We start from the raw sequence: 144,179 nt of genomic DNA on the forward strand, positions 1-144,179 counted from the left end.
AAAGAGTCGTCATTTAGTGTGAATCGTATTACAGCAGTTCGTTCGGTGTGCAGCATTAACAAGCAGTTCGTTCGTGTAGTAACTAGTCGAACCTTAGCAAGTGTGTGTGGACTTAGTAATTAGTGCCAGCACACGAGGAGGGCCTAGTCGCAGAACTATTGGACATGTGCATATTGGAACCTACCGCGGCGATATTATAGAACCAGTATTGGTTGGATTATAGTGATTGTGGAACGTACTACCGTGGAGAAGAGCATCGTTAATACCCACTGTCGTTTGGATTAACTACCGTGAAGATCTTACCTCGGGCTAGCTTCGAGGACCGAAGCTGGCTGGCTATCATCATTGCTATCGAGCATTGGATTACAGCTATTACCTTGCTACTGAGCACTTGGATTATAAGGACCGGATCCGTATGAGAACCCCTTTTCTTCAAGTGAACAGACTGAGTATCCGAACCTTCTTCCTTCCTCCAGAGCTTACCACTCTGGGAGGATATCCCCTGTCTCCAGCGGTACCCTCGTTTGCCCCCCTATATTGCCACCCCACGCCAGGCGGCGTTTGGTCTAGTATACCCAGCTTAGGAATTATTCATTCCCACTGACTTTGCTACTCACTGACTTTCTCATATTATTCGCCATAAAAGAGCGGCTAAGTAATTCCCATTTTGTATATTGCTGCATAATAATAAATACTATAAATGATATTTCCTTGTCACCGTGCCGTCTATTCTGAGTGTCTGCCATATAATAACTGTACTGTCTGGCAAGTAATAATAATAATAAGTAGTAGTGGTTTAATCTATCACAATCTTTAATACAGTCAGGGTTTTGTAACCCCTCAGTTACAGTACTGATGAAAAAACAATCCGTTTCGTACATGTTGACGGCAAGCAAGTCATTGATAAGCGACGGGTGTATTAGACACATAGCCATAATTTAAGACAGTGTTTCTCAAAGTGGGGGGCGCGCCCCCCAGGGGGGGCGCAGAGGCATGACAGGGGGGGCCTTGAGATTTAAAAAAAGACAACAAATTTAATTTTTTTTTAATTTTTTTTGGATTACAGAAAATTATCACTAAAGTGCTATCTGTTGCAGCTGCACTGTTCTCCATGAAAATACCATTTCTCAAAATCTGAAAATCATTATTTAATAAAACACAGAAAAGGATCACCAAGTTACACCAAGATAAAAAAAAACTTTACAGACAACATTGAGACAAAGCTTCCTGACACATCTCCATCCAAACTCTTGGAAGAACTCTTTGAAATCTCATCTGATACCACCTGGAGAGCTAGTTTCAGAGTGTGGTGCTGAGTACCAAGTATCTCATGATGCAGCAGTTAAGGTGTGTTGATACCATTCAGCACCACATACAGTATCTGTGTGAAGCTGGCTTTTCATCCATGACAGCTCTGAAAACAAAATATAGGGCCAAGTTGAGCATGAGGATGACATGCGTGTTGCCTTGTCAAAGACTGACAGCAATAAAGACTGTTTGCTTATTTCCTATGTTCGCTTTGTAAATTCCCAGTCACTGAGTGAAGATCTGCTGTTTTGCAAATATGTCAAAAACAGAGCGACAGCTGATGAGCTTCTCAAAATGATTGACAGTTACCTGACAGAACATGGACTGAAATGGGAGAACTGTGTGGGCTTTTGCTCTGACGGTGCGCAGGCCATGGCAGGGAAAAGGAGGGGGCTACAGGCACTCATCAAGGGGGTCTCGCCAAACGCGCAATGGACGCACTGTAAATTCTAAATATATCTGGGGGGAGAGCAGAGAAGGTGTCACTCAAAGGTAGAGCGGATAGTATGTCAGAGGAGAGGGTGGAGGGGGATAGGGAGGGCAGGTTGCGCCATGGCTACGTTATTCGCACTGATTGAAAGGTTGGTCAATGGGGGAGGATTGAGCCAGTGGCTCCATTTTGCTCAGGTTCAGTTTCAGTCATCCGGTTTGGAAATGTCGGATAGACATCCGCTGAGATCCGTTCAGAGACTTGGGTATCTGATGGAGGAAATGAGAGGAAGAGGTGAGTGTCATCGGTAGGGCTGTCGCGGTAACCGCATCACCGCAATCATCAGTTCATTTAATGACGAGATTGCCTTGTGCGTTAATTTTCCAGTAGCATGAGCTAACTTCACGTTTCCATTCAGTTTACAACTCACTGATAAAATCAGGATTTATTTTCATATCCCAGACTTGAGCCCCCAATGTATACCTTTTCCTGTATTAATCTGAACCGTAGTAGAGTACAGGGGAGCGTTCTCCTAACACTCTAGGGCCGAAGTGCCGGTCATGTAATGTGCTTGTTATAACTAGCCGGACTTCGGGGTAATTCCCTCTGTAAGGTGGTGACAGACTCAGTAGACCAAGAAACCGTTCTCTCAAGGACTGGGCATTTATTTCCGTTTGCAGCTCTCTATTCTTAATGTTATTGACTAACGTTACATGCAAATTAAGTGCTGCCTCTCTCTACCGTCCTCGCTACACTCGGGACTACATTAACGTTTCCCTACTCTCACTTTGTTAACGTTAGCTTTGTTTTGCAAACGTTAGTTGAAGGGATGTGTGACTGACTATTCGCTGCTTGCGTGGACCTATATATCCCACAATGCATCACTCTTAAAGGAGCAGGCAACACTTTTATCACATTTCAGAGTGTTGAGGGACAAATGGATAGATTATCAAACATATTTAAAATAGTTTCGGGACGGGGCGGTCAGGTGGCGTAGCGGAGATTGTGTTCGTCACCAACGCCGGAGACGCTGGATTCACCTATTCGAATCCAGCTCCCGGCGTGTCACCAGCTTGGCTGGCCGTTCACACTAATACTAGAGGGTGGGAAAGCTGGCGGGGTGGGTCCGGGTCGTTGTAAACAGCGACTCCTACAGTTCGGTCGGGGCGCCTGCTCAGCGCGGATAGGATCTAAGGGGGGTAGTGTGATCCTTCCACACGTTACAACCTCTCAGTGAGAGTCCGTGCTGCCAGGTGAAAAAAAGCGGTTGATTGGCTAGACGTGTGTCGGAGGAAGCACGTGATAGCCTCCACTCTCCCAGACCGACTGTGGGGGGTAAGTGCGCAGCGACCAGGAAGGGGATTGGGAATTGGCATAACGACTAACATTGGGATAGGAGAAAATCGGAGGAAAAAGGAGGGGGAAATTATTTTTTAATAATAAAAAATATATATATATAAAAAAAAAAATCCTTTTTTTATCCACTTTTTCTCCTCCTGTTTTTCTGTGTGTTTTTTTTTTCTCCCATCCCAATTTAGTCATGCCAATTCCCCCCTCCCCTTCCTGGTCGTTGCTTGCATGTGCCCCCCACTGGTCTGTCTAGGGAGGGTTGATAGATACTATCACATGTCCCCTCCGATACATGCGGAGTCAGCCAGCCACTTCTTTTCCCCTGCCAGCGCGGACTCTCATTGGTGAGGTGTAACGTGTGGGAGGCTCACACTACCCTCACCATCTCCCGTCCATGCTGTGCAGGTGCCCTGACCGACCTGTAGGAGTCGCTGTTTACAACGACCAGATTACCACCCATCGGCTTCCCTCCCGCTGACTCTGCCAATTGAGCCAGTATGACGGCCGGCCAAGCCGGAGGCAACGCTGACAGCCGGATTCGATACCAGTGTCTCTCGCGTTGGTGACGAGCGCTTAGTCCGCTGCACCACCCAGCCGCCACAATTAATACCTTTAAAAAAAAAGTATAAGTGCAGTGAGAAAATGTCATACCGCGACAGCCCTAGTCGTCGGCATAGCAGTGGTATGAGAAGGCATGAGACTTGGTAGTGGTACCCATGCAGAGGTGTAGAGAAAGAAGAGGAAAACTTTGTTTGTTTGAGGCAGGCAACAGTTGTGATTGGAGGAGAAAGAAAAGAGAGGTGCGGTTTAGGGCTGCACAATTAATCGTAAGAAAATCGCGATCTCGATTCATAGACGTATGCGATCTCATTTCTAAATGACGACGATTCTGATGTATTTGCATTTGTGTCAAAATGGAGATCAGTTCCATTAAAACACTTGCTCTTATTCCCCTATGCATTCACGTCATGCTGCATTCATGTGTTGACTTATTTGCTTCGGAACAATCCCAGTTGCGATATCAATCACACTTACACGATGTAAAGCAAAACACGCTATTAATTCAAATTTTGTGTTGACTTGTCGCCAGATTCCTGTTTTGGGGTTTCAGATGAGTGAGGGTGTGATCATGGTTCAGTGAGCATGCAGTGATGCAGTGGCATAGTGTTAACTGCAGGCAATACCTGGAGGGCAGAGGAAGATGAGAGAGAGATGGTGCTTCATACATATCTAACAGCACTTACTGTATACACTCCCTTACCTTCTATCAGATTCACTCTCACATTATTCAGCGTTAGGATATTTAATGGATGCCTCTGCTGTTTGCAATACGTGGATTACATGTAAAAACCATTATTACGATATTCAGATCAGGTGTCCTGAGAACCGGTATCTCTTTTTTCCCTCTCTCTTATTGTTTGAGGAGGGTCTGTGATTCCATCAAACAAGACATTTGCAGTACGGGCCTAATGCCTCACCTCCTTCCTCAGGCCAGGTCCAGTGTCTGCTTCCACATGGACCCTCACCTCCTTCCTCAGGCCAGGTCCAGTGTCTGCTTCCACATGGACCCCCCTCACCTCCTTCCTCAGGCCAGGTCCAGTGTCTGCTTCCACATGGACCCTCACCTCCTTCCTCAGGCCAGGTCCAGTGTCTGCTTCCACATGGACCCTCACCTCCTTCCTCAGGCCAGGTCCAGTGTCTGCTTCCACATGGACCCCCCTCACCTCCTTCCTCAGGCCAGGTCCAGTGTCTGCTTCCACATGGACCCTCACCTCCTTGCTCAGGTCAGGTCCAGTGTCTGCTTCCACATGGACCCCCCTCACCTCCTTCCTCAGGCCCGGTCCAGTGTCTGCTTCCACATGGAGCCTCACCTCCTTCCTCAGGCCCGGTCCAGTGTCTGCTTCCACATGGAGCCTCACCTCCTTCCTCAGGCCAGGTCCAGTGTCTGCTTCCACATGGAGCCTCACCTCCTTCCTCAGTCAGGTCCAGTGTCTTTTATTATTGCCCACGTTTTTCCCAGAATCACAACACTACTTTGTCGACATCCCCCCCCCCCCCCCCCAAATCTCCAACTGTCTTCCACCAGGCCATGTCAGTTGTGTCCTGATCCACGTTCCCTGCACCGTGTCGTGGTGTCAGCTTAGCTTTACCATGTACTACTCAGTGGCGTGTCAAGTGTGGAACGTATGTGCTGCGTTGCCAGTGTCACTTTTGATTCGTGTGTCGTCCGTGCAAAGCGGTTTGCTCATAATGAAAACTAGCGTGTCGGTGGCTTGGGATCTCTGTGGGGGGGGGCTCCACCTCCTCCTCCTCCTCCTCCTCGTTGATGAATGGTGATGCACTCCTATTTGTCACCGCAATCAAATTAAGCAGTCAGATAATTGATTCACCTGTTGCAAATCAAGAAATATTAATGGAAATACCGGCAATTTGGCTCCACGTGTTCGCTTCCCAAAGCTTCACTTACCCGCCGAGACTCATTCTGACCGCCTTTCAATTAGGCTAACCAGGAGCGGGAGGGTCTTTTATCTCAGGGGCCGCTGTGACCGAGCCTTCGCTGGAAAACAGATTCACGTTGAGTTGAGTTCAACCTACAGTAGCCATTTTCTAAAGATGCAACGTTGCAGTTTGGCAGTGGTAGGCACAAAGGGGGGGGGGGGGGGGTTGGGGGAAGGGGGTGGGCAGGCTAAAACAAAGATGGTGGATAGGAAGATAGTAAGTTGAATGTCTTGCTTGATGGAAGTCTCTGGCTGTGGTACCCACAACATCTATGATACCATCACCCGTTACACGAAGTACACAAAATTATTTAATTTATGTCGTTTATTGCAGTGTCTGGGTGTCTGTCGCTGTGGCACAGCCTAATATTTATTTATTTATTTTTAGGTATGGAGGGAAGGGAAAGATAAGAAGCCTATATTTAGCATGTTGTATTGTTTATTTGAAAAGGAAATACAATTTCAGTTTGTTACTTGCATTGTTTGTCAAATGTGCAACATCCTTAAAAAAATGTGTTTAATTTCAGATTTTACAGTATGTATTAGATGATGTCACTCGTGGATACTGTAGACACAAGACTCTTTTTTGTGAGGAAGAAAAATAAGTTGTAAATAAAAATGACAACCAGGCGCTGTGCAGCGAGGCTACTCCCAAATAGCCAGCCTGCCATCTAGTGGCCAGTAGTATTACTACGCTCATGACCCCAAGCCAATAAGCATTAGGGTTGTCAAAACCATAATAAGGCTCGATTCAATGCCACACATGACACAAAGTATGCATAGACCCTCTGCTCGATAACGCACCGCACCTCCGTAACTAATAACAAAGTCTGAATTGACAGCCCCTGATATGCAATCGGTGGACTCTAACTTCTAATGCCTCTGTAATGATTTCGAGTAATCAGCTCTAAGGCTCAGACTAGGCCCACAAATGAGCTGTCCATGATGTGCCATCAAATCATCTCCGTCACGCTGCTCACGCAACGAGCGATGGGGATGACAAACGTCCGCTCGGTATGGACCAGAGTCTGGTGTCCCTTCCTTTTTGTGAGCAGTTAATCCAAATATTGGCTCAAACCCCAGCGATGAAAAGTCTCCTTGTTGTCGCACTTCCTTTGCAAACACGAGTGATGCTCTTCCTATAGACACTTGGATCGATCGGCAGGATAACGAGACTGGTTTAAATGAGACACTGCTTAGTCTTAAGTGCCAGAGCTGAACTTAAAGGGGAACGCCACCCGTTTTAACAATTCACATAGTTTCTTGCTATTTGTGAAGATGCACCACTTTCTTCTAATAAAGCTAGAAAGAACCCTCTAATCTGTGATGTCACTGGGATGTAAAAGATCTGGGGCCGCTCCATAGACGATGAATGGAGCTCTGACTTAATAATAATAATAATAATAATGCAGGACCTCTTTAGAGGTCTTTATTCGGTATGCAACGAACTGGGACATGCAATGGGAGCGGCACACACACTGACTTCATGAGGCCATAAAATGTGTGTGTGAGCTCTTACACCCAAATGAGGTTTGAACCAGAATTTTTTTTTGAATTGGGGTTTACGCACACTGGAAGCCTATGACAATGGTGAAAGGGCAAAAAAAATCAGCAGGAGGATTTACATCTCTGACGGATACGGGTAAGTAACATTGTTCGTCAAACAGTGTCGAACTTGAGTGCATAGTAGTATACAGTAGGCTATAGACATACTAGCATGATATGTAGCAGTATAAGGATAGTAACATAGTACATTGGTGGTAAGGTACATAATAGTAAGAGACAGTACGAAGGTTATATCTTTTTTTAACCAAAATTGGCCATTTTAGTTTTCGTTTTTGAGGACTGCATACTTTTTTTGCAAACCAAATACTTTATACTTATAGCACATGCATGAGCCTGGTCTCTTTTGAAAGATGACATTCTGAAGTTTCTGATTCCAAAAATTCACTTTTAGTGCTAATGAAATAGAGTAACATAGGTCTGAACTTCAGTTGTAGAAAAACGTATTACTCAAGTGTTTCTGTAGTAGTTAGTAGTATTTCCCCAGAAGGTGGTATGGCTTAAAAAACCATAGCATGAAGCCTTATGTAGTACATGTCCAAATTTCATAAAGATCCATTCAGAAATGAGTGATTAGGAGTGATTTTGGTAAACTGTGTACTCAGTTTTCTCATAGACTTCAAATCATTCGGCTGTTTTTCTCTTCCTGTTTTCGCTCGTTAGTTTTTCACCAGATCCCTGATTTATACATCCCCAGGTGGGGTATCATTGGAAAGCCACACTCATTGGAAAGCCACCTCCACAATCATTGTCGAGATCGGATCTAGATTGACGGAACTACTGCGCCAAGAGTCGGGAGTGGTATTTTGCGCAATACCGTGTACATTGCACAAGCCTCAAATACCGGCATGTAACTCGAGAACCGCTGAACGGATTTTGTCGGAGGCAACAAATAAGCCTTCAATTCGATATATATATTGTATTACAAAATATGCACACCCGAGCCACTAGGGTTTGCCAAAGTGCCGGTGGTCAAATCGTCCTAAAAACGTCCCGCCGGCGGGACGTTGCAGGCTAAGAGGTTTTAATTTTAATATATAATTTATTTCAGATATTGAGGTGTGGCATCATTATCTGCTTTTACAAAGATTATACAATATTGGCTTTGATGCAAATCTTTGCTAATGTGGAAAGCAACACGCATGGCGCCTCATCATGATGTCATCAACCTGACAACCTGTGAAAGGGAGTGAGTGACTGCATTCCAAGAAGATCAGTGTCGTTTCCTGAAAATCAGTCCAGGACTCAGACTTTGAGTACTACAACACTGACTCCAAGCGATCCAAACATCTGTCCTTGGCTCCAATCCCCTCATCTGTCGCAGATGTGACTGCAGAAAGGGGCTCCTCCAGTACCCTGGAATGACCTGGCTGCTTTGCTTCAGACTGAGCCCAGAGATGGCACCCTGTGGCGGGGAGCCACCCTCACGACTCCTAGGCTACAGGCCTTGCTCCGTGGTGGCCCCCGCCATGCCATAGCAGCCTGTGAATGAATGAATGAATACATTTTATTTTCACGTCTATTAATTTCTTAACCCATCCCATATGGAATTATTATAAAACGGATTAAAAGATGCACTAAGTACGATTTTGTCATCATTTGGAACATGGACCGTGCAAATTCAACCACACACAATTATGGATAAGCTCATAATTTAGTGGTAGTGGTATTGCCAGCCCAGTTCCATAAGAACTGTGTAGAGTCGACCACCAAACTAAGTGCTTATTCCACTTAATTGTATGTGGTCGAGTCTACATGGTCCTCCTTTCAAATCCACACTTAATAACTCATGGACCGACCTGCTTCAGTTACTTACCTTTTATTCATATTACCAAGTATAGTTAAACAATGAAGCAAAATAAATAAAAGGCCCTCCTGATTAAAATGTAACAATATGGAGAGAGAGAGAGAGAGAGAGAGAGAGAGAGAGAGAGAGAGAGAGAGAGAGAGAGAGAACAATATGGAGAGCGAGAGAGAACGATATGGAGAGAGAGAATGATATGGAGAGAGAACAATATGGAGAGAGAGAGATAATGCAGGTGTTATGTAACTCTGAAAGTAAATATATCATGGCTAGACATTGTCCAGTTTGTGAGGATGGAGTGATGAAGGGTTGATGGGTGATGAAGGTCAGAACAGGGAAGCATACCCTTCACATCTGTGTAAAGTCCATCTTGTAGGTCGTAGCCAAGTCTATAAGCCTGAGATGCATCCTGTGCTTTATTTCTGAATGTCTTCAGATGGAGGTGTGACTCCCCCCCCCCCCCCCCCCCTTCTGATCAGGGTTAGCAGGGGAGCCGGGACCCTGCTGGACCGATACAGAGGAGGAGGAGGAAAAGGAGGAGGAGGAGGAGGAGGAGGAGGAGGAGGAGGAGGGACCCTGCTGGACCGATACAGAGGAGGAGGAGGAGGAGGAGGAGGGACCCTGCTGGACCGATACAGAGGAGGAGGAGGAGGAGGAGGAGGAGGAGGAGGAGGGACCCTGCTGGACTGATACAGAGGAGGAGGAGGAGGAGGAGGAGGAGGAGGAGGAGGAGGAGGAGGAGGGAGGGACCCTGCTGGACCGATACAGAGGAGGAGGAGGAGGAGGAGGAGGAGGAGGAGGAGGAGGGGGGGAGGGACCCTGCTGGACCGATACAGAGGAGGAGGAGGAGGAGGGACCCTGCTGGACCGATACAGAGGAGGAGGAGGAGGAGGAGGAGGAGGAGGAGGAGGAGGAGGAGGAGGAGGAGGAGGAGGAGGAGGAGGGGGGACCCTGCTGGTGCCGGAGAGACCTGTCCTGTTCCACCGTCCTCCTGGAGTATATGAAGAACTCCAGTACAACCAGTCTCTGTAAACAGTGTCTACTCTCTGTAATCATCAACAGTGTCTGTACTCTTGGCCACTGAGCAACTGTTGGGCGTTAAATGACTTCTTTCAATTTGTATTGATAGGAAGGAGAGAGTGTTTCTCATTCACTTTGAGTCTTAGGACTCAAACTGGCAAACTTCCAGGATCCTCTATCCTTTCCACCACCGTCTGTGTGTGTGTGTGTGTGTGTGTGTGTGTGTGTGTGTGTGTGTGTGTGTGTGTGTGTGTGTGTGTGTGTGTGTGTGTGTGTGTGTGTGTGTGTGTGTGTGTGTGTGTGCACGTGTGCGTGTGTTTGACTTGGTCCAAAAATTGGGGTCAGATTTAAAAATACACACTAGTTGTTTGGAGACAGCTTTTCCACTATGGGCAAACCCCCCAGTCTGGCAGGACTCTCATGCGTGGAGCTGTGGCACCTTAGCTGATGCTCCATCTTCCCTCCTACACTGATCTGGTGTCTATTTAAAGACCTCCACACTCACACACGTTCTGTTCGCTGATGCTGCTACTGTAAGGTTTTCACCACCACCCCAGCCTCCACCTTCTTTGGTTCTACTCTGTATTGTATGCAACTACTCCATTGCCTATACCCTAGGCTTTGTTACCCATACTGTACGAACTTTGAACTCTGTTGATTATTGTTATTATTTATATTTACTGCATATATATATATCCATATATCTGTCTGAATATACCTGCATATAATCCTTACATATGCCTACTAATACACCTGCATATACCCCAAATAACTCTGTAGGATAATGTACAATATATACACTGTATATATACACTGTATATATAATATATATATATATATATATTCTTATTAGTTACGCTGCTGGCCAGTATGACTTACGTTACTACCATAGTGTCTTTATACCTGTATCACTGTACATATTAATACTACAACTCTGTACATACATCTAATTAGCACTATCTAATATACTTTATACCCAGTTTAATCACCTGTACATTTACTATTGCACTTTACTGTTACATTTGCACTCTGGTTGGATGCCAACCTTATTTTCGTTGTACTGTACTTGTGCTGTATAATGTGAAATACATTGAATAATCTAATCTAATCTAATCAAGTGTTGTAAATGACATTCCCTATGGGGGGGATTAATTCAGTGCTCCCTGCTGTTCAGTGTCCGTATGATGTTATGCTTCATCTTCTGTTTAAGTTGTTATGCTTTAACCTTGCAGAGAGAAGAACCATACTGGCAAGACTGTATTGCCATTATAATTTAATCTGCATTATAATACATGGTTAAACTAATGACGTGAGTGATTCCTGACAGAATTGTAAGTGTATTTGATATCATGTGTTTTAAAGAAGTGGAATGGTTTTGCAAATGTGACAGAATTCTCAGAAGGACCATTTTAAATCAAACTTTTCAATAAACTAATTTAACTGTTTAATATGGCCATGTTGATCCATCAAATCAACAACATTATGAATAAGGTCTTCCTTAATTGTAATGGTTATATTGTTCCACAAGGTGGAGCCATGCAGTGTGGGAAAAAAAACTTCACAGCATCTCTAGGTGTCTAGAAATCTCAAAATCCCATCTCAACAAAATTATTACAACCGTCCAACATTCTGGAATAAACATTTAGGAAACCATATTGATTGATTGATTGATTGAAAACTTTATTAACAGATTGCAGAATGGGTACAGTACAGTACAGCTCAATACATACAATTGTTAAGGGGATGCAGACCAGAGAAAGACTTTCGTCTTGTTTACATCAGGGTCCCCCATTTTCAATTCATCGTAACATATATGACATACATGACATACAGATAGACAGAACTGCTACATCTATACATTTATGACATATCAGATTTGCAATTACAGTACTGTTTGTGATACAAAAAGAGTCCAGAAAAAAAAAGTATATACATTTGACGTAGAAACTGTACATTGGATTGGGTAGGGGGGGGTTGGGGGGGGGACTGTACATTGGAGGTGGTTGGGGGGGGGGGGGGGGGGGGGGTTGGGTAGGAGTGTGGGGGGGGGGGGGGTTGGGTAGGAGGGGTGGGTGGGCGACACTGTACAACTGTACAAACAAAACTGTACATTGGATTATTGACAAGACCATACTTGGTAATTTACTGTACATTGGAGGGGGTTGTGTTCGGACATTTACAGGGGCCAGTTTCGAGTTGCAGTCTCCCTTAGGTGTTTTTTGAGAGTGTTTTTGAAAGTGGGTAGTGATTCACATTCCTTTATGATTGATAGTCAATCATATAGAACCAGGCTGTGCCAAATAACCTTTATCCAATTCAACTTGAACACTCCCATCATAGATTCAAATTCAATGGCAATTCATTATTATAGTCTTTAATTAAATTAGATCTTTTCAAATAGTGAGATTTATTGTTCCACATAAAATTTAATTAAAAGTTACAGAATTCACCCTTTTGATCATTTGAGGAGAAACATAAAGAGATGGATAAAAACAACACGGATATAAATATCCTCATACTATCAATATTTCCCTCTATGTTTATTTGTACTCTTTTAGTTCTATCTTTAGATATTATTATACCTAGGTATTTTATTTCAGTTTTAACCGAAAGGGATTCAATATTTGCCTCAACACATGGATAAAGAGGTAACAATTCAGTTCTGTATCGTTAGTGGCTTAGCTTGGCTTCGCCTTCTGCACTATCTCGCGTACGTGCACGCGTACTGAATAAACCACAAATGTACCTCTAATACCAGTATTAGTCTGACCACACCCCTCATCAGCTTACCTTCATAAGCAGGTGTGTGGTCACCTGCTCTCCTCCTTCTCGCTTTCACCACAAGGAAGAGGTGCCTCGGTAGATCCCCACACTTGACACCATGATGGAAGAAATTGGATTAGGAACAGCTTGGGAAACAAGGATACGTTGACATCATATCTTTATTTTCTCTCTCACTATTTTCGAGAAAATACGGCGATATTGTCTTCGTACTGGAGTGTCTAGAAGATGATGATCATTCTACAAACCCTCCACCGGTTTTCGTATTGGGAGCACGCCGCTGCATGCTTCTCAACTGCAGTTCCTTGCTGTGTTTGTTGGGGTGAAACCTGTCAGGCCACAGCTGAACTGTCGGACATGCCGCTGTTGTGAGGAGCGGTGCGTTCCAGGTTGGGTGAGTAGTGTTTGCTGGCGGGCTCCACTTGTCTGTTAGTGCTATGGGGGCTACTAGACAAAGTTTATGGAAACCGGCCCCAGGCTAGGGTCCTTTGTTTAGCCGTCTAGGCGACAGAAGGCCTTGGTCTGGCGACCATTATAGTTTTAACTAGTGGGCCGCGACCATTGACACTGGTGATCCCTGTGTGTTCTGGACGAGTGGATTCTCTCTGTCACCGTGTTAAGACCCCATCTTTCATATCCAAATGAGAGTATTCCTTCACGAGGGGATATGTGCATGTAATGTGCGATAGCGGCAGATTCATGTTCAAAGTCAGCTATACAGGCCAGTTGGTACTGTGCTGATTCCGCCGGACGTGTTAATGTCACCGTTGTGAAGCGGTGTTGACGTCTTGTTTTCTCTTTTCTCTTAAAAAGTGAGGAGGGTTCAGAACGGCGGCCTGTCTGGGTGAGTGTTATGTCATTGTTTACATGTTCATAGCTTACGGTTAGCCGGTCGGTGGCCTGGCGCGGGGTAGCTTAGGCTTCTCGCGCGCCGCCGGGAGCTCGCTCCTGATCGCGTGCGTCGTAGATCGGCGTCTCGCGAGCGGAAGCGATAGCACCCGAATGGTTGGAGCAGCCGTTAGCTTGATGCTATTCTGTTGAACGTGCTTTGATTTTTAACATGTTTTACACTCTTGACCACGACGTCATCTTTGACAGGGGATGTTCGTCAACCCTGCCTGAGCCTAGACGGGGATTGCGTCAACAAAGAGGGCTGTGTTCTACGGTGGCTTATGACTGCACTTCGCTGATCTGCGTTCCGGGCAGGTACGGGGTTGGCCAGACCCTCATAACACGTCTTCTGGTTTTACCTTGCTAAATGTATTGTGAATGACGGTGTTTTTTTCCCAAAACGTGTGTTGTTGCAATGCATTTGAGATACGTTGCGGGTTGTGTGTGAGCTGTTTTTGTCACTGGCAGTAGCTTCTCCGTGCAGGTCGTGATGTATTGATCTGGTTGTTGTGTGAGAAACATCATGGTGTTTATGTGTACCGTGTACTCACTACTAAGGCAACTAACCTATGAAGCTATGCTTGGTGACGAGTGAGTAAAAGAATGTTCTTTCTCAGACTGTAATGACAATGGACAGTGAGTTCACACATTAACAGGTTTTCCTGTTTTAACTGGCCGTATTGAGGGTGAAATAGGAGGATTGTGTTTTTCCCCCCCCGGTTCCCTGGGGACTTTATCACCTCCTATCAGACATGTTGTGCATTAATTGTGTCTTTTGTGTGGTAGGGATACGATGTAACTCTCAGCTTGATTGCTGAGGTTGTGCTAAATCTGCTGGAGAAACTTATTTCCTAAAGGGAAATTGGTTTGGTTGCTGTCGTGTGCTTAGCAAGGCCTGTGGTCGATACTAATCAAGAATGATGTATTCTCTCATTGTGATGATGATGGGTTGTGTGTGTCATGTGACCTACAACTGGGTTGTACTGGCCACAGAAGCACATGTGTATGTTGGACCGGGGTTCTTAGAGCCCTCTCTATTCTGTGTTTTTCCTTAGTAAAAATCAGATAGCAGGTTAGCTCGTGCGCTGTGTGGAGCTGTGAAACGCTTCATAGAGCTGACTATGACTGTGTCATATTCTCTTTTTGTCGTTACGTCGTATCATGGGTGTGGGGTCGTAAAGGGGTGAACTGGTAACCTTTCCTCTCCCCATTGTTCTGTCGGTCAGGGGTACACCCCCTGTCCTTCAAGGTTCCCGTCACGTGGCGGTTCGGCACGTTACGGGGGGGGGGGGGGGGGGGGGGGGGGGAGGGAGGGAGTTCCTGGTCCCACGGCCTGGTATATTGGGCGTGTGCACCGCAGGAATTCCCCCGCCATAGAGTACGTCACCGTGCGCGTCTCTGTTGGTAGGACTTCCGTGTGCTGTTCAGGTCCATGTGATGGATCTGTTTTCAGGGGGGGTGGTCAGGGCTCCTCCTCACCAAGCGCCTACTCAGGCCTTCTGTGAGTTCGGACTCCTTCTTCCATGTGATCCATGTGAGGAAGCCTCCATCAGAGTACAGAGCCTTCCTCCTCAGATTGTCAAAGTGAGTGGACCCTCTAGAAGGGTCCTTTTCTATTGTATGTATATTCGATTCAATTCGTTTATTGAGTGTGTATGGGTTCGGTGCCTCTTCCCCGGAGGCCCTAAAACCAGTTTTTTACATGGCTCAAGGTGCAATATATTCTTTTCAATCTGTACAGCTCGCGTGGGAAGTCTCTCTGGGGATCCCCGTCTCTTTCCTATGGGAGGGTGGTGGGATGTAAAAATGTGAACATTTTTTACCCCGGCTGTGTAGACTGGGATACATACTGTTGATGCTTCCTTCTTTCTATTCCAGAAGTGTTGGAGTTAGGGAGTGTCACACCCCTCTTGTCGTTCCCCTGGGCGCCTTGGGGATTCAATGACAGGTCTAAATAGCCTGTTCATTGATGGGGGTGTGTCCCGACGCACGTATAGTGCTAGCTCGCTGTAAACAGGCGATTGACTGGCACGCCTTAGTTGCTTGTGGTTGAAACAGCGTTTTTATAAAGCAACTGAGATGGGGGTTTTTCCTCTTCCGGCGACCACATCCCATGACCTGGGTGGGTTGTCGACGGATCCTCGTTCATGTCTGGGGGATGATGACGGGATGGATCTGAACATATGTAGTGGGGTCTCACGCCCTTGGGGTGGGCCACCAGGCGCGGTTCGTCCCGACGTCTGGGTGGCGCCTTCTTTTCATGTTAAGATCAACACGCATATCTGCCCTTTTCCTGGGGCATGTCGGCGTGGTTAGGGCACGGGACTGGTTCTGGTCACGCTGGTCCAGATCAGTTGAACCCGTTGTCCGCCGGGGATGCAGATCTGCTGTTCTGGTACCCTGAGGGACTTGGGTTTTTTTTTTTTTCAGGGGGAAAAATGCCAGGTCGGTCTGGGTGTCACAGGGTTAAGCGCTATGGAGACCCTGGTTGGGTATGTTTTTACTCAGCACTGTCGTCATGGCTTACAGCCATGCCATTCTGTACGCGCTCGATCTCGTCGGATCTCGGCCGCTACACAGGTTGGTCCTGGTTAGTACTTGGTTGGGAGACCGCCGGGGAATACCAGGTACGGTGTGCTTAGGGGCTGGTTCTCCATTGTTTTTCGCTCCTCTCTCACGCATGGCGAAGAGGGGCCTGTGGGGGTGGTTTTTTGACCTCCTCTGGTGACCCTGTGCTTCCCGTACCGCCAGGCCCGGTCCGAAGTGATGTTTGCGACCCGTAGGCCTGGGTTAACCCTTTTTGTAAACTGAAACACTTGTACTGCGGTATAGCCGGTGTATACCCGCAGGTGTGTTTTGGAGTTTTTTCTTGAGGGGTTATAGGAACAACCACCGCATTGGGTAACACCGAGGTGGTTGGTTCCCTGGTGTGTTGGAGCAGTGTCAACTCCCGGGTTCACCGGTTGAGGGTGCCCCTGCACGTTCATGACGTCTGCCAATCGTGTCAGCCTTCTCTGCCTCGACCCCTCTGGGTGGGGGTTGTTAAATGGAGGCTTGGTCATGCAACACCGCCAGCTTACGCTCCTTCCGCCGGGGCGGCTGTGTTCAGCTGTCCCCTCTGGCGCCTGTCTCGTCCGCAGTCTCCAGGCTAGGGTTAACAGCCTGTTGCCTGGTTTTTCCCCGGTGCGCTGCCTGCTTCCGTTGGTTAACCTTTTTTGTGTGCTTACGGCCATGCTGACTGCCTATTCTGCAGGGTCAGTGTGCCAGGCGGTGTACTATTGGGGGGACGGGGCCCGCTCGGCTTACTGGCCTGGTTGGTTCCGCCTGGGAATACCAGGTGCAGTAACTGAGGGGCCTTTGTCCGAATACGCTGGCGATGTGGGGGGCGGGGCACTACGTGCCCACCTGGTGGGGTCTTGATGCTGGCATCATGGACTTCTCCGGGCCCCCATTCCAGGGAGTCCAGTCCTTTTGGTGGGTCTGGGTCTTCCTTCGTGCTCCGCTGCTACGGCCTTGCCACGGGGTTGGGTTTGCCCTTGACCCCGTGATTCTGGGGGCAGTAACGAGGTTGTTCCTCCGTTCGTTCCCGGGTGGCATGCGGGTTGTGCGTGTGTGTAGTCGTGGGTCAAGCCACGGTCTGCTCACCCTGTGCGTTGAGTTGCTTGAGTGCCTCTTCGCACGGTCGGGTCCGTCGCCCTCCCGTGACGTCCCTAATAGGGGGGCTACCCTCCATTACGGGGGGTCGGGGGGGCTCGGCCCTCCCTGTTCTGATGGTTTTGGGGGGCTGTCAGCGGGGTGTATTTGTCAGCCAAGTGGCTCCGCTTGGCCTCCCTTGTGCAGAAGGCGAAGCCAAGCTAAGCCACTAACGATACAGAACGTTAGGTTATGACTATAACCAAGTTCTGTTAGTTAGGGGCGATGCTTGGCTTCGGACGGCCGCTGCAGCCCTTGACCTCACCTTGTGGTGAAAGCTTGGGAAGGAGGAGAGCAGGTGACCACACACCTGCTTATGAAGGTAAGCTGATGAGGGGTGTGGTCAGACTAATACTGGTATTAGAGGTACATTTGTGGTTTATTCAGTACGCGTGCACGTACGCGAGATAGTGCAGAAGGCGAAGCCAAGCATCGCCCCTAACTAACAGAACTTGGTTATAGTCATAACCTAACGATCCTCTTAACACTTTCCGTGCTGGCCGTGTTTTCCTTTTTACCCCCTTGAATGCCGCCACCCACTTCAATGATATAGCACTCGCATTTGTGAACGCATAATCTATGTCTTAAATTATGGCTATGTGTCTAATCTGGCCGTTGCTTATCAATGACTTGTTTGCAGTCAATATTGTCGAAACGGATTGTTTTTTTTAATCGGTTCATTTCCGTTTTATACCATTTTGAAAATCGCTCGTTTTTTTTTTAAGTTTCAGGAAAATATAAAGATTCTGTGATAATCGCCCTTTACTGGAATATTCTGGAATACACAAATAACGTTGTCATTTTTCGGCCTATTATGAATAGTTTTCAAATAAACGCTAGATTATCGATAGTATATGTGTACTTATGCACGCTAGAGATTAGAAGCGAGCTGAAAAATCGAATCTCTCATTTCCTGATCAGCACACACACACACATGCACATAGGGCAAACGCTGATATCTCTGTGAAAATAGCTCTGATTATCCTAAGACTGGTCAAATAGATTCCTTACCTCAGATCAGATGTTCTCCAAAAAGATTATTCCAATTCCTGATCGCCATTCCAAATATCGATCGCGTTTATTGATCCTACACTGCGTACTGGAAATATGTATTCCACGCTGTTCTGATGGTCCACAATGAGTCAGATGGGCTCGGATTACTTGCCTGAGAAGTTAAATGTGGATTCCGGATTTTTCTTTTCTCATCCATTTTCATTGAGTCCATTCCAATGCGTGCATTACCATCCGGGAGACGATAGGGGGCGGTATTTTCCCAATGGAGCTCAGAGAGAGTTTGCAGCACTAACGTGATACTAGATTGATGAAATATGAATTCAAATCGCTAATAAAAAAAATTACATATCGCGTCGTTGGCAATGAACGGTCGGCATGAACAAACGACATATAGCATCGTTGGCATTGAAAGTGTTATGATTGAAATTGTGTCCAGGGCCTTTCCAATTATAAATTTGTATTTTAAGAAGATTACTGCAAATTCTCTTAAACTAGCATTAATATAATATAAACAATTCTGGTGAAATTAGGCAACCTTGTCTGGTCCAGAGTAAAACCTTCCATTTTGGTGTCATCCATGATTGATGGAGATATAGCTATAAATACCATTATATAACATTTTAATAACCTTGCAAAACCCTTCTCCAAAACCAAGTTTCTTGACTGAAGTAAACATAAAATCATGTTCAATGTTATACGTCTTATAAACAAAATACGCTATCTGACAAAATAAACGATTGATAGTCAATCATATATGCAGAATCAGTCTAACATGGTTATGAATATATCTTCCCTTAATAAAGGCTGATTGCTATTCCTCTAATTGAATCTAATCTAATAAACATTATCTAACATGCAGATACATTGTGCTGATACACTACATTCAGTCCAGAGCTGACGAAGCAGATGAGGAGGCTGATATCAGGATTTTTCTGAGCCAACAACAGCTACAGAAAAAAAAAACTCTGGAACAATACTTAGTTAATTCAATCTTTCAGATACAAGAACTACACTATAGTGGACTGAGCACTTTAATCACTGAGAATTAGGGATGCTCGATATTGGCTTTTTTACCGATACCGATATTCCGATATTGTCCAACTCTTAATTTCCGATACCGATATCAACCGATATCAACCGATATCGATATATGCAGGGTTTCCCCATCCAAAAAACTGAATAATTTCAGGTAACTAATAATTTCAATGGATATATATATAACAAATATTGTTATTGTTTTGTTTGTTTTTAAACCGATACCGATATTTTCCGATATCACATTTTACTGCCGATATCGGCCGATAATATCGGTCGGCCGATAATATCGGACATCCCTACTGAGAATGAATACCTATTTTCTATAGGTTCAACCTCTCAGTCGCCGAGCCATCCACAGGATGATCCACTGCTGTCCGAGGACAGGAGGATGTCACACATCGCCTTGCACCCCTATGGGGGACCCTGATGTAAACAAGACAAACGTCTTTCTCTGGTCTGCATCCCCATAACAATTGTGTGTATTGAGCCGTACTGTATTATACCCATTCTGCAATCTGTTAAATAAAGTTTTCATTCATTCATTCATTCATGCCCGATGGTGGAGGAAAAGACGTGTTCGAAGAGCAGAATTTGAATTGATTGAATCTCACTTTGAGTGGGCCATCACCGCCACCTTGTCTGACAGAGTCAACTCTGGGGACCCCGACAGAGAGAGGGGGGGTGGACCAAGGGATTCCCTACACGTCACATCAACCTCGACGTAAGATTGTCTCTGGGACCCCCATCTGAGCAGATTGTTGTTGTTAGATTCATTCCAGAATCCCATAACTGTAGTGGAGAAAGTAAAGCCTGCTCACACCATGTACTCTATGAAAGTATTCTGCAGTATTTACAAACCGATGTATAGAATTTAATTCAAACTGTTGCAGTTGCAGCACCAACGGCTTTTAAAAGGGGCCTAAAAACATTTCTTTTTAACAAGGCACTTGCCTGAATTATCCTTTTACTTTTAATTTTAATTTAAATTTAATTTTTTATGTTCCTCCATTTCATTGGTTGTTTTATTCATTTTAATTGTTTCTATTCATTTAACTTTTTATCTTTATCTCCTGTAGCACCTTGAGATTTTCACAAATATAAAGTGCGGTACAAATTGAATTTATTATTATTATTATTATTATTATTATTATTATTATTATTATTATTATTATTATTATTATTATTATTATTATTATTATTATTATTATTATTATTATTATTATTATTATTATTATTATTATTATTATTATTATTATTATTATTATTATTATTATTATTATTATTATTATTATTATTGTGGAACTTAAAATCAAATTGACCGTTTCTACCCGGATTCAAATAATCGGGGACACAGGCGTAAACATGGCGTTCAACTTCGGCGGCGCCGCGACGAACCCTGCGGCAAGTATGACTCTTTACATTACTATTAAACACAAACTCGATACTACTATCATGAGAAAGTACCTACATACGAATACGAACAAAATATCCGTAAAGGTAGCTCATATATAATAACGCTAACAACGGTGACAGTTGATGTGGCTAACGTTAGCTCGCTGATGCCGTCTCTTGGGATCTGCTAGCTAACGAGAAACTAGCGAACATTTGTTACGGTTTTCTTTTTAGACTTAACTTTAAACACGTCTTCACCATTAAAACCGTCCGCGTAGAGTGAATCGTAGTTAATGTACTCACAGCTGCTGCTTTTGTACGTGACGCCTTCATTGTGTTCTCATGAGCTAAGCGCTAACATTAGCCCTGATGCATGACCCGTCGAGGCTAAGCTAACATGAGCACGTTTGATTGATTGAAAACTTTATTAACAGATTGCAGAATGGGTACAATACAGTACAGCTCAATACATACAAGGGGATGCAGACCAGAGAAAGACTTGTTTACATCAGGGTCCCCCATTTTCAATTCATCATAACATGACACACACGACATACAGATAGACAGTACAGTATAGATTGTTTAGCTGCTTTCTAAACAAAACATGCCAAAAACTAGACGTTCTATGTGTTCGTTGTTATTCAACGAATCAACTTCTGAAAGAATAATAAATGTAAATAAGATACTGTACCTCATGTTAATTGTTTGGTTCTGAGTTCACCTCATTCACACCTCATTCGTCTTTTACCCATGCCATCGCATTCCACACTGACAGCATTATTATGATTTCCTTGTGAAGGTACATCTGGATTTTCATTTGGTTCATTTGCTGCCAAAACCACAGCATCAACTGCATTTGGCTTTGGCAATGCCGCCACCACCACCACTGCCGCCTCGGGATTCGGCAGTAAGTTCCATACCTCTGCTGCTACCTGCTCCATACTCAAAAAGCATAACCTCTCCTCGCTCATTCCCATTCAATCATAATAACGTCAGCAGCAGGACGTGGGCTGTGTTGGACAATGATACCCTGGGGTCGGTCTTACACTTCTCGCTGAAATGAGTGGATTCTTATATAAATGCTGCACAAAAGGGGATTGATTATTGGAAGCTACTTGGCAGGAGGTCTACAGCATGGTAAATGCCATGTTAACAGACTCTGTAGGCAAAAAGGGAAAGGGAACCTCTTCATTAATAGACCTGTTCGCTGTCCATGTCAGACTCTGTGTGCGCGGCTGCACGCGCGCATCAAGGGGGCAAAAGGTACGTAATCCTGGTCAGAACAACGGGCAGACTACAATATATTTGTTAGCCATGCTAGGGATGTAAACAATCAATACATGCCAACGCTTTATGTAAAAGCATGCTGATTTGGCAAAATGACATCCAGCCGTTTTAGTTTGAAACAACTTTTAGTCAGTGTCATGGTTTCTCCATAGAGCCCAGTGGTACTTTTTTAGTGCAGCAGCTCGCGCAGGTAGGGGGCAACTAAGTCCCGTCACCCTGTGACTCAGTTGGTATTGCTGATTGGCTTTAACACTGTGGGCTAGATCCACAAAGAATGGATTGCACGGAGCAAGTTGCACCCTTACTTACAATTCATTATGAATTGAAATTTGGGGACCCTGATGTAAACAAGACGAAAGTCTTTCTCTGGTCTGCATCCCCTTAACAATTGTGTGTATTGAGCCGTACAGTATTGTACCCATTCTGCAATCTGTTAATACAATTTTCATTCAATCAATCACCGTGCAGATGGATTGATTGAATGAAAATGTTATTAACAGATTGCAGAATGGGTACAATACTGTACGGCTCAATACACACAATTGTTAAGGGGATGTAGACCAGAGAGAGACTTTCGTCTAGTTTACATCAAGGTCCCCCATTTTCAATTCATAATGAATTGTAAGTAAGGGTGCAACTTGCTCCGTGCAATCCATTCTTTGTGGATCTAGCCCTGTGTGTTTGTATACAGCGAACAGGTCTATTTTAGAGAGGAGGCAGGCGGCAGCTACCCTCTATGAATCATGCAACAAGCCAGGTGAACAATATGGTGAATAGGAATAGAGGCCTTGCACGGAATGTTTGTGTAGTTCTGTCTTCCAACATGTCTGCCTCATGGCAAACATTATTTTGTACTTTGCATTGCAATGGACTTTCACTCTTACTCATAGTATATATTCAGATTCAAACTGTTTATTGCCTATATTTATTGAGAGTAACATATAATATAACCGATAGGCCGCCATTCAGACCGGCCTCATCTGCACCTTTGTTTACACTATTTATTTTTCTCATGTTTCAGACTTAAATGTATTGCCTATATTTATCTCTTTCTACTATTACCCTACCGGCCTACCCAAACCTGTACCCCCCCATCCTTACATCCCCTCCCCCATGCTGCTATGATGCCAAAATTCAATCAATAAAGGAATATCTTATCTTAAACAATGGTTGCTAATGTGTTGATACGAGTAATGTATGAACAAAAACACATTTACTTATTACTGGATCTTGTAAACAAGTCACAGTAGAAAATGCTCTTCCAGTGTTTTACCTGCTCTACCACTGCACAGAAATAAGGAATAATCTTTTGAAACTGGTTACCAATGGTTTCAGGCAGCCATGTTGGAAGAAAGAGAACTACATTCAAGGCCTCTTATTATTCTTTCTCCCTTGGAAACGGCTATCCTATGTAATCTATTCTGTACACTAACCGCTGTAGTCACTGTAAGGGCAAAACTTTAAGTGCAGCTGGAAATTGTCTTAACCCCCCCCCCCCCCTCCCTTGTTATCGTCGGTGTCGACTGGAATCGGTGCCAGTGTTACTGACTGTGTTTTGTGACTCTTTTCTGTGTTGAAGCTCTTACAGCCCCTGGTTTCGGGGCGACTACCATGACCACAGCTGCACCTGCCACGGGGTTTGGCTTCGGCTCCGCCACAACTGGTAAGACACACACACACACACACACCAGACCGCTACAAGATAGCCGTCCGCTTTCGCTCTTGTCTCATATTCATGGTCCTTAACTAAATACTTTGGTCCCAGATTGAATACTTCTTAATGAAGGCACATTTGAGACAATATTTCCACTAGTTGAACTCGGTGTAGGACTTGTCCTGCTCTTCTTTAACCCCTTCCTGTAACTCACTCTTTTGTCTCTCTCTCTCTCTTTCCCTTCTTCCCCCTTGCTGCCTGCCTCTGCTGGCTGCAGGATTTGGGGGTCTGGGAGCCGGCAACACCACGGCTGGTGGGTTTAGTTTTGGGGGGGTCGGCTTAAATGCCAACGCAGCCGCAGTCAGCTTGAATATGGGCTGCTTTGGTACAGCCACCACCACTGGCACTGTTTTCAATTTTGGTAATAGCTTGGCTAGCACAGGTAGATGGCCTTTTTCCATTGGTTTAATTATTGACCCGTTGAGTCTGTGTCTGTCGACAAGTGCACATTTGTGTCATCCTTCCATATTATTTCTTTATTTTACTGGAAGTCCCACTCATTCACTGCCGATTCCCATGTGCATGGAGACTCAATCTTAAGATCATGTTGTTATGTGGTGATGTCCATCCCATTCACCTGAATGTCCTTGAGGTTTCAAACAAATATGCAGTCTTGATATTTATAGTGGTGGTGATGATACTGCTCAGCCAATCCGACCGTAATGTTTTAAATATGTTTGTCACCTACAATCTAAACAAACAAACTGGGATGCGATCAAAAGTAGTTTCTGTTTCCCCTACAGTTCAGAATGTCCTTACTTTCACTTCCACTCTAGTCAGCCCGTTGTCTAGTTATGTTTTAGCATTCATTTCTACTCTAGTCAGTCACCCTGTTGTCTAGTTCTAGCTTTCATTTCTACTCTAGTCAGCCTGTTGTCTAGTTCTAGCTTTCATTTCCACTCTAGTCAGCCTGTTGCCTAGTTATGTTCTAGCTTTCATTTCCACCATTGTCATCCTGTTGTCTAGTTCTAGCTTTCATTTCCACTCTAGTCAGCCTGTTGCCTAGTTATGTTCTAGCTTTCATTTCCACCATTGTCATCCTGTTGTCTAGTTCTAGCTTTCATTTCCACTCTAGTCAGCCTGTTGCCTAGTTATGTTCTAGCTTTCATTTCCACCATTGTCATCCTGTTGTCTAGTTCTAGCTTTCATTTCCACTCTAGTCAGCCTGTTGTCTAGTTCTAGCTTTCATTTCTACTCAGCCTGTTGTCTAGTTCTAGCTTTCATTTCTACTCCCTTCAGCCTGTTGTCTAGTCCTAGCTTTCATTTCCACTCTAGACAGCCTCTTGTCTGGTTATCTTCTAGCTTTCATTTCCACTCTAGACAGCCTCTTGTCTGGTTATCTTCTAGCTTTCATTTCCACCCTAGTCAGCCTGTTGTCTAGTTCTAGCTTTCATTTCCACCCTTGTCAGCCTGTTGTCTGGTTATGTTCTAGCTTTCATTTCCACTCTAGACAGCCTCTTGGCTGGTTATGTTCTAGCTTTCATTTCTACTCCCTTCTGCCTGATCCTCTCTTCTTTCCTCTGCTTAATGCCTGTCACCTCTCCTTTCTGTCTTCTTCCCTGTCTGCTGCTGTGCTCCGTGTACCAAGGTGCATTTGGTGGCTTTGGAACTACCGCAACGCCAGCTGCTGCTCCCGGGTCCACTTTCAGCTTCGCTGCTCCTTCCAACACCACAGGTTGGGATCTTGCCTGTTCAGATCTGTTCAGCTCTGCCCACTGTGAGGAGCTCCGAGGCGAACCAAACACTAATTTATCTGTCAGCCTAACATCTGCACAAGTATGCTCTTGGAAGTAGGGATGGGCAAAATTCAAAAAATGACTACCGGTACTCGATGGGCACTGGGAACTGTTCAAATACTGATCGAACACACACACACACACGTTAACATATTTTGTTTTTACTTAATAGAGAATGTGACATAATCGCGACACAAGTAGAGCTGCCGCGCTATTGATGTTTTCCTTACCGCACAAATTTGCGAAATATTTCCTACAACACACACAAAAAAAAAAAGTTTGAATGCATTTTTTGTTGTTGTAGTCTACTCTTTATAGCATATAGCCTGCCTCTAGTCTAAATGTCTATCTTTAGAGGATGACTTTGCAGCATGAATATTGTTTGGGGTTCGGCAAGCACGCATTCGTTATTAAAAGTGAAACACGGGGGCGGTTAGGTGGCGTAGCGGAGATTGCGTTCGTCACCAGCCCCGGAGCTGTGAGCTGGATTCGCCTGTTCGAATCCAGCTCACAGCTCCGGGGTTGTCACCAGCTTGGCTGGCCGTTCACACTAATACAATTGGCTGTATTAGAGGGTGGGAGAAGCTGGCGGGGTGGGTCCGGGTCGTTGTAAACAGCGACTCCTACAGTTCGGTCGGGGCGCCTGCTAAGCGCGGATAGGACCTGAGTGGGATAGTGTGATCCTTCCACACGCGGTTGATTGGCTGGACGTGTGTCGGAGGAAGCACGTGATAGCCTCCACTCTCCCAGATGATCTGACTGTGGGGGGTAAGTGCGCAGCGACCAGGAAGGGGACTGGGAATTGGCATACGACTAACATTGGGATGGGAGAAAATCGGAGAAAAAATGGAGGGGGAAAAAGATAAAAAAAAAAGGTGAAACACGGATTCGAAGTCTCCCTTCTGGTCGTGCGCCGTTCACTCTGTGTTGCGGGCAGGGGTGGTAGCGGCGCCGCCGGCCGCCCGGCGGTTACCCCCCCGACCCTTTCTTCTTCTTCTTCTTATAGCGTTACTACTTATGATTACAAAGGCATTCGTTTTGTGGCATTAACGTAACGTTATATAGATACACGTCGTTCAATAACATCAGCGTATTTACCGGACCATAGCAAGGCAAGCGTTACTCAATTCATATCTCAGTTCCTTTCTTTGCTCAGAGCGTGCCGAGTTGTACCCATTCTGCGGTCTGTTAATAAAGTTTTCAATCAGACAAGTGTATAGAACGAAGGGCTTTTATTATAACATTCGTTGCAGTGAAATCATTATGCCTCGTTCCCCATGAGGAGCGACGGTAATCCACTCCGGTCTCCGGCGGGAGCTAACATGTTGTGAGCTCTGATCAATGGCATTCAGGAAGTAAAAACCTAATACGCGCTTGCCGATTGGTGGTAACACACTGCAGGACGCTCCAACGTGTGACGCGTCTCTCTCCTGACCAATCAGTGGTCTGCAGTGTTTCATGTGACTTTTCTGGTACCCAATAGGGTCGCTTGGAACCTTGACAGAGGAGTAGGGTATATCTGCAGAGCCGCAAGCTCAACGAGAGCAGGGTACTTTATTATTATTATTATAAAAAAACAGAGGTGATGCGGTATTCAGCTTAACTCTGCGGTGGGCGTGATGTAACAGCGATACCGCGGTAATACCGATACCGCGGCAGCTCTAGACACAAGCACACATGAACACACGTCACACACACACGTCACACACACACACACACGTCACACACACACACACACACACACACACACACACACCACATCCTGCACTCTCTCACACACAAACACTACAGGTCACTTTAGGAAAAAGAAAAGGTCACTTTAGAAAACACAACTGTATGTTTTTGAATTAGTTACTATTAGTTAGTATAGTATACCGGTAGTTAAATATAGCATAACTGTATATTGTATAGTATATTTATTGTATAGTAGTGTATATAGGACTCATTACCTTTAATTTGTGAGCTTAGCATTGTATTTAATCGTAGTGCCTTTTTATCATGTCTATTCTATTTTGTATTTTCTTTTTGCACAATCAAGGTGGGCTCAGGGCATGGCCACCTTCATTTCACTACATGTCTTGTGTATGTATGCGAGTCTGTGTGACTAATACATCTCTTGAATAATCAAACAAGCTAGCTAGCTAGCTGGCTGCTGTCATTGCTAACAGCCCAGGTAGATATTTAGGAGTCGCAGCAGGCTAACATTATTGCCAGAAACAAAAGCATTCATTCCGCAAAGTTACATCGCTGATGCTCGAAATGTCTGAGCTTCCCCAGATGTAAACAGTGTAAACAATCTGTTTATATTAATATATCTATATATTAACTGTCCTCTTTTAATCTGCAGCAGTGTGTGTGTGTGTGTTATACGTTAATATATGTATTTATCGCTGAGAAACTTGCACGTTCATAATAGACATAGACTTGAAACTAGGGCTGACCTTAGAATCTTTTTTTGGAATTCGAAGCTTCGGGGGAGAGATTCGATTTTAATTCGAAGCTTTGAGATAAAAAAAATTAATATATATATAATTATATATAAAAAAATGTAATGTCAGTGCTGTAAAGTTTAAACCTTTTTAAATCTTAGACAAACAAAACACTTTGCTTTCATGAAATATTGTAAGCCGTCATTTGAGGCTTTATAAAAGCAGCACAATGAACACAAATATGTCAGTGCCGAGTCCGACCTCATCTTAAATAACAAACGGCATTGCTTGTTGTAATTAACAAAGAGCGGCAGAGTTGATTTTGCCTTTTTTTTGTAATCGAATTTTATTTTCATATTCGAATCCCATGCCCATCGAACGAAGCTTCGAAGTATTTAACTTGAAACTAGTCGCTGTTTCCCTCTGTTTTGACATTTTGCCCCTTTTGTTAATTGTGACAGGAGGTCTGTTTGGTAACACCCAGAACAAAGGCTTTGGCTTCTCCTCTGGGCTCGGTGTCGGCACTGCGGCTCCGGCAACAGGGTTCGGAGCTGGACTAGGAACAACCAGTCTGGGGGGCTTTGGAGGCTTCAATATCCAACAGACGCAACCACAGCAAGGTGAGATCACATTGACAGACTGTTGTCTTGTCTGTTGTCTGTCCAGTCAATCTCTAGCTACACACCCTCAAGAAGACCCTTATGCTTTGCATCTTCTGGCCGCCTCAGACCCATTCCTATCCGAGGTCCTGGGGGGTCGTCAGTGAGAAGCAGGCTATTCTCTGTCCTTGCTCCACGATGGTGAGAATGAACTCCCCATCACAGTCAGGACCAGGGTTCGAAAAAAAAAAAAAATTTCAAGGGCTTTTTTTGCCCCCCTTAACACTTTGGCTGCCATGGGTTAAATTCATTATCAACCGTAGGTTGCCGGCTCTATTTGTCTATAGAGAAAGTCCCCTTCTTTGCAGGGCTATAACTTTTTAAATTCTATTGCTACATTGCCATTATTAGGGCCCATTCAAAGTCCTATATGTATTGTTCATTGTGTAGCAACGTTAAACTTTTTCATTCACATATTCATAGTAAAGTATGGTCTAATGTATAAGTATGTTTTCATCTCTTTCTGCAGCTTTCTCCAGAACGTGATCTATAGCCCCAAATACATTATATTGATGATGCAATACAGTTTTATGGCAATCAGCGCGATATAAAAAATTCCAACTAGACTTACTTCTAGAAGTTACTACACGTCATCTGATGTTGACCGGATGGGCTAGGGGGCGTTTATAATTCCGTGGGCAGCGTTATACCAATCATCTAATGTGGGTCAAATGTTGATAATAGCAGTTAGTATCGAAGACGGTAACTTTACACGCTAAAACTCACCCCAGTCTCCGCGCGCCGTTGGGCGATCATCGTAGAGTAGACATTTTACCATTATGGGATGTAGATTTACCCGGTCCATCTCCAGCTTGTATAATGGTATATACGTCCAAATCATGTTGTTTATCGAGTTATTGGCAATCGATCGCTGTGTATTGTGACGAGCTAGAATGCCGGGACCTATAGCGAGTGCCCGGAAGTAATACGGCCGTCCAGCACAACCTCTATGGCACTTCCTGTTAAGCGATTGCGCCGATCGGCCACCAGATGGCGCTCCTGAAGCGCCAGAGAGCTCAGTGGGTCCTCCTGGTGGATCTCAGGCCAGCGGAGGGGAAATATGAATCCGGTCCCAGATTTTTGAAATATTGATATCAAAGACGCTGTAAAGCGTCTTCGGCAACTTGAGCATGGCCGGGAATGCCGTGTTTAAGTGTTTCCTGGCAGCCAAAGTGTTAATTGATTTTCGGGGGCTTTTTTTGTATTTCGGGGGCACTGAATTTTTATGATAAACGGTTATTAAACATCCTTATCATTTAAAAAATACAACTCAATTAATCTAATCCCCACGACTCCATCTTACTCCGCTTTACATTTTTTTATTTGAGGACCTGGGGAATCTGCTTCTCAGACTCTTTTTCCTTCGTGTTCTTATAGTTTGATAAAAAACGCTCCATCTTGTCTGTTTTCAAAATGCCATCAAATGCTGGTGAGATGCTCACCTGCTAATGTGAGAGGGTGGGGAGAGTGACGTTGACATCGGCGTCTGATCAAAACAGATTTAATAAATCACATCTTTCACTCGTCGGTTAAATAAATAGTAATATTAATTTTTATACTATGTTTGATAACGTAATGTTAATGACATTAATAATGTCTCCATATATATATATATATATCATTAGTAAACTGTCTGGGGCTTTTTGTCCCCCCCGGCCCCCCTTAAAGGGGAACTATTTTACAATTTCTTTCACTATTTGGGCACTTTTACACAATTCCTGTGAGTTTATGGAACACCTCTGTAATTATATATATTTCTTAATTCATTGTTTTGTATTTCTAATCAAGTCCTCAAAAACAGCATTTTCTACCTCAAGATCTCGAGCTGTTTTGAGCCTGGCCACCTAAACCACTGCGGCGCCGGCGCCTGAACATTATCATGCAGCGGTGTCTTTCTGACATCACAAATCATCACATTTTCAGATGACTCAGTTCAGTGAGGGTGAATATTGTGAGAGGAGAATTGGAAGAATGCGCCAATATGAGAATTAGAGACATAGATCATATTAAAGTCCACATAGCTAGGAAACAATGCTAAACACTGAAAAAGGCCATTTATAAGATAGTTCCCCTTTAACATGAGGGAAGCCGAGAACGCATACCTGTCAGTGCGCGCACAGGGGTGAAATTGTGTGTCACAGCTGGGAGCGTTGCGGTGTTTGCAATGGAGGAGAAGTTTGGTTCACTTGTAAATAAACTATTCACATAAATGAAACAAAATGTAATGTTAATGTCTCCATCAGGGTTTCCGTTAGAAAATACTGGGGCCGGTCTCCGTGTCCTGGAAGATTTCAATCTCCCGGACAAATGTGAGAAATTCCGGTCAGTTTATTGAGTTTAAAAACAATTGATAGGCAGGCTATATAAAGAATGACATCCTCAAGGCATGTAGATTTATAATATTTTAACTTAAAACTAGGCTACTTTTGCGTATATACAGTCATTAATATATTCCAAATAAAATAATTCCCTCGAGACTCCGTGATGCTGCTGACTTGAAATCAAATAGGTGTCTGTGGGCAGTCGGCCCGACATTAAACAGCAGTCTGTTATAATCACATTTTTATGAGCTAACGAATTCCGTTATATTGGACATTTGTATTAATTATATCAAGCGAAGAACTGAGAAATTTGGCAGAGAGAGACGGCAACATTATCGTGGGGTCCGGTTCACTGAAACGTTCAACGAAGCGATAAACTAATCCCAATAGTATGCAACTGCAGAGCCAGCGGCGCTCTCAGGTCCGCTCTGAGGACCGCTCAGCAGCGCCACTCACCCAGTGGCTGAATTGCCAATGGCTGAATTGGAGTATTGCACTGTGCGGGCACAACTGTGAGCTCTGCGGCTCTGCAGTTGCATGCAGGGACCGAAACTAGAGAGCGCCGCCCGCCATTTGCGGGCAGTTTTTAAGTTTGGCGCCTCCCACTTAGAGGACTGACCGCCGTGTGTCGGCCAATCAAATGGTCATGTGAAAACCGAAAATCATGATCCAATTCTGAGCGGAGTTCTCACTCGCTGTCTGAGCGCATTGCTGCTCCTAAGGCTGAGGTTACACCTTTCGTATCATTTCGTATTGTTTTCTTATACGTATCGCCGCGTATCGCCGCGACGTCATGCGCCTCGAGTCACACTTTCGTTTTTTTTCCGTTTTTGTCAGCCGAGCACACTGATGTAGTACACTGCCAAAGCAGTAGGTGGCAGTAGGTGGCAAACATGAAGGCAATTTCAACCAATCAGAACGAATGTGCCAATACACTTCCTGGTGGAAGCTCCAGCAAAGAAAATGTCAATAAGGCAGGCGCCTATGCCGCGCCACCATCTTGCAATGCAAGATGCACTCAATGCAGCAATAATTTTTCAGCAAAGCCTAATAAAAGTGCAATAAACAAAACGGATACATTCACTGTGTGTTCTGCCTGTCATTTGTTGATGAAACAAAACTAACATCAACACAAGTGACCACCAAGAGCGGATAGTTTAGCCTAAAAAACGACAGTGTGCCCCCCCCCCCCCCCAACCACCTCCAATGTAAATTACCCAGTATGGTTGTCAATATCCCAATGTACCCAACCCCCCCCACCCAACCTCCTCCAATGTACAGTTTCTACGTCAAATGTATATACTCCCCTTTCTTGACTCCTTCTGTATCACAAACAGTACTGTATTTGCAAATCTGGTATGTCATAAATGTATAGATGTAGCAGTACTGACTATCTGTATGTCATGTATGTCATATATGTCCTGATGAATTGAAAATGGGGGACCCTGATGTAAACAAGACGAAAGTCTTTCTCTGGTCTGCATCCCCTTAACAATTGTGTGTATTGAGCTGTACTGTATTGTACCCATTCTGCAATCTGTTAATAAAGTTTTCAATCAATCAATCAATCAATGTAGATTACCCAGTATGGTTGTCAATATCCCAGTGTACCCAACCCCCCCCACCCAACCTCCTCCAATGTACAGTTTCTACGTCAAATGTATATACTCCCTTTTCCTGACTCCTTCTGTATCACAAACAGTACTGTATTTGCAAATCTGGTATGTCATAAATGTATAGATGTAGCAGTACTGACTATCTGTATGTCATGTATGTCATATATGTCCTGATGAATTGAAAATGGGGGACCCTGATGTAAACAAGACGAAAGTCTTTCTCTGGTCTGCATCCCCTTAACAATTGTGTGTATTGAGCTGTACTGTATTGTACCCATTCTGCAATCTGTTAATAAAGTTTTCAATCAATTCAATCAATCAATCAATCGGTAGCATTGTTAGCTGCATGCTAATGTCAATGGAGTATGCCATTATAACAATATAGCATTGTGAATAGAAGCTAACGTTAGCTCACGCTACTTAGCCAGCACGAAACTGATGATATCGCGAGCTATCAGTAGTTAGATAACATTAGAGACAACGCTGTGTGTATTAAACAAAGGTAAATAGATGACTGGGCCATTTTGTTTAATGCTTGTTAAGTTGAAAGAGGAACTCTGAGCCAACAGGGTCTGAATCCTGATAGCTCACGTTAGCCAGCTGCTCATGCAATCGGTAATGCTAGCAGAATGAATGGATGTAAACTTTATTTAACATATTGCATATGGGTACAATACAATACGGCTCAATACAAACAATTGTTAAGGGAATGCAGACTGTTGTAGCTTGGACTGGGGTCCTTATAACAATAACTTGACAACACATGGTAGCTGAAGCTATTTGGGACACGGAGCTCTGTCCCAAACACACACACTGTTGTCACCGGAAGGGCACGCAGATGGTATCTACTGCGCATGGGCGTTTTCGCAACAACTGCTCCGTGCTGACTACACGCTGTTGTCGAAGCGTTTTTTTTGCGTATCTCCAAACGCAAACACAATTTTGCGTTTCAGCCGTATCCACAAAAAAACGACAAAAAACGCATTTCTGTGTAGATAGGACATCAAACGTCGTCAAAAACGTATAAAAAAACGCCAGGAATACACTAGTCTAACCATAGCCTAAACCTCCCCTACCTGTTTCTGTATGCTGCATGTAAACACAGTCACTGTGACTGATGTTAGTCTAGTCAGAGAGACCTCCGTGAGCTGATGTTAGCTACTGTTACAAAATGACCCAGTCAACTATTCACTTTTAGTTTAATACATGAGGCATTGTGTAACGTTATCCAGCTGGCTAGCTTCTGATAGCTCCCGACATAAACAACTGCAAGTGTCCAGTTACATCGCATGAGGGCTGCAGCGCTGCTGACTAGGGTCCAGGTGCAGGGCAGGAGAATCCTTTCATGCTGAATGTAAGAGTTTAGGGTCCAGCTGTAGCGCCGGAGAATCCTTGCTGGAGCTGGAGGCCACTAGAGTATACACACAGACAGTGGAGCTGTTTGCAGACAGCGATGTGGCGATGTCTCGCAGATAATACAACTACAAGTATGATTATATAATATATATATTTTATTAAAAAAAAAAAAATTATATAAAATAACTTTTTTTTTTTTTTATCAAAAAAAAGTTGGCAGGTAAGAAATCTGCTTGGCGGGTAGATTCTTCCCATCTACCCGCCACTGGCCGGTGAGTCAAAAAGTTAATTTCGCTCCCTGGTTGCATGCTTCTCGCTAATCCAGCACCAAGCTCCGCCATTCTCATCAGCAAACCACAGGTTGCGAGGGAATTATTTTCACGGGACATTATGACCAGAGATATTTAAATATGTCGGACTTCAACAGAATATATATATATAATTAGTAAACTGTCGGGGGCATTTTGTGCCCCCCTTAACTGATTTTCGAGGGCATTTTGTCCATTTTCACGGGCATTTTGCTCCAAGCCCACGTTAATTTCTAACCCTGGTCAGGACAGCTGAAACCTGCACAATTCTTTTTTTTGCCAGAATTGTACCCTTCCTGCTGACTTGTTGTACACAACTTGTAAGTCACTTTGGATAAAAGCGTCAATTAAATGACTAAATGTCACTGTAAGAAGAGCCATTTGTTGGTCTGGGTATCGAAATTCAATACTTTTATGGTTTTGATTGAATTGCTTCAATCGAAAAATGCTGTGGTACTGAAATTTGGTAGTGAGTGACACTGATTTGTTACCAAATTTTGACACCTACATAGTTAATCTCATCCCTCAGATTGGTTCACACAGCGCATAACTCGGCAAAGTATCAGAAAAAGGTATCCGTATCGAATCCCATTGTCACTGGTATCAAACATGTTAAAAATTCAAACAACGCCCAGCCCAAGCCATTTGATGGATGGCACACGGTCAGAGTACATGGCAGTGACATAAGAAGTGGTTCATGCACAGCATGCGCTGGAGTTTGAGCCCAGTGTGATTCCAACATTTGCAGGCTTGGATGATTGCTTTGAAAATGTAATCTGTTGCAGGTTACATGTGTAAACATTTCCATAGTCCTTCCTTTGTAATTTAGTGATGTAATCAGGGATGCAACAACACTGGTTTAGAGAGAGAGTTCTGGTATAAGAGAATTTTCACAATACAAAAACCCAATTCCAAGATCAATCTGGTGCACTTTGAGAGCAAAATAAAGAGGCTAGATCTATGATGAACTTTGTGCTCAAAACACAAAATCGACTAGACTAGTGCTTCCCAATCCTCTCGAAGCACCCCAGCCATTCAATGTATTTGTTAAATTCCACCACCAGCACACCTGATTCAACTTAACTAGCCCTTTATTAGTTGAATCAGGTGTGCTGGTGGTGGAATTTAACAAATACATGGAACAGCTGGGGTGTCTCGAGGAGAGGTTTGGGAACCACTGGACTAGAGCATACATTTGAGCCATCAAAGAAATGAAGCAAACGTGGTTACCTGTGTTGAACTGGTTTATTTTTTGGATTACTATTACGACTACTACCACTGCCAATACTACTGATACATCCCTATTGACAAACTTTACATTTAAAAAAAGAAAATAGTAAAAAAAAATATATATATATATATATATACCGGTATATAGATTTATATATATATATAATAAAAAAAACAATAAAAGAAATTTGGTTCATTATACAACTGTGGCGGGCCGCCACAGTCTAGGTAATTAATGGGAAACACTCGAGGTGTTTTCAATAGTATATGGGAGGAATACTAATAGTAGTCTATAGGGGTGTTTTCAATAGGGGAGTAATACTAAGGCCCTTGTTACAGTGTTTTTGTGCTAGTTTTTATACGTTTTTGAAGACGTTTGCTTTGCTGTCCCTATTACATAGAAATGCCGTTTTTGCCGGAAACGTTTGGCCCTACTGAAAACGCTAAATTGTGTTTCCGTTTTGGAATAGCGCCAAAAACTCGCCGACAACATGTCGTGTAATCTGCGCGGAGCCGTTGTTGCTCAACGCCCATGTGCAGTAGATACCATCTGCGTGCCCTTCCGGTGACAACAGAGCTGTCCCAAATAGCTGCAGCTACCATGTGTTGTCAAGTTATTGTTATAAGGACCCCAGTCCAAGCTACAACAGTCTGCATTCCCTTAACAATTGTTTGTATTGAGCCGTATTGTATTGTATCCATTATGCAATATGTTAAATAAAGTTTACATCCATTCATTCTGCTAGCATTACTGATTGCATGAGCACTGCCGCTGGCTAACGTGAGCTAGCGTTAGCTATCAGACCCTGTTAGCTCAAGCTCCTCTTTCAATCTTAACGAGCATTAAACAAAATGGCCCAGTCATCTATTCACCTTTTGTTTAATACACACGGCGTTGTCTCTAATGTTATCTAGCTACTGATAGCTCCCGATATCATCAGTTTGGTGCTGGCTGGTTAACGTGAGCACAATGCTATACTGTTATACTGGCATATTCCATTCACGTTAGCATGTAGCTAACAATGTAGCTAACAACATTGCCGATCCTTTTTGAGACTAAACTATCCGCTCTTGGTGGTCACTTGTGTTGATGTTAGTTTTGTTTCATCAACAAATGAGAGGCAGAACACACAGTGAATGTATCCGTTTTGTTTATTGCACTTTTATTACACTTTGCTGAAAAATAAGTGCTGCATTCGGTAAATAGGCATTTAAAGATGGCGGCGCCTTGTTGACATTTTCTTTGCGGGAAGTGTATTGGCACATTCAAGTTCTGATTGGTTGAAAATTGCCTTCATGTTCGCCACCTACTGCCACCTACTGCTTTGGCAGTGTACTACATCACTGTACTCAGGTTGCAAAACGTATGTCTCACTCTGCTACCGCTACGTTGCGACCTGGAAAAGCGAAACTCATCTGAAAACGAAACTAAGGTGTAACCGCAGCCTAATAGTACCCTATAGGGGGGTTTTCAATTGTAACCTACAAGGCGGTACAGTGGTGTAGTGGTTAACACTGTCGCCTCACAGCTAGCCAGGGTTCGATTCCCGCTTTGGGACCAGGTTTCCGCGTTGCCAGGTACCCAGGTGGCGTCTATTTTTTACCAGTTTGCGGTCTGATTGGCCACTGACGTTTCTGGTGCGATCTGATTGGCCACTGACGTTTCTGGTCATGTGACATGTGAGCCCAATCGCGTGACGCCATTTCCCCATTTCCGCCTCGACCAGCCTGCAAACTACCTAACGCCTAGTTTATCACTGGTTAAGCTTAGGCGACTCTTTCGAAGTTGGTTAAGGTTAGAGTTTGGAATCAGGGCTGGTGTTCTATCGCCCTGCTCTAAGACAAACTCTAACCTTAACCAACTTCGAAAGAGTGCCTAAGCTTAACCGGTGATAGAAACGGGCGTCACACGATTGGCCGCACATGTCACACGACCAGAAACGTCACTGTGGCCAATCAGATCGCAGAACGCGAACGCGGGACTGGGTTGGTAAAAAACTAGACGCACCCAGGTGGGGTATCTCCCGGGCCTTTTTGTGTGTTTTGCATGTTCTCCCCATGCTCGCAAGGGCTCCCGCCTGCCTTTGGGGGGAAGGACGACGGGATGGGTCAAGCACAGACTAGGGCTGCACGATTTTGGGAAATAATCTAATTGTCATTTTTCTGACCGATATTGCGTTTGCGATTTATAAAAAAAAATTAAGCAGCCCCACAGAGGTTTATTGTAAAATACGGCTTGCATCTGGCCTACGCGATGGGTCTTTTCGTGACAGAGCCTGAAATTTTTTCTTTTTACCTGGGAATCGATACCGGTACCCAACGGTACCTTTTTTTCTGTACTTTATACTCTCCCTCTCTGAAGTCTAAACTTCACAACGCACAATCTAAAACCCCTTACCTCCCTCTCCCAAACCGATCTTGTATCTCAATGGGACTTCCTGGTTATATAAAAAAAAAAAATATATAGCGTTTTTTTGCTAATTGCATCATTCCAAATCGCGATTTTGATTTAAAATCGATTAATCATTCAGCCCTAGCAGAGACTCAATTTAAAGGTCAACCTCCACGTTGTATTTTTGTTCAATAAACAATGTGGACTAGGCCAACAGTGACTTTCATGAAGAATTGGAAAAAAAAGTATTGAAATTGACCCAGTTTTAGCGTTTTTATCAAAACATTTTGTCTGCCCAACACAATCACCACGCACGTGCATATTTTAATCAATGGTTCATAACGTGCGCGTGTAATGTCGTCACAACAGGTGTTGGTCACCAAGGAGGCGGAGCATTATTTCCGGCGTTGGGTGCATGATGCGCATGCGCTGTGATCACACCAGGCAGCCAGCGCCGGAAATAATGCCGTTTTGAGCAGTTTATAAAAAATATTTAAAATGTTTATTAGCAACGCAGAGCTTTCAAACCATCCCGTATCTCTGTCCGAAACCCTCGTGCAACTGTGAGTACATTTGAAATGTCTCTGTGATACTTGTATAACGAACGGTTCGGCCAGAACCAGTCCTTCATGGTAAATCTAGGTTGGTTTCCTATTAAGGAGCAAGTGACTGTGGATTCACTCGGTGCATCAGTCACGAAAGGGGCTATGATGAGCTTGGCAAGCCAGAGTAAAACACAGTTTTCAATCAATAACAACATTAACCAGACTCGTTGTGTCTATTATGCTAACGCTAACGTTACCTCATTGTGTCCAGGGGAGGAAACTAACTTTTTGGCTTACCAGCCAACTGGCGAGTATCTGATTTTTTTTACCAGCCAAACTGATTTTTTACCAGACAAAAAAATCGCTAATTGTGATAATTACTTCTTTGTATGTCAAGCCGCGTCAATGTTGTGTATGCATCTGGGTAGGCACACTGTGCCTTTAAGACAGCACGGTGGTCTTACGACAGTGCTGTGAAGTACCGTCAAGTGTTGCGGTAACGTCAGTTGGGTTGGTGTGCTGTTGTGCACAGTGCACTGGTTGAGCTAGCCCCTTTCGTGACTGCGATGTGCAAGCCAGGGGCTTTTGAGCATGAAATAAAATGTCTAACCTTACGTCGTAGTCCGGTGCTTTTTTGGAAACATTATAGTCATAACAGATACACCTAGCTGGCTGCTTTGAGCACACGGGGCTAACGTTAGCTAGCAAGCAGCTATAGCTAAAACGCTAACTAGAAGCTAACCACTGTATACAGTTCCAGTAGACTAACATTACACCTCTGTGATTTAAATGTGTCCTTAGTAACTTATACTCGAGGGTTGTACTAGGGTTGTATGCAGTTCCCCGTTGGTCAGTCTGTCTGTTTTCCATCTTCTGCTGTGTTTAACGTTATCTGTTTGCGAGTGCTCCTGATGGCTAGCCTAGTACCGCGGGACTTTTATTATTATATGTACGCGGGTTGGCCAGTACTGCGCAAACGTTTATTAAACATTATATGTCCGCGGGTGGTCTTGTGCAGTGCTCTCGTGGCACTGTCAACTAAAGCGAACACTCAGAAGACGCGCACCGTTTGCCAGTGCAGTGATTGCAGAATGTTTTATTTTTTTGTATACTCGCCAGCAGGGGAGGAAACTAACTTTTTGGCTTACCAGCCAACTGGCGGGTATCTGATTTTTTTTACCAGCCAAACGTAAAAAATACTAGCATTTGGCCAGTAAAGTGGCCTAATTTCCTCCCCTGATTGTGTCTATTCTACAAGCTTTAACGTTACCTAGCCTCTCGTGTCTATCTGCTAACGTTAGCATTAGGCTAACTAACGTTACCACTCGTCCCTAACCCCAACAACAAGCGTAACTAATCAGCGATCTTTTTGTCAGACTAAACTCTCCGCTCGGTGGCAAATTGTGTTGATGTCGGTTTTGTTTCATCAATAAATGAGGCAGAATACACAGTGACTGTATCCTTTTTTATTGCACTTGTTTCGTGCTGCAAACATACATAAGACATCCTATGCGAGACATTAAAGATGGCAGCGTTCTGTTTTCGTTCAGACTCTCCAGACAGTGACGCGTCTCTCTTCTGACCAATCAGTGGTCTGCAGTTTTTCACGTGACATTTCTGGAGCTCTCATGCTGATCACCAGCAGCCCCGCCTCCCCACACGGAGACAAACTGAGTACTTTATTTTAGTGGAAAAGCAACATTAGATTCGGCTCATTAATATGCACCTGTGTCCTGTTGTGACGTCGGCGTTTGATAAGCTTTTTTGATTCGCGCGTGTATGTTATTCGTGCGTGGACCTTTTTAACTCTTTCAGAGTGGCATTTCCGGTGTCGAATGGAAAAAAATAAATAATGAAATTATATACCAATGATGTAAACTACCCATAATTGATCAGTAGGGTTTAAGCTGGAGGTTGGCCTTTAATCAGCGACCCAAAAATGTCATGTGTGTTCCTGTGTGTGCTGCTGCCCATCGCATGTGTGTCGCTGCATGATAAATAAATACTTCTTCAAAAAGTCCAGAGGGGAGTAATACTAATAGTAGCCTATAGGTTTTTTTTCTTCTCAATAGTAGCCTGTAGGGAAAACTCAACAATAGTAGCTTTAGCTCAATTTCATTGAAAAATGAAAAGATGCTTCCCAGGGACACGACACCTAAAATATAGGAGTCGGACTCTTGAGTCCGTATCGGCAATGGAGAACGTACAATCAGTGCATCCCTAAATGTAATCTGAATTGACCTATCTCAAACCCTGTCCTAATTTCTGAAGCAACGGTTGTGAACAAGAAAAGAGGGCAAGGTTTGAGATAGTTCAATTACTTTTGGTCTTGAACATCCACACCCAGTATATGAAGGTAGAGGTTTATCATTCGTCTCGTTGCCCCCCCAGGAGGCCTGTTTGGCCAGCAGGCCCAGCAGCAGCAGGCCCAGCCCACCCAGCTGTACCAGCAGGTCCACGCCCTGTCAGCGCCTACCCTGCTGGGGGACGAGCGGGACGCCATCCTAGCCAAGTGGAACCAGCTCCAGGCCTACTGGGGGACGGGCAAGGGTTACTACAGCAACAATACTCCTCCTGTAGATTTCAACCAGGAGAACCCCTTCTGCAGGTTCAAGGTATTTTGGGGTTCGGGGTGGAGTGGATAGTGTGTTGGGAGTGTATTTGTGTATTGTGTCCTGTAACTCTTGTAATACTCTGTGGGGCAATTCTGCCTCTTCTTGGATTTTGGAGGTACAGTATTTAACCCTCTATGGGCCAGTTTCAAAGACATGCATTAAGCCTAATCCTGGACCAAAAGCGTGCTTTTTAACAGTTTCAGTGCCGGCTGGTGAACATGGTAAAACCCTGTTAAATGCCACCACCGACTTCAATGATAGCGTTGTGAACGCATCTTCTCTCTTAAATTATGGCTATGTGTCTAATCTGCCTGTCGTTTATCAATGACTTGTTTGCAGTCAACATTGTCGAAACGGATTGTTTTTTTATCGGGTCATTTTCGTTTTATAGCATTTTGAAAAGCCCTTGTTTTCAAGGAAAATATAAAGATTCCGTGATAAAAGTCATTTACTGGAATATTCTAGAATACACAAACGTTGTCATTTTGCAGCCTATTTATGAATCGTTTTCAAATAAACGCTAGATTATCGATAGTACATGTGTACTCATGCGCGCTATAGAGGCGGGCTGAAAAATATATTCTCATCAGCGATCACAGCCACACACACACACGCATAGGGAAAAAGCTTATATCTCCGTGAAAACGGGTCTGATTATCCTAAGACTGGTAAAATAGATTCCTTACCTGAGATCAGATGTTATCCAAAAAGATTATTCCAATTCCTGATCGCCATTCCAAATATCGATCACGCTTATTGATTACAGTGTTGTGTACTGTAAATACATAATCCACATGTTTTCCGGGCCGGTGAGCACAATCGATCCTTCAGATGCCTTGAGGGAAAAATAAAATGAGGAAACTGACCACCCCCCCCTTCAGCAGTGTAATGTAATGTGGTGCAGTTACACAGGGAGAGACGATAGGGGGTGGTATCTTCCCAATTGAGCTCAGAGACTCTGCAGCACTAACCTGAGGCTCGATTGATGAAATATGAATTCAAATCTCCAATAAAAAAAATACGGCAAACAAACGATATATGTCGTTGGCGGGCACTCAACTGGCGGCATGAACTAACGACACAGCGTTGGTGGCATCTAAAGTGTTAATGGCGGTTCTCTATTGAGGAAGAATTCCATGTTGCGACTGACCCTATATATGTTTGTTTCTGCATCAGTGTAATTTAATAGCATATACTGTATATATATATCTGTCTGAATACCTACTTTTACTAGTTATGCTGCTGGCCAGTACGACTTAATACCATAGTGTCTTTATACCTTTATCACTGTACATATTAATACTACAACTCTGTATATATACATCTGATTAGCACTATTACTCAGTAATACTACCGTAATTCCTCTAATAGTGACCTGTATTCAATTAAAAACCGACTCTCTATTAATGACCGGGTGCGCTGTTGAGCTAAGCTGTTATAAGCCGACCTCCTAATACAAACCGAGTTACTAATATACGCGTGAGCGAACCTCCTTACACGGGTTGCACGCAGCACGTAACACAACAACAACAGAGCAAGCATGGCTACTACTTTCCGAGTGGAAACGTTATGAGAGCTAACATTGCTACCTACTGTACCCGGAGCTGCTAACTGGCTAACGTTATGAGAGCTAACGTTGCTACCTACTGTACCCGGAGCTGCTAACTGGCTAATGTTATGAGAACTAACGTTGCTACCTACTGCACCCGGAGCTGCTAACTGGCTAACGTTATGAGAGCTAACGTTGCTACCTACTGTACCCGGAGCTGCTAACTGGCTAACGTTATGAGAGCTAACGTTGCTACCTACTGTACCCGGAGCTGCTAACTGGCTAACGTTATGAGAGCTAACGTTGCTACCTACTGTCCCCGGAGCTGCTAAGGTAAAGTTACTTGATTTCACTTTGAAAATGTTGAAATGACCAGTGACCACCTGTAATTGCACTGTTTACTATTTCATACAGTACTTGGTTTCAATAAATGAACCCAGTAAATTTTTCTGGGTTCAAACTGACACAAAATGTTGATTTATTCATTATGATCTGTTTGAAAATTAGAAATATAGGCCTCTCTCTTATACATGCCTCCTCCTAATAAAAGCCTGGTACCCGCTACAGTTGAAACAAATACAAGCCCGGGTCACTATTAGAGGAATTACGGTAATTTATTTATTTTGTATCCAGTTTAATCACCGTACATTGTATATTACTATTGCACTCTGGTTGGATGCCAAACTTCTTTTGGTTGTACTGTACTTGTGTATGATGACGATACATTTGAATGTAATCCAGTCCCTGTGTGTGTGCTCCCCCAGGCCGTGGGCTACAGCTGTATCCCAGGCAGTAAGGATGAGGATGGCTTGGTGGCCTTGGCCCTCAACAGGAAGGAGGCAGATGTTCGAGCTGCTCAGCAGCATCTGGTGGAGTCGCTCCACAAGCTGCTGGGAAGCCAGCCGACGCTCACGGTCAACGTAGAGGGCGTCAAGGCCCTGCCCGACGACCAGTGAGTTTGTACAGCATCTTTATTTATATATAACCGGGTTCGCACAAGGTCCTTGAAGTGCGTAACGTGCAAAAGAAATTAAAAAAATTTAAAATCAACCATTCGCATTGACATTTTTGTTCATCCATGATAAAACATTTCTGTGTAACCAATTGTTGGAAATAGGTTTTTAAGCCATACATATTGGATCTGATTTTTTTTTTCTATAAAGAAACGGCATTTAAAAGTGAATTGGATCCGTTTAAAATGATTAAGCGATTCATGTTTTTTCGAAATAATTTACTAATCTAGTTGGGATGGAGGAAGGATGCCTGGGTAGGTGTGTTCTACTGGTTCTTATAGGAACGGTTTTGGTAGTGTGTTCTACTGGTTCTTATAGGAACTGTTTTGGGTAGTGTGTTCTACTGGTTCTTATAGGAACTGTTTTGGTAGTGTGTTCTACTGGTTCTTATAGGAACTGTTTTGGGTAGTGTGTTCTACTGGTTCTTATAGGAACTGTTTTGGTAGTGTGTTCTACTGGTTTTTATAGGAACCGTTTTGGGTAGTGTGTTCTACTGGTTCTTATAGGAACGGTTTTGGTAGTGTGTTCTACTGGTTCTTATAGGAACTGTTTTTGGTAGTGTGTTCTACTGGTTCTTCTAGGAACGGTTTTGGGTAGTGTGTTCTACTGGTTCTTATAGGAACTGTGGTTTGGGTAGTGTGTTCTAGTGGTTCTTATAGGAATTGTTTTGGGTAGTGTGTTCTACTGGTTCTTATAGGAACTGTTTTGGGTAGTGTGTTCTACTGGTTCTTATAGGAACTGTTTTGGGTAGTGTGTTCTACTGGTTCTTATAGTAACTGTTTTGGGTAGTGTGTTCTACTGGTTCTCATAGGAACTGTTTTGGGTAGTGTGTTCTACTGGTTCTTATAGGAACTGTTTTGGTAGTGTGTTCTACTGGTTCTCATAGGAACTGTTTTGGGTAGTGTGTTCTACTGGTTCTTATAGGAACTGTTTTGGTAGTGTGTTCTACTGGTTCTTATAGGAACTGTTTTGGGTAGTGTGTTCTACTGGTTCTCATAGGAACTGTTTTGGGTAGTGTGTTCTACTGGTTCTTATAGGAACTGTTTTGGTAGTGTGTTCTACTGGTTCTCATAGGAACTGTTTTGGGTAGTGTGTTCTACTGGTTCTTATAGGAACTGTTTTGGTAGTGTGTTCTACTGGTTCTTATAGGAACTGTTTTGGGTCGGTGTGTCATAGTGGCCTTCCTCTCTTGTCTACTCAGAACGGAGGTGATCATTTACGTGGTGGAGCGCTCTCCTAACGGCACGTCCAAGCGGATCCCGGCCACCACGCTCTTCAGCTACGTGGAGCAGGCCCACATCAAGGGGCCGCTCGCGCAGCTCGGGGTGCTCATGTCCGTCACGCGCACAGAGCTCTCCCCCGCGCAGCTCAAACAGCTGATGGAGAACGCCCCCGCAGGTCAGTTCCTCTCGCTGGACTAGATCATAACTAACGATGGTATTGTATCATGATATTCTGATATTCTTATATCTACACCCGCATATATACCGTACATATTTATTCTTACCTATCCACATCCGTCTGTACATACCTGCATATAATCCTTCTTACATATCTGTAGATTCTATATCTGTACATATCCCTTACCTACTTTTACTAGTTACGCTGCTGGCCAGTATGACTTACTACCATAGTGTTTTTATACCTGTATCACTGTACATATTAATACTACAATTCTGTACATACATCTGATGAGCACTATTACTCGGTAGTACTAATTTATATATTTTATATCCAGTTGTACATTGTATATTACTATTGCACTTTACTGTTACATTTGCACTCTGGTTGGATGCCAAACTTCTTTTCCTTGTACTGTATAATGACAATACATTTTAAATCTAATCTTATATGCGTTGAAATGATGGTGAACAGTAACACAGGCTTGCTTCTCTTTCCCAGGTGTGGACCCCATCATTTGGGAACAGGCCAAGGTGGACAACCCTGACCCTGAGAAGTACGTTCATAAGCATTGAATGTAGATGCATAGATGTGTCTGTGTGTATTTGGATTCTATAGTATTTATTTAGTGTGTGTAATGATTTATCTTGTGGTCTTCAATGCTGACCCTGAGACGTTGAGGTTGTTTAAAAAGCATACAGAGTAGTTTCAGCCACTAGATTTCACTAGAACACCAGCATGTCGGACCAAAGCAATGTGGCGCTTACATGGAAAATGCTGTACCATCAACTTGGGGACTAGCAGATCGTTTATCCAATCGGGTGCGGTCCACGTGGGGGACATGGAAAGTAGGGAGGGGATACATGCACATAACATGCACTCACTGCCCAAAGGTTGATGCCCAGAAACCGCCAGAGCACAGCAAAATGAAAATATTACAGACGGAGGGGTCCTAGTGGGTCTTAAGTGATGATTAAGGGATTATGTTTATACATGGTTTCTTTGAGTATAATTCTACTCTGTATGCCTTTTTAAGGTCTTTCATAATCGGGTAAATCTTAACCTTCATATAATAATGATTATAATAAGGAAAATGTATAATAATGTACCTGCTGGTCTTCTCCAGGCTGATCCCAATGCCCATGGTGGGCTTCAAGGAGCTGCTTCGCAGGCTGAAGATCCAGGAACAGATGACCAAACAGCACCAGACCAGAGTGGATGTGAGTGTCGATGCTGATTGTGCACAATGCAGCGGCTAGCAGCAACAAACATACTATGTCAGGACAGTGTGCCATACCAGCCTTCCTATTATCTGCAACAGTGCCCCTGTGAATTTGATTCAAATTTAGATTTTGCAAAGAAAAGCCCAATTAATTTCACAGTCTACTAGCTTCTGGTCAGGTCCCTGCTGCATGAAAGGACCAATTATGAACAGCGCAGCTTAAGGCTCCTTGGCGATACATCAATATTTATTGTTATGGTTTTTTCTGCGTTATTGGAGTGTATTTTTTTTATTTTTTTTTATGCTATCCTGATACACAATTTTGTTGTCTAAATTAATGATAACTAAAACTGAAGTCAGATCTCTCACAAAAGTATTCCTGAAATATTAATTGAGTGTCTATTGTTTCCCAGCCCTAGTTCAGCTTCTGAAACGGCAGAGATTCCATGTAGTGTTTCAAGTGTAACGCCACTCGGGATCAGCAAAGAGGCCTCTTCTGTTAACGGCCGTCTATTCTCCCACCTTACAGATGTCCTTCTCTCTGCGTCTCTGTCCCTCCCCTTTCAGATAATCTCCGGTGACATCGGTGAACTACAGAAGAACCAGGCTACCACTGTGGCCAAGATAGCCCAGTACAAGAGGAAGCTGATGGACCTCTCTCACAGGGTGCTCCAGGTAGCCTTCCCCGCCACACTAAACCACAGAAAACCAGGAAGTAAAGGCAAAACAACATATCAAGTCAAGTGTTCCTTTATTAATCCCATTGGGTAGGATAGGTAGGTATATGTACATGGATAATAGGTAGGATAGGTACATTCTCTCTGCCACCACTATAGTTTGACCAGTTCGACTCAGTTCAGTGAGGGCCCTTTCTCACTCACTCATTCTGTCCGTACCGGTCGCGTACCGCCCTCATTCCGGGTCAGAGTGCGAACCCCCCCCCCCCCCCCCTCTCCCCCCTCTAGTTTGTGTACACACTGCAGTCTTGGTTCGCTTCGGGTTCTGTTTACGGTTTGCCTTTTGAGCGTTTACGCTTGCCGTAGGCGATGATGTCACGTTCGAAAATGTAAACGGGAATGTCTTAACACGACTGCAGACTCTGGATGCTGATATAAAATGAACAAATTGCCAATAAATATGAAGTTATATTTGAACCTCTGTTGTCAAGCCTTGTCAATATAACCCACCCCATTTTATCACGAATGGATGGTGTTGTAGAGTCCGCTTTTGAGCGTTTTAACGATAGCGCTAAGCTAACGGCTAAACGCTAGTTAGCTTAGCCTTTACTAGTAACATTGCTGCATCGATTATATGCATTATATTGAATGTCATTGATCTACTGGTCGACCATGGCCGACTGGTTGGGCACCACTGGTCTAATAGAAATAAATGCATTCGAACAATGTATAGACATAGCAATGGCAAACAAAATTGCCAGGCCTAACCGCCCCCACTAGTGCGCACCTGAGACCACCTATTTCACCGGCCCCGGTTCAGCGCCCCCGGGGACGAATCAGCGGGGGGCGGGGACGGGGGACAGCGTTCTCACTCAGACAGACACACCCTTTTCTGATGCGAGCCGGGTCTGATTCGACACAGAGCAGTGAGTGAGAAAGGGCCCTTAGTTAGTGTCTCTTGACTTGATGCCCCCCCCCCCCCCCCCCCAGCATACAATGGCTGTTTATGTGTAACTCAGCAGAGCCTCTGGCAAAAGTAGATCAGGAATTTAGGTTTTGGAAGTCTAGGTTTCATGATTAGACAGTGATATTCTTTTTAAACTTGAATTAACAGAACAGAACAACATCCCCAAACTGTTTACAAAAACATCAATATTGTTTTGTGGTGTTGCCCACAGCTGCATTCTCAGATTAAGTCGTACAATGGGTTTCACAGACTACAAAGGGCCAAGAAAGAGTACCGAATCACATGAGAACCACCGGAGTAGGGCTGAACGATTAATCGATTTTAAATCGAAATCGTGATTTGGAATGATGCAATTAGCAAATCGTAAAAAAAAAACGCATTTTTTTTTTTTTTTTTTTTTTTTTTTTTTTTATGTTTTTATTTCTTTAACCAGGAGGTCCCATTGAGATACAATATCTGTTTGGGAGAGGGAGGTAAGGGGTTTTAGATTGTGTGTTGTGAAGTTTAGACTTCAGAGAGGGAGAGTAAAGTACAGAATTTTTTTTACCGTTGGGTACCGGTATCGATTCCCAGGTAAAAAGAAACATTTTCAAGCCGCATTTTACAATAAACCTCTGTGGGTCTGCTTAAATCGCAATCGCAATATCTGTCAGAAAAATCGCAATTAGATTATTTCCCAAAATCGTGCAGCTTTCGGTAATGCAAAAAAAGAAGAAAAGAAAAAACGTTGAAGTGTGCCGCACGTTCACGTCAAAGTTCACGCGCACAATACACACTTATCTAGGATTTGACTTGATTCAACAAAGCAGTCGGGGCAATGGCAAGCCGAAAACGGTTGCAAGCTAGATGCAGACAACGCTCGCTGCAATATTATATATTATATATATTAACAAATTGTTCTAAATAAATAATAATGATAATAAATAATTTGAAGTTTGAAAAAAAAAAATTACAACTGAGGTATGTAAATTACATTTTTAGACACTAAAGTACTGAAAAAAGGTACCGTCGGGTATCGAATCATCGATTCAAATGTGAACATTACCCAACCCGACACATTGGGGATTGTGACGTTTATAGGTTAAAATTAAGTAAAAAGAATAGATGTAAATGGGGTCATGGGGTTTTGCTTCCATCTGTGTATTTGCTTTGTGTTTATGTCTGTGTGTGTGGAGTCTCCTCCAGCAGCATCTGGACATCTCATAGATTACATGGCTATCTTTAGAGAACTAGCTGGCAAGTTGCTGTTTCACTCCCTCTCTCTCTCTCTCTCTGTACTGTATTCACTTCTCTCTCCTCCTTCCCTCCCTGTGTCCTTGGCAGGTGTTGATCAAGCAGGAGATCCAGAGGAAGAGTGGTTATGCCATCCAGGTGGACGAGGAGCACCTCCGGGTGCAGCTGGACACCATCCAGTCAGAACTCAACGCCCCCACCCAGTTCAAGGTGTGTGTGTGTGTTTCTACTGTATATTTAGATTAGATTCAAATGTATTGTCATCATACAGCACAAGTAGAACGGAAATAAGCTTTGCATCCGACCAGACTGAAAATGTAACAGTAAAGTGCAATAGGAACATACAATGTACAGGTGGTTAAACTGGGTATAAAATATATAAATTGGTACTACTGAGTAATAGTGCTAATCAGATCTATGTACAGAGTTGTAGTATTAATATGTACAGTGATACAGGTATAAAGACACTATAGTAGTATGTATGGTAATATTCAAAGGGGAAATATTATGGTAACTGGGTTTGTCTATAGTCTTTGTATGGATTTGGCTTCAGTGGATTTGGATTTGTTTAATTAATTAGTTATGCTTTTTATAGCCTGGAACACTGCTTACCTAATGTAGGGCCCAGTTAGTCAAATATTTTCACTCTTGGGATGTGGGGTCGCTAGGCAGGGAAGGAAATGATTAATCTAAAATATGGCACGTGCTACAGCAACCAACAACAACAATGCTACGGAAGAAAGAGGTAGGAGAATAAATAATTAAAATTTACATTTGGACTACCGGTAGTTTCTATACAAAAAGATTAAACATGCAAGAGATTCAAGAAAGTCATGTAAAAGATTCCTAACATCTTCTTCAACACGACACATCTTGGACTGCTCAGGGAAACTATATCATGGAATAGTTATAGAAAAGCCCTGAAATCTGAAAGGGGGTGTTCGGGAAATTAAATAAATCTAATTATATTTAGACTAGTTTCTTTAGGGGGGAAAACGTAACAAACATGATTCAAGGAAGTCCTACAAATTAGTTGGAAACGATACTACCGTAAATATATTTTGTATATCTATGTTGTTGGGTGAAAACCTCTGATTACCTAAACGGTAGACTTCTCAGGAATTAAGATAAACAATCTAATTTTAGTTGAATGTGGGTGTTTAATGTGTTTCTTTGACCATTTTCACCCTAAGGTAGGAACAGGGTGGAAAGGAATAAGAGCAAGATGGTCGTCATGTGAATATGGTCAATGGTCCTTATAGTAATGCAACATGGTCACTGGTCACAACAGAGAGGACTAAGTGAACATTCAAAACATGAAAATTGGACAAGGTTTTTACCCCATTGACTATATTCACATGTCTGCCTTTTTGCTCTTATGTCACGCACAGGTTGGGTTCCTGTTGAGTAGAAAGCAACCCAACCTGAGCTTGACACAAGAGCAAACTTGTTAATAGCAACGATATAGAAACATATGCTATACACGGTTTCAACTTGACAACATAAACATAATCAGTTTGAGTCCAAATGATTCCCTAAAGCAACGAAACTAAAGTGTCTATTACTCTTAAAAAATGTTGTACGTTCCCTCTGTGTGTTGTTTCCCCAATGTGTGTAATGTATGTTTATATTTATCATTACTGTCATTTTATTTATGTCTTCTACTATTACCCTGCCCATACCTGTATCCCCCCCTCCCCCCAATGCTGCTATGACGCCCGAATCCCAAGGAGATCAATAAAGGAACATCTTCTCTTACCTTGTCACTGAGCAGGGGCGGCTGAACGAGCTGATGTCTCAGATCCGGATGCAGAACCACTTTGTGGCTTCGAGGTCAGAGGAGCGCTACAGCGTGGACTCTGAGCTGCTCCGAGAGATCAAACAGGTGGGACTCAAATGCACATTGTTCGTGTGCATCCTTGTAAACGTGCACATAGTATTTCTTGTACTGTAAATATATATATATACGGTATACATTGTACATGCTATCAGACCTACTCCTATCCAAGCTCCGGGAGGGTCATCAAAGAGAAGTCGCCTATTCTCAGTCCTTGCCCCACAATGGTGGAATGAACTACCCACCCCAGTTAGGACAGCCGAAACACGTCCAATCTTTCGCCGTCGACTAAAGACTCACTTCTTCAACCATTATCTGAAATAAAAAAATCTAACCCTAACTAACCTTACTGTCATGCACTTGTCCTAATAAACTAACCTACACTGTAGCACGCAACACTTTGATGAACATTGTTACTCAGCTGATAGAGTTGTACCCTTCCTGCTGACTTGTTGTACAAAACTTGTAAGTCGCTTTGAAGCGTCAGCTAAATGACTAAATGTATATGGGTTATGCAGGTATATTCAGACGGATATGGATATATACCATATATGCTGTATATACATTTATATATATGCGGTAAATATACATGTATAATATACGGTATATACAGCACTATTGTACTATCATATCGGCACTAGCATACAGAGTTCTATGGGTAGACTAGTAGGAGGTAGGTAGTTTAATGTACTTTTTAAATGTTTTACATGATCTTTTCTGTCGAGTGTCTGAGTTACTTTGCTTCTCAGGTCAAATGTGTTATTATTGACTGGTGTTCCTCGTTCTCTTCCTCAGCACCTGAAGCAGCAGCAGGAGGGACTGACTCACCTGATCAGCGTCATCAAAGACGACCTGGAGGACATCAAGCTCGTAGAACACGGACTCAGCGACAGTGGACACATAAGGGGGGGCATGCTCAGCTGACCACCTCCCCCTCTTCTGCCCCACATCACACACACACACAGTCCACCTGTAGCTCCACTCCTCTCCTCCTTCCCCCACCATTGTCCCTCCTCCCCCTTTTTAATTTCAACATGACATGACCTTCTGCTCAGACAACTCCACCTGTTCTTTCTTATATGCTTCGCAAGTACACGCTTGACCCAGTGGCTCATCTATTCGATTCTAGTCAGGGTGAGGGGGTGGGGCTTGTGTTTTTAAGATAATCCAATGCCTTTGAGATCCTGCAGAGGCCGCTGCATATGAGTACTCAGAATACAGACTAGACCACGTCCCAGTCGTCTGCCTCAGTTTGTCTCTTTTGCACCGAACAGTCTCCCGATTCCTTTAAAGGGGGTATTCCACTGAATCTTACTTAAGATTGTAATTCTACAAAACTAGACTCTTCCCAAATATGCGCCAAAAATAAATGTTCTTGTTTTTTTTTGAGAGCTCAAAGGTGAGACGTTGTTGAGTTTCATTGATGGAGATGGTAGAGAATGTTGTGTTCCTGTATCTTCATTAGACATCAACAAACTGTCCATAATTATCTTCTTTCAACCATCCCTGGCAGAGCAATTTGATGTCTGATGTGGAATAATCTGACCAGATATTATTCACGGAGGCGGACAACAGTCTTTGATTAAGGATGGAGTTTATTGACAGAATGACATGTTGCAACATAGAGAGACCTAGGTTACAGCAATGGCCATATTGCCTAGATCTCTAGAGAATGGCAAGCTAGCAAAGTATTCATACAGGAGAATTATAGATCTGTACAAGTTGAGAGAGGTGGGGGATAGTGTGTGTAGGTGGTTGTGTCGTAGTGAAGGGGTTTGTGTGATACGAGACGGAGGTGGTGTGTTTGTTGGTCAATTTCCCTGTCAATGTCCTAGGAGTGCATTTTAAAATCGACTTTTTGCAGAATTAGTCAAATGTTCTTTATTGATACAATTAATACAAAATAAAAAGTCTTCGTCTGGGTTACCTCAACAAGGTATGGGGTTGAACACAATGTAAATATGCCTTTTTATTATTGCTTTGGGTGATATTTTATAAGATGGTTTACAAATATACAAGCCTAACATGGTTTGATAATAAAAGTTTCAAGCTGAAAACTGTTTGGATCTCGTTCTTGATGCATAATATACTATCGATCCACCAGCACCCTCTTCTACAGTGCCCATGTTACTGTGTTGTGCTGCTCAGATTGTTATAGGGACTGCATTATGAATTAATGAGTTTATTTATTTCCAACATAAATTAAAAACAAATTAAATACATTTAAAAAAAATTGAAATAAAGTAATAAACATAAAAAAAAAAAAAGCAAAACAGTAATGTTCGAAAAGGAGTAGGATGAAGTGTAAAAGTATGTATTCCTACCCCCTTCACACTATTATCTTATGCAACTCGTAGCTAATTTTCATACAACCCAATTTCCACACTATGAAAAGAAAATATCAGTAATAATACTAATGATAATCCCGCCGAGCAGTATAGCCCCTGGACAGGGACGCCAGGGCTCAAGTGGTCAATACTACGTCTCCTCATCCATATACCTCTGAGATATAAAGTAATTTATATTTGTGCTTTGTTTTAATTCCACACTCAAACCATTCCACAGATTCACTCCACAAACTGAAATACACATACTCTTCATTGTTGAATGAACAGCCTGTTTCTTGAAGTTAAGACTTTCCTCTTGACTTGTAACACCCCTCTATCACAGAAATTCTTTTGGATGTTACCCGGGAGTGAATTGTTATCGTGCTCTAAAGTTTCTAAACATTATTTGTGCAGTCATAAATTCAGCCCGGTCCCTGAGTTTCATGGCATGTGATTTTGAAAACATTGTGTTCCAGATATCCTACCTTATTTATTTATTGTAATTATTATATCTATAATATATTATATATATTATCTGTATGCACCGGAATAGTCAAGTTCATATAGGGTTTGTATTGTAGCCCATGATCACGGTCTGAAAGGGCTTCATGTTACAATGGAACAACAGCCCCTGGCTTCCACTTGAGTAATGGCTGGACAGACCTACATTATTTTGGCAGCATATCAGGTTCCCTATTTTATTGATTCCCCTTCTTTTTGGAATGTTCTCCCCACTCCCTGTCCACAGTGCAGCATAGCCAGTCGTATTCTAAAGCCGGTTTATTTCCCAGCCCTTTCCCGCATCCAGGTGGGATGAAGACAGGGCTTGAGGTGATGGGTTTCATATCCTGAAGTCACAGCTACAAAGGGCCGAGAGACTGATGATGGGCAGTTGAACCGAGTAAGCAGCTCTCATAAAGTACTGGATATCCCACCTTGGCGCCCGCCAGCCAGCTGCCTCCGGCTCCGCAGCATGTGGGTGAGAACGGGGCCTTCTGGTGAAGATATAATCACAGATGGTGCGTAGTTCATCAGCAGCTCAGTCCATTCAGCAGGTTTCACTCCTGAGACATAATCTTTTAAACTGCTCCCCATTCAATAAATGTGTCCCTGTGAGCTCCTTCAACTCGAGACTTAATGAATTACGTCAGTATACACATCGAGTGTAAACAATGGCCCGCGTTCACAAAGCTTCCTGTATGCTGATCTGGGGTCAGTGAGAAGTAAACACTTGTCTTCATGACATTATTCAAATTACAAGACTGAAGCTGACTACATCAGTGCTACCACTGGAAGCTGCTATGGTCGAGGAACCACAACACATTTAATTGCACTCTTTCTTTGCTGTAAGGTACTGAAATACATGACGATAAAGGAGTCTGAATCTGAACCACTTAAATAGGCTTTATAAATATGCATCAGTGATCACTGAAACCATCCCGGCGAGCCTATCTACTACAGGCGGTGCTCAGTATACCACAGGTTTGACCCCCTGCGTGGCGGGTTGCTTCCTAGGCATGGGGGCACTGAGGGTCCACCAGCCGGAAGGCCTCCATGAACTCGTTGATGTCGATGCTGCCGTCCTTGTTGAAGTCTATGCTGAGAGCCATGTCCGCGATGGCCTCGTCGCTGATCTCCGTCTGCAGGTGGGAGCTGAGGAGCTTCCAGGTCTGGTGGAACTCCTCAAACGAGATGGAGCCTGGGAGGAGACAGGGCGAGGAGGAGGAGGTGAGATGGAGCCTGGGAGGAGACAGGGCGAGGAGGAGGAGGTGAGATGGAGCCTGGGAGGAGACAGGGCGAGGAGGAGGTGAGATGGAGCCTGGGAGGAGACAGGGCGAGGAGGAGGAGGAGAGATGGAGCCTGGGGAGGAGACAGGGCGAGGAGGAGGTGAGATGGAGCCTGGGAGGAGACAGGGCGAGGAGGAGGAGGTGAGATGGAGCCTGGGAGGAGACAGGGCGAGGAGGAGGTGAGATGGAGCCTGTGAGGAGACAGGGCGAGGAGGAGGTGAGATGGAGCCTGGGAGGAGACAGGGCGAGGAGGAGGTGAGATGGAGCCTGGGAGGAGACAGGGCGAGGAGGAGGTGAGATGGAGCCTGGGAGGAGACAGGGCGAGGAGGAGGTGAGATGGAGCCTGGGAGGAGACAGGGCGAGGAGGAGGAGGTGAGATGGAGCCTGGGAGGAGACAGGGCGAGGAGGAGGAGGTGAGATGGAGCCTGGGAGGAGACAGGGCGAGGAGGAGGAGGAGAGATGGAGCCTGGGAGGAGACAGGGCGAGGAGGAGGAGGTGAGATGGAGCCTGGGAGGAGACAGGGCGAGGAGGAGGAGGTGAGATGGAGCCTGGGAGGAGACAGGGCGAGGAGGAGGAGGTGAGATGGAGCCTGGGAGGAGACAGGGCGAGGAGGAGGTGAGATGGAGCCTGGGAGGAGACAGGGCGAGGAGGAGGAGGTGAGATGGAGCCTGGGAGGAGACAGGGCGAGGAGGAGGAGGTGAGATGGAGCCTGGGAGGAGACAGGGCGAGGAGGAGGAGGTGAGATGGAGCCTGGGAGGAGACAGGGCGAGGAGGAGGAGGTGAGATGGAGCCTGGGAGGAGACAGGGCGAGGAGGAGGAGGTGAGATGGAGCCTGGGAGGAGACAGGGCGAGGAGGAGGTGAGATGGAGCCTGGGAGGAGACAGGGCAAGGAGGAGGTGAGATGGAGCCTGGGGAGGAGACAGGGCGAGGAGGAGGAGGTGAGATGGAGCCTGGGAGGAGACAGGGCGAGGAGGAGGAGGTGAGATGGAGCCTGGGAGGAGACAGGGCGAGGAGGAGGAGGTGAGATGGAGCCTGGGAGGAGACAGGGCGAGGAGGAGGTGAGATGGAGCCTGGGAGGAGACAGGGCGAGGAGGAGGAGGTGAGATGGAGCCTGGGAGGAGACAGGGCGAGGAGGAGGAGGTGAGATGGAGCCTGGGAGGAGACAGGGCGAGGAGGAGGTGAGATGGAGCCTGTGAGGAGACAGGGCGAGGACGAGGTGAGATGGAGCCTGGGAGGAGACAGGGCGAGGAGGAGGAGGTGAGATGGAGCCTGGGAGGAGACAGGGCGAGGAGGAGGTGAGATGGAGCCTGGGAGGAGACAGGGCGAGGAGGAGGTGAGATGGAGCCTGGGAGGAGACAGGGCGAGGAGGAGGAGGTGAGATGGAGCCTGGGAGGAGACAGGGCGAGGAGGAGGAGGTGAGATGGAGCCTGGGAGGAGACAGGGCGAGGAGGAGGAGGTGAGATGGAGCCTGGGAGGAGGAGACAGGGCGAGGAGGAGGTGTCCTGAGTCGAACATCTTGGAAATGATTTGGTTTTTAGCATTAGTTGGATTTCGAGCTTGAGGGTATCCAAGATGCATTGTGAATATGATTGTCCTAAATAAGAACCCTCCCCACCCCTCCACAGAGATGCATGCATCTCTAAAGAGTAGTACGTCTTCATATCTATAAACACCTCGATAATTAAGTCCTCCTCAACATGTAGTGGGTGTTCTGGAGTTGAGAGGCTTGAGGAGAAGGTCAGAGGCCTTACCTAGATCAAAAATACACTCGGCTAGGGATCTAGATGCCTTACAATAGATAAAAATTAGACAGGGATCTGGTATCTAGGCTATAGGCTATAAGCTGCTTACTGACTGACCTGAGTGGTCTGTGTCTATGATTCTGAAGATGGTTTCCAGGCTGGAGTGGTTCTTGTACATGGTCTCCAGGATACTGGCGTCAGTGATCTGACACACAGAACAGACAAGAGAAGAGTGTTTTCCTTGACAGAAAGAAAGACATGCTAGAACACAGACAGACAGACAGACAGACAGCAGCTGGTTAAGGCTGACCTCTGGTTTGGGTTCGGTAATGAAGAGCTCTCTGATCCATTGCTGGTAGTTCAGCATGCCGTCCTTTGTGCCAATGGCCAGCTGGGAACGCAGCACTCTCCAGGGCAGACCCAGCCTCAGCACCCCCTCCAGGGCACTGGCCCAGTGCTTCAGAGAGATGACACCTGGCAGGGAGTCAGACAGGCAGCTCAGACAAACCGTCTTAGGTTGTTGACTATCGGTCTAGCTGCTGTGGTGCCAGTGATCAAATGATCTCTCTCTCTCTCTCTCTCTCTCTCTCTCTCTCTCTCTCTCTCTCTCTCTCTCTCTCTCTCTCTCTCTCTCTCTCTCTCTCTCTCTCTCAAAGGCACACACAGTCGAAACAGAAATTATTTGCATTGAGAATTGTTTTGATTAAAGGGGGATGTCATCCATTGAATGCACATGAGTTTTCCTGTGCCCCCAGTGTGCAGTCAGTATTTGTGAATGTGCACCACTCTCCAATCTGTGATGTCACCGGGATGTAAAATCTGGGGCTGCTCTTTAGACAATGAATGTGGCCATATAATGTATGTGTGTGAGCCCTTACACCCAAATTGGGTTTTAATTTCTTAACCTAAAAAGAAAAACATTTCATTTGGGTGTAAGAGCTCACACAAACATTTTATGACCTTCAGAGACCCATTCATTGTCCATGGAGCAGCCCCAGATTTTACATCCCAGTGACATCACCGATTGGAGGTTTCTCTCTGATTTCTAGCTTTGAAACTGGCCCCTACAAATGTCCTAACCCAGTTGTACAGTAAATGACCAAGTATGGCTTTGTCAGTATTCCAATGTACAGTGTACAGTGTCCCCCACCCACCCACCCCCTACCCAACCCCCCCCCCCCCCCCCCCCCCCACCTCGAAATGTACAGTCCCCCCCACAAACCCAACCCCACCCCCCCACCCAACCTCCTCCAATGTACAGTTTCTACGTCAAATGTATATACACTCTTTTCTGGACACTTTTTGTATCACAAACAGTACTGTATTTGCAAATCTGGTATGTCATAAATGTATAGATGTAGCAGTACTGTCTATCTGTATGTCGTGTGTGTCATATATGTTATGATGAATTGAAAATGGGGGACCCTGATGTAAACAAGACGTTAGTCTTTCTCTGGTCTGCATCCCCTTAACAATTGTATGTATTGAGCTGTACTGTACTGTACCCATTCTGCAATCTGTTAATAAACTTTTCAATCAATCAATCAATCAATCAATCAATCAATCAATCAATCAATCAAAGGAGAGAGTGGTACGCATTCTCAAATACTGACTGTCCTGGGACACAGGAAGAACATTATGTGAATTCTTAAAATGGGTGGCGTTACCCTACAGTATAATAATCTCATTCAAATCTAAATGTGAGGTCCTTGGTGATTTCCCACCAAAGTAACCCTGAGTTGGAATCTGGCCTTGTATTATGCAGGTGTGGAATGTTAGAGGAAAGAAGCCAATGGATGTGTTTTTACATTCTGCCACCAGATGTCACTGCTGAGGCAACTAGGATCCCTCAACACATCTCCACACAAACTGAAGACCTAAAGGTTACGGTGTGCTTGAATTACTTTGCCCTGCGTGTGTTGTGTTGTATTTCTTACGCTATTTTTAGGTGCCAGGTAGATTAGCTGAGGTGCATTTTATTGAATGAAAAATCGACATCAATCTTATCAAGTGACAATATGAGTAGAGCTTAGAGTAGACGACAGAGTACAGCAACTTGCAATGGGCCTGGTCTACAAGATACACTATACGACCGGGGTGCCCATGTACATGTCAAAATACTTCCCAAAGGTCAGTGAATACCACAACCACTACACCAGAGGAAGCTCAACAAATCATGTTAAACCCAGATTCGGCTCAAACAAGGGACTAAACACGTTTCGCAATTATGCCACAACAATGTGGAATGCCCTACCCAAAGCTGTAAAGGAATGTGAATCCCTGCCCACATTCAAAACCGCTCTTAAAGAGCACCTACGGGTGGCTGCAATTCGAAACTGGCCACCGTAAATGCCCAAAACCCCCACCACCTCCTAATAGACAGTCTCCTCCCCACCGCATGTATATATTCCCTCCCCGCCGTATGTATATTTCTCTCCCACTCACCCACCCCCTCCTAATGTACAGTCCCCTCCCCATCATATACTCTGTCAGGATCTAGGGGTAACAGTACTGTATATTGGAATACCGTTTATGTCACAAATGTATCAGTACTAAATACCTATATGTCCCTATGCCATAAATGTCATGTATGTTGTGTATGTCATAAATGTCTATATGAATTGAAAATGGGGGACCCTGATGGAAACAAGACAAACGTCTTTCTCAGGTCTGCATCCCCTTAACAATTGTATGTATTGAGCCGTACTGTATTGTACCCATTCTGCAATCTGTTAAATAAAGTTTTCATTCATTCATTCATTCATTCATTCATTCATTCATTCATTCATTCATGATGCTATATTTGTTACCTGTGTTTTTAGGGTCGTATTTCTGGAAGGCACTGATGAGGTCAGACTTGTGCGCAAACAGCTGCTTCCTCAGAGCCCGCAGAGCTGACTGCTCAGTCCGTCCAACACTGATGAAGACCAGGAGAACAGACAACAATATCATATAATATCAGATAAAGATAAGATATTCCTTTGTTGAACCCCTTGGCGGAGGGAGGTGTAGTCTGACGTCACTGGTTGTTCCACCCGTATAGGCATTTATCATTGGGTAAATGGATTATCGGCTATTGTAACAATATTGATCTCACAATGGCTGATTGATTGAAAAGTTTATTAACAGATTGCAGAATGGGTACAGTACAGCTCAATACATACAATTGTTAAGGGGATGCAGACCAGAGGAAGACTTTCGTCTTGTTTACATCAGGGTCCCCCATTTTCCATTCATCATATAACTGACTAACGTTAGCATGCAGCTGCCTGGCCTAACATGCTGATGCACGTCTTTAAGCTAACACTGCTTAGCTCAGTTATGTGCTCTGCGGTGGTCTCACATGATTGTACTGGACATGTGCTGGTGTGAGGAAGAGCATGGCTTGTGCTGTTAATGTGCTGGTGTGAGGAAGAGCATGGCTTGTGCTGTTAATGTGCTGGTGTGAGGAAGAGCATGGCTTGTGCTGTTAATGTGCTGGTGTGAGGAAGAGCATGGCTTGTGCTGTTAATGTGCTGGTGTGAGGAAGAGCATGGCTTGACTTGTGCTGTTAATGTGCTGGTGTGAGGAAGAGCATGGCTTGTGCTGTTAATGTGCTGGTGTGAGGAAGAGCATGGCTTGTTGTACTGGGAATGTGCTGGTGTGAGGAAGAGCATGGCTTGTTGTACTGGGAATGTGCTGGTGTGAGGAAGAGCGTGGCTTGTACTGGGAATGTAGAGCTGGAGGCTCGGGTTTCTACCCTGTACCAAATACAGCAGGATGAGCAACTCATTGACTCTATTTATGAAGCTACTACAAATATAGCCAACAATACCATGATTGAGAACTGGCCTATGCTAGTAACTACAGAACAGCACCACCCAAAAGACGGTCCTTGGCACAACCAAGGAGCTAGACCAAAGCAGTGGATCACCGTCAAGGATAAAAGGAGAAATAAACGATCCAGGACCTCACCCCCGGTACCGCCAGGAAATAGTTTCAACCTACTCTCGGAAACACGCATATCAACACCCAAGGCAAAGAGACATAGAAGCGTAGCTAACAACGCTAACGAAGAAAACAGCGAGCGTAACGGAGCTCACGCTAAGGACGCTAATAGCAAGAATACCGGAGCTCACGCTAACACTAGCGAAGCAAACAGCTGGCATGCCGGAGCTCACGCTAATGCTAGCGAAGCACACGCTAACGACGAGACGACGAGGAAAACAGAGCCACTAGCGACACGGCTGGCAAACACGACCCAGACCGAGCGAACGGCTAACAGCGAAGAGACTATCATGCGCCGAGAACGTCGCGGTAGCCAACGCCGAAGGTACGGGACCAGCGTTAACATGCCGGCTACTGAGAAGGCTAACGAGGCTTCACCAAGGCCACAGGACTGTGGAAAGAACCGGCAGACTAGGCCTAGCCCAAAAACAAACGGCCCCAAAACTGTTGGAAAGAAAAATGCTAACCTCACACAGAAAATAGACTGCATACTGATTGGAGATTCCATAACAAGGTATGTGGAGATGGCAAACACAGAAAATATCTGTCTAGACAATACAACTGTGAAAGAGCTAGCCGAAAAACTTCCAACACTAATCAGACCAGGAATAACAAAAATTGTCATTCACTCTGGATCGTTTGACATCCTGCGAAAGAAGACTGGCACAGAGACTTTGAAAGACGATTTCACACGTTTAATGAACACACTAGACAAACATCAGTCTGTGTACACAAACACTGATGTGTCCATCAGTGGACCAATTGCATGCTTTCGCAGAGGACAGGAAGCATTCAGTCGACTCCTAAATTTTAAGTCATGGTTAGGGGCTGCATGTCTCGTACACGGCCTGAAATTCATTGACAACTTCAATGTTTTCTGGAATAACCCTGAACGTTTTCAAAGAAATGGCTTCTTCCCAAATCGCTTAGGTTCAAAGCTCCTATCAGCAAACATGCGTCATGCCTTGATGGCCTCCAAGAATATTAAGCTCATACCAGCACGAGAGATAGTCATGAAGGACACAATCTCACCACGAAGTACAGCACAAGACGTCCCGTCCCCCCCCCCCCCCCCCCATATCACACAAGGCCATCTCGTCTGATCAAATGTCCCCGAAAGCACAGTGCAGTCAGTACGGTACAGTATAGCACAATTACCATGCCATCTCTCAAAACATACAAGTAATCATAACTAGCCAATGGCATGGTGAAAAATATACGCCACCAATGCGTTTACCTGCTATTAACCTCAGGGCCATCACGGTCAAACCAAAGCAGACCTCCTCTAAAGAAGTCCAACAAATAAAATTAGCTTTCCTAAATGTCAGATCACTGAATAATAAAACATTCTTAGTAAATGATCTGATTAAAGAAAATAACTTAGATTGCATCTGCCTAGTAGAGACATGGCTAAATAATGACACAGCTACATCAATAATGATAGAAGCTTGTCCACCAGACTATAACTTTTTTCAAATACCCAGAAAAAATAAAAGGGGCGGAGGAGTTGCAGCAATCTTCTCCTCAAAACTCTTGTTTAGAATCACAGAACTAGGCGAGTTCATGTCAATGGAATATCTTGCCATTGAACTAAAAACAGAATCAACTATTATTGTCACAATATACCGCCCGCCTAGACACTCACCAATATTTATACAGGAGCTCTCTGAACTGATCTCACTATGTGTTACCGGATATGATAAGGTGATCCTAAATGGAGACCTGAACATCCATTTTAATAAGAAAACAGACTCCAAAACTATGGAACTAAAAAATCTACTGGATAGCTTTGACCTAATACAGCATATAACAAATGCAACTCACCGGCTTGGGAATACACTAGACTTAGTTATAACAACAACTGGGCTAAGCATAACAAATATCTCAATAACTGAATTACCTCTCTCCGACCATCACTGTATATTTTTTGATACTCAAATAACCCTTACTAAAACAAAAAAAGAAATCATAGTTAAAAAGAGGCTCCTAAACGACAAAGCTGAATCAAAGTTCATTGATCTTATCAGACTACATGAACCACACAATCATGACAGCTCTCTAAATGAAATGGTAGAAAATCTCAATGATGCAATGTCATCTATATTAAATTCTGTCGCCCCATTAAAAACGAAAAAGAAGAAAACTAGAGCCTCGCCCTGGTTAAACTATAATACGGTCAACGAAGAAAAAAGGAAATGTCGTGCAGCGGAGCGAAAATGGAGAAAAACAAAAACCACCATATGCTGTGATATATACAAAGATGCTTTAACTGCTTATAATAAAACCATCCGCTTAGCAAGGAAAGATTACTTCTCTAAAATCATTACAGAAAATGCTGGAAACTCCAGAATCCTCTTTTCCACTATTAATGTACTACTCAACACTGCCCCTACACCTCCTCAGTCATCAACGGTTAAGTGTGAAGAACTTGCACTATTCTTTAACAACAAAATAACCTTGATCAGGGCCAGCATTACTCATGATGGAAATAAAGTTGATTGCGGCAAACCGTGCAATGTAACCATGAGAAGTTTCACATGCATCACATTAGATGTACTCTGCAAAACTGTCTCAGAATGTAACTCCTCCACCTCAGACATTGACCCTATACCTACAGCTTTCTTCAAACGGGTATTTAATAGTGTTTCAAGCCCTGTGCTAGATATCATAAACACTTCCCTTAGGACTGGTATTTTCCCGGATGCCTTTAAAACAGCAGTTGTAAAGCCATTACTAAAAAAACCTAACTTGGATAGTAATGAAATGGCAAATTATCGTCCAATATCCAACCTACCATTCATTAGTAAAGTACTTGAAAAGATAGTTTCAGTTCAAATAAATTCCTTTCTTGAAGAAAACAACATCTTAGAAGAATTTCAGTCAGGATTCAGAAAATATCATAGCACTGAAACTGCCCTCACCAAAATAATCAGTGACCTCAGACTAAACTCTGACGAGAATAAGATCTCCATCCTTATCCTGTTAGATCTCAGTGCAGCATTTGATACAATCGATCACGATATTCTAATCGATCGTCTTGAAAACCATGTCGGTTTCTCAGACCATGTGCTGGGCTGGTTTAAAACATACATCAGAGGGAGGAAATTCTATGTTAAACTAGGAGATCACATGTCTGATATATACGACAACAACTATGGAGTTGCACAAGGGAGTTGCTTAGGTCCTTTACTCTTCTCCCTTTACATGTTACCGCTGGGTGATATCATCAGAGAACATAATGTAGATTTCCATAGCTATGCGGATGATACACAACTGTACATATCTGCTGAACCAAATGATACAGCGATTAGCTCCATTACAGACTGCTTACTGGCAATAAATAAATGGATGAGTAAGAACTTCCTGAAACTAAACGAGAACAAAACTGAAATTCTAATTATCGGCTCCAAAACTAAAAAAGAAACATTAATAAAGAACCTGGGGGGACTAACCCCTTGGATCAAATCTGAGGTCACTAGTCTTGGGGTTATCATAGATTCAGAACTGAACTTCAATTCTCATATTAGCAAAGTGACGAAAACATCGTTCTTCCATCTCAGAAATATAGCAAAAGTACGACCATTTATTAATCAGAACGATGCTGAGAAGCTAATTCATGCATTCATATCTAGCCGGTTAGACTACTGTAATGCACTTTTCACAGGTCTCCCTAAGAAAACCACAGAGAGGCTTCAGCTAATCCAAAACTCTGCAGCCCGACTGCTAACTAGAACCAAAAGGAGAGAGCACATTAGTCCAGTCCTAGCCGCTTTACACTGGCTTCCTGTAACATTTAGAATTGACTTTAAGGTCCTTCTCCTTACATACAAAGCTCTAAATGGACAGGGACCTAGCTACATCGCCAACACTCTAATAAATTACACACCAGCAAGAACACTGCGATCATCAGCTGCTGGACTACTAGAGGCTCCCAGAAGCAGTCAAAAGAGGATCGGTAATGCAGCCTTTATCAACTATGCCCCAAAACTATGGAACAAACTACCCCAAAACATCAGGGAAGCCAACTCGCTAGACATCTTTAAAAGACAGCTTAAAACCTATCTCTTTGCTCAGGCATTTCACTGATAGATATCTGCTACCACCTAGTGGCAAGAGGAAACATCAGGGATATCCTGACACAACTTGTATTTATTCTTACCCTGCCTACTCTTACACTGCCTATCAAATTCATGTGTCGGTTATTGCACTTTTTACTTCTTACTGATGACTATTTTTAAACTGAATCATTTTAAACTATTCTTATTATTTGCTAGATCCAAATGTGAAACACTGATTATTTATGACTATTTTTAAACTGAATCATTTTATTCTTATTATTTGCTAGATCCAAATGTGAAACATTGTGATTATTTGTTCATGAATTACAGGAGTATTACTGAATAGAGAGCCTATTAGGATGCTAGATCCTAATGTGAAACACTGTGATTTGCCATATCTTGCTATGCTCGCTCATGCCTGTATTTTTTATGTCCGTTCTATTTTATAATTTTTTGACTATTTTTAAACTGAATCATTTTAAACTATTTTTACTATTTGTGTTACTGAAAACTGTAAGCGGAGAGCCTATTGGGATGCTAGATCCTAATGTGAAACACTGTGATTCTACCTGTCTATCTTTTTATGCTCGCTTATGCCTGTATTTTTTGCTGTTGTGAAGCACTTTGAACTGCAACCTCTGTATGAAAAGTGCTATACAAATAAAGTTATTATTATTATTATTAATGTGCTGGTGTGAGGAAGAGCATGGCTTGTACTGGGAATGTGCTGGTGTGAGGAAGAGCATGGCTTGTACATACAGAGTCAATTAGTCTAGTTACATTTTATGTCTACGTTTTTTTCATCAGTTAAAGTAGATTGATTTAGAAAATCGACAATCTTTCTTAACTCAAGGGGTTGTTTTTGCATCTCGCATTGCTGTGTGATATCGAGAAGATTTGGGCAGCATATTCAACATTTAAGTTGATTTGATTGGTGGAAAGCCATTTCTATGACATGTAATGTAATGGACAATATTTTAGGTAGTATTGTTGAGTTATTGGGGTATTTGTGTTACTCATCCTCATTATTCTTACCACTCTCTCAAGATGTGTGGAATACACTTCCTGGATGGCAAACCAACGAAAGAACACCCATACCCAGTATTGCATATGGGATATGAATATCACGTAAGTTTGATTCCATTTCTCCTGAAGTTACCATAGGTTTTATTAATTGCATCCATGACATTAAAAAAATTGCAAGAAATCCAAATTAAAATGCTTTCCAAATTGTCGGATTCCATATGATCGTTTTGGTTTAAAATGTGTATTACCCTGTTTGAAAAATGTAAGTGCATTGTTTTTCTCTCTTTTTCTGTCTTTCCTCAGAGCAGGATAATGTCCTCTGGTAGAGCCCCTCCCAAGAGAAGATGTCTTGAGCAGCCCTTGGTCAACAACACATGTGCTGAACCTGAAGCTATGGAATCCGACGTAGAAGTGAATGACAATGATTTGGAAAATATCGTGCCTCTGCAGAAGTGTGATGTTGGCATCCAAAGGCCAGATGCTACAGACCACAGCTACTGTTCTAACACGTCTACTGATCCTGCACCACCAGCAGCAGCATCAGCAGCATCAGCCTATGACTTGGATGACAAAAATGCAACGTTTTTCACAGGCATAGGTATAGACGTTTTTTGGCAACTTTTGCACGCCCTCGTCGCTTTTCTCCCACAGCCAAGCATCGCCAAGTTGGCAGTCCACGATCAACTGTTACTTATTCTGATGAGGCTTCGTCTTGGTTTGATGTTCACAGACTTAGGTAAACGGTTTGGAATAAGCAGCAGCACAGCCTGTGAGATCTTCACACTCTGGAGACCAATACTGGCAAAGTTTATGAGGGAAGAGGTGATTGCTTGGTTGCCTAGAGATACTCTGAAAAGAATAAGGCCTCAGAGTTTCAGTGAAAATTATCCCCAAGCAACATGCATACTAGACTGTACTGAAATATTTGTACAAAGGCCAAAGAACTTTATGAAACGATCACAAACATACAGCAACTACGGACATCATAACACCTACAAAATCCTATATTGTATAGCCCCCAATGGTTATGTGATGTTTGTATCAAAATTATTCAGTGGAAGGGCCAGTGATACTTTCATCACAAAAAACTGTGGTCTTCTTGACCACCTGATTCCTGGTGATCAAATTTTAGCAGATGGTGGATTCACCATCACAGATGTGTTGCCTCCAGGAGTGTCTCTAGCTTTGCCAGTGTTTACTCGCGGCTGTAAAGAACTCTCTGAGCATGAATTTACAGGAATGCGTCGCTTGGCAAATGTCAGAATCCATGTTGAGCGTGCAATTAGAAGGTTGAAAGGTTTTAAAATTTTGAGCAATGTAATCCCTAGTAGGGAAAGAAATGTTGACGACATTGTAATTATTTCTGCAGGACTATGTAATTTGCAAGATCAGTTAATTAAACGCAGTGCAACCTCAGTTAAAGGAATGAAACTAATGAAACGGAGGAAAAAGCATTATCTGAAAAAAATGAAATTGATGGAGACAATTGAGCAAGAAGGAGATGAGGACATTGAGTAAAACTTAATGTTTTGGTGGTTACTATTGTGTACTCCATAAGTCCTTAGGAGAAAATATGTGCACATTACTTCAAAAATCATTTATAGTTATTTCCATTGTAGCTTTGATCGTTATTGGAAAAGCTAAATTAAACACTAACAAATGAACAACTAAGCAACTTTACTACAGCATTGTTCAAAATTAAATACTGTAAAAAGTCACTACTGTAAAACTGCACGGTTATTCTGACGATGAAAAAAGCAGTACTGTTAAATTCTTTGTATAAAATGCATCCAGGAAAAAGTCTAGATACAGTAGAACTAAGGTTGTCAACCCAATAACTCTGCTTTTAGCTTACAATTAATTTGTCATGTCATTTCAACTAATTTATGAACTGGCCATGTCACTTCTGTAGGTGAATTCAATGTTTAAGTTGACTCACATTAAAGTCAAGAGAACTACTTGAGTCCATGAACTTTCATTACTCCATGTGCTATTCTTGTAGCTATTGCTGGTAGCAGATGCTCAAAGTAAACCTTCAGGTGGCTGATTTTCTCCATTGTCCACTCTTGGTTGTATGGCACATCCACGATAATGTGTTCATTTGGGGTCCAAACCAGGAATTTGCTGTTTGTTTTGTTTGCACAATGCATTGCTATTTGGACCTGGTAATAATAGTAGCCTAATCCTGATGCAGTTTCCCTAAGAAAATGTCTTCCATTGATCTGTTTTACATCATATTAGCCCAGAGCCAGTTTTCTTTCATGCACAACAAGACCTGTCGTTTCCACTGTTTGCTCTGTGGTGTCCTCAAAACATTTTCTTGCCAAAGGCTCAGATATTTGAACGTACAGAGTGGCTGTGTTTCCAAAAAACTTTTGACATATCTTTCAAAAACTACATTGCAGAGTTTACAGTTGTGTTCTGCACATTGTGCATGATCTTTGGGTAGTTCATTAATATTTGAGCTCTCCTGCTCGGTGATTGATTGATTAAAAATGTTATTAACAGATTGCAGAATGGGTACAATACAGTACGGCTCAATACACACAATTGTTAAGGGGATGCAGACCCCCATTTTCAATTCATAATGAATTGTAAGTAAGGGTGCAATTAGTATTATTTGTGGATCCCGCCCTTAGTGGTCAGACATTCCTAATAGTTACAACTCAATAACATATTTTTAGAAATGGGTGTCATTTCCCTTCTCTCGTACCTCTGTCTGAGTGTGAGCTCCAGGCTGGTCCCGCTGGCCTGGTACTTAACGCAGTGCGGGACCAGGTCAGGGCCCAGTCTGATGTAGGCCCCTCTGTTGCTGTCCACCTCGTAGTAGTTAGACGCCGAGAATATTGTCAGCACCTGAGCAGCAAATCCCCAATCAGTAAATCTCAAATATTTAATCTGACTGCACTGTTTTTACTGACGGTACCAAATAATCAATCAAAATATTAGATTCAAATTAGGGATGCTCGATATTGGCTTTTTTACCGATACCGATATTCCGATATTGTCCAACTCTTAATTTCGATACCGATACCGATATCAACCGATACCGATATATGCAGGGTTTCCCCCCAAAAAACGGAATAATTTCAGGTAACTAATAATTTCACTGGATGCATTCAAAAGGCTTTCTAAATGTAAGCATTATCTGTGCAAAATATGATAATTAAAAAAGTAAAAATTAACATTACATATCTCTTGTTGTTGAATTAAACCAACATGCATACTTTTGACAATAAATAAAATACGAATTGGTTCTTACTTGCTTGCCTGGGTAAATAAAGGTTAAATAAATGTTAAAAAAAAAAAAAAATTGTTATTTTTTTTTTTTTTAACCGATACAGATATTTTCCGATATCACATTTTACTGCCGATATCGGCCGATAATATCGGTCGGCCGATAATATCGGACATCCCTAATTCAAATGTATTGTCATTATAGAGCACAAGTACAGTACAACGAAAATAAGTCAAACCACAGTGCAAATGTAACAGTAAAGTTAATAGTAATATGCAATGTACAGGTGATTAAACTGGGTATAAAATTTCATTTTTTCATTTCAACCTTTATTTAGAATCGTAAGCTTCTGAGGTTTCCCTCATTTACAGAAACGACGATTGTACAAAATGTAAACAGTACATAATACAAGCAATATTTCACAGAAAATTAGACACCAGAGTAAATAAAAAATAAAAAACTTAAAATAATTAAAAAAAGATCAGCTAAAACAGTTACAGGTAGTCACGCAATGGTCTGAATCTGACGTCATACGTTTAAACATACCAAGGGAAGGGAGAACCTCCAATTTCAGAGAATTGAAGGACATTCCATGAGTTGGAGGCATCAAAGGAAAAAGCTGACTTCCCTAGATCAGAACAAACTTGAGGGACCCTAAGAACCATCCAGTAATTCCATCGAGTTGAATAGGTTCCAATATTCCAATCTAACAGTGAAGAGATATAAACAGGTTGTTTACCAATAAGGGCTTTAAAAATAATTAAATACCAGTGCTTGTTGCGCCTTTCTGTAAGAGAAGGCCAACCCACCCTATCATACAGGACACAATGGTGAGTATCATATCTGTCACCACTCACCAGTAATAAACCTAAGAGCTGAGTGATATGCAGAATCCAGAGGTTTAATAATTGATGCCGCAGCATGCCTATAAATTACATCACCATAATCCAAAATTGATAAGAAGACTGATTCAACTATTATTTTTCTACTAAGTAGAGGAAAATTGGATCCGTTTCTGTACAGGAAACCAATTCTCTGTCGCAGTTTAGAAGCAAGATTGTCCACATGGAACTTAAATGTAAATTTCTCTTCAAGCCACAGGCCAAGATAATTATACTCAGTGACTCTCTCTATACAAGAGCCACTGATAGATATCCGCACATCATCAAAGTTGACATTTCTGGCTCTTGAAAACAACATAAACTTTGTCTTACTAGCATTAAGAACCAATTTAAGACTAGCAAGGGCATCCAGTGTAGAGCATAAAAGGAAAGTTGCAATTTCTCAATGGCCAACTGTACAGAGTCAGCAATACAGTACACAATTGAATTGTGTCATCAGCATACAAATGGGAATGACATCCATACAAAGAAGAAACTATCATTAATATAAATTGTAAAAAGGACAAGACCCAAAACTGAACCTTGTGGCACACCTTTAGTCATGGCCAAAAATTCAGATTGGGCTTGACCTAACTTCACACCCTGCCGCCTAGAAGATAGATAATCCTGAAACCAGACACAGGCATTATCATCCAACCCAATGTTAGATAGTTTCTTTAGAAGTAAGTAGTGATCAACTGTATCACTACTAAAATATGAATTAGTATTACTGAGTAATAGTACTAATCAGATGTATACAGAGTTGTAGTATTAATGTATAGTAAGTCATACTGACCAGCAGCATAACCAGTAAGGGATATGTACAGATATAGATATAGTATCTACAAATATGTAAAAAGGATTACATACGGTAAGAATAAATATATATATACAGGATATACAGAATTATTGTACATGCTACCATGTAGAGTCGTGTGGGTTATATGTAGGTGTATTGTATATAGAAGGATATATGTAGGTGTATATAGAAGGATTATATGCAGGTATATTCAGACAGATATGGATATATATACGCGGTAAATCTAGATATATAAATGTATATATACCGACCGTATATACAGCACTATTGTACATGCTATCATACATTGGAGATCAGGCCCGGACTGGCCATCGGGAGCACCGGGAGTTTTCCCGGTGGCCTGCACAGATACAAAAATATATATAGATATATAAACTTTTTTCTCTGCCACAAAGGGAGCCGCATGTGATTGGTGGAGGTGGGATCATTACAAAAAAAAATCCATCAAAATCAGTGTTGTTGCTAATCATTGACACATGCTAGCCTGTAATAATCCCCCCAGAAAAATCTACTTTGCATTTGATATATTGAAAATATAAATAAACATGTGTTTTTTTAACAATAATTTGTGATGCCATCACAAACACTGGCATTTAATTAAAGGGTACAAATACAAAAAATTCCTGCACCAGAATGCAGGAAATTAAGTCGTTGTAACAAAACAAAAATGTTCATGGTGGGGGACCCCCAGAGACACCCCCTGACTGGGGCTATATTTCGCACTATATTTCCTGGCCCGAATGATTTCCCCAGTCCGGCCCTGTTGGGAGGTTATTTGAAAATATAGGCTGTAGGATAAACAGTTGTTTTAACCCTTTCACTACCAAAATGGTTAACCCTTTCACTGCGACAATACAGAAGGTTAACCCTTTCACTGCCACACGACAAAGTGTTAACCCTTTCACTGCGACAATACAGAAGGTTAACCCTTTACTATCACACTACAGACGGTTAGTGAAAGGGCTAACTAGAAGTCTTCCGCCCCACGTGCTCACTGCTCACCTTGCGGTTGTGGCAGAACTCGTAGCCGTCCTGTTTGCACTCGTGAGACCGGATGAGGAGCTGCAGGTGGTGTTTCCCGAGCACCTTGTCGGTGACGTCCGGTCCCCAGTAGCAGCCTCCGCCCCGCACCTCGTTGGCCCTGCAGCCGTCCTGGGGCATGGGGTCACTCCAGAGCACGTCCACGATCTATAAGAGCCAGAGGAGAGTGTGGCACTGAGGAATTTCATCAAAAAGCCCTTATATATCAAAAATGTGTAAAGTCACTAAAGTAACTAAAGTGCTCCTGTACCAGAGCTGTATACGGGTGCTCTATCTCTTTTTCTATTGAAATTATCCGAATAGTTGAAAAATAAATCCCTCCCACCTCTTCCACCAGAGAAATAGCCCTTAATAATAAGCCCCTTGACATGTACGTACATTAGCCCTTTCACTACCACTGTATTGTTGCAGTGAAAGGGTTAACCATTTGGTAGTGTGGTAGTGAAAGGGTTAGAGTACATCCAATGGGGCTGAGAGGCTTGGGATGTTTTTGGCCTGAAGTGGTATGAGAAACACCTGCTATTATCGTCCTAATTGTCCTAAAATAATATCCATTATATGTAATTGATAAGCTTACTTACTGAGACCTGTGGTAGAAGTTTGTCTGTCTTCCGAGCAAGCCGGGCTGCTACATGCGCATGGGGTCAGTCCTTCTGTATTTCCAATGCTTGATTCTTTTCTCAGGCTGACATGATCGCCTGGAACTATTTAGTTTCTGGAAGAAGCCAGTGTATTACTACACACTGTTGGCGTGAGAGAAGAATCGAGCATGGGACGCATACCGACTGCTGTATTCTGGTGTGGATGGTTAGAACTTTTATATTATTTGCCATTTTCTACCTTTTTTCTCCCATCCCTCAGTTTAGTCATTATGCCAATTCCCTATGTGTATCACGGTCCTGGTCCTTTCACTATCCTCTGTCAGTCTGGGGAGGGTGTAGACTACCACATGCTATCCTCTGTCAGTCTGGGGAGGGTGTAGACTACCACATGTCTCCTCTGTCAGTCTGGGGAGGGTGTAGACTACCACATGTCTCCTCTGTCAGTCTGGGGAGGGTGTAGACTACCACATATATCCTCTGTCAGTCTGGGGAGGGTGTAGACTACCACATGTCTCCTCTGTCAGTCTGGGGAGGGTGTAGACTACCACATGTCTCCTCTGTCAGTCTGGGGAGGGTGTAGACTACCACATATCTCCTCTGTCAGTCTGGGGAGGGTGTAGACTACCACATGTCTCCTCTGTCAGTCTGGGGAGGGTGTAGACTACCACATGCTATCCTCTGTCAGTCTGGGGAGGGTGTAGACTACCACATGTCTCCTCTGTTGGTCTGGGGAGGGTGTAGACTACCATGTGCTACCCTCTGTCAGTCTGGGGAGGGTGTAGACTACCACATGTCTCCTCTGTTGGTCTGGGGAGGGTGTAGACTACCACATGCTATCCTCTGTCAGTCTGGGGAAGGTGTAGACTACCACGTGCTATCCTCTGTCAGTCTGGGGAGGGTGTAGACTACCACATGCTATCCTCTGTCAGTCTGGGGAGGGTGTAGACTACCACATGTCTCCTCTGTCAGTCTGGGGAAGGTGTAGACTACCACGTGCTATCCTCTGTCAGTCTGGGGAGGGTGTAGACTACCACATGCTATCCTCTGTCAGTCTGTGGAGGGTGTAGACTACCACATGCTATCCTCTGTCAGTCTGGGGAGGGTGTAGACTACCACATGTCTCCTGTCAGTCTGGGGAGGGTGTAGACTACCACATGTCTCCTCTGTCAGTCTGGGGAGGGTGTAGACTACCACATGTCTCCTCTGTCAGTCTGGGGAGGGTGTAGACTACCACATGTCTCCTCTGTCAGTCTGGGGAGGGTGTAGACTACCACATGTCTCCTCTGTCAGTCTGGGGAGGGTGTAGACTACTACATGCTATCCTCTGTCAGTCTGGGGAGGGTGTAGACTACCACATGTCTCCTCTGTCAGTCTGGGGAGGGTGTAGACTACCACATGTCTCCTCTGTCAGTCTGGGGAAGGTGTAGACTACCACATGCTATCCTCTGTCAGTCTGGGGAAGGTGTAGACTACCACCACATGCTTCCTCCGATACACATGGAGTCGCCAGCCGCTTCTTTTCACCTGACAGATAGTTGCACTGGGAGAGCGTAACGTGTGCAGAGGTTCATGATATCTCCCCCAGATCCCCTCCCTGCTGAACAGGCAGTAGACCAGTAGGGGTCGCTGTTGCAACGACCAGGACTCATAACTCACGGCTTCCCACCCAGGGAATTTGAACCCCGGGTCTCTGTGGATGGTAGTGTGTAGTAGAACTGTTTGCATGTTATGGTGTGGTGTGGATTACATCTTTATGTCATTTATTTTATTACCAGAACCCATGTGCTGCCTCTCTGAAGCTGACTGTCTTGCTTGGAACATGGCTGGAACTTCAACCGCGGGTCTCAGGAAATCAGCTAATAACGATGCATGGATTACACTTCTGGCAAGTGTTTGATCACTTTATATCCAAAAGATCAGCAGAGTAGGGTAGGGATCTGTTATGTGAGAATGAATTAAATCCAATGCAATGGAATCTCCTCTAATCTGCTTCCTTTTCTCCTCCTCCCCACCTGTTTCCAGTCATCATCGTCCGTGTCCAGGTTCTCCCCCATAGAGTCTGGGTCCGAGTCCAGGGAGTGCGACTTCCTCAGGTCTGTGTAGGACTGGTGATTGAACCCGGCCAGCCTGCGCCTCTCCCTGATCTCCTCCTCCACAGAGGAGCCCACCTGGCCACTCAGGCCGTGGAGCGAGGCTAGCGAGCGGCTCTGTGAACTCCGCCGCGGGGGGTGAGCATGGACGGGCGAGCCGCAGTCGGTCAAAGAGTGGAGCCGACGTTGGCCGTCACACGTTGCCCAAAAGACCTGACCGTCGGCCTCGGAGCCCTGCTGCCCCTGAGGTCTACCGTCGCTAGCCTGCTGCCGTCTCCGCCTAGGAGGTCTGAGGGCCGAGACATACTATGCACATTCACAGACGGAGAGATAGACAAACAGACAGACACAAACACACACTCTCACACAGTTGATTTTGTCAGTGAAACAACAACCCCCTCCCCCTGGATTGCTGCTTGTAAAGGTCCCTAACACTCATTTCAGTGTCAGTAGTAATCTCCTCTTACTTTGTGCCTGTCCACCCGAGCGATGACGCCGAGGTCTGTAGTGTCTGAAATACCTCCATGCACAACCAGCACCTTTTGGTCGATCACTGTGGCCAGGGGCAGCCAGCTGAAGATCTTCTGGATGAGTTTCAGGATCTTCTTGCCATGAACCTGCAGACCAAGTCAAGAAGCATGAACCTACAGACCAAGTCAAGAAACATGAACCTACAGACCAAGTCAAGAAGCATGAACCTGCAGACCAAGTCAAGAAACATGAACCTACAGACCAAGTCAAGAAACATGAACCTGCAGACCAAGTCAAGAAACATGAACCTACAGACCAAGTCAAGAAACATGATGAACCCACAGACCAAGTCAAGAAACAGGGGCATCAGTGTGAGCGTCACACGCAACAATGATAATCCTGAATTAGACAGTGTTGGATTATCTCATTAGACAGTGTTTTTGAGCTTTTAACACTAGCACAGCCATGGAGAAAATGTCACTGATTCCCGCCGGGAACGGGTCAGATGACCCGACAGCTTATATGAGAAATATGAGAAAAATAAACAGTGTAAACTATATAATTACCTCTGAATATAAAAAATATGAGGTTTACCACAATGAAATGTAGGTTTGAGTGACATAAAAATATATATATATTAAAAAATATATAAAAAATATATATATTATAATTTATTTTTTTATTTATTTTGGATGGAAGACAAGACAAGACAAGAGTTTTATTTGTCACGGCATACAAGTATACAATGAAATGCGGGTGGTCTTGCCCGCAACGATGTGCAATACAGTGGTACAACATATAATAGAATCCATAATCCAATAATAGAAGAGCCACACATTGACAGGCCACAGAGACAAAGGGAGGGAGAGAGTGAAAGGGAGGGAGGGTCAAGGAGGGAGGGAGGTGGCCGCTCAGCAGAAATAGCTGAAATAATGTTATAATTCCATTTTCCTGAAGTCATTTTGAAATTTCAGAAACCGTGCCAGATAAAACGGGTAAAGTTAGGAAAAGTCATTGAGTGACAGAGCTGGAGCTCGACCGAGTGACGAGGATACATTTATTGAAAATGCCTAGGGGTCATTTGACCCCTTGTCGGCTATGCTAGTGTTAAGGGGAATTGATACACAGGGAATATTGGGGTTGTTATCATCACCTTGCATAATCTACTTTATGCCCTGGCAGCAGCAGGAGTTAATCCACTGCCAGTCTGTTCCAGCTTTCCAAACCCACATGTCTCCACAGGGGGTTGGGCTGCCTCCCTGGTTCTGTTGGCATGAGGAAGGAGGCTATAATCCCCTCAGCCCACAGGGAGAAAGAGCCACATCACGCATACTGAAATAGACATGATCTGTAAGTGGCCCCTGGGATAGTTATATTTATACTTTTCACTAGACTGTTTCACTAGAATTCTGTTGCTAGGGAACAGTTTGGATCCAAATGTATTACCTGTCAACTATTGCATTTGCAAACATTGCAAAAGGAAATAAACGTGGGTCCTTTTTTTAGACTGTTATTGTTACTTTGAAGCCATCTATACAGATCAGACTACTACTTGACCGTACTCCTAAAACACACCTCACCCCTGCCCACTTTGACCACCTAGGATGGCTTAGAGTAGACGACAGAGTACAGCAACTTGCAATGGGCCTGGTCTACAAGATACACTACACGACTAAGGTACCCATGTACATGTCAAAATACTTCCCAAAGGTCAGTGAATACCATGACCACAACACCAGAGGGAGCTCAACAAATCATGTTAAACCCAGATTCGGCTCAAACAAGGGACTAAACACGTTTAGCAATTATGCCACATTAATGTGGAACGCCCTACCCACAGCTGTAAAGGAATGTGAATCACTACCCACTTTCAAAACCACTCTCAAGGAGCACCTACGGGAGACTGCAATTCGAAACTGGCCCCTGTAAATGTCCTAACCCAACCCCCTCCAATGTACAGTAAATGTCCTAACCCAATAATACACGAGACCCTCTTCTTGGGACCAAGTAAGGTTTCGTCGATATTCCAATGTACAGTTTCCCCCCCCCCCCCCCCCACCTCACCTACCCAACCCCACCCCCCCCCACCCCACCTACCCAACCTCCTCCAATGTACAGTTTCTACGTCAAATGTATGTACTCTCTTTTTTAGACGCTTTTTGTATCACAAACAGTACTGTATTTGTAAATCTGGTATGTCATAAATGTATAGATGTAGCAGTACTGTATTTGTATGTCATGTCATATATGTTATGATGAATTGAAAATGGGGGACCCTGATGTAAACAAGACGGAAGTCTTTCTCTGGTCTACATCCCCTTAACAATTGTGTGTAATGAGCCGTACTGTATTGTACCCATTCTGCAATCTGTTAATAAAGTTTTCAATCAATCAATCAATCAATCACACTAGGTAGACCATCTATACATACTAGGTAGACCGAGATAAAGGCAGAATTAGACACCAGATTCCAGTATGGAGATTAGGATAGGCTGACCTTGTCTAATTATTGTGTTAAACAAAGCATCTTAAAACAAAACCTACCCTGTATTTTCCCAGAACTTCTTTTGTGAAACCATATCTGGAAATAAGACAGAATGAATGGGCAGATTAGGTTAACTTCAGGTTAACAATGTAAAATATCTTCTAGTTTCAGCTCAGGTTAACAATGTAAACTATCTGCCAGTCTTACCTCAGGTTCTAGCATGCAACGGCCCACATGTGGGCCCTCTTGAGGATGATTTGCCAACCGGCACTTTGGCGACCTCTAGCGGCTCGGGGTGCATATTTTTTAATACAATATATATATCGAATTAAAGCCCTATTGTTGCCTGTTGATAGCCCTTTCTCGAGTTACATGCCGATATGTGAGGTGTGCGCCAAAGTACACAGCAGAGTCAGATTACCACCCCCGACTCCCGGGGCTCTAGCTCCGTCAATCATTTGGTGATCTCGAAGATTATTGGACAGGGCTGTAGCCAATGAGTGTGGCTTTCCAATGATACCCCAGGTGGGGATGCACGAATCAGGAATCTAGGTGAAAAGTCACGAGCGAAAACGAAAGGTTATGACTATAACCTAGTTATATGAGTACTGGCTGAGCGTCTCGCTCTTCGCCATACCGAGATATACCTCATCTCCAGTACCTACTGTACTTCATTAACGAAAAAAATTCACCCATGCACTTGACCAGGCCCCTATAAGACACCGGACATGGTCATACTCGCCCTTCCTCGGGAAAAAGTTTCCATCATAGAAAAACCCAACCAAGGGACCTCAGGGCACGCTAAGAGCGAGACGCTCAGCCAGGACTCATATAACTAGGTTATAGTCATAACCTTTCGTTATATAGCGTACTGGCCAATCACGTCTCGCTCTTCGCCATACCGAGATATGGGGCAGAGCAGACGCGTGGCCCGACAAATGTACCCCCTGAGGACCCGCAAGCCCTACCACCAGGGGGGAGGGGAGTCCCATCCACCCGCCCTTCCTAGTGAAGAGGGGGCGGCAGTCAACTCCACCAAAGTGCAAAAAAGAGGGAACTAGAGACCCCTAAAAACGCACAGCACAGGCGGGACCACGTGTGACACATCACCCCGTGGCACACACCCACACACCCCTGCTAACCCACCGAAGGGCGGGACGCAGGGGAGGTCCCAGACCTCAGAACCGCCTGGGAGACAGAACCCCCAGTCATGTCCATGAGGTAAAAACCTAACGAAGGGACCCGGGGAGGACCAGGAGGCCACAGCACAGAAGTCCTCCACCGAGGCCCCCCCTAACAAGGCGGCAGAGGCCGCCACTCCACGAGTGGAGTGCACCCTGACACCCCAAGGGGGGCCAGTCCAGCCAATGTGTAGCAAAGGGCAATGCCCTCGCACAACCAATGTGACAGGTGCTGTTTGGACAGTGCCTTACCAGCGCAAGAGCCACCATAACAAACAAAGAGCTGATCGGTAGCCCTGAAGTCCTGAGTCCGACTGAGGTAAACCCCCAAAGCCCGGACGGGACACGACAGGTGAAGGCTCGCCTCTAACTCACCAGAATGAGGAGGCGGATGAAACGCCTGAACCACATTATCCCTGGAGCGAAAAGAGCTCCGGATATTTTTTGGCACGAAGACTGGATTAGGCCTCAGAGTCGCACCGCTATTGAATAGACAAGCACTCAGGCCGCACCGAGAGAGCACACAGCTCACCCACACGCTTAGCGGAGGTGATGGCCGGCAGGAATGCAGTCATGTAGACAGCTGTTCCAAAGACGCCTGCTCAAGAGGCTCAAACGGGGCCTCAGACAACCGGCCGAGGACCAGTTGGAGGTCCCAACTCGGAGACAGAGAACGTTCCACCGGCTTAAGACGCCGAGCGCCAAGCAGGAAACGCTTCACAAGAGGGTGGCTGAACAACGTAACGCCCTCAAACCCCACATGACAAGAGGATATAGCCTTCCATGGGGCAGGTCCAGCATGGGTCTGACACCCCCCTCCCGATTTTCGGGCACCAGAGAATACCGGGAGGAAACGCCACGCATCGCGTCCTCCTTTGGGACCACGCCGATGGCTTGCTTCGCCCACAGAGATTGGATCTCGTTGGCCAGAGCTGTCACTGCTAGTGACCCTGACAATAGGGTCTGTACCAAACCTGAAAACGGGTGGGGTTGTGTAAACACAAGTCCCCGCCTCAGCGTTCTCTCCATCCACCTCGACATATGGTACTGCTGTAGCCATGTGTGATGATACTCCCAAAACGCACCCACCGCCATTTGGCGCTGGTCCTCTAGGAACTGTAGATAGGCGGCCCGGTCCCGCCCGCTGTGCGTAGCCAACCCTGGACCCGCTAACCGTGCGAGCAGAGCGTTCCGTGGAGTCGGGACATCGGACCCTGACACTACCCACGAGGCAATCGCACCCAAGGGGGGACCCCGACAGAAAGGGCCGGTTTGATACGGGAGAAGCTGACATCATACTAGGTGACAAAAGCTCCCCCACTGAACACCCCTCCAGCATGGACAGCTGAGGAATTGTTCTACAGCTGGACATGCAAGGTGTGAGGCCCCCACACTGCCCGATAGGGTGGGTTCCTACACACCGTAGCCCTGCAGTGATATTACTACCACCCAAATCACGCGCGCCTGCCAGACCACTGCCGGTCTTCCGGGAGTGGGAGGCACTAACGTGATACCCGGCCTGGCAAAGGCGAGGTCGGGGGAACCCGCACTGTTTGCCTCAAGAGGTCTCGAGCCCCCCTGCTGACAACCTTTGTAGTTGACAGACGTAACACCAGGCTCAACCAAACACAGACGCAGAACGTGTGGCGTGGGAGCCGCTTGACAGCACAACATTCTCACGGACAGACCCAGTCTCAGCCATCAACTGGGTGTCAGCCCCTGTCCCCATGAGAAGCGAAACGTGGGGCCGATTGCGCTTCATTGAAGACACGCGACCCGCAACCAAAGGAAACAAATCAGAGCCCTTATCCCGCTGGTGTTGGGGGGGGAGTGACCGGAGAGCGAGCTGCACACAGCTAGACGGCGATGGTTTTTTAGGGCGTGCTCATCTAATGTAGCCGATCCCTCGGCCGCCAAGGCTGTCGGCCTTGCGGTCACCTGTTGATGTTGTGCCCAGGGTACCTCAGGTGGGGGAAACATGGCCGCTGGTTGAGGGCCTCACCACAGCCGCTGGCGAGGCTGTGCTCTCACCTCTGGCTGCGTGGTGTGAGGCGGTGTGGGGCCTAGATCAAATACCGCCCGCACTCCTGCGGAAAGACCAAAGTCCCTCTGCGGAGAGGGGAGCCCTGAGGAGGGAAAAAAACGTCTCACCCCCTCAAAGGGAGACTAATCGAACCAAGATGTCTGTAAACAAGCGTTGACAGCATCCTAGCCCTCCCTGCGGTTATAGCTTGCGGCTAGGTCAAAGCTAATAACGTCAAAACCTTGCGCGATGTTTCGACGTCGGCTGGCCTTCAAGGCCCCGCCACCCGACACCATTTTTGACAGAAAAAACAGCAATTCGAACAATGTTACTAATCGCTGCTAATTCTATACCGTGGCGGTATAGGCTTAACAGCCCACCAGCCACCCGCCGGGCCGACTCACATCATGGCGTCGGCCGGGCGGGGCACTGTTCCAACATGCCAGAGGCAAAGGACTGATGCCACCTGCTTCACAAGCACGGAGCACCAGTGGTGGTTGCAACCAGCAACCTCCACTGTGGTGTGCACCCATGAAGGGGTTAATGAATAAATTAACTAAAACTCCACCAACACACTGCAGAATGGGCTAGCCCATACACACAATGTTAAGGGGATGCAGACGAAAGAAACACCAGTCCCGCACACCATTCATAAATTCACAAAAAGCACACCAGCGCTAGGCCTCAGCCCATTCACCATTGAAAAAGGTAAACAAGCCCCCGTCAAAACTCCCAACAGTAGACACCGATTGACCGTCAGCATGAATGGTTAAGAGGAGGGAAGACCTTTTTTTTTTAAAAAGACAGCCCTCAGTGGGGAATCAAAAGAACAGTAACCCAGCATCGTAGCATAGCATTAGCCGCGCGCTCCAGGATAACCCCAGATATCCTGCCCCTTGCGCCAATACACAACTCGGTTGTCTCACGGGACAACAAGCAGTATCACTAACGGCAGCATTGTTATGCCTAGTGGCGCAGACCCTACCTGGGCGCGACCTAGCCACGACAGCTAGCCGCCGCGCGACGTCCCTCGATCCGCTGTCAGAAGATGAGGAAACCCCAGGACAGGCCCGATGCGCTGTCAGAACGTGCCGAGAAGATTCCAGGGGCTGGCAAATCTCCGGCGAAAACCCAACATTGTTCAATTTCTCTCTGCATATCATAACAACTAGTTCATGGAATGCACTGCAACGTCCATGATGGAAACGAAAAAGAGGAAGGGCGAGTATGACCATGTCCGGTGTCTTATAGGGGACACTGGGGCGGGGCCTGGTCAAGTGCATGGGTGCATTGTTTTCGTTAATGAAGTACAGTAGGTACTGGAGATGAGGTATATCTCGGTATGGCGAAGAGCGAGACGCGATTGGCCAGTACGCTATATAACATGAAGAGAAAAAAAACAGAATTAATTGAAGTCTATGCGGAAAAGGAAACCAGGAACGCAACACAGTTTACCAAAATCGCTCCTAATCACTCATTTCTGAACATTTCTGAACATTTCTGAAATTTGGACATGTACTACATAAGACTTCAGGCTATGGACCCAGGGGGTCTTTTCAGCCATACCAATTTTTGGGGAAATACTACTTCTGGACTACTAACTACTACAGAAAAACGTGAGTAACAAGTTTTCTACAACTCAAGTTCAGACCTATGTTACTCTATTTCTAGTATTTTGGTTTGCAAAAAAAGTATGCAGTCCTCAAAAATGAAAACTAAAATTACCACTTTTGGGGGCGATTGTTAAGAAGTTAACAATGTGAACTATCTGCCAGGTTTACCTCAGATTAACAATGTAAACTATCTGCCAGGTTTACCTCAGATTAACAATGTGATCCTCATGGTTCCCTCGGTTCAGATGGACATCATTGGGGTAGACGAGCAGGAAGGCGAACAGGATCAGCAGTATCTCCAAGGAGTTCTTGCCACGATCCACAAAGTCTCCATTGAAGACGTACGGCCTCTCAGAGCAGGGCAGGCCGTTCTGAACAGTTTGAAATGTCACAGGGATGTTGATCAAAGGAAAGGGGGCTCTCCTTTATAGAACACGTGTTATTATGCCACTAGCCCACCAGCCTGGGATTAGCCCGTCAGATATCTGTGTACAAACCTTGTAGAATATCAACAACAGATCCTCAAGTTGTCCATGTAAGTCTCCTGAGGAGAAGCCAGAATGAAGAGCATGTTCAGCCAAAGACTCATCCCCCCTCTCCCCGACACACCACAAATTGCCTGGGCCAGTCCTTTATACCGGCAGCCATCAGGCTCTACAACCAAGGGCTCGGACGACCTGTCAGAACTATCGCTGTCAGAACTCGGGACGTGAGAACTCATATCCACATGCACTCATTGTACTTTTTAGTATTTTAGTATTTTGTACTTTTATATTGTATTTTATATTGTATCTATAGTGTATATAGATACAGGACTGTGAAGCTCTGTATCCCCCCTCCCCCCCCCATGCTGCTTTGACACCTGAATTTCCCCAAGGGGATTAATAAAGGATCATCTTATCTTATCTTATCTATAGAAGGAAGTGACGTTAGCGATGCGTAGCAGCTTGTCAGCATGGCCAACAGCAAGGAACATTAATTTCCTTCCAATCAGATATTCAGAAAGAGTAAAAAAAAAAAAGAAAAAAAAAAGAGACGTATGCTAAGGTCCACTGTGTAGCGTTAACGTTACCACATATGGTGATCTCCTTGGTGTGGCAGGTGGAGACGTGGTTGATGTTGGGGAGGATGCGCAGCACCTTCCAGGTCTCTCCAAGAAGCTGCAGGACATATCGAGGGTGGAGCTGCTACTGGGAAGAAGACACGTGGAGGAATGAGCTGAAGGTGAAAACTGAGAGGAGCAGCAGGTCTCTTGAACATTTTGAACAACCGTGTAGTGCAAGGTGAATAGAGATCAAATGGGCATTATCTCACAAGTGTGTGTGTGTGTGTGTGTGTGTGTGTGTGTGTGTGTGTGTGTGTGTGTGTGTGTGTGTGCGTGTGCGTGCGTGTATGTAAATTAGTGCACGTATGTTTGTGAGTGTGTATGTGTGTTGGGAAAATTGCCTGTTGAAGCATTTGAGGGGACATTTGGCTGATACTTGTCATCTAGCGGTCAGCCAAAGAGGAAATCCCCCCCAGCAAAGTGAGACGTTAGGATTACATTTACATTTACATTACTGTAAGTCATTTAGCAGACGCTATTATCTAAAGCGACTTACAAGTTCTGTACAACAAGTCAGCAGGAAGGGTATAAACTCTGGTAGCTAAGGGTAAGTAACGTTGTTTGTCAAAAAGTGTCGAACTTGAGTGCTACAGTCTTGAGTGCTGAGTTGTATAAACATATGAGCACAGTAGGTAGGTAGTAATAATATAGGCAAGGTCGATTACTTAGTAGCAAGGGCCAGGCCCGGACTGGCCTGCAATAAAACAAAAAAATTATAATTATAATTATTATTAAAAAAAATTGTGCCCGCAGTCAGGCCACTGAACTTAGAAGCAGGCCGGGCCAGTGTTTCTAGTTGTGGCGGCGGGATAGTTAGATAACCAGGTGGGGAACAACCAGGAGATCACTGCGACAGACGGTAACGCAGTCTAAACTCACATAAGTCTCTCTCTCTCTCTCTCTCTCTCTCTCTCTCTCTCTCTCTCTCTCTCTCTCTCTCTCTCTCTCCCTCTTGCACACACAAAGGGAGCCGCATGTGATTGGTGGAGGCGGGGCCATTACAAAAACAAAAAATCCATCGAAATCAGTGTTGTTGCTAATCATTGACATATGCTAGCCTGTAATAATCCCCCCCAGAAAAATCCACTTTGCATTTGATATATTGAAAATATTTAAATGTGTTTGTGTTTTTTTTCTCAATAATTTGTGATGCCATCACAAACACTGGCATTTAAAGGGTACAAATTCTTAAATTCCTGCACCAGAATGCAGGAAATTAAGTCTTTGTAACAAAAAAAACTCCTGGTGGGGCTATATTTCACACTATATTTCCTGGCCTGAATGATTTCCCCAGTCCGGCCCTGGCAAGGGCTACTCTTGAAAGTTGAAACCTGTCCAGGTAAATGACAGCATCACTGTAACATGCCTGGATGCAACTCTGGGTCTTCTGGCATGAGAAGCCAAGCATCTACTGGCTAGCCAGAGAAGAGAAGAAAAAAACTCCCTTGGCCAAGGGGAATACTAGGCTTCAGGCAGGGCTACATGATGTACTTACTTGCTTGAGCTTGAAGGTTTCAACCAGCTCAGATGCCCCACAGATGGTCATGGGGAAGATGAGATGGGGGCCGGTATAGACGTCCAGCACCTCGATGCTCTTGTAGCAAAAGTACCTCTCCCACTCGATGTCACGACAGATGTCGTTCTCACGGAAGATGTGGGAGATGAGATTTCCTAATGAAAGGGAGAGAGGATGATAGAAATATATACACAGAGAGAGAGAGTGAGTTATAGTAATGTAATGGTTAGGGTTAAGGTTAGTTATTATTACAGAATGCATGTAAGTCTATGTAATGTAATGATTAGGAATTAAGTTGGTTAAAAGGTGAGATGGGAATCTGTTGTATGGGGGCTGCCCACAAATGCTCAAAGCATCATAAAAGTAAATTGATAGAACATTGCAACTTGACTTGGAAATAGACAGTCAGATGGCCACCCAGTTGTTCTTGAAAGGTACACCGCTGTGTGTGTGTGTGTGTGTGTGTGTGTGTGTGTGTGTGTGTGTGTGTGTGTGTGTGTGTGTGTGTGTGTGTGTGTGTGTGTGTGTGTGTGTGTGTGTGTGTGTGTGTGTGTGTGTGTGTGTGTGTGTGTGTGTGTGTGTGTGTGTGTGTGTGTGTGTGTGTGTGTGTGTGTGTGTGTGCGCGTGTGAAGGGAATCCACATAGAGTATTTTCGTCAACAGAAATACAGAAATTACCATGGTTCTGGCCATTGTATGAATTATTTAACACGGTACAACAAGGTAAAAGTTACGTATCACCACAGGGACCACTTTTGTACTTAAATAATTCAATGGTATGCAATTTATACCATGATACCAATGGTAATATCACAGTATTTCTATAATTTCTCATCATCGTCGTGACCAAAATATGATGGAAATAACCATGATGATACGCTTTTTGTAAATAGCATAATGCTTTGTCCATAAGGACCCTGAGTGAAGCGTGTCTTACTCTCACTGCTAGCTGGGTTGAAGTGCTCCATGAGGTAGCCAAAGAAGTTGTAGAGCTGCATCAGGAGGAGAGGATCAAGTCAAATTCTATCTATACACAACCTAAATAAAACATGTCGATCCATGTATCTGGTTCATAGAAGGTTACAAATTAAAAAAAATTAAAAAAGAAAATCCACAACTTTAACTTTTTTTTGATTGAACCTTTATTAACCGGTAAATTAAGAACAAATTCTTGTTTACAATGACGGCCTGGCGAGAGGACAAAAGTTACAGGCAGACAGACAGACATGCAAACAGACCAACGTGGTCTCGTCAGAAAATTTAAATAAAGTACTTAATCGACCACAGGAAAAAAGGAACATAATGTATGCTATATTATATATAGATATATATGATTTATATGTATGTATAAGTAATATATTTACGTTTCGTATCGGCAAAAAAAATAACAATACAAAATAATAAAAGCATGATCGCAAGTCAAACTAAGAATGCTTGTGGTGGGGGTCAGTTCTCTCACCACTAGACCAAGCCACCTACCCTGATGGTAACAGTGTGGTTAAGGTTATGGTTAAAGTTTTGGTTAGTTTAAGGCAACAGTGTGGTTAGGGTTAAGGTTAATGTTATATGGTTAGTGGTAACAGTGTTGGTTATGGTTAGGGTTAAAGTTATGGTTAGTTTAAGGTAACAGTGTGGTTAAGGTTAGGGTTAATGTTAATGTTAATGTTATGGTTAGTTTAAATTAACAGTGTGGTTAAGGTTAGGGTTAGGGTTAACGTCTCTCTTAACGTTAAAATGAACCATAATCATAGTATTGCTGTGTTTGTATCAGGGTGGCTTGGTCTAGTGGTGAGTGCACTCCCCCCCCACCCACCCACCCACTGTGGTTGATACCTACTTTATTTACATATTTTAACCCTTTCACTACCACACTACAGAAGGTTAACCTTTCACTACCACACTGCAGACTGTTAACCGTATGTAGTGTGGTAGTGAAAGGGTTAGACCTACTCCTATCCAAGCTCCGGGAGGGTCATCAAAGAGAAGTCGCCTATTCTCAGTCCTTGCCCCATAATGGTGGAATGAACTACCCACCCCAGTTAGGACAGCCGAAACACGTCCAATCTTTCGCCGTCGACTAAAGACTCACTTCTTCAACCATTATCTGAATTAAAAAAAAAAAACAATAAAAAAAAAAAATCTAACCCTAACTAACTGTACTGTCATGCACTTGTCCTAATAAACTAACCTACACTGTAGCACTCAACACTTTGATGAACATTGTTGCTCAGCTGATAGAGTTGTGCCCTTCCTGATGGCTTGTCGTACAGAACTTGTAAGTCGCTTTGGATAAAAGCGTCAGCTAAATGACTAAATGTAAATGTAATGTAAATGTTAACATTCTGTAGAGTGGTAGTGAAAGGGTTAACATTCTGTAGAGTGGTAGTGAAAGGGTTAAGCGAGATGGGGCTGACCTTGATCTGGTCCTGTTCACCAGCGTACTCGATGGACTGGAAGATGTGCCACGTGCACCTCCGCCTCATCTCCAGGCGCGCCACATACTGACGGTACCAGCGCTGGATCAGCAGGGCTGCCCTGAAGGCTGAGGGAGGGAGGAGAGGAAGGAGGGATGGAAAGGGAAGAAGGAAGGGAGAGAGGAATGAAGGAAGGAGGGAATGAATGTTCATATGGTCCAATGTCTCCTTCCATCTCTAAAATATAATTCCACGCCATTTTATATACAGTATCAAGAGTAGAATACTCACCAGTGACAGCTTTACAGGTATAGCAGAAAACGAGAGAGGAGACAGAAAACCTCCTTAATTATGAATGATCTACAACTTAATATTATGTTGCCCAATGGCAATTTGGAGAGCAAAAAGTGTACGATGAATTTAAAACCAGGTTTACCTGGAACTGAGGCGTTTTCTAAAGAATGAGAGAGAGAGACAATAACATTGATCAAGTTAATGCATTCAAAGAAATCCATTCAACCCAATTGCAGCAGTACCTCAAATGGGCCTCTTTTGCATAAAACGATTCTAGTCAAATGTTTATAATTATGAGAGAAGGGAATGCCTGAAATTCTGTCGTACCTTTTTTAAATTTCTCCAGCTGCACTTTCTCTGATTTTGCGAGGCCACATCCCATGACCCTCTGGCTTTCACTGTCAAAGACACAGCAACACACATGACCCTCTGCTTTCACTGTCAAAGACACAGCAACACACATGGCCCTCTGCTTTCACTGTCAAAGACACAGCAACACACATGACCCTCTGCTTTCACTGTCAAAGACACAGCAACACACATGACCCTCTGCTTTCACTGTAAAGGCATAGAAACACACAGGCTGTCTCAATAAACTTTGTTGACCAATGCCTTTTGTATGAAATTAGAGATATGTTGAGTTTTGGTCATTATATTTTTTTTATTTAAGCAAAAACTCACGACAGGCCATGGTATATGGTTATTATATTACAGCTAAGCGTAGTTTGGCCCAACACAAAGTGGAGGGCTGACAGCCCAACATACTCACTAACAACTCTGGCATTCTTATGGAACTCTCTGCCTACTGGCTTAAAACTGGAGTCCAATGCCAAGGTCTTCAACAGAGGACTCAAAGTATGGCTGAAATCAAAGCGGACTGGTTTTGTTGTTTTGATCATGGACTCTTGTTCTGGTAACTATTTGTTCTGATTTGTTATTTTAATTCTGTATTATACTGTTCATTTTATTCTATCTTTTAGAAAAGCCTCAATGGACTGGTGTTGAAAACTAGCACTCGTGCTATAAACACGCAAAACAACACATCTGGTCTGTTCACTGTGACTGGTCCAATGTAGCTGTGGTGTCCATTTTAACCATCCAGGCACCTTTGTCGCAATTCTCATCAAATAGCCTTTTTTCCACGTGTGTTTGTGGATAGCGTTGGCTATATTTTATGTATATGCCAGGAAAGTAGCTCAGTATCACATCTTTGAGTCACATTACAATAATCCATGTTTTTTTTTCTTTCAAAAATAATGTTTTTTTAATACACAGCCTGTACAGTTTAAAATTAGAATGAATCATAAGTAACATGATAAAAGGATGGATGAGGCCTCCAATAGGTAGTTTGTGCATTTATTCAGGATTTTAACCATTATTTTCTTTAGGGTTACGTAACCCTAACCCCCTAACCCCCCCTAACCCTAACCCTAACCCTAACCTTAACCCTAATTAAAAAAATGGCCCTGAAAATCCTGAAAATGAATAAATATTCGATATGTATGGTGAGCACTGAAGTTAATAACAATATTCATGAAAAGAAATTGGAACAATACATGAAAAAGATATGTTTTACTGAGATTGCAGTTTCCGTCACTAGGGAGAAAGGTGGAGTTTTTTTAAGGTTGACTGGAGGGTTAAATAAAAGTTTTCATTCATTCATTCTCTTTTTCATCACAGGCTGCTGTTATATTGATTTCATTATTTTAATACATTAATTAGCCATTTATTGTGCACCCACTGAAAAACTGTGTGTCACACTCCACCAAAGTGTGTAAAAGGTGTTTTAGTGAATCTTTATAAGAGTAAAGTTGGACACTACATTGTGTGAATACTCACATGATATGTACATAAATGTTACATTTAGCAGGTCAATGTGTCCATCCGTCTTTGCCAAATCGGCTTTTCCATGTTATGATTATTTACAGAATATTTATTTTATGCTAAATGCAGTACCTTTGTTTTTCTGGACAATATTTTGTCATTTTGGTTATTTATCTTATTTAATAAACATACAAGACAAGCATATCTGTCCACTCACATTTTGAACAGATACCAAACATTTATTAATATGCACTTAATCACAGGTAACTATGGACAATCATTAGAGTGTGCCTTGATAGTCAAGTTGCATTAAAAGTCTTACTAAACATATCCATCACCAGAGCATCACCAGAATATCCCCATAGAAGTCTATAGTACAGTATAACGAAGATCCCACAGAAACCTTACCTGAACACGGTGCCTCCCTCTCAGCCCCGCTCAGTGCCTCAGCGTCTGTGAAGATCTTGCCATATGTCTCTTGAATGAGTGACATGTTGTCTTGAATGACAACTCCACTCACTTACAACTCCCCTTGGCTTGAACCGCGTGACCCACTTAATCAAAACAACACGATGCAAATGGATTAGGACTAAGCCTCACTAAGGCTGGCCTCCATCTTCAATACACGGATAAAGGTTTGATTGATTGATTGATTGACAATTTTATTAACAGATTGCAGAATGGGTACAATACAGTACAGCTCAATACACACAATTGTTAAGGGGATGCAGACCAGAGAAAGACTTTCGTCTTGTTTACATCAGGGTCCCCCATTTTCAATTCATCATAGGTTCACTTTATCATAGGTTCTGTTAAAGGCCAGCAACTGTTGTGGAACTAGGGGTTATGTTGGCCTAAGTTCAAGTCTTCATTATTAACTTGAACTATTCATATAGCTTCCGTGGTTAACTTAATATACTGTTATTCAGATATGTTTGATATAGTTCAGTGTGTGTGTGTCTGTAAAATCATTGTTGCATTTTTCTTTCTCAGTTCAGTCTCAGTGCTGCCCTACAATGTCCACACTCAGTAATTGTTAGATAAACGTTATTCGTCATACTGCAGAACATTTTGTTTTTGCTCTGTAGTTTCAAAAAGCTATATAATAATAATAATAAATAATATTATCTTCATTTATTTATTTCCTGCTAGTTAGTCTGTCAGTCTGTTTTTAGCTGCGACAAAGTAGCTACAGTAGTATAAGTCTGTCTGTCAGTCTGTTTTTAGCTGCGACAAAGTAGCTACAGTAGTATAAGTCTGTCTGTCAGTCTGTTTTTAGCTGCGACAAAGCAGCTAGTAGAAGTCTGTCTGTCTGTCTGTCTGTCTGTCTGTCTGTCTGTCTGTCTGTCTGTCTGTCTGTCTGTCTGTCTGTCTGTCTGTCTGTCTGTCTGTCTGTCTGTCTGTCTGTCTGTCTGTCTGTCTGTCTGTCTGTCTGTCTGTCTGTCTGTCTGTGAGTGGATGAATGAATTACTTTTATTTATATAGCACCCCTCACAGCACGAATGCACAGGGTGCTTTACACTACAGCTTAGTATATAAAAACAAAAACAAAATCAGAAATAAATGACAACAACAACAGACAGCAGTTAAAAAACAGTGAAACCAGATAAAAAGGTAGAATAAAAGAATTTAGATAAAATCATCAGTCACTAATTAAAAAACAAAACTATAGGAACAGTGAGGACAAGAAAGAGTGCCTATGTATGACCAAAGGCCTGTCTAAACAAATGTGTTTTTAGTTGTTTTTTAAAAGAGTTTTCAGAGGGGGCAGTTCGCAGGTCCAGGGGGAGAGCGTTCCAGAGCCTTGGTGCGGTCACCTCGAAGGCTCGATCACCCCTTGTTTTGAGCCTGGACCTGGGGACCACCAGGAGGTGCTGATCGGCAGATCTGAGTGAGCGGGTGTTGGTGTAGGGATGGATGAGTTCAGTGATGTAGATAGGGGCCTGACCGTGGAGTGCTCTGAAAGTAAAAGTGAGGACTTTGAAGTGAATTCTAAAAAAAGAAAAAAAGAAAAAAAATCTAACCCTAACTAACCATACTGTCATGCACTTGTCCTAATAAACTAACCTACACTGTAGCACTCAACACTTTGATGAACATTGTTACTCAGCTGATAGAGTTGTGCTCTTCCTGATGGCTTGTCGTACAGAACTTGTAAGTCGCTTTGGATAAAAGCGTCAGCTAAATGACTAAATGTAAATGTAAATGATGTACGAAAGGGGCTATCTTCCTGTTGAGATAGAAATATGCGTCAATTGCTCTGTAATTAAAAGAGCAGCCAGTTTTAGAAAAGATATCCTGGGATGTCCTGGGATCTATGGATTGGATAGATAGAAGTGTCTAATACTTCATCATGTGAAAATGGACTGAAGGAGAATTGAGGGGTGTGATCCACGGAACTCACACAATCAGTATCTATATCAACATTAAGATCAACAGAAAGAAGTCTGATATATTCTCTTTCAAACAGGTTCCCAGCTACTGCAAAGTGTTTATTAAATTCAAGACAAATGTCCCTTTGGCTAGAAATAACTAGGGCTGTCCCCGACTAAGGATTTGGATGGTCGACTAGGATTGGCCAAAATTTGCCGTTAGTCGACTATTGGTCGACTTTAAAAAAAAAGTATAATATCTTTAAATTTTTTTTTTTTTTTTTTTTATCACTCCATTTGGGCTGTGGGGGGTGCTTAATGTCTGAAGGAGTCGACTGAAGGCTTCTTGTCCTCTGCAAAAGCATGCAATTGGTCCACTGATGGATACATCTTGATATTTGTCTAGTCTAGTGTGTTCATTAGATGGGTGAAATCCTCTTTCAGTGCCTCTGTGCCTGTTTTCGTAGGCAGTTAGCCTCTGGTATCCATTAGCGTTAGCCACGCTTCTAGGCCTCTTTTCTTTTGGAAAGAATGATACAAAAAAAAATATATATATATATACATTTTTATTTTTTATTTTATTTTATATTCGACTAAGAGTTGGCCAGTCGACTACAGCTCCTTTCGACCGATTAGTTGACTAATCGATTAATAGGGGTCAGCCCTAGAAATAACACAATCATTGGGGCGCTCCAGTAGCACACCATATAGCGCGCGGAGTCGCGAAGCGGTCGTCCGGGGTTCGCTTCCCACACCCGGTGACCATTTGCCGCATGTCTTCCCTACCTCTCCTCCCGTTCTCCCTCTCTCCTCTGTCGGTCCTGCATGGCCAGAAAAAGCTGTAAAAATGCTCAAATAAATCTTTAAAAAAAAAGAAATAACACAATCATCAACACTAATATGAGCGGGTAGTGAATTAGAGGTCTTGTTTTTTTTGTATCCTCTTTTTCTCCGCCTGATTTTTCCAAATTTTCTCCCCATCCCAATTTAGTCGTTATGCCAATTCCCCCCCTCCCCTACCTGGTTGTTGTGCGCATGTTCTTCCTACTGGTCGGTACAAGGGAACCCGGAATCCACCACATGCTTCCTCTGGCAGCGAGGACTCTAATTGGTGAAGCGTAACACGTGGGAGGTCACGCTGCCTTCACCATTTCCTGCCTTTCGCTGAGCAGGCGCCCAGGGGTCCTACTAATCACCCCAAAGTACCAGAAAATACCCTAAAGTACCCCAAAATACACCAAAGTACCCCAAAATACCCCAAAGTATACCCCAAAATACCCCAAAGTACCCCAAAATACCCCCAAAGTACCCCGAAATACCCCAAAGTATAGCCCAAAATACCCCAAAGTACCCCAAAATACCCCAAAGTACCCCGAAATACCCCAAAGTATAGCCCAAAATACCCCAAAGTACCCCTAAAAAAACTTTGGGGGATTTTGGGGTATACTTTGGGGTATTTTGGGGTACTTTGGGGTATTTTAGGGTATTTTGGGGTACTTTGTGGGTATTTTCTGGTACTTTGGGGTATTTTGGGGTGATTAGTAGGACCCCTGGGCGCCTGCTCAGCGAAATTCCCTTTCATGATTGTATGTGACCTATTTTTTCCATTTCCTTACTCCTCACACATGCAGTTGTTAGATCTGACTGATACTGTGTGTTTGATATGAATGATGCTGTGTGTGTTTGATCTGACTGATGCTGTGTTTTTGATCTGACTGATGCTGTGTGTTTTATATGAATGATGCTGTGTGTTAGATATGACTAATGTTGTGTGTTTGATCTGACTGATGCTGTGCATTACCAAATGGAAATGACAGAACTGCTGAGAAATTTAAAAAAAAACATTTTCTAGGCTCAGGAATAAAATTTGAGCTTCAATAAATTCACGAGGACATACATATAGATTCACATAAATATCACTTACAAATTAGGCTTTTAATAAAGAAGTTATTAAATCATCAGTCAACATGGTATCCTTTTTCCTACTGAAGTTTACTAAAGGTTCCTTGGTCTTAGTGATGTCAATCTGTAAACAGTTCTAACTCCACTCAAACTACAAACTCAGCTCCCAAGTGAACACTGAACACAGTCCAGAACACAGAATCCAGAACACAGAATCCAGAACACAGAATCCAGAACACAGAACGACCCGACAAGGACTGGAGGGGAGTCTGCAACCTATGTACTCTCCCGAGGTGATTGCAAACTCCCAACAGGTGCGTGAAGGTAGAGGATCAAGGATGTCCAAGGGTGGGGGCTGGTGAAGAGTAGAGGAGAGTAAATCATCGCAAGGGTGGGGGCTGTTGGGGAGAGTAGACAGGGAAAACAAGGTCCAGGGAACAGGCGAATCCTCACAAATACATGTCTCCATTAACATATACTGTATATATATATTTTTTATAGTGAACCAATGAGGTCCACAGGCTACTACAATCCATGTCTGTAATAATAATAATAATAATAATAAAACAAGAATACAAAATGTATTTCTTTTATAAAAAATCTTTTATATAAAATAATAGTAAAGAAATAATTTTTTTAAATCATTTCTCCACCAATATTAGGGGGGCTGAGATTAAAAAGGGTCTAGAACTGCCACTGCTGCCCCCTCACCATAGACTATAGTGGGCACAGACGCCATTCACCCAAATGAGAGATGTAGAGGTTTTGGCTGAATTATTTTCTGAATAATAGAAATCAAGGTAAATATTGGACCGTATTTTACAAGTTGAAGGTGCTCTGAACATTTCAAAACTAAACTTACATTTATTTGTACCTGTATATCCAGCGCAAAGCAAGTTTGTTTGAGACATATCCAGCAATCTCACAGTGTTAGCAATAGTGCCTGTGTAAAAGTCCCATCCATTTAGGAGACAGGAAATGTTTGTTATAATCCCATTGGCAGATTTTTACGTGTTATCTTCTGGTACCTCTACCTCTAATGCAAGCCAAATCAGCGATGCAATTAGGGTCTGACATTGTGATATTAAATCCCTCCATGCCCCCCAATACCTATCTGACCTCCTCCACCCTTACACCTCTCCCAGAGGCTGCGATCCTCAGACACGGAACTGCTCTCCATCCCCCACACCCGCCTATGAACCTTTGGGGACAGAGCCTTCAGCGTGGCAGCCCCCACCCTCTGGAACTCTCTCCCGGCTGAGATCCGCTCCGTCACGTCCTTGGGCTCCTTCAAGACAGCCCTGAAAACCCACCTGTTCAGGAAGGCCTCTAGTCCTCTCCCTGTCATTTATTGTTATTATTATCTATTTAGTTTATTCCTTATGTTTTTTGTTGCCTCTAAAGTGTCCTCTGGTTTTTTGAAAGGCACTATATAAATCCAAGTTGTTATTATTATTATTTACACCTAACTTGATACGTGATTGCTCCATCATAGGGAGGAGTATCAAACAACCCCCCCCCCCCCCCCCGATCTGCCAGATGGAAGCACTGACCTGTACACCTGTCTGATCGAGACTGAACACACATCCAGCCATCTACAACTTTGCCATTACATATTTGCATACATTAGATGATAATGGCTACCGTACCCGGGTTTGAGGCACATAGGAACCATAGGAATCGGGGGTTCCTTGTTGCCAACCTGGTCGCTTATAACCAATTACATGCTTTTCCTTTATATATGAATGAATGTTTGTGTTTGGTTGTGTAACGAATGTTAAAGTACAGCTAGTAGAGTATAGTGTTTGAGATAATACCCCCCCCCCCCTAAATGAAAGGGTCTTTGTGATCCAGCGTGGACTCCCTAGTCTCCCCTCCCGAGCCTGTGGAGGGGGAATGAACTTTGGTCATTAATTGCTTGTTATTAACAGTTTCAGGATGCTTACGCACATGTGTGTGTGTGTTTGTGCGTGCGTATGTGTATTGCGTGTGTGTGTGCGATATATAAATCTGTGTGTGCATTATACATACATACATATACATACATTATAGTCAGTGCCGGTTTTGGTGGTTAAGAATCAGACACACTTCAGACAGTCAGACATTCCTAGTTCTCGAGTTATGTGTCCGGGGGGGGGGGGGGGGGGGGTCTGTGGCTGAAAGTGCTCCTCCTCTTGGCTAGCTCCTCATAGAGTGGGTGGGAGGGATTCTCTACGATAGCGGCCAGCTTCCCTCTCGTCCTCCTCTCTGTCACCTTCTCTTTGATCAGCTCGACTCCCATCATGGAGCTAGCCCTGTTTCAACTTGTTCAGTTTGTTGGTGTCCCTTGAGCTGAATCTTTTCAGCGTCAGATACAGTATACAGTATAGGCCTATATCATTTGATTTGTCATAACTGTTTCATTGCACCCTCTCAGAGCACAGCTAGTCGTTGTTGGATATATATCCATAGAACTATAGAAGAGGGGTATAGTGGGCGGACAACTTTCCAACCCGACGGTAGCACATGAAGAGCCGACCAAGTGTGGTAAATGTGTAACACAAGTACGTCTATGCAGGGCTGGGCGATGTGGTATAAAAGTGATATCACAATGTAAATCACAGTGTGATCTTTCTGATGCATTTTTGTAATACAACTGTCATGGAGGGGAAAGGGTATACGATGAAACAATTATCCCCCCCCCCCCCCCCTCCCAATCCTACATCTATGCCGGGCAGTTCTATGTGCTGCAGGCATTCAGTTCAAATAATAACCCACACTGAGCCTCAGGTCGAAATCGCCATGTCATCTCATGTGATATATCACTTGCTTTGTGAAATAACATAGCAGTACCTAGCACTTTGAGATTTTCACAAATATAAAGTGCGGTACAAATAGAATTTATTATTATTATTATTATTATTATTAGTACCTCTGAAATGAACTCTTACAAGTGGTAGCGTTCGTTTTCAGAGCTGAAATAGCAGATGTTTTGTTTGGTCAGGGCAAAGGTCAACATGTAGCAGGCCTCTCTGTTATGGTTTGATATTTACCAGGCCTCTGTTATGGTTTGATATTTACCAGGCCTCTCTGTTATGGTTTGATATTTACCAGGCCTCTCTGTTATTGGAGACACCTCATAGGTTCACTTCAGGCCACAGTGAAATGTTTACTTTGTGGTGACCTAGTTTAGGCCTGAGTGATGCTAGAGCACCCCAGGACGTGGAGGAATCAGCCCCTGCTCTCTCTGACTCATGTTAGCTTGCAGCGCTGTGGAAGCTGCCTCACTGACTGATGTAATCCTCGCCTGGCTTCCTCTGTGTTACTGTGGATGCAGTTATTCCACATTACTCTGCTGCCCTCCAGACCCCCTGTCCTTGAACGACAGGTGCGGAGCGATAATATTTTTTCTCTGGTTATCACCGGAAGATTGGGTATTTTTTTTAATGCCAGGCCAAGAGTGGGGAGTTGTAAACGAGAGCAGACAATTTCCCTTCAGCCAGAACTGTCTGGACAGCTTGTGTCTCCCAAGTGTTTTTATCACATGGTGTTCCTATCACCTCACACCTCGATTATGATTATTAGGGCTACGATTCCATTGCGAAATGATTCTTGATGAATCGCAATCCAATTTAATACGTCTCGTGATTACACATTTTGATTTTGATTACAAACATCACAAAACAAACTAGTCAGACTACTGCTTGACCTTACTCCTAGAACCCACCTCACCCCTGCCCACTTTGACAACCTAGGATGGCTTAGAGTAGACGACAGAGTACAGCAACTTGCAATGGGCCTGGTCTGCAAGATACACTACACGACTAAGGTACCCATGTACATGTCAAAATACTTCCCAAAGGTCAGTGAATACCACGACCACAACACCAGAGGGAGCTCCACAAATCATGTTAAACCCAGATTCGGCTCAAACAAGGGACTAAACACGTTTAGCAATTATGCCACATCAATGTGGAACGCCCTACCCACAGCTGTAAAGGAATGTGAATCACTACCCACATTCAAAACCACTCTCAAAGAGCACCTTCGGGAGACTGCAATTCGAAACTGGCCCCTGTAAATGTCCTAACCCAACCCCCTCCAATGTACAGTAAATGTCCTAACCCAATTATACACGAGACCCTCTTCTTGGGACCAAGTAAGGTTTTCGTCGATAATCCAATGTACAGTACAGAAATGTGTGCATTAATGCAGAATCGCAAACAGAAGAAGAGCAATTTTCAATTATTTCTCTCACCACTATATAGCTTGTTACTGCCAACATCCTGTCTTCCTACGATGGATTGCTAAAAAGCCAAAGCTCAATAGAATATCTTCGCTATCCGTTTTTGCCTTGATGTCTCATACCCTCTCTGATTTTAGGGTAAAGCAGGTATTTCTAAAAGTAAAAAAGGTATGGGCTTCCTTGGATGGAAGATGCTCAATATTTGCACATGAGAGGAACATGGTTGTATTCACATTCACATGTTGTTATTGTTGTCGTCGATACAGTTGTTTGATTTAACACTTACACACTGCCTTGGTGTTCACATTTTATCCTCCAGAATTGAGACTATAGCCTTTTACAGATTGTGCAGCACTTGCTCTGATTTAGAGAAAAAGGATATAAAGAATTGCAGTAACTACAAAATCACTGGATAGTCAAAGAACTTAAATTTTTTTTACTGCTTGCATAGTTTCTGCGGTTAGCTTCTGCAGGGCAGTATAGTATGAGGTAGGTAGTTGTGATAATTATGATTACTATGATTACAAATGGGGCTAGGGTTCCAAAAACTATAACTACTGTATCTCTTTAAGCCAAGGTAAGGGTAAGGGTCTCTTTAAGGTAAGGGTAAGGGTCTCTTTAAGGTAAGGGTTAGGATATCTTTAAGGTAAGGATTAGGGTCTCTTTAAGGTAAGGATTAGGGTCTCTTTAAGGCAGTGTTTCTCAAAGTGGGGGGCGCGCCCCCCAGGGGGGGCGCAGAGGCATGACAGGGGGGGCCTTGAGATTTATTTAAAAAAAAATAAAAAATTATTCCAGAAAATTATCACTAAAGTGCTATCTGTTGCAGCTGCACTGTTCTCCATGAAAATACCATTTCTCAAAATCTGAAAATCATTATTTAATAAAACACAGAAAAGGATCACCAAGTTACTCTGGATAAAAAAAAACTTTACAGACAACATTGAGACAAAGCTTCCTGACACATCTCCATCCAAACTCTTGGAAGAACTCTTTGAAATCTCATCTGATACCACCTAGAGCTAGTTTCAGAGTGTGGTGCTGAGTACCAAGTATCTCATGATGCTGCAGTTAATGTGTTGATACCATTCAGCACCACATACAGTATCTGTGTGAGGCTGGCTTTTCATCCATGACAGCTCTGAAAACAAAATATAGGGCCAAGTTGAAAGGTCACGATATTGGTGTTATTTCAATAAATGTAAACATGGCCAATATTTTGGTCCGCCAAAGGGGGGCCTGACAGAAAAAGTTTGAGAAGCACTGCTTTAAGGTAAGGGTTAGGGTCTCTTTAAGGTAAGGGTCTCTTTAAGGTAAGGATATGGGTCTCTTTAAGGTGAGGGTCTCTTTAAGGTAAGAGTATGGGTATCTTTAAGGTAAGGGTAAGGATCTCTTTAAGGTAAGGATATGGGTCTCTTTAAGGTAAGGGTATCTTTAAGGTAAGGATATGGGTCTCTTTAAGGTAAGGGTCTCTTTAAGGTAAGGGTATGGGTATCTTTAAGGTAAGGGTAAGGATCTCTTTAAGGTAAGGATATGGGTCTCTTTAAGGTAAGGGTATCTTTAAGGTAAGGGTTAGGCATAGGGGTATGGGTCTCGGTAAGGATCTCTTTAAGGTAAGTGTATGGGTATCTTTAAGGTAAGGGTAAGGATCTCTTTAAGGTAAGGGTCTCTTTAAGGTAAGGGTTAGGCATAGGGGTCTGGGTCTCGGTAAGGATCTCTTTAAGGTAAGGGTATGGGTATCTTTAAGGTAAGGGTAAGGATCTCTTTAAGGCAGGGGTGTCAAACTCATTTTCACAGAGGGCCACATCAGCATTATGGTTGCCCTCAAAGGGCCAAAGACCGTATAAATGTTAATGTAATGTAAAATAAATGTAGCTACTCATTTACATATTGTTAAACATGTTGTTTCTGTATTTATTACTTATTCAAGTTATACATATTGCATATTCATTTGCATAGATGTAAAAATATATGTTAGCTTATGTTATTTTAACAAATAATTTTAGTTTATCAGAACCCCATATTACTCCATCAATCAATGATCAAACCATTCAAGTAAATAACAAAGAAGAATATCATCAAATACAAGCTATGACATTAAGTTTGTTCAAAACCTTTTTGTCACAGTCAAGAGGGGCAGAACTAACAACTGTGAGCTGCAAATAACGCGTGGGACAGATGTAGCAGATGTTACAAAAACAAATGGCTGCACACAACCTTGCAGAGGCCATACATCCAACTAATGGAAGATAGTTTAATTAACTTTAATTAACAGATTGCAGAATGGGTACAGTACAGTACAGCTCAATACACACAATTGTTAAGGGGATGCAGACCAGAGAAAGACTTTCGACTTGTTTACATCAGGGTCCCCCATTTTCTATTCGTAATGAAATTGCTATTATGTGTCTGCATGAACACACAACTGTAACTGTACTCAAAAATAACAAAATAAGGGTTGTCTCAGTTCACAACTATATTGGTCAAGTTTTGGGTGGGACTTGTTTGCGTCCCTACTCCCTACAGCTTCTTATTCAATTGAGCGAGATGCTCGGTTATGTCACACAGCCAGCTTGCATCTGACAGTTCAGACCATATTTCTTCAACCCTTTGTTACCTATTCCGCCTGGATCTTTTTTGTATTTTGGGCTGTAAAATTGTCAAAGAATGTTTGAGGAGTAAGTGCTTTTGGCTTTTTTCCTTTGTTACTTCATCAATACCTCAGATGTTCAACACACATGTATGTGTAAGAATGTGTAATAACTAAGGCTGTCAAAGCTTTATTAACGCATTAACCCACAATTATTTTAACGCCGCTATTTTTTAACCCAAGATTAATGTTAAAAAAAAGAAAATAATTTTTTTTTTTTTTTTTTTTTTTTTTTTACCAGGGCTCTTGGGGGGCCACATCAAATGACGTGGCGGGCCGCATTTGGCCCGCGGGCCGTGAGTTTGACACCTATGCTTTAAGGTAAGGATATGGGTCTCTTTAAGGTAAGGGTCTCTTTAAGGTAAGGGTTAGGCATAGGGGTCTGGCATTACTGAGTGGCCAGACTCACCAATCACAGTGTGGGAGGTGGAGAACAGACCTTCTACAATCTGGTCACACACACAGGTGCAAGAGTATTTGGCATCTCTCTCCCAGCGTTCCTCTCTCTCTCTCTCTCTCTCTCTCTCTCTCTCTCTCTCTCTCTCTCTCTCTCTCTCTCTCTCTCTCTCTCCCCCCCCCTCTCTCTCTCTCCCCCCCTCTCTCTCTCTCATCATCTTGCTTGACCTCCTTCAACTATTTCACACACGCTAGCAGACAACAATGTTAAATATCTCAAGGACAACCTGGGGTTTGAGGAGATTAAACAGGGCGTTCCCAGGCCGTTCCCAGGCCGTTCCCAGGCCACTACAACAAAATACACTGGATCACACGTTGTCTTGTCAGTCCACCGGTATCTCTGTCTCCTCCGCCAAACCACACCAACCAGAAAGGCAGAACCAACTACACACACTGGAAGGACAGAACCAACTACACCAACTAGAACGAATGAACCAAAACAGTAGTACGCTCGTGGTTTTCCAACATGTTCGTTACCACCTTTGTCCTGACGGTCCTCCTGAGCTGTTCGTTGGGGACGGCGTTCGTCCTGCATTCGACTGATGAGAGAGAATCCGTCACATCCCCCGGCTCTCCTGGTCCCAGGAACAGCAGGTTAGTTGTCACATCCTAACCCCAGCCAAAGGGCCAAAGGGCTCCGTGGTCAAAGAGCAGGTTACCACTGGACTTTCAACCTCAGAGTTTTGCCACATGCAACTTGCATAGGGTTAACCCGGAGTAATCTTTCCTCGTCTATGAAAACTGTTGAATTTTAGCAGGTGATCTAGAAGGAATTCTGTGATATCCAGTCTGGCTGCAGGGGTCATCCAGTTTAAAAAAAAAAACAGCCAAAGGCTAGCAGTATAATCGTGCATGTTATAAATATTATGATATCGTGTAACCCGTCACAAGGTTCAGGTTGATGTATGCTTGCTGTGGCCAAAAGCGCGCTCCTAGATATTAGGTCCTGGCAGTGATACAAGCTCACGATGACCTGCAGTATTATAAGAGTAATGGCCATCACTACCGTAACATGCTGTTCCACTCACAGCACCATCAATCATTCCTCAAGACTAGACTTCTCCAAGCTGGCCACATGGGAAAAAGCCATGGGTCTGTTAAACGGCTCCACAGTTCATTGAAGAGGGTTGAGAGAGATGTCAATTAATCCATTAGTCTGTTCATTTTACCCTCACAGCTGGTATTGATGCACAACTGTGGTTATTGAACAATTTGCATATCTCTTCATTATCATGTGCACACAGCGATGGTCTCTCTTGACTGCGTGATAGTGTGACGCAACAATCTATACGCACCTGCATCGCTGGATTCTAAGTCTCGGTAAACGTCCGGTATGCAGAATGCGTCCACACGCCATAGATAAATGTCCTGTGTTCTTTCGCTGTTGACAAGTGTTGACAGATAAGGATGTAAGTAAATCGTGAATCATTCTTTGGTCAGTTTAGGGAAATGGAAGAATCTAATGAAGACATTTTACTTTGAACTTTGAACTAAAAAAGTGTTGTTTTTCCAGTATTTCTTCCCCATCTAAACCCAATCCACCTTTGGTTTTAAGACCAGTGTCCCGAATGTGTGTTTGATTTAGCTGGATCAGATTCAATGGAGATTGGCAGAAAAGGCAAGCTGGACGCTTAATAACCTACAGGTCTGTGGTTGTTCATTGTGAGGTGATTCTGGCCAACAATGACACACAGCGTCGAGTGAGAAAACTAATATCAACATAGCGCTGCTGTCGGGACAAAACCTCATAACTCCAAAAACCCAACTTTTCAGCAGATGAAAAAAACTAACACAGATTTGAGGGTGAATAGAGTTAGGAGGTTTAGACAGATGATCGGTTTAATGCTTTCCCATTGTTTAAACTTTGTAAAACCCACACACACATATGGAGGATGATCTACGGAGTTGATTTACATAATAAAAAAAAAATAAAAAAAATGGAGTTATGAGGTTTTGTCCCGACAGCAGCGATAGGCAATTATCTATCATGTAATACTCTCCGTTATGAGGTAGTAATGCTCGGTACGCTCTGACCCTGTGGTTGACGCCGTGTGTTTGCAGATGCCAGGGGGAGCTGTTGCAGGCCGTCCGGAAGGCTCTTCTCGGGGCTCTCAACCTGCAGACTGAACCCCAGCTGCCCTCTGGTGGTCTGACCACCATCAGAGAGCAATGGAAGAGCACCTTCAACGCCATCACCTCCAGGACCCAGGACAGTGCAGGTGTGTCAGCTTAATATACACTAACACATATGCACACACACACACAGTAAATAAAATGTAATTACATTTTTTTTTTTAAAGGGCTGAAATTACCAGTCTGGTTTATTTTATCGGGTTTGTTTTATCTGATTGCTATAAGGCTTCAAGACATCCATGGAACAAATCATTCCATCTTCTAGTAAAGGATAGCTGTTTTATTTATCTCGGTTGATTCTGGTCAAATCTGGACAGTCATAGAAAATTCTATGATTCTATAACCATATGTCAACTAAGAGCATCTAGCAGATGGTATTGGCACTCGCTCACACACACGCACGCACGCACGCACACACGCACGCACGCACGCACGCACGCACGCACGCACACACACGCACACTCACACTCACACTCACCTTACTTCAAAGACAAGTACATCAGCTCTCCCCATGAGAACCATAACATCCACACACAGCCATAACATGGTGTAAAGTTCAACCTGGCCGTCTTTCTTCCTCTCTCTGACTGTTCTCATTCTATCCCTTCTAAAATTGTTGTGTTCCCTTATCCATCAGAGAGAGAGAGAGAGAGAGAGAGAGAGAGAGAGAGAGAGAGAGAGAGAGGGAGAGAGAGAGAGAGAGAGAGAGAGAGAGAGAGAGAGAGAGACCAACCAGAAACAAGTTTTTTGATAAGTCCCGGTTAATAATAAATGTACTTTACTATATTCACAATAATACACCAGTTGTGGTTATTTCTCTTAAAGCAAGTGGTGTTATTTCAGTTAAATGTGGCTTAAAGGTTCACATAAATGCTGTGAAGACGTGTATAACCTGTGAAAGTAATTAGGAATTAAATTAGTTAAAAGGTGAGATGGGAATCTGTTTTATGGAGCTGGTCAGAAATGCTTAAAGGAACACGCCAACTTTTTGGGAAATTAGCTTATTTGCCATCTACCCTGGAGTTAGACAAGCAGATACATACCCTTTTCTTCTCTGTGCATGCATTAGGCTTAGGGAACAGCCGCACCGTTAGCCTAGCTTAGCGTCATTCACTGGAAGTAGGTGTGCCAGTGTAGCCTAGTTCCCATCAGTCACCCCCAATACACTCCAAAACTTTCCTGTAAACATTGTTGTGACCTGTGTATTTACCACGTGGAGAAATAAAAACAAATAATTAGACATTTTCGTTTTCTAAGCAGATATATACTCTGAACTCTTTTTTGCCTAACCACTGTTGTTTGTTTTTTTAAACTAGGCTTTTGAGGTGATGAAATCACTGCGCCCAGGCAGCAGTGGTTTGGCAAAAAAAAATTCTGAGTATATATCTGCTTAGAAAACGAAAATGTCTAATTATTTTAATTTTATTTCTCCACGTGGTAAATACACAGGTCACAAGAGGTTTACAGGAATGTTTTGGAGTTGTATTTTGTGACTGTTGGGAGGCTAACGGGGCGGCTGTTCCCTAAGCCTAATGAGAAGAAAAGGGTATGTATCTGCTTGTCTAACTCCAGGGTAGATGGCAAATAAGCGAATTTCCCAAAAAGTTGGCGTGTTCCTTTAAAGCATCATAAATGGACTCTGGAGTTACCACTAGTTACAAGTAAATTGATAGAACATTGCAACTTGACTTGGCTTGAAAATAGACCCTTTTTGTTTTTGTGCTGAATGTTTTGTGTCCTGCCCTCCCAGTTCCTGATGTCCGTTCTGGGACAACTGCTGGTAACAGCAATACTGGCCCCAGGTGCTGTCAGATGGCCACTCGGATCCTCTTGAAAGGTACACCTCTCTCTCTCTCTCTCTCTCTCTCTCTCTCTCTCTCTCTCTCTCTCTCTCTCTCTCTCTCTCTCTCTCTCTCTCTCTCTCTCTCTCGCTCTCGCTCTCTCTCTCTCTCTCTCTCTCTCTCTCTCTCGCTCTCTCTCTCTCTCTCTCTCTCTCTCTCTCTCTCTCTCTCTCTCTCTCTCTCTCTCTCTCTGTGTGTGTTAGGAGGGGGGGGGACTAGATTAAACTGTAAATAACACTGGTACATTATGGAACACATTTGTTGACTAACTGGCTATAAGTCATGAAGGGTTTGAGGTATATTGATGTTAACAGATGATAAAACACAAAATAGAGCTCTGGATTGAGAATAAACATAGTATTACATTATCAGTCATAATTATTACATCAGTTTGAGAATGTAATAAATGCAAGTGTGCTCGTGTGTGTGTGTGTGTGTGTGTGTGTGTGTGTGTGTGTGTGTGTGTGTGTGTGTGTGTGTGTGTGTGTGTGTGTGTGTGTGTGTGTGTGTGTGTGTGTGTGTGTGTGTGTGTGTGTGTGTGTGTGTGTGTGTGTGTGTATCTGGATATCTGTTCTTCTTATTACATAGTAATCCATGTTATATCCTTTATTTGACAGATCTTGGTTGGGACAACTGGGTTATCTATCCTGAGAACTTCACCTATGTCCAGTGTGCAGCATGTGACTTGACCTCGCGCTGCCTGCCAGACGCGCCCAATGCCCAGGACACCGACGCACAGGTAGGATAAACAAACGTGATCCCGACCCACTTGAAAATGGTAGAAACGGTGGCTGCACACGTGCATAGAAATTGGCAGCACAAATGGATTCTGGTCAATGTTAAAGATACAGTACAATGAAAATCATGTTGCATTTCTTAACAGAAGAACATTATGTACGTTGATGTACATACAGTATGTTGATGTAAAATTAACCAAAATGTTAGAACTTTTGTTGTTATGACTAAAGAAAGACCTTAAATTTAATTTAACCTTTATTTGCCCAGGCAAGCAAGTAAGAATAAATTCTTATATACAAAAGCAGCCTGACCAAAAAGCAGAGGCCTTTTGAGGGAAGGGGGTGGGAGGCTGTAACAAAAACATGGTTATGTATATGCATACAAGTAAAATTACAATACATAAGGGAGAGAGAAGGAAAGAGAGAGGGAAAAAGAGAAAGGGAGAGTGAGAACCAGAGGGAGAGAGAGAGAAGAAAGGGGGAGATGGAGGGAGGTCGGTGAGGGGGCTTAGGGGGAGGAGATAAGAGTCTGAGGGCTATGCGTGCGATTGGGAGGCAGTCAGCAGGTGCAGTGTGTTATGATCTGTTGCAGATTTTGTTTAAAAGTAGTGAGCGATGTGGGGGCAGTGAGTTTAAGGGTGTTTTGTAAGGTGTTCCAGTCAGATGCAGCAGCAAATCGGAAGGCGTGCTGGCTTTGGGGATGGTGAGTTTGATGAAGTTGCTCGACCTTAGGTTGTAATCAGAAGTGGAGATGTGCAGAAGGGAGGAGAGGTAGAGAGGTGTTTTACCTGTATGGTTTTATAGATGACTTGAAGTTCAAGCCAGTGAAGAAGCCACCAGGTAATCACCTGGATATCAACAAAATCAAGCCATTGCATATATCCAATCTGCTTCCTCTCATATATTGCATAATACACACAGGTTACTCTGATTGGTCAATCAGTCACATCTAGCTGCTCTAATGGGCCCATCAGTCAATCCCCAAACGTTATCTCAGGCACCATTTGGTGTATAGTCTCTAGTGAACAGAAGGACAAAAGATTATACTCATAACAGTCCACAATAAGCAATGTATGACTGAACATTGTACTGTATCTTTAAGACATTCACTCCACTGAGAGCCCAGCTTTACTGGCAGAAGAGATATCTTTGCTTTGTCTATGAGTCACTGGAAATAGGATGTTCCAGCTCTGTTCCAGAAACAGAGTTTCTTAGAAAGCAAGGTATTAGGGTAAACTATACAAGAAACCCAATGCCCTCTCAATAGGTTGACTTAGGCTATATTAATTGAATTTAATAAATCAAGCTCATTTACATTCATTAATGTGGATGTATACAAATGAATACATGTTGGACACAATATTTCCATTTGATATATTTACATTTGCTAACAAAAAAACATTAGTCGTCTAATGAATCTAATGAAATGGTGCCAATCTAAACTGGTTTTCTTTAAACGGATCCAGATGCCATGCTGCCAGTCCACCTCCCAGGCCATGCTGCCGTTTGTATACATGGATGACCTCAGCGCCGTGGTCATCTCCTCCGTGCAGCTGACTCGCACATGTGGCTGTGTGCTAGGTGACGTCTCGCTGCCCGACGGAGACGTCTAGGACGTCAGCCCCCACCGTTTCCTGCATCGCCTCACCCTCTCACAGAGAGCGCCCCCTACCTCACTGGCTAATTAGACACATCAAGTAAGCATGGAGAAGTAGTTGGCATGGCGTGCAGCAATGTTGTAACTGTAGCTCATTGCCTCAACATTCCTGTATTGTTTGCGACTCTCACTTGTATTCCTCCAGAGAAATAAGCATGATGTGGGACCGGTTTTGAGATGATCTAACTGGGAATTCGATTTTTTTATTGATAGATAAGAAACTCAGCAAATTTGACAATCCTTCCAAAGTTTTCAAGTTATGGCCAATTAAAAAGGAAATATTTATCCAGTTCCAAGAACTGAGATGAACTTGTATAGATAAATGCTGTTAGTCTAGTGCCCTGGGCTATTTTAGACAACCATATTTCACAATTCTGCAAGGCTTCAGTTGCAATTGGCAAGGCAGCAAAACAGCCACACAGAGCTACTGAATGTTCCCTGAAGAAATGTGAACTGTGTGCCCGTCCAAAGAAAAATCTCCCTGGACACATAAAAATCTATGTAATTGAGCTACATTGCACATGTTAAAGGTGCATTGTGCAGTTTCGAAGGAGGGGGGTTTGTTTGCAGAATCTGCAAAAGACATTTACTCTAATTCTTAGAATTATTCTATCTTATGTTATCATAAATGAAAACAAAATTATTTGTTTGCACTGTGAACCAAACTTAAGCCTAGTATATGTTTGTTAACATAATTGCAGGCCCTGCCTTTGTAAAGACAGCAATGAAATAGTAACTTTTCAGGAAGCTTTCTAGCTTGAAACAGTGTTCCACTTCCAGGGATAAAATGGAGGACAGTTTGTTTATTCAGTTATGAAAATATACCTTAGAAATTATTCACTTCTCTGAACCTCACAAAACGACATAGTGCCCCTGAGATAGAGTCACATTTCCAGCTTACCAATGACGTTGTCGATTGGTAGAATCCTCTCTCAGCACAATGCATGCTGTTCCTCATACTAGCTCCGGCTAGTTAGCCACATACTAATGCAAAGTCAATGGGGTCAACAACTCCTGTGTGGACAAGCTGACTTGTAAACTGAAATTTACTCCACAGAGCACACCATATAGATTTCAGTCAGCTTCAGTCATCTTGTGCAGACAGGAGCTTGCATCCCCTTAACAATTGTGTGTATTGAGCCGTACTGTATTGCACCCATTCTGCAATCTGTTAATAACATTTTCAATCAATTCAATCAATCAATTGGCCTCAATGCATTTGCATTAGTTTGTGGGGCTGACTAGCTGGACTTAGTGCCAAGAAAGGACTTTGATCAACAAAATCATTGGGAAGTAGGAAATAGGGCCACGCCTCCAAAAACCAGATCTATCCCTTTGAGTCAAATTTTTATTTTTGGCAATGCAATGCACCAATAATAAAATGAAGTAATAATAATAAAAGTATTGAATATACAGTATAAGGTGTCGGATTTGTGTCGATAGAAACACATCATAAAACTACATGGTTCAGCTTTAAGTTTTTCCACCCCCCAATGAGAGTAATGCTGTATGTTGTTCCCCGTTCTTCCAAAACACTGAATACATTCCCCTGGCACATGTTGCTTTGTCTCTGAGAGAGGACGTCTTTGGTGTGCTTTTCCACAGTCTGTTATTATTGGCAGTGGCCCAGATTGTCTCATTCCCCATTTCTCATGTTTGGACTGGTAGACAAAGGAGAAGCAAACGTGTTTCAGTCTTTACCCCACAAAAGAAAAAAACACACAGAAAAACTATAAACAAAGAAAAACTTTTGTTCTACTGAGTAAAGTACAAACTAATCAAAGACAAGATAGCCATTTAATTTGAGCTGAAACAGTGTATGCTTGTGTTACATTTGTAACAAGAGAGTTGTTATTTTATCCTTTGACCATATTCTTGTCCATCAGTTTTCAAACCTCCTAAACTAGAACTAGGGTAGGCTATGGGGTTTGAACAGACACCTCTCCGGTTTCATGCTTGTGTTGTGTGTTTTCCATATGTTGTATATGTATCCATTTTATGTTATGACTAAGAATCGAGGCACTATTTCTTGTACAAATTTTAAGTTACCTCAAAGTTAATATTTTTCATGTTTTTTCCATAATGCTATCTATCACAATGATATATTACAATATATAGTAAGCCTTATATTATTTTTTCACGAATGCACCATTTCAATTAAAAATTTTGTGTTTTATTGTGCTCCATGACACCGTTTTGATTCTTTGTATCGAATCGATGATTACATGCTTTTTGAATAAAGGTCACCAAAATGAATTTGTTGTTGTCAAAAGTAGATATGTTTTCTCATACAGACAGTGTCAATTATTTTCACAGCAAGCTTTATTTAAAAAAGAATTAGGACAAACATGTGATTTTTCTTTTTTTATTAACAATGAATAGTGGTGACCTAGTCTTGTGTAGCCAGACCTCTCTCCCACACAGTGTGCCGGAGAAAGGTCTGGCTGAACCTTGAACCTGAACGGAGGAGATAAAGCTGGGAACAAGGTTAGGCTGAACCCCAAATACTGGCTTGTTTGTATTTCTTTAAACAAATCACAATCTTCCTGGGCGGCGCTAAACCCAAGGAAACTATAAAAGAAGGGTCATCATGTCAGAATACCAGCGTTCTAGGAAATATACAGCAACCGATGTACAAAACATTAGCTAGCTAACAATGCAACAAATAGTTGAGGATTTTGACATTAAAGGTAATAACCTGTTTAAACGACAGGTCATAAACGAGGAGACGGCTGATACCAGTCAACTAAACGTCGGCCAAACTGAACGTGTCCACACTTGGCACCAATGTGCGGGGTCACGCGCAAAGGTGCGCAATGACGACCCTTCCTACTCTTCTAGTTCCCTCAGCTGAGCCCCGGATGAAGCGACGGCGCTCCTTGCAAAAAAGTGTCCCAGATAGCGGAAGGGGAGGAGAATCCCAACTAAAATAGTCAGCCAATGGCATGATTATACCCACAGTTTCATGGTGCCGATCCAGACTAGTGGTGACCTTTCACCTTCCACAGTGATTTCAGAGGTGTCTGTTGTGCCAGACGTGTCGTATGTCAAATGAAACATGTTTTATAATCAGTCTGACAGTAACAGCCTGAGTCCTAAGGGGGCAAGAGTGCAGTGGGAGAAATGTTGGCACAGTCCACATGCTGGCGTCACTCAGGAAGAGAGCAGCACACGAGTCGTTGCGCAGTTCAGAGAAAGCTCCACAATCTCAGCCTGCTGTGCATGCTTTTTTTCCTCAAAACATCCAACATCCTCTTTTGCTTGACGTCTTTTGGAAGTAAATTCACTTGAGATCCTTGAATCATGTAACTAAGACATTAGTCTTTGATTGAGATTACTCGGCACAAGAAGACAAGCAAGACTGGAGGCAAAGACCATGGCTCCTGCTCTCATTTCAGCGTCGGCAATGGGCAGAATGCATAGATACTTCTTTGTCTGGGCATTCTGTGGCATATTGTCCACCCTTCTCCTCGGTGTGGGGGCGTTTGACTGCACAGACAAGGAGAGTCTACTGAGAGAGATCCCCAGCGTACTGACCCTGCCGTCCGGATGTCTAATGGAGTGCACCGCCCTGGTCTACGCCAAAAAGCTGCAGCTCCAAGAAACTCTGACAACGCGCCTGAAAGATTCCAAACAAGGTGATAATACATTCAACATTGTCAATACTACAGGAGTGCCAAGGGTATCAAATATCTCCAGGATACAGGATACTTTCTCACACTGATAACACATTTCTAGTTCCTACTATCTTGTGCAAACTGCAACACGTTTTCTTTCTGTGAGAATTGATTGATTGATTGATTGATTGATTGAAAACTTTATTAACAGATTGTAGAATGGGTACAATACAGTACGGCTCAATACACACAATTGTTAAGGGGATGCAGACCAGAGAAAGACTTTCGTCTTGTTTACATCAGGGTCCCCCATTTTCAATTCATAATGACATTAATAATGACATATGCAACATACAGATATATATCATGACATTTCTGACATACAACATGACATACAGGTATACAGTATTGTTACATTTGTGACATACAAGATATGCAAATATACAGTACTGTTAAACCAAGATCCTAACATAAAATATATACATACGAGGGGGAGGAAACTGTACATTAGGAGGGGGTGGGTGGGTGGGAGGGGGTCTTTGGACATTTACGGGGGCCAGTTTCGAATTGCAGCCTCCCATAGGTGCTCTTTGAGAATCATAAGTATACATCCAGTCAGTGAAGTCATTGCATTTCTCAGCCTAAAGTGAGTTGCGGGATATAGATGTGAACGTTTCCATTTCATATGGCACCTGTATTTGTCTATACTAATGTATACTAATGCCTACACTCTAGGCTCTGCTGCCCATACCGTCTGAACTCTGAACTCTTGCTGCCTATACTCAACCTACTCAATCTACTGCATTCACTGTCTGCAACTGCCTTACTCTGTAATCATAATAAAACGACCTACCTCATACTATAGTCTACCCATGTAACTCTGTATGATAGCCATGTACATTAACACTGTATATATCATATATACTGTATATATCTATATCGGCATGAATATATCTGCATATATTAATTCCTGTTTACATACATGTACATACACACTCTATGCACTATACACACTGTATACTATAGCTGTAGTGGTAATCTATCAACAAAGAGAACTTGGAAGGCATTTCCAACGGGTGGTGGTACAAAAACTGAGGGCTGCCATGACATAATACTTTTCACAATTTTATTTGTTAAAAACACTACAAAAGACTGGGAGGGGGGAATAATAAATGTGGACAAGCTCATATAGAGAAAAAGAAACTTGAAAAATACTAACACTTCGTGACCAAACAGCACAAGCACACGCACGGTTGAAAAACTGGCTTGCCAAAATGAAAGTCCCAGATTCCATACACCTGTGATCCCCTTTTGTATGTGACTACTACTGTGATTACCTGCCTACGCCCACTAGTGTACAGGTAGAGTAACAACATTAACATCACACACACACACACTACACACACGCACACGCACACACACACACAAACGCATTGGCTACAACAATATCTATATCTGTATATATCCCAGAGCTGCTCCTATTAGTTATACCGCTAGCCAGTATGGCTTCTATCATAGTATATTTATACTTGTATCACTGTGTACTGTACATACATCAGATTAACATATTTACTCAGTAGCTTTGTTTCATATATTTCATTTAATCACTTGTTACACTGCATATTACTGTATATACACTTTATATTACACCCCTGTCCTGTATATTGTTATGCACTCTGGTTAGATGCCAAGTTTGTTTTGTTGTACTGTACTTGTGCAATACACCAATCTAAATGGCTTTGGTCCACAGGGAACCGTTGTTATATATATTCCATAATCCATATTCCATTATGTGTGTTTTAAGTCAATTATGTACGTGTATGTGTCCGTTTATGTTCATATGAACATTTATTGATTGATTGGTTGATTGAATTGATTGAAAACTTTATTAACAGATTGCAGAATGGGTACAATACAGTACAGCTCAATACACACAATTGTTAAGGGGATGCAGACCAGAGAAAGACTTTCGTCTTGTTTACATCAGGGTCCCCCATTTTCAATTCATCAGGACGTTATTCAACATAAATATGACGTTTATGGAGTCCATATGAGATCAGAAGAATCCCTCCTGTAGGGTTGGCTTTTGCAACCGTCTCTATTCAGCTTCTTGCAGAAGACAGATCTTTGAAACCGGTGACTCCGGTCCGTTGCACTTGGTCTGGATTTTAACAGACCGCACATGTCCTTGTGTGTGGGCTCTGCATCTCGGCACGCTGGATGTGCTGAGTCTTATTGTCAGCCCACCCACTGCACTGCAGCTGGTCGTTTTGGGGAATGTGATCGTCCCAACTTTTTGCAACATTAAAGGCGGTATTATTTATTGCTCAAATAAATGTTAAGATAATGGCTCTACTTTCCGACAGCCATCACTGACATAGAGTGTTGGGTCAGTAACACGGGTCTCCCAGTCCCTCAGCTCTGAAGCAAACAGAATATGTCTGGTATCCCGTTCCCACTTTATCCAATCAGGAGAGAACGCCACACTGAAAAAGAATTTCTGACAAAAATAAGAAATAAAACATAGTTTTAAGCAAATATGTGCTTGGAACAAGTAAAATAATCTGCCAGTGCAGTAAGCAAATGTGGCTTGGCAAGATGTCTTGAAATAAGTTTTAAAAAATATCTCTCCAAATCCAATTATTTCACTTCCTCTGCTCTTTTTTTCCACATCAACAGATTGCAACACCGACCTGTTGCTGATTCATTTCATCGACAGAGATCATCCCAGTTGGCATACAGCGGTCAGGTCTTTTACCAAGGCGACGGCTTCTGATTTGGCTTCTGATTTTTCTTGCCGTGTGTCTGCTGGTTTGGTTTCTTTCTCCTTTGAATGGATATTTCAGGATACTGGGATATTTCAGGTTACACAACTTGCAAGACAGTTGACAGTCTTTGCTCATGTGTCCAACAGATAAACACCCAAAACAAATGCCTCTCTTTTTGAAAGTCAATTTTCTCACAATGCAACTTCTTCTCCATTTTGGGGCACAACTCCAATCTGTGACCCTCTTCACACAGCAGACATGACAACGTTGTTAACTTATCAGGTATGAGGTTCCACAGTTAACAGCTGCAGAGGTAGTGAAACTGCTTCCTTTTTCTTTGGCACGAACCTGTGATGAGACTCTGTTTCCACTTGTGTGTTTTGTCGCTGCAGTAGATGTGTCTTGAATGTTTCCAAAGAGTGGATTAGAGGCACTTGTCTCTCAATTTAATCGACAATATCACTGAAACCTGCTTGACGGTGCCTCTCCTGTATCTCATAAGCAGTGTTTCTCCATTCCCCCCCCTCATTTTGTAGGGCAACTTCAAGATTACAGCATGCATGTTGGATGGCATGTTCATCTCCGACATGTAACTAATGTCCCCCATGGTCAGGAACAGGTGTCCATCCAGCCGACCTTCCCTCTGCTACACATAGGAAAACGTTTTTTTTCTGTACAAAAAGCCAACCTTCTGACGCAGTTTACTTGCAAGATTATCTACATCATGGCATTTCAATGTAAATTTCTCATCAAGCCAGATGCCAAGATATTTATATTATTTAACTCACTCGGTATCAAATCCATTTAGAGTGGATATATGCAAATCATCTCAAACAGTACCTTTGGCTCTAGAGAACAGCATGAACTTTGTTTTATTAGCATAATAAATGTGTCTGTTTAAGATTAATAAGTGCATCCTTCAAAATATTAAAAGAGAGTTGTACATTTTCAGTGGCTAGTTTTGGAGAGTCTACGTAAGGGATAATGTATAGCTACGACTACGAGGTCATTGTCGCAAAATAGTTGACCGACACGGAGTTTAAAATACCGAGGCGCAGCGCCGAGGTGTTTTAAACGTCAGTGAAGGTCAATTATTTTGCGACAATGATCGAGTATAGCTATACATTATCCCGCTTATTACATGGCTAACTTACTAACAATATACCTAATTCATCGACAAGACTAGATCAATTGCAGACGCAGTTGTTCTGTGGCTCTGTCAGCCCAAATAAAGTGATTATTATTATCGGCAGCCGGCAGGTCTGTGGTCTCTGGTCTGATTGCATGACTGAGTGCAGCTGTGCATATGCTGAGCTGCACTGAGGCAGTGTGTCAGTGGGGCTTGATTGCGAACAGCTGCGCACAGCGGTCATTATTGTCCCACAGAGGTCCGTTATTGTGTGATAACGGACCTCTGACGCGCGCTATTGACCAATCACAAGCAAGCATTTCGGCGAATGTGAAAACGCCATGTAATAAAACAATAGACAATGGTGTCATCAGCAGAGAGATGAGCCTGACAACCTCTCAACAAAGGGACAATATAATTAATATAAATAGTAAGACTGGCCCCAGGATTGAACCCTGCGGTGCGCCTTCTGTAATGGGCAAGCACTCGCATTGGACATTTGCCGTTTTCACACACTGAAGTCTCTCAGACAGAGAGATAACTCTTAATCCATTTGCAGGCAAATGTGTCAAGACCAACATTTATTAACCTATGCAGTAGAAGAGAGTGATCAACTGTGTCAAATGATTTTGACAGGGTTTGTCAAGGTTGGATACTATATAATTGAGACTATAGAGTTGTGGCTGTGATAGTGCTATATTTTCTTCTAAAACCGGATTGATGTGAGTTTAATACACAGTCATCTGATAGAAAAGCTTTGAGTTGATCGTTTACCAGTGATTCCAGGATTTTTGCTAGACAAGATACACTACAAATATGTTGAGAATGGCCCATAAAATCATAGAAGATCTCTCACATGTAATACACACAGAATAAGAGCTGCTACCCTCACATAGGCACTTCAGATTCCCCAAGTGGAAACTGAAAAGATTCAAAAACGAATTTGTGCCACATTCAATAAGCCTATAGGATAGAAATGTGGTTGCAACCTACACGGGATAGTGTATTATAAAAGGGCTGTGCTATACGAAATAACCTTGGACTTATGGGACTATGCCACATCAAATTAATAAAGTTGGTTGGGAGGGAAGGATTTCACTGTAATGTACCTTATGTGTGACAAATAAAACAAAGTTCAAGTCAAGTCAAGAGTTTTATTTGTCACGGCATACAAGTATACAATGAAATGCGGGTGGTCTTGCCCGCAACGATGTGCAATACAGTAGTACAACATATAATAGAATCCAATAGACAACATTGTGCAATAAACAGGTAACATAGTGGGACATCACGGTATTTGTACATAGTTATTTACAGAGCATGAAGGACATGCTAGGTCCCTAGGTAGTGCAATACACTGTTACTATACTATTTTTAAAGTGACCTTTCTTTGTGTCCATAAGTGTGGGCGTGTGCAGCATGAGTGAGTGCTTTCTCATGTTAAAGTTGAACTTGAACTTGAGAAAGGGGTTAATTACATTGTCTCTCTGATGTCTTGTCTGTATGTCTGTCAATGCTGTAACATGTGTTTTTCTTTTTATAACGCATGCAAACTAATTTCTGTATCAACAGACAAAGAATGATCTTATCTTATCTATCAGGCGCCATGTGGTGACAGCTCTTATCCAGCTCCCTGGGTTCATGGGTTGTCGTTTGGGGTCTACGTTGCTAGCAGCCTCTCCCTACACTCCATGCTCAAATGCCCTGATGAATGCTTTGTACTCAGGGACGGGTCTCCATCAAAAGTTGGTATATCCCTTGTGGGTAGTGAGAGTGAGGTTTACTGTTGCACTAGTAGAACTGTTATGTCATTTTGCCTTTCCATGATGGAGAAGATTGCTTTGGTCAATATTGGTTTGTGTTAAGGCAGCACGCTGACGCAGGGGCGTATCTAGACCCAGCACTTCAGTAGGGCACAGAAGGGCACCAAAATCTATGAAGAAAAAAATTTGGCCGGTTTTGGCCGGTTTGTGGGCGAAAATGGATGGATTTTGTAACTATTTTTTTTTAACTTTATTTCGGTTTTAGGGTTATGTTATTTAATTATTTTGGGGAGCCAGCCCCCCAAACTCCTGAAATGCATAGAAATCTATGAAATAAATAAAACAATCTGACATTTATATTAAAAAGAGCTAGCCACCCAAACCCCTAAAATACATAGAAATCTATGCATTTTGGAACAGTTACTATATATATAGTCAAGAAAGCATTTAGTCATACTTAAAGTTTAAAGTGCTTTACTTGCATTGAACATTGCATTGAACATTGAACATTGAGGAGACATCATTAGAAAGCACAATGTATGTTTCCATAGTTACGCAGATGACACACAATTGTACATCTCCGCTGAACCAAATGATCACACAGCTATAAACTCCATTTCCGCCTGTCTCTTAGCAATAAACAAATGGATGACGAACAACTTCCTAAAATTAAATGAGGGCAAAACTGAAATCCTACTAGTCGGTCCTATAACAAAAAGAGAAATGTTACAGAGCAATATGGGGCAACTTACTCCTTGGATCAAACCCGAAGTTACAAGTAAGTAACCTACACTGGCTTCTGGTAACATTTAGAATTGATTTCAAGGTCCTCCTCCTTATATACAAAGTATAAACATTGTGATCATCTACTACTGGTCTATTGAAGGTTCCAAGCCACAGTCTAAAGAAAATCAGGGATGCAGCCTTTGCTAACTATGCACCAAAGTTATGGAACACACTACCTATGGACATTAGGGAAGCTAGATCTCTTAATATTTTCAGAAATAAGCTAAAAACGTACCTCTTCACCATAGCCTTCTAATACACCCCGCTGTTGATTGTACTGTAGCACTATTTTACTCTGGCCATTCTATTGCATAATTTTACTATCTATTCTACTATTCTATTATTGCACTGTATTATTGGTGTGCAAACCAGTCAACTTACAAAAAAGAGCCTGTTGGAGGATTTCAACAAGAGAAATGCAGTGCAAAATATTTCACTATAATATTTCAAAGCGAAGTAAAAAATATTATAATAATTATTTGATCATGTTAAATGATCATTTGATCATGTTAAAAAAGGGAAAATAAAAAACATTTGTAAAAAAAAAAAAAAAAAAAGTTGTGGGGCACAGATGATCATCAGTAGGGCACGTGCCCTAGTGATAGTGGTCTAAATACGCCGATGCGGCTGACGTGTGGACGGTTTGCTGAGGTCCTTGAGGCATGCTTGGTTTGGGATTCAGAGCATGAGCCTTTGGTCGAACCCCTTGTGAAATGTTTCCTTTGGGCAATGAAGCTTTGGTGCCTCCTATTGGTAGAGGATTGAAATGATAGTAGTTTGAATCCTTGTGTCCCTAACCTCGTTCCCAGTTTTATCTCCTCCGTGTGTCCCCACTGGCATTGCAGCTTTGCTGCCTCCTATTGGTGGATGATTGCGTTGCTGGTTTGATGTGGAACATAATTCTTTAGCAGAGGGTCTGAGAGTTGATTTGCATTTTCAACTTTGCAGATTTGAATTCATTCCATCTGAATGAGCTCTGGAACCTCTGAAATTATGTCTGATTTGCTCCTCCTGAGCCCCTGGCTTCCTGAATAAGGAGAGCAGCCCTTTCAGCCTCTGCTCTATCATGGCATGCTGTTCTACCACCCACATTTAGAAGCACTGTCACTTGGCTGAATATCATCATTAGTTTAATTTGTCACAGCAAGCCCCTCCTCCTCTTCACTTTGATTGACATCGCATTACTTTCCAGTCCACGTCACTCATTGTGATAGTGAATGAGCAGAGCTGATGAAGGCTTTATTTAGCAGGATCTACCTGTATCCTTTTTGTTAGAAGGACAATCTTTTCCACTTTGCTTGTAACAATTCTGAATGAGTCCTATACCGTCATTCTGCTTTCATTCAGGCTTGTCGGTATTGGATTCAGCTTGGAACAGTTGCCTTTCCATGTCACACATCAAAATGATCAATTGAAGCAACGCCACTTGAGAGCACACACACAACCTATAGCACACAACGAATTGGCTACAATAATATCTATATCTGTATATATCCCAAAGATATATGGCCTCTACCATAGTATATTAATACTTGTATCACTGTACTAATACTGTACATCAGATTTACATATTTACTCAATATAGCTTTGTTTTTATTTAATTGTATTCCATTTAATCACTTTTTACACTGTATATTACACCCCTGTCCTGTATATTGTTATGCACTTTACTTTTTGTTGTGCACGTTACCTTGCACTCTGGTTAGAGGCCCACTTTGTTTTCGCTGTATACTGTACTTGTGCTGTACGATGACGATACATTTGAATCTAATCTAATCTAACCTAAATGGCTTTGGTCCACAGGGGACCGTGGCAGATACTGTTGGTCTATGCATCTGCAGTGCGTCCCCGGGGAGAGTTTGAAGAACGCGTACGTGGTGATGCCGGCAGACGAGCCCGTGGCCGGACAGCAGCAGCAGCAGCAGCTGGAGCTTCGAGTGGCTGGAACTTCACTCCACCGGCACCACGGTCCGTCCACGCTCGCCCGGGACTGTGGCCTCCTCTACGACGTCACACAACAGCTCAACACGGGGCAGACGGGACCACTGTTCTGTGTGCAGATTGTCACGGAGGATAGGGTCCTTAGGTGCCCCCCATACTTGGCCACTGTTTGGCAGAGGAATCTCAGTTAGTCCAGGCAGGGAGGGGGAGGAAGGTAGAGAAAGGGCTAGAAAAGGACAACAATCCAAAATGGTGGCTGGCAGTGAGCTTGGTTTGTCTTAGCTTAAAGCTGCAATAACTGGGGCGTCTGGGTAGGCTAGAGGTCTAAGCACTCGTCTACCACCGCAGAGGCCCGGGTTCAATTCCTGGCAGCGGTATCTCCGGCTTGGTCAGACGTCCCTACGAACACAATATTGGCAGTGTTCTAGGGTGGGAAGCCGGTGGAGTATAAGTCTTGGTTGTTGCACTAGCGACTCCTACTGGTTGGTCGGGGAGCCTGTTTGGCAGGGAGGGGATCTGGGGGAGATAGCGTGACACTCCGCACTGTCAGGTGAAAAGAAGCGGCTGGCGACTCCACATGTATCGGAGGAGGCGTGTGGTAGTCTACACCCTCCCCAGACCGACAGTAGGGCAGTGCAACAACCAGGGGGAATTGGCTTAATGACTAAATTGGGAGATGGGAGAAAGATTGTATAAAGCAAAAAAATAAGCTGCAATAATGATTTTCTGACCACTAGGGGAGCAATTCTAAACAAATCCTTGATTCCGCCCAAAATGAAAGCCTCGTCTTGTTTCGCCAAAGAGATCATTTTAAATACAAAATCTTGCTGAAAAAATTATTTTCTTGCATGGATTACTAGATTTCAACTACAACTTTCTATTTGAAATTTACGGACTGCCTTGGTGTCTGTTTTGGGATACTGAAGATGACTCAAGCTAGGACAACTTTAATTACAAATATATATTGCCCACTGATCCTGATGTAGCCTAATATATACAATAACATGATATTGTTTAATTTCATTGATTGGTATTGGTATTTCTAGACGTTTACTGAAGTAGTTACATTCATTTTAAGATAGAAAATGCATTTTTTTTATTTTTATTTTGTTGTTACTTTGGCTACATTCACACTGCAGGCAAAAGTGGCCAGAATAAGATTTTCTTTGCTCATATGTGACTCAGATCTGTTTTCTTCAGTGTGAATAGGACAAATCACGTGAAATCTGATATTTTAAATTCTGATTTGGGACTATTTCACATGTGGTTCTAAATCAGATGCAGGTCTGATTTTTTTTGCAATGTGACCTCAGTCATGTCAGACTTCATGTAGTTTGAAAGCATATTGAAAGAAGAAATGTCTCTCACCTCCTCCTCACCCCCATTAACATCTGCTCATGAATTAGCCTCCACTGCACATCAACTTATGAATTAAACCATAAACTGTGTCCTCCATGTTTATGTCCATCTCCGTTATTGTTTTGCGCATGCAGATCCGTTCAGGAGCGTGACCAGTTCACACTGGAATCTGATATTTGCCACATTTAAAAAATGATGTGAAACGCCAAACAAAAAAATCTGATCTGAGCAATAAATCAGAATTGAGCGCTAAGGCTATGAACATAGCCTTTGAAAGGATCTATACTGTATGATGGCAAAGCAGGTGTAACGGAGGACCGTGAGTATATCCACAGTCATGATGGACTTCAAGTGTTGTGAAGTGACTGTGGCACGTAGCGGTACTGCAAGTAAACTCATCCACCCATAAAAGGCATGCAGACACGTTACCAAAAGGTGAATTCACCTCGTGGTCTGTGATGTGGCTCGCGGTGCGCGAGACCCGAGTTCGAGACTCACTCGGGGCAATCCCTTAACAGGGGTCGAACTTTAACACAATGCAGAGATGGCAATACGAGCCGGGCGGCTATACACATTATTTCACTCCAATCTGCATGTGATTCTATGAATGCAGACTTTCTGAATATCAAAGTTCACCCAATATAAAATAAATTCATTATTATGGGATGTATTTTTAGTAGGAAATAGTTCTCAGAACAAGGTCTGTGGATTATTTTGAATAAATCGTGATTTCTGGAAGAGTCTTTTGAGGGTTTTTAGTGTTGTTTTTTTGTGCACGCTTAGAGTGCCACAAACCGAGTGCCAGTCACCTCCATTGTATCCGAGTGACGGCAGACATCTCTGGGTAAGAAGAAAAATATGTTATTTAGAATTTTGGGTGAACTGCTCCTTTAAGGATAATTCAAAGGGGACATATTATGGTAACTGGGTTTGTCTCTGTATGGATTTCGCTTTAGTCTGAAATGTTATTTAGGAGCAGGGGGGGGGGGGGGGGGGGGAAATTACACATGTACTCCTTACCGTTTGGACATAATAATGTCCCCTTTAAATTATGCAACTCTACAGTTAAAAGAAAGTTCTCCCCTAATCTAGATAGATGATATTATTCCTTGTAGATAAATGACGTGTCGGTACATGTTTAATTCTCACATGATAAGCTGTATTTTAGAACATTATAAGATACTTACATGTAATTTTTTTTTTTTAAGAAAGTTCTCCCCTAATCTGATATATTCCTTGTTGATAAATGACTGTAACCGTGTCAGTACATGTTTAAAATTCACATGATACCCTGTATTTTAGAACATTATGATATATCAGATACTTACATGTATTTTTTATTTTTACAGTCGAATATAAGCCTATACTTTCAGACAGTGATCAAGCCTGCACTAAGTAGAAACCTATTGGAAACTAGTGAAATATAAGACTAGATTTTTTTCTGTCCAGGAGTCTGGCCCCGAATGTGAGCTTCTCCGAGCTGCTACATGAAGAATGCTGGTTTTAAATATTGGTTGTGTTTCCTGCACTGTGCTAATGTTCGGTTTAATTTACCCTTTTTGAATTATGAGCTTCTACTGTACTCAGAATTTTTTGTGTGACACAATTCATATTCTATTAAAGGAATATTGCTCCTATATGCAGACAACTGGCTGTGATTGTGGTCCCTGTGAGCCTAAATATCCCTCTTGGCAGGTGGAATGACCACTGGCTGACTGGTCAGGAGAGGTTTGGTTTGAAAGGGGGGCCTCTTACAGCAGGTACTGGAGTCAATAGGGTAAATCTGCAGTGCCGCTGCCCGCAATGTCTGGGCGGGGCTTCGGGCCTGTACTGTGCGTGGGCGGGGCATCATGGCCTGTACCGTGCGGATGAGGGGGGGGGGGGGGGGGGGGCGCTCTCTCTCTCTCTCTTTCGTCTTGTTTACTTTCGTCTTGTTTACATCAGGGTCCCCCATTTTCAATTCATAACGACATTTATGACATACACAGCATACGGATATACAGACATAAGAATCTAACATACAGATATACAGTACTGTTACATTTGTGATTGATTGATTGAAAACTTTATTAACAGATTGCAGAATGGGTACAATACAGTACAGCTCAATACACACAATTGTTAAGGGGATGCAGACCGAAAAGACTATGACATACACAACATACGGATATACAGATATAAGAATCTAACATACAGATACACAGTTTACATTTGTGATTGATTGATTGAACATTTTATTAACAGATTGCAGAATGGGTACAATACAGTATGGCTCAATACACACAATTGTTAAGGGGATGCAGACCAGAGAAAGGCTTTCGTCTTGTTTACATCAGGGTCCCCCATTTTCAATTCATCATAACATATATGACAGACATACAGATAGACAGTACTGTTACATCTAGACATTTATGACATACCAGATCTACAATTATACAGTACTGTTTAAGAGTACAAAAAGAGTCTAAAAAGAGAGTATATACATTTGAGGGGGAAGAAACTGTACATTGGAGGAGGTTGGGTAGGTGGGGTGGGGTTGGGTAGGTGGGGAAAACTGTACATTGGAGGTGGTTGGGTGGGGGGGGGGGGACTACATTGGAGGGGGTTGGGTTTGGACATTTAAGTTTGTGACATACAAGATATGCAAATATGGTTAGAGTTACATAGATGGAGAGACTAATTAATTAACTGGTTAGAGTTACATCAGAATCAGCAAATAAGAGGTTGAATAAAATTATATGGGATATAAACTAAATTAAAGGGCTGTACAACTGGGCAGATGTGGTCAATTATATACACTAATTAGAATGAGTAACAATGCGGTGGGCAAGTATATAGTCGAGTAGGGTGTGTTAATGTAACACAGTGGGGGGGGGGGGGGGGGGGGGGGGGTCAGTGAGGGTCCCGAGCCTTGTTGATGAGGCTCACTGCAGAGGGGAAGAAACTGTTCTTGTGGCGTGAGGTTTTGGCCCTGATGGAGAGGGGAGTGACTCAAACAGGTTGTGACCGGGGTGGTAGGGGTCGGCCACAATCTTACCTGCAAGCTTCCGAGTTCTGGAGAGGCGTACAGGTCCTGGAGAGATGGCAGATTGCAGCCGATCACCTTCTCAGCAGAGTGGATGACACGCTGCAGCCTGCCTTTGTCCTTGGCTGCAGCGTACCATAGTGTGATGGAGATGAGGATGGACTCAATGTACCTATAAATACTAACTAGATAGTTGATGATAAACATTTCATTTCTTTATCTGAAATATTCTAAAATCTAATTGCTTTACCCTGTGCACCCCAGACACAAACTTTGGTTACCATTTTAATAATTTTCTAGAGGTTTAAATTGATCGGGTGAAATTTACCTCAAGGAAACCAAATGTAATGTAAATTGTAAATTTGAGGATAGCAGGATGTTAAATGCACACAAGATTACTTTAGCCTTTCCTGAGCTAGACATTATCAAACAGATCTATAAGCAGATGTATGGATGTCTGGCATCTTTATGTCATGACAGCTAAAGCTTCTTTCGGTTTAGTGTCTGTGGCTGTGCAGGGATTCATGGGAAAAGAAACGGGTTGGTACGTAATGGGCTGCTGGAGTTAAAATGACTTGTACCCGAGGCCTGCCTGGACACATCATTTTTCTTTCACTCTAAAGGAAATAATATGTCTCACATACAGTAGACCCCCCCAGTACTTTGTGGAGACGAAGATGGGAGGCCCGTCTGTGGACCTGATGATGAGTACCAGTCTTCTCCTCAGACATATAAAATCAGTTTTTCACATTAGGATCTAACATCCCAACAGGCCACCTTGTTTATGGTTTGATTCAGTTTTAGTAGAATGTGAAAGACATGAATGATGTGACATACTATAAAATCAGTTTCTTTACAGTGCAATTAAATAGTTCTGGATTACTGTACAGTTCAAAGTCATCTTTACCTTCTGTTTGGTAACCACAGTTTAAAACCTGACAGTCTTCCCTCTTGTCTGACACCCACTCTTGATTGAAAATTGTATTAACAGATTGCAGAATGGGTACAATACAGTACAGCTCAATACACACAATTGTTAAGGGGATGCAGACCAGGGGCGGATTTAGGATTGTATGAGATCCGGGGCTTAGCCCAGATAGGTGCCCTTTATTTAAAAAAATTTTTTTACAGATTTTTTTTTGAATTTAATGAACCTGTACGTGCAATTTCCTGCAATATAGAGCCTTCAATCTTGACCAATAAAGCTGCTCTTTTCACTATAAAACTCAGTTAACCATAACGTAGTTATGGTTAGATTTATATATTGGGGGGGGGATATATCATATTTTTCATATAATCAAAAAGTGGTGGAGCAAGATCATACCTTTGCTCCCCCAAGTTCAATAGTGGGAGAGCAGAGATGCTCCGAATGCTCTTATGGCCAGGCGTCTATGATTCACTGATACAAAGTAAAATAGTGCAGTGCAATAAAATAGTTAGTAAAATAGAATAAAATAATGCAATAGTGCATTGCAATAAAATAGTCATCATCGTATTTTTTCGGGAGGCCGGTAAGGAGTGCATTACAGTAGTCGAGTTGGCTTGAGATAAAGGCATGGATCTGGTTTTCAGCGTCCTTTTGATTTATAAATGGCCGTACTTTAGCTATGTTTCTAAGGTGGAAGAATTAAGTTTTTGTCAATTTGTTGATTGTGATTTAAAGCTTAGGTCTGAGTCTACCATAACACCAAGACTTAACTCACTCAAATACAGTTAGCAGCTGGATAGACCACAGATGGAAATTAGCCTCTGCTAAATCTGGTGCAAACATATTTTCATGTAACAATGATGAATTGTGATTTTTTTTTTTTTTTTTTATAAATAGATTCGGGGCTTTTCAGAATACATCCGGGGCTTGAGCCCAAGTAGCCACCCCCTAGCCCCGCCCCTGATGCAGACCAGAGAAAAACGTTCGTCTTGTTTACATCAGGGTCCCCCATTTGGTCCCCCATGGGTATATGGTATAGGGTATATATCAGTAAACACAATGGGTTTGATAAGCGATTGTTTTGATAAGAACCCCACAGAGATTCGAATCGAGGTACTTTCTGTGTGGAGTTGGCATGTTCTCCCTGTGTCTTTGTGGGTTTCCTCCAGTTTCCTCCCCGCAACTGACTGTGGTGTTTTACAGTTCAGACCGATCTGGTACAGTAGCTCTGACTGTGGGGTTTTACAGTTCAAACATACACAGCCTCCATCAGAGGAGAGGATAAAGGCTCTGTCGGGCAGCTGACCATATCTCCTCCATCACACACAGATTACCAGATACACATTCCAAACAGGTTCAAGTTGAAGAAGTTTAATTTTAATGTACTGAATAATACATGTACTTAAATGAATGTTCAATTCATCAAGACATTTAGAGACAAATATACAGTGCTATATAAGAAAAAAGCATCAAGTCATGTTTATCATTTTGGACTAAAATAAAGGAATGTTGCTCAAGGTTATAAAACGCAGTTGTGCGCACTATGAACCGGGATTTGATTGAATAAGTAGTCATAAAGTAGTCAAAACGTGGGCCAAAATAATAGCAACTTCACATTCACATAGCGTTAGTTGGGTGTTTACAGGGAATATTAGCTAACGTGTAGGTTAGTGCAGAACTAGCCCCCAGCTGCAATCCTGGAGCGTGTGTTAGCTAACGTTAGCTCACCACTAAAGCAAATTACAGACGGAAAATAGGCCCTAATGTCCAAAATAGTGAAGGTGCCCCGGCCTAAGGTACTTACATTTTCACTGGAAGACATTTGGTTATTTTTCAACGAAGAAGAATGAATGTTAAACCAGAGCTACACAGTAAATTTCGCAGAGTAAATTGTACTCAAACTGAGTAAAATTGTACTCAAACTGAGTAAAATGTACTCAGTTTGAGTAAAATTTACTCTGCGAAATTTACTGTGTAGAAAATCATACAAACATATTTGCTCCACACGCATGCGCACTATGAAGCCTTTGGGAAGTATTTTGACATGTACATGGGTACCTTGGTCGCGTAGTGTATCTTGTAGACCAGGCCCATTGCAAGTTGCTGTACTCTGTCGTCTACTCTAAGCCATCCTAGGTTGTCAAAGTGGGCAGGGGTGAGGTGGGTTCTAGGAGTAAGGTCAAGCAGTAGTCTGACCAGTTTGTTTTGAGATGTTTGTAATTTTGTTTTTAGCGCCTTTGAGGTGCTTTGGTACCATGAGGTGCAAGCATAGTCGTAGTACCCTTGAATGAGTGCTCCTGCCAGAGTCTTCAGGGTATCTTGTTTACCAGTGAGGAGATCCGGTACAAGAATCGAGTTCGTTGGTTGACTTTTTTTATTACATTGGATGCCATTTTGTCACAGGAAAGATTTGCCTCTAGGATGGAACCCAGGTAGGTAATATCTTCTTTCCTTGTGACAATATTGTCACCCACTGTAACTGAGAAGCCGTCGGTCTTGCTGAGTGTTATTTGAACCGAAGAGAATGGACTCTGTTTTGCCCATGTGTAATGATAGTTTGTTATCAGCGAGCCATATGCAGATTTTGCCTAGTTCTGAGCTGAGGGTTTTTTCAACCTGTGACTTGTTCTTGTCAGAGACCAGCAGGGCTGAGTCGTCCGCAAACAGGAACAAGTTGCAGTCACAAGCTGACGACATGTCATTTGCATAAATTAGGAACAGTAGCGGACCTAGTATGCTTCCTTGTGGAACACCACAGCTTACTGTGGTGTAAATAAAGGATAAATAAAAAAATAAAAATAAAAATAAAACTGTGAGGGGGGGGGGGGGGGGGGGGGTAGGGTACCGTTTACCTCCACCATCTGCTCTCTCCCCTCCAGGTAGGATTGCATCCAGCTCACTGATAGACTATCAAAACCAATTGCTTTTAGCTTGTCAGACCAGACGACTACTCTACCTCCTGAGGCAAGATATTGATGCTTTGCACTGATGCTACCCACTACCCAGGCATGCACTCAGTGAACTCATGCAACATAATGTTTGGGAGCGACTTTTGCGGCGTGAAGATTTTGTGGACGTCTGGATTGGAAGCCATTTCCACCTGCATTATAGAGCCCCCTGCTGGTGGACAAGATAACTTGGTGGAGGTACCAGAGGATATAGGCCTAGTATATCTATGGTTATACCATCCAACCTCAGGATGGCGGACTCACCACACACACAGTGGTCTCTATTGAGTCAATAGGGAGGTGTAGTGGTTACGTCATTTTCGTTTTTTCCTGTTCCACCCTCTGTGGAATGCAATGTATTTCCCCATTGACCATTTCTAAATCGGCTCGTTTTAGATAAATAAAGCATTAACATTGGCATGGTTTACCTTTCTGTGCGTATTTGTCCACAATCTATAGCTCAACATGAAAATATTCGCAATTAATTGTAAAGGTAGCTAAATAACAACGTTTATGTTTTAGTTCGCTGGGAAACTACACTGCTATTTGGCGCTGCTGACTGACGTCACCACAGCGTAGCCTCCTGCCTACTAGTCACAGACCTAGGATCAGATTTCCCTTACATTCCATAAGCTTAACAATTCGTACAATGGGAAAATAACTGACCCTGAATCTGTGGCTAGTATCTGTTTCACCCAACACTAGTGCTCCGTGATCATAGCCATTTATCTCTAAAGCTAACCACTACCACTAATAACGTTATTTCGCTGCATATTAAATCACTGTAAATACTAATGTAAATCATTGTGTCGTTGTACATATTGTGTATAGTTTATAACGTTAGTAGCTAGCTAGCTTGCTAGCCGGCTATCCCGAAACTCCTAACATGCCCCGATTTAAAATGGTTCTCTCCTCTTTGTATACCTTTGTCCTCACAAACAAAGTATTCTGCCAGGGAACTTATGGACACGACAGTAGTAGTTATAAGGTGTTTGAGCTTGTAACATTAACGTTAGTTAGCTATCGTGGTAGCCCCTTTCGTGACTGTGATGCACCGAGTGACGGGGATAAGGCGACAGCCTAACAGACCAATAGCGCTGCGTACTGAACAACAGGCTGCCTAATGGTAAGTGTAGTTCTTTTTTTACGACAAATTTAAAACCTTATAACTACCTTTGTTTCAACCAAAAATGCTTAAACAATCATGTTAGTGGTAGAAGGGAACTCATTTTGTGCAAAAATGGAAAGCTTGCCAATGTTCATGCGGCAGAATTGTTACAATAGCCGATAATCCATTTTCCCAATGATAAATCCCTGTACGGGTGGAACAACCAGTGACGTCAGACTACACCTCCCTTGAGGCTGAGGCGGCATATCCGGTTACGTCTTCCAACGTGTAGACTTCTTCCGGTCCCATCACAATACATAGACTTTAGCAACTTTTCTCCCGTCAATTAACTCTTTGAGCGCCACAAGCTTTCCCCATCTGCACTGACTAGCGCCCGCTTTTCTTGACCATTTTCACGATATTTCACAATCTTTGCGGAGCTATTGTATATTCTATATTATAGATATGGAGACAATAGTATGGCTCATTTGACAGACACTATTTCTAGTCCAATATGTAAAAAAGAGTTTGTTTCTACACACTGTAGTTTGTAGTTTATTACACGCTAAACATCGCCCATTTCCAAAATAATCCAGTCTTTTCCCATAGATCACGAGATAAGACGCGTTACATGCAATAAGCCCAAATCGTTCTGGTTGATCCCCTGAAACCCCAAATACTCCCAAATCAAAGGTATATATATAACATGTACAAGCTTGGTGCATCTTAATTCCAAGTACATTCTACAAGGATCAGACTGTATATTCTCGGATCTCACAATGTATTTTTTTTGACAGAATGTGGGAAAGAAAGCTTTGATGTTCTCTGCTACCTCAGCCTGTAGGAGGACTTGAAACTAAACAAGTAACTGCCGGAATGTAAAGGAACACGCCAACATTATGGGAAATGCGTTTACAGAGTCAGACAAGAATCTATAGCCTGTATTTATATGATATATATATATTTAAATATGGATATTAATGGGATTTCTTTTAATTGGTTAAATAAATGTTGAATAAAAAAAGTAAACAGACATAAAGTTTCTATGCCATATATTACATATATTACTGTTGGACCTCACTGTTTCAGTACAGAGTGCAACAGGTGTCAACAACAGGTCATACTGTGGGTTAGCCAGTCAGCGTGTATATTTTCCCTAACGGAGTTGCACTTCCGCGTTCGGTTTGCGCGATCTGATTGGCCACTGACGTTTTTTTCAGCGCCAATCGTGTTACTCCTAACAATCGCACCAGCAGGCACAACAAGCGGTGCAGGGGCAAGGCTAAGAGAATCATTAAGGACTCCAGTCACCCGAACAACTGCCTCTTTGAACTGCTGCGGTCAGGCAAGCGATACCGGAGTCTCAAGGCGAGCACAGAAAGACTCAGAAGAAGCTTCTATCCCCAGGCCATCAGGCTGCTCAACGAACAATGAACACTACACAACAACCATCAAACGCACATAGCACACACATCCACACGCACACACTCACTTTAAACAAACACACTGTAGCACCCACTCCCCACACTTTATAGCACACACTCACTTTAAACAAACACACTGTAGCACCCACTCCCCACACTTTATATTTATTGATAAAGGATTGCACTACAACTCGTACACCTTACTGTAAATTGTACCTAAATTGTACCTCATCCCATTTCTGCTTTGCACTATATAGTATTGTATATTAGTACACTGCATAGTATTGTATATTATATGGTAACTCAGTTACGTCTATTCTGCATCGAACATTGTACATATGTCTATACTGAACACTGTGACCTCATTTTCTACTTCTAATTTACATGCTATACTATGTTATTTGATACTTATCTTGTCTAGCACAGTCTCTGGAGCGTAACAGTAAGAAGCATTTTGTATAAAAGTATTCTGTACTTCTGTATGACAACTATTAAAGAAACTTGAAACTTGAAACGTGTTACCCTAACCCTAACCCTAACCTTAACCAACTAACCCTAACCCTAACCTTAACCCTAACCTTAACCAACTTCGAAAGAGAGCGACTTCGAAAGAGTCGCCAAGCTTAACCAGTTTGTTAGGAGTAACACGATTGGCGCTGAAAAAAACGTCAGTGGCCAATCAGATCGCGCAAACCGAATGCGGAAGTGCAACTCTGTTAGGGAAAATATACACGCAGCCAGTCAGTCAGTCAGTCAGTCAGTCATTCAGTAAGTCAGCCAGTCACCCACTCAGTAAGTCAGTCAGTTCTCCAGTGGTTATTTACTTCTGCATCAGTGACAAAACCCTTGTTATATATATAGGAACCCTGCCCACAACATACTTGGAGGACACCCAGGCGGAACTTCCAGGAAGTGGCTGTTTGTAATGCACAGCTGTTTCCACTTGCTAGCGCTGCAGGAGGGCCTCTACTGTCAGTTTTGCCAAAACAAATAAACAAAAACACTGATTTTTTAATGTTTGGAAATGTTTTGCTAACCTGGAACTGGGAATTACACTGGAAACAACCTGGCACAAAAAATGTAGGGATTGAAACAATCATGTAGCAACCATCAACTCCATGGCCATGTCTGATATCCCTCAGAACCTACAGAATCAGACAGAAGCTACTAACCCTGCTACCCTCAGTACCTACAGAATCAGACAGAAGCTACTAACCCTGCTACCCTCAGTACCTACAGAATCAGACAGAAGCTACTAACCCTACTACCCTCAGTACCTACACAAACAGACAGAAGCTACTAACCCTACTACCCTCAGTACCTACAGAATCAGACAGAAGCTACTAACCCTGCTACCCTCAGTACCTACAGAATCAGACAGAAGCTACTAACCCTACTACCCTCAGTACCTACACAAACAGACAGAAGCTACTAACCCTGCTACCCTCAGTACCTACACAAACAGACAGAAGCTACTAACCCTACTACCCCAGTAGTACAGTTAATCTACTTACATGTGTAAGGCCCATTGTCGGCATTGGGATTTAAAATGACCGATTTCGTGATTGTTTTGGTCGTAGAGAACGTCAGTGAAGTCACGCCTTCTGTTGTAGTTTTTGGGAGTAAAGTATGAATCCACTTCCTGAGTAAATAATCATGCTAAGCCTATTCAATAAAACCCAGAAGATGGTAGACTTCCAGTGATGTTAATATTTAAAATGTTCAAACCAGGCAACTTACAATCGCATCGAGTGTACATACAGAAAGAAGCTTAAAAAAAAGGCATATCAAATCATAACAATAAGACAACAAGACGAGGCAAAAAGCAAGGATAACAAATCAATTAAAACACATACAACTTGATTGACAAAGGTTGGAGATCAATGTTTCAAGAGGGGAGAATCTCAAGCTTTAAGGACGGTTGGAGTTCATTCCATGAGCTAGCTGCTAGGGGCATCATGGCAAAATGAAGATTTACCTTGTCGAGGGACCTTAACTCTTTCTGCGCCAAACCCGAGTATAGTCGTGTTTCGTCGCCAACGGTTGAGCGCCAAACCCGAGTATACTCAGGTTTTGATCCTTTGATATTTTTCCTTTGATCCCCGTTCTAGACACTCTGCCGGAGCTCCCTGGTCTCCCTGGCACATCTGCCTACGATACAATTGCAATGACGATCGAATCCTGCCAGGTGGCAGTATAGCCTACCTTTTGAACTGGGATAGTTCAGTGTGGGGACACTTTTTTATTTATTTTTTGTCTGCAAGAACTCCTCCCCCTTAGAGGACAGAGCAATCTCTCTGAGATTTTATCGCCTCAAGCCTGAAACATGTTTTGTACCGATCACATGTGTTTACTGCAGTGTCGTATTTTACCAGACATAAAACATGCTTTTGGTTATGATCGCAGTTTTGAGTTAAAACGACCCCCCCCCCCCCCCCTTGATGATTTTGTGAAGACACATGTACATGGTATATACCTTTGATTTGGAAGTATGTGGGGTTTCAGGCGAGCAACACAAACGTTTTGGGCATATTGCATATAACGCGTCATATCTCGCAATCTATGAAAAAAGACTGGATTATTTTGGAAAGGGGCGATGTTTAGCGTGTAATAGTGCACAAACTACAGTATGTAGAAATTAACTGGTTAGTCAGTGATGGACTATGAACAATGCCTGTCAAATGAGCCATACTATTGTCTCCATAGCTATAATACAGAACACACAATGGGTCTGCAAACATCGCTAAAATGGTCAATAACGCTGGCGCCATTGAGTAAAGATGGGAAAAGAGCGTGGCGGTCAATGAGTTGAGGACCAGTCAGTCACTAGAACAGGTTCAATAAGTTCCAAAAATCAGAGTTTGTTGCACCTCTCCATCAGCGAGGACCAACCAACCTTCTCATAAAGGACACAGTGATGTTGTATATCATTTGTGAGAAATCTGAGGGTAGAGTGATATACAGAATATTACTGAAGGGGTTCCAAAAAAGACCTATACTCAACCATCAGAAGGTTAAGAAGACTGAACCTCTGTCCTGAAAAGACTGTACTTGGATGCAGTCTGCAGAGAGGAAGCAGCAGTAGACTGAAAGGTTCCATGAGTATAAACCAAAGTGAATATGTTACAAAGAATGTTTGTAATCAGAGAGCAAACCTTCAGTCATATAACCATCTGTAATTGTCCAGGGAGATTAATGTGTGTGTGTGTGTGTGTGTGTGTGTGTGTGTGTGTGTGTGTGTGTGTGTGTGTGTGTGTGTGTGTGTGTGTGTGTGTGTGTGTGTGTGTGCGTGCGTGCGTGCGTGCGTGCGTGCGTGCGTGCGTGCGTGCGTGCGTGCGTGCGTGCGTGCGTGCGTGCGTGCGTGCGTGCGTGCGTGCGTGGGTTTATAGCAGAGTCATGTTCACAAGTTTGCTGTTAGTGGTTTGGAAATTGCAGGCCTGTCAAAGAAAAGGCCCAAGCAACTAGTACCAGTACACCCCGGCTATGTTTCTGCTGTAATAGGTAACATGGCTATGTTTCTGCTGTAATAGGTAACATGGCTATGTTTCTGCTGTAATAGGTAACAACATGGTTGTGTTTCTGCTGTAATAGGTAACATGGCTATGTTTCTGCTGTAATAGGTAACATGGCTGTGTTTCTGCTGTCATTTGATTTTGATTTTATTTTATTAGGGATCCCCATTAGCTGGTGCGTCCACACACAAAAAATCATACAAAAACAATCACTATTACAAAAACAAAATTATTAAAAGTCAGTATACACACAATGCATAATGAGCCTACTGTAACAATTAAGATAGCTAAAATTACATTGTGTAAAACAAAAAAATACTGTGTTAAAAACAATTTAAAAACTATTTAAGATTCTTTTTAAAAGTGAATATACTGTAAATGCAGCAGAGGTTCCGAGGCAGGCCATTCCAAATAGTTAATGCTCTAAAAATAAAAGATCTCCCCAAAGCGCTGGTTCTAGGACCTGGCAATTCAAGCTGCCCACTACTGGAACCTCTAGTGTAATGCTCGTGCACAGTATTACTAAAAACAATCTGATTATGTATAAAAACAGGAGTTTTACTGCTCATGACCAACTTGAACAGCACAAGTATATTAAAAGACAATCTATTTTCAACATTAAGCCAAGAGAGGCGGGCATGCATAGGTAGCCTGGTTGTGTTTCTGCTGTAATAGGTAACATGGCTGTGTTTATGCTGTAATAGTTAACATGGCTGTGTTTCTGCTGTAATAGTTAACATGGCTGTGTTTCTGCTGTAATAGGTAACATGGCTGTTTTCTGCTGTCATAGGTAGCCTGGCTGTGTTTTTGCTGTAATAGGTAGCCTGGTTGTGTTTCAGCTGTAATAGGTAGCCTGGTTGTGTTTCTGCTGTCATAGGTAGCCTGGCTGTGTTACTGCTGTCATAGGTAGCCTGGCTGTTGTGAAGGGCCAGATTAAAACTGAGAATCTACCTTTATTGTTTTATGTACATTGTATATTATTTATATATACACGGAATATCCCTTTACCTGCGTTCAAACCATAGTAATATTCACTTTCTTTATGAATAATGCCCCCCTGACGGCGGCGCCAGGCAGTCTCGCACTCAGACAGGTGCAATGGGCGAGTTTGGGGCAAGTCGGGACATGCCCTTGGCAGTGTATTGATTCAGGACCAAGCGGTTAGGTTTGGGACTAGAAAACCACTTAAGTATATATGCTGGTGCAGGTGCGCACAGCAGCAGTTCGTCTAAGCAAGCAGTGTGACAAGTTCGTCTACAGTGTGACAAGTTCGGTAACAGTGAAGTGAGCAACCGTGCGTTGAGAGCATGTGCGAATAGAATAGTAAAGTGTCAGAGTTTAATGCAGTAACGTCAAGTTCGACCTAGTTTAATGTGAAGTAAATAGTCGTTCATTATTGTATATCGTGCAACCCAGTTCGTTCGTGTGTAGCATTGGACATGTGCACAGGAGAACCAGCGGCGACGATTGCAGAACCATTACTGGTTGGATTATAATAATAATAATAATAATAACTTTATTTGTATAGCACTTTTCATACAGAGGTTGCAGTTCAAAGTGCTTCACAACAGTAAAAAATACAGGCATAAGCAAGCATAAAAAGATAGACGGGTAGAATCACAGTGTTTCACATTAGGATCTAGCATCCCAATAGGCTCTCCGCTTACAGTTTTCAGTAACACAAATAGTAAAAATAGTTTAAAATGATTCAGTTTAAAAATAGTCAAAAAATTATAAAATAGAACGGACATAAAAAATACAGGCATGAGCGAGCATAGCAAGATATGGCAAATCACAGTGTTTCATATTAGGATCTAGCATCCTAATAGGCTCTCTATTCAGTAATACTCCTGTAGTTCATGAACAAATAATCACAGTGTTTCAAATAATAAGAATAAAATGATTCAGTTTAAAAATAGTCATAAATAATCAGTGTTTCACATTTGGATCTAGCAAATAATAAGAATAGTTTAAAATGATTCAGTTTAAAAATAGTCATCAGTAAGAAGTAAAAAGTGCAATAACCGACACATGAATTTGATAGGCAGTGTATAAGAGTAGGCAGGGTAAGAATAGTGCAGGTAAATACAAGTTGTGTCAGGATATCCCTGATGTTTCCTCTTGCCACTAGGTGGTAGCAGATATCTATCAGTGAAATGCCTGAGCAAAGAGATAGGTTTTAAGCTGTCTTTTAAAGATGTCTAGCGAGTTGGCTTCCCTGATGTTTTGGGGTAGTTTGTTCCATAGTTTTGGGGCATAGTTGATAAAGGCTGCATTACCGATCCTCTTTTGACTGCTTCTGGGAGCCTCTAGTAGTCCAGCAGCTGATGATCGCAGTGTTCTTGCTGGTGTGTAATTTATTAGAGTGTTGGCGATGTAGGTAGGTCCCTGTCCATTTAGAGCTTTGTATGTAATTATAGTGATTTGGAACGTGTTACCCGGAGAAGAGCATCATTGATTTCCACTATCGTTTGGGATTTGACCATCGTGAGGATTACAACTCGGGCTGGCCTCGTGGACAGAGGCTGGCTAGCTGTCATCAGTGCTATCGAGCATTTGGATTACAACTATTGCTTTGCTGCTGATCGTGGGATTTACAAGGACCGACTCCTGTACGTGGAGTCTCTTTATTCTTCATTGAATCAGACTGAGTACCCGAACATTCCTCTACCCTCCAGGCCTTACACCCCGGAGGGAACCCATTGTCTCCAGGCGGTACCAGCGTTGCCTTCTATAGTTGCTATTATACGACAGGTGGTGTCAACTTAGACCCAACGTAGGATTCCTGTTATTCTTAGTGGCTCATGCTATTGACTGACTTTACGCATATTCTTCGCCATACAAGCGCGACCCTAATTCTCATTCTGTAACCTAATGTTGCATAATAATAAAATACCCTCAAATACTATTTCTTTGTCAATGCCGTGTTCTTGTGGGTGTTCACCATCTATATTTGATGTACTGTCTGGCCAGTAATTAAAGTACATAACTAGCAGTGGTTTAATCTATCACAATCTTTAATACAGTCAGGGTTTTGTAACCCCTCAGTTACAATTGGTCCCTCGAGCCGGAGGGTATCAGTGATATTTAATATAATATTAATATTAACATGGCCAGCGGTGAACACTCTCAAAACGGCTCCCCCAAGCTAGAACGCCCGCAGCGCAAACGTCAGCCACCTCCATATCTAGAGGACTTCGCTTTCGTTTTACCCCCTAGCTTATCTAAACGGACGTTAAATACGGATAAAACGGATAGTTTAAGCATGCCCACTCCTATCGACTTGGCAGCCCTGCCAGTAGAGACCCCAGTGGGTTCAAACCAAACTGACTTAGCTCACGGGGGGACCAAGCGGGACATGACGTGACTATACCTCCAGACAGCGTCACCGGGATAGACCCCGGAGCGCTCCAGGATAAAGAAAGCGCTCCAGGGATAGACCCCGGTGCACAACCAACCCAAGAGTGCGTACCCGAGACAGCCCTCGGCGCGCAACCACGAGAAGAGTACCGCGCTCAAGAGATAGACCTCGGAGCGCGCCAGGAGAACAGGTCCCCCCCAAGCCCTGTCAGCGCCCGATCACCTCCACCAGTGTCATCCCCCAGCGAGGCTGACCAGAGACTGGCGCAAGCCTTGATCGCCACGCTGACAGCTTCAACCGAAAGAGACCGACTCCAGGGTGAGCGCGACCAACTCCAAGCACAAGCCCTTAGTGAGCGCGACCAACTCCAAGCACAAGCCCTTAGTGAGCGCGAACACTCTGCAGCGGAACGAGAGCGCCTCCAGGCGCAAGCACTTAGTGAGCGCGAACACTCTGCAGCGGAACGAGAGCGCCGCCAAGCGCAACAACAGAGTGAGCGCGAACATTCTGCACTACAAAGAGAACGTCTCCAAGCACAACAACAGAACGAGCGCGAGACCATCAGACTGGAAGAGAGGCGCCTCCAGGCTGAAGAAAACATTCAGCGCGACGCCGCCCACGCGCAACGCGATGCACAGCGCGACACCGCCAATGCACAGCACGAGATGGAAAGAGACCGGCTGCAGGCGCAGATGGTGGAGCAACTACTCCAGAGGGTGACCCCTCACTCCTCCACCCGGAGCTCCCGGAGATCATCACGACACGGGTCGAGGGCACCTTCCCCTCCCCGACAAATCTACACGGGACCCAGCCAGCAGGAAGAACCTGCCTACGTCGCCGAGCCCCCTCCGCAACCAGTCTACACGGGACCCAGCCAGCAGGAAGAACCTACCTACGTCGCCGAGCCCCCTCCCCGACCGGTCTATACGGGACCCAGCCAACGGGAAGATCCCGCCTACGTCGCCGAGAAACTAACTAGAAGACTCCAGGACCTAGCGGAGGAAGAGGAGGGATATCAAGCCCACCAGCACGAACCCATCTTGGACCAGGAGGCCCAGTACAGCCCCGACCCCAGCCCCGAGCCACTGCGTTACGAACCCCCGACCCAAACCAAGGTTGAGTTTAATACACAGTCAGCACCGAGGAGCAGCACCTGGGGGCCCGGCCTCTGGTACCCACCCAGCACTAACCCACGACCCCACGTACGGGGAGACTCGCCCAGGAGGCCTCTCCCCCTACGCTCATCGGTGTCCCAGCCATCCATGGCATCTTACCTTGGCGCACCGACGTTCCCAGACTTTACGCGCGAGGACAGAGCACAGTACACGGAATTACGCATGTGTTTGGAGACTATGATGTCCGATGTCCACGACGAGTCGTACAAATATGCCATCCTCCTCAAGCATCTCAAGGTGCCCAGAGCGCATAACATAGCGCTGGCACATTCCAACTCAAGCACCCCATACTCCGCAGCTCTGGTGGCCCTCGACGCGCGCTATGGACGCATATGGGATTACGTGATCCAAGAAATACGAGAGATCGACCGCCTCCCCCCAGCCAAAGACAATAGAGCACTGGATGACCTCTCTATCAAGGTACAATCCCTCGTGGGGATGCTGGGGTCCCAAAAGGAGAAGGGGAGACATGAACTGTATGCAAATTCTAACGTGGAGCGGATACTGGAGAAGCTCCCTCCAGCCCGTCAAGAGCGTTTTCGGCGGCAGAGAGACCACAGTGACCCCAACGGCCTAGAACCATCCCTCCTAGACCTGGCTGATTTCCTCGCCAGGGAGGTCAGCAGTCTACGATTGGACACATTCGTGTGGAGTAGCTCTGACCCTAGAGATGGACCGAGAAGGTTCAACGACAACCGCCGGTCCGTGACCGTGATGCACCAGGCCGAGGTTGTGTCACGGCACACAAGCCACAACCCCCACAAGGAGAAGTGGAAGGCTGTCTGTCAGTACTGTGACGGTGAACACCAGCTGTCACAGTGCGACGCCTTCAAAGACTTAACCACAGCCGAAATAGGTCAGTGGCTTAAGGACAAACGCCGCTGCTTCCGCTGCGCGCGCGGCCACATGGCAGCCGATTGCCGCCTGAAAAAAAGATGCGGCAAGTGTGACGGCGCCCACCTAGATGTCCTGCATGAGACCAACCAGCGTTCGCCAGGAAACCAAAGTAGGCCCGTCACGGTGATGTACCATGCCGAGGCGGTGTCACCACAGACCAGTCCTGAACCCCCCCCCTGGTGTCCTGACTGTTGCAGCAGACACTGGGAGTCACGGTGCTACTCGTACCATCTCGATTTGGTGTCACCACAGACAGGTCACAACCCCCCGGCAAAAGAGGTATGGAAGATCGCCTGTACATACTGCCGCAGAGGACACTGGCTGGCACAGTGCGACGTGTTCCCGAAACTGACCATCGCCGAAATGGAGCAGTGGATTGCGTCTGACCCCCCCGAAGCCGGTCACCGCCGATTCCTGTGCGAGGATAACATGCGAAGAATAGCCCGACGAGGCAACCGACCAACAGGAGTGCTCCACATAGACCCCAAGTATAGCGGGACCCCCCGAGTGCTCATCAAAGTGGTCAGAGTGCTCCTGAGCTACGAGGACAAGGTCCTGGACACTTACGCCGTCCTAGATGATGGGTCTGAAAAGACTCTCCTCCTCGCTTCCGCCGCAGCCCAGTTGGGCCTGCGGGGTACCAAAGAAACAATGACAATCCGTACTATTCAGCGAGACCTGAAAACCATAAAGGGCAAGAACGTCTCATTCACGATAGCAGCGGTCGGGCAGCCCGCGAAGCGGTACAGCATTACTAAGGCATTTACAGGCCATGACATAGGCCTGTCAAGCTACAACTACCCCATCCCACAGCTGATGGCGAAGTACGCGCACCTACGCAGACTACCTATACCGCTCATCGACGGCGCCACACCGACCCTGCTCATAGGCTCCGACCACGCGGACCTCCTTGTCCCAATCGAGGCGGCCCACATCGGACCTAAACGGCCCACATCGGACCATCACAACAAACCCCACGTGCGCACTCTGACCAATCTGCGGCCACTAGTCTGTGTTGACATCCCTCCATCACTGTCTGCCCCAGCATCCATCAAAAATGCAACATTCATGCTCCAGAATGTTCGCTCTCTTAACAATAAATCTCTCCTCATCCATGACATAATTACTGACAGAGATATAGATTTTCTATGTCTTACTGAGACATGGCAATACCAACAGGACTTCATTTCACTCAACCAAGCCACACCCCCAGGCTATGTTTACATCCAAAAGCCACGTACCCAGGGTCGTGGTGGTGGGCTGGCTGTAATACATCGGGCTGACTTTCTAGTCAAAGAGCTCCCAGTACCCACTGTCACCTCCTTCGAGTGCGAGGCTTTCTCACTACCTGGGCCTACACCACTCCAGGTAGTCCTCATCTACCGCCCCCCCAAAGCCTCCACCTACTTTATGTCTGACCTGTCTGAACTCCTCACCACTGTCTGCACCATGTGCTCATCCACACTCCTGCTTGGGGACTTCAATATTCATGTGGACAACACCAGCTGCTCCACAGCCATTGATTTCCTCTCACTACTGGACTGCTTCAATATCACACAGCACACAAATGGTCCCACCCACACCAAAGGTCATACACTTGACCTGGTCTGTTCCACTGGCATAATACCATCTGAGGTACAGTGTCTCGACCTGGCGGTGTCCGACCACCATGCTGTCCTTTTCACCCTCCCTACTTCCCTACCCAAGCTTCGGAATGCACGCACCATCACCTACAGGAACATCAAAACAGTCAGTGCACCAGCTCTGACCAACCTGCTAACCATCCACCTGGCCTCAGCTCCCCCCAGCACCCAGGTGGATGGTCTGGCTGCCCACTACAACTCCGCCCTATCCCGCAGCCTGGACTCTCTCGCCCCCATCAAAACCCGGACTGTCACCTACACCCGTCCTGCCCCCTGGTACACCCCTGAACTCCGCTCCCTGAAGGCTGTCGGTCGCCAATTGGAGAGACTCCATACAAGATCTGGCCTCACTGTCCACCTTGAGGCCTACAAGGACCACGTGCAGGCCTACAAGCTAGCTCTCATCAAGGCCAAAACAAACTACTATTCCACCCTCATCGGCAACCAGCAAAACCACCCCAGGACACTCTTCTCCACCATCAACCGGCTACTCCGCCCCCTCGACCCCCCCCGCCCATCTGGTGCCCACGACCTCTGCTCCAGGTTCCATGTCTTTTTCCAGGACAAGGTCAATACCATCTACCAGCAGCTAGCAGTGCCCCCCTCCTCCCCCTCACCTGCTCCTCCCCCTGGGTGCCCCCCCCCAATGCAGCCTCTCCTCCTTCTCCCCGGTAAATGGTCCCCAAGTTGTCAAGCTCATAGCCTCAGCCAAAGCCTCCACCTGCTCACTTGACCCCATGCCTACCACCCTGGTCAAGATCTGCCTCCCTGCTCTCTGCCCCACCATGGTCAACATCATCAACTCCTCATTTGAATCTGGTCTCGTCCCCCCCTGCTTCAAAACAGCCTCCGTCACCCCCATCATTAAGAAACCCGGCCTCGACCCAGACGAGCTAAACAACTTCCGTCCGATCTCCAACCTTCCTTTCCTTAGCAAAATCTTGGAAAGAGCAGTGGCCGCCCAACTCCAACAATACATGTCCAACCATGAGCTCTATGAGCCTTTTCAATCCGGCTTCAGAACCCAACACAGCACAGAGACCGCCCTCATCAAAATTACCAACGATCTCCTCCTTGCAGCTGACTCTGGCCACATAAGCATCCTCATCCTCCTTGACCTTTCTGCAGCATTCGACACAGTCTCCCACTCCATCCTCCTCAACCGCCTATCCAACAACCTCGGGATCACTGGCTCAGCACTCTCCTGGTTTCAATCCTACCTCACCACCCGGACACAGTTCATCACCATCGGCGACTCCAGTTCCACCCCGGCCCCAGTCAACCAAGGCGTCCCACAAGGCTCCGTACTTGGCCCAATCCTATTCACCATCTACATGCTCCCCCTTGGTCAGATCATCCGCCGCCATGGCCTCAACTTCCACTCCTATGCCGACGACACTCAACTCTACCTCTCCACCAAACCATCCACCCATCTCCCCCCACACTCCCTTATCAACTGCCTGCACGAAATAAAAACCTGGATGTCATCAAATTTCCTCAAGCTCAACAACAATAAAACCGAGCTCATGGTTGTGGCACCCAAGGCCCTGCTCCGGAAGGTTGGGGATCTCACCCTCAACATTGACGGCTGCTCCATCTCCCCATCCCCTAAGGTCCGCAACCTGGGCGTTATCCTGGACTCCACCCTTTCCTATCAATCCCATGTAAATTCCCTCACCAAATCCGCCTTCTTTCACCTCCGAAACATTTCCAGACTCCGACCATCACTTTCCGACACCACAGCTGAGACCCTCATCCACGCCTTCGTCACCTCCCGCCTGGACTACTGCAACGGGGTCCTGTCCGGGGTCCCAAGCAAAACCCTGGACAGGCTCCAGTATGTTCAAAATTCAGCTGCCAGGGTTCTAACCCGCACCAAACCCTGGCAGCACATCACCCCCATCCTCATCCAGCTCCACTGGCTCCCCATCAAATCCCGCATCACCTACAAAACCCTCCTGCTCACCTACAAATCCCTTCACGCCCTGGCACCTCAGTACCTCACTGACCTCCTCCACCCCTACACTCAGTCACGGTCCCTGCGATCCACGGACACTGGTCAGCTCTCCATCCCCCGAACCAGACTGCGGACGTTCGGGGACAGAGCTTTCAGTGTGGCAGCTCCCACCCTCTGGAACTCCCTCCCCGCAGAACTCCGCACCACCCCAACTCTGGACTCATTTAAAAAACTGCTCAAAACCCACCTCTTCAACCTGGCCTTCAACCCCTAACTTTCTCACTTTATATGTATGTGTTGTGTCTGTCCACTATGTTTGTTGACTTGTTATCTCCCCCCCCCCCCCCCCCTTATGTAAAGCGACCTTGGGTCCTCTGAAAGGCGCTATATAAAACGAAGTATTATTATTAAAGGATGCCCAGTCGCGGTTCAGACCCGACTGGGGTGGACGCTCCAGGGCCCCCTCTATGGACTTGACAGTCAACCCAACGTCTACACGCTGCCTGCACACAAAGGTGAGCGACACAGGCCACTCTCTCGTACAGCCCGTTGAGAGGCTATTGTCATTAGACGAGGGGCCTGTGAGAGAACAGTGGGCCCAAGAAGAGGGAGTTCCGAACTCCACCCCCCTCAGCTGCGCTCCAAGCGACGTAGCTGACCTCGAACCCAGCACCCCAAGCTACCTCTTGAGGGGGCGGCCGGACCCGGCCCCTCCTCAGACGGGGCACCGGAAGAACAAGAGGAACAGACGGAGGATGTGGAGACACAGCCAAGCACAGATCAACCAGTCTCGGGCCCGCTTCCTCCTAAGCGACCTACCATCCCGTCCAGCCCGTCAGAAGTGGGTAAAGGACAGGGACAACCTGAAGGTGGACACAGTCGTTATGATCATGGACCAGTCACTACCCCGAGCTGCGTGGCCGGCCGGCCGTGTAAGCAAAGTGATCACTGGCGTCGATGGGAAGGTCAGAGCGGCAGAAGTTATTGTCCAAGGGCGGACTTACACCCGACCCGTGGCGAGGCTGATAGAGTTGCCAGAGCTCCCTGACTCCCCTGATGACGATCATGACCCACCGACTTTGTAGATTGCCTTACTCCTCACAACAGACATTGAGCAGTTGACTGGACTATTAATCTGTCTCCTTTAACTAATTAGGTGTGGACTAATTAGGAGGCGGCTGTTGTGAAGGGCCAGATTAAAACTGAGAATCTACCTTTATTGTTTTATGTACATTGTATATTATTTATATATACACGGAATATCCCTTTACCTGCATTCAAACCATAGTAATATTCACTTTCCTTATGAATAATGCCCCCCTGACGGCGGCGCCAGGCAGTCTCGCACTCAGACAGGTGCAATGGGCGAGTTTGGGGCAAGTCGGGACATGCCCTTGGCAGTGTATTGATTCAGGACCAAGCGGTTAGGTTTGGGACTAGAAAACCACTTAAGTA

The 144,179-nt window shown here is 43.7% G+C and overlaps 4 protein-coding genes across 7 annotated transcripts; 3 read left to right on the forward strand and 1 right to left on the reverse strand.

Moving 5' to 3' along the window:
* The first annotated feature begins 20,740 nt into the window (after window positions 1–20,740).
* Window positions 20,741–52,946, forward strand: nup54 (nucleoporin 54). Of its 4 annotated transcripts, XM_084324541.1 has the most exons (14): window positions 20,741–20,795; window positions 21,582–21,689; window positions 23,649–23,732; window positions 25,372–25,458; window positions 28,410–28,568; window positions 40,767–40,990; window positions 43,304–43,491; window positions 44,754–44,950; window positions 45,455–45,509; window positions 46,080–46,173; window positions 46,743–46,850; window positions 49,143–49,262; window positions 50,827–50,937; window positions 51,685–52,946. In XM_084324541.1, exons 1-14 carry the CDS (start codon window positions 20,753–20,755, stop codon window positions 51,811–51,813), a joined length of 1,707 nt encoding a protein of 568 aa, XP_084180667.1. In that variant the 5' UTR covers window positions 20,741–20,752; the 3' UTR covers window positions 51,814–52,946. The 4 variants fall into 4 exon arrangements, with proteins under 4 accessions (XP_084180667.1, XP_084180668.1, XP_084180669.1 ...); XM_084324542.1 differs by lacking the exon at window positions 25,372–25,458; XM_084324543.1 differs by lacking the exon at window positions 21,582–21,689 and having other exon boundaries at window positions 20,748–20,795.
* Window positions 52,947–54,727: 1,781 nt separating this feature from the next.
* ppef2b (protein phosphatase with EF-hand domain 2b) lies at window positions 54,728–87,424 on the reverse strand (the record flags this gene model as incomplete). The annotated part of the gene is made up of 15 exons (XM_084324987.1): window positions 87,296–87,424; window positions 85,819–85,873; window positions 84,862–85,037; window positions 83,334–83,448; window positions 82,759–82,805; window positions 82,466–82,632; window positions 77,504–77,540; window positions 74,956–75,105; window positions 74,411–74,794; window positions 71,758–71,943; window positions 68,530–68,672; window positions 59,556–59,662; window positions 57,056–57,219; window positions 56,863–56,950; window positions 54,728–54,915 (listed from the first exon to the last, which is right to left on the reverse strand). Exons 1-15 carry the CDS (start codon window positions 87,362–87,364, stop codon window positions 54,728–54,730), a joined length of 2,076 nt encoding a protein of 691 aa, XP_084181113.1. The 5' UTR covers window positions 87,365–87,424.
* A 14,035-nt stretch (window positions 87,425–101,459) lies between these two features.
* Window positions 101,460–107,339, forward strand: LOC311237179 (bone morphogenetic protein 5-like; the record flags this gene model as incomplete). The annotated part of the gene is made up of 5 exons (XM_084324988.1): window positions 101,460–101,609; window positions 103,077–103,234; window positions 104,899–104,985; window positions 105,607–105,728; window positions 107,193–107,339. Exons 1-5 carry the CDS (start codon window positions 101,482–101,484, stop codon window positions 107,337–107,339), a joined length of 642 nt encoding a protein of 213 aa, XP_084181114.1. The 5' UTR covers window positions 101,460–101,481.
* A 3,095-nt stretch (window positions 107,340–110,434) lies between these two features.
* LOC311236771 (uncharacterized protein) lies at window positions 110,435–121,489 on the forward strand. The gene is made up of 2 exons (XM_084324525.1): window positions 110,435–111,021; window positions 119,250–121,489. The coding sequence occupies exons 1-2, from the start codon at window positions 110,760–110,762 to the stop codon at window positions 119,576–119,578; spliced, it is 591 nt and encodes a 196-aa protein (XP_084180651.1). The 5' UTR covers window positions 110,435–110,759; the 3' UTR covers window positions 119,579–121,489.
* The last annotated feature ends 22,690 nt before the right edge of the window (window positions 121,490–144,179 follow it).

Source organism: Notolepis coatsorum (assembly GCF_963971535.1).
Source record: "Notolepis coatsorum genome assembly, chromosome: 11".
In the NCBI taxonomy this organism is placed as follows: domain Eukaryota; kingdom Metazoa; phylum Chordata; class Actinopteri; order Aulopiformes; family Paralepididae; genus Notolepis; species Notolepis coatsorum.

Bases quoted from the DNA above. Each gene is read 5' to 3' on its own strand.
- nup54 (XM_084324541.1), top strand. From the start codon at position 20,753: ATGGCGTTCAACTTCGGCGGCGCCGCGACGAACCCTGCGGCAA. The intron at 23,733-25,371 runs GTAAGACACACA...CCGTGTACCAAG, and splicing joins CTTCGGCTCCGCCACAACTG to GTGCATTTGGTGGCTTTGGA. The intron at 44,951-45,454 runs GTCAGTTCCTCT...TCTCTTTCCCAG, and splicing joins GATGGAGAACGCCCCCGCAG to GTGTGGACCCCATCATTTGG.
- LOC311236771 (XM_084324525.1), top strand. From the start codon at position 110,760: ATGGCTCCTGCTCTCATTTCAGCGTCGGCAATGGGCAGAATGCATAGA. The intron at 111,022-119,249 runs GTGATAATACAT...TTTGGTCCACAG, and splicing joins CCTGAAAGATTCCAAACAAG to GGGACCGTGGCAGATACTGT.